At 45.6% G+C, this 126582-nt stretch overlaps 3 protein-coding genes across 3 annotated transcripts; 1 reads left to right on the top strand and 2 right to left on the bottom strand.

Moving 5' to 3' along the window:
• Positions 1-1115: 1115 nt before the first annotated feature.
• Positions 1116-6705, bottom strand: LOC308042387 (zona pellucida sperm-binding protein 4-like; the record flags this gene model as incomplete). Its single annotated transcript, XM_080347733.1, has 12 exons — positions 1116-1231; positions 1367-1483; positions 1799-1877; positions 3208-3355; positions 3439-3628; positions 3838-3968; positions 4304-4401; positions 4584-4771; positions 5131-5283; positions 5850-5952; positions 6031-6152; positions 6507-6705. 12 exons carry the CDS (start codon positions 6703-6705, stop codon positions 1116-1118), a joined length of 1644 nt encoding a protein of 547 aa, XP_080203859.1.
• Positions 6706-11521: 4816 nt separating this feature from the next.
• On the top strand, positions 11522-17339 carry LOC308042388 (cytochrome P450 2C9-like; the record flags this gene model as incomplete). Its single annotated transcript, XM_080347734.1, has 9 exons — positions 11522-11698; positions 12034-12196; positions 12924-13073; positions 13366-13526; positions 13916-14092; positions 14611-14752; positions 15181-15368; positions 16326-16467; positions 17158-17339. 9 exons carry the CDS (start codon positions 11522-11524, stop codon positions 17337-17339), a joined length of 1482 nt encoding a protein of 493 aa, XP_080203860.1.
• Positions 17340-30007: 12668 nt separating this feature from the next.
• On the bottom strand, positions 30008-119393 carry TLL2 (tolloid like 2; the record flags this gene model as incomplete). Its single annotated transcript, XM_080347682.1, has 21 exons — positions 119134-119393; positions 87326-87436; positions 68695-68772; positions 66413-66583; positions 64327-64444; positions 63726-63904; positions 63330-63435; positions 58349-58473; positions 51622-51737; positions 50108-50214; positions 46933-47045; positions 43617-43762; positions 42439-42634; positions 38622-38747; positions 36886-37046; positions 35947-36127; positions 34490-34615; positions 33546-33673; positions 32627-32840; positions 31307-31557; positions 30008-30142 (listed from the first exon to the last, which is right to left on the bottom strand). The coding sequence occupies exons 1-21, from the start codon at positions 119282-119284 to the stop codon at positions 30008-30010; spliced, it is 3039 nt and encodes a 1012-aa protein (XP_080203808.1). The 5' UTR covers positions 119285-119393.
• Between the last annotated feature and the right edge of the window lie 7189 nt (positions 119394-126582).

The following is a 126582-nucleotide window of genomic DNA, read 5'->3' on the forward strand; positions in this document are numbered from 1 at the left end:
GTTTCCTTTCCCTAAAGCATCCTTGCTCAAGGACTAGCCCATCAACTAGAAGGGGATCTCAGTGTGAGTGCAAGCACCAGAGATCCCCCAGCCTGAGCAGGAAGGGTGGTGGCAGCCCCTCCTTTCCCCCCTCCACCATCAGGAGAGGTTTTTGCCCAGGATCTCAGGAAAATGAGAACAATTCTGCTCAACTGCTGTGACTAACCACACCACACTGAACAGCTCTTGCTGCTTAGCGTAGGTTTTATTTCTCATCTCAAAAAAAAGCACATCCATGGCACTGTCATGCCAACAGTGGTGCAAAATCAGCTTTAAAGAGTCTTCAAAGTTCTGGACTTAACTGTTGGCTGTTTGCTCTGACATGAACATTTAAGGTCAATCTTTAAATCAAGTTAAAATTTTTTACTGAAGTTCAAACTGAATTTGAACTATTTTCAGTTGGAATGAAGTTTCCCTTTTCTCATCTTCCAGGAGGAAAAAATTAATCACACCTGGCCTTTGTTTCCAGAGCAAGAGAAGTAGGTAAGTAGGCTCAGGTACAGCATCATTAGGAAAACCCATGTGGTTAGTGCTTTGGCATACCTGTCTCCAAGTCCTGCCACACAAGCACAGCCCTGACTTACCTAGTGAGCTCACCAGCAAGTGGGCAATTCCCAGCTCCTCTGCACAGTCAAATACTAGGAGAAGGGAGAAGAGGCTGCAGGATTTGCTTTTAATGAGTTTTTCTGTACTTCAACTCAGTGCCTGAGAGAAGCCAGGATAAGTACTCTTGAAGGGCATCTTAGCCACTGACCGAAATGCAGACACCACCCAGCATCACCTCTGTCTGCAGCTTCCCAGCAGCCCAGGCCAAGACAAGGACTCCCTCTTGACAGCAGCAGACAGTTAACACTAATCCCAGAGCAGAATAATAGCCAGAACATAAGATTAAAGCAGAAAAATAGCATTTGGAAAGGTCTCTCACAGCCATCAAGATAATTTTTGTCTTGCAAACAAAGGCTCACAGGCGGGGTCCCCAAGACACACTCCTGTACAGCCCCATGTGCTCTGGGCCAGGGAGAAAGAGTTGCATAGACCAAGTGGGTTTGACATCCACTTTATTGCAATACATTGATTTAATGTCTTACAGACACCTTCCTTTGCCATAGCACAGCAGCCACAAGCATCATGCACAGAGCTGCCCCGGTTGCTGCAGCAGCAAACCCCAGCAGAGCAGCAGGGACAGCTGCTCCTGTGTGGAGAGAGAAGCCCCAGTTAACACTCCCCCAGCAAGGCACAGGGATGTGTTGGGGTCTCAGTCTTTCTGGTGGAAAGACTTAGACCAGCCCCCTTTCCCAATCTGGCTATGTTGGGCTGGCATGCTTACCAGAGCCGTCCTTGGCTGTGGCCCATCTTAGCTCATCCTGGAGGAAAATCACAGGGCCTTTGCTGGATACATGGGAGGCACTGTCCTGAAGAGGATGCTCAGCACTCCTTTTACCCCCTACAGAACAGCATGAAGGTGAGATAATGTGTAGCCTTGAATGTTAGAATTTTTCCAGGTCAGCTTCTTAACACACAAAACTCTGAAGGAAAAACCTTCCATGTGAGTCAACACAAAATGAAGAGCCTATGAAGACCTCTGCCTTTTTGACATAGTGGCAAGGGCCCTTCCTCAGCGGAAGGAAGCAGAAAATGCATCATCAAGCTGTCCATGGCTTGAGGGAACTAGTCCATAGCCTACATGTCCTCCTAGCCCCCAGTGTGGATGCTAGACCACTGTTGTCCCTTTGTGGAACAGGAAGGCTACGACACTTACTGGCTCTAGCAGGACAAGTGGTGGTGCAGGACTCCTGTACAGATCGGTGGCACACTGAGGCACTGCAGTGCAGGTACACCTGGAAAGAATGCGACAAAGCCTTGAATCACTCAGGCAGCATCTGTAGACAGGTAATATCCTGGTGTGATGCACTGACCCTGGCCAGCAGCTAAGCACCCACACAGCTTCACTGCCCCCTATCCTGTCATAGCAGCATGGGGAGAGAACAGGCAGAGCAAAAGCAAGAAGACCCGTGGCTGGAGAGATAAAAATAGCTTGATAAGTGAAGGAAAGGGAAGAACAAAACCAAAGCACAAATGATGCAGAGGCAAATCACACACCCCACTACCACAAATAGACTGATGCCCAGCCAGTTTCCAAGCATCAACCACACTGGAAGACAAAATCCTACAGTGTTTATTGTTGAACATGACATCATACTGCATGGACTATCCCTTTGGCCAATTTGGGTCAGCTGTCCCAGCTGTGCTGTCTCCCAGCTTCTAGCCTACCCCATGCCTACTCACTTGGGGTTAAGAAACAGCAGAGCATGGAAAAAAAGCCTTGATGCTGTGCAGGCACTATTCAGCTAATAGTTAGAGCATTTATGTGTTATCAACACTGCTTTAGCCACAAATCCAAAAAACACAGCACCATATGGGCTGCTTTGCAGAACGTTAACTCCATTCCAAGCAGATCCAGTGCACCCAGGGACAGAAGGGACATGGCAGAAAGATTGCTTTGGCTTGCTTCACATGTAGGCTGTAGCCTTGGAGCCCTCTGCTGCCAGGTAGCTTTGATACCTTTATACACCTTCAAACTCAATCAGATCTGGCATTACAGCACTTCTCCCTGACACCCAGGACACAGTTGTCCAAGCACCACTACTAGGTGCAGCTAGGACCAGCTTTGAGCATTAATTGATCTCAGGAGCACTGAGCAAACAGTATAAGGCATGGTGAACTTCACAAGCTTCTGAGCAGTTTAGTTACATGAGATTCAGAGCCCAGATGCTTCCCATATACCAAAAGCTATTTCCAAGTTACTTGGGCCAACAAACTTAGTTTAGAGAATATTGTTTACAATAGTTGGAGCATGCACTCTAAGCTAGTTAACAGAACAGCTTAGGCAGCAAGCTAGCACTTGCTTAGGTTGACCCACTCTCTTCAGTAGTCTCAGTTTCTGTCACACCCCCTCCAGTGATGCAACTTAACCTCTACCACATTTGTCTCAGAATAAAATGTTTCATGCATCAATCTCTCTACTACTGTTTCAGTAGGGAATTTTCCTAGTCTTTGGGCCCCCTCTCCCTTGAGAAGGCCAAGAGTCTCACAGCTATGAAGTGGTTCTTATTGCTTATATGTCACTTGTCCTCAATAGGAAGCTAGACAACCAGGATATGATCTTACTAGTCCAGACAGCATCTCTTGGGAAGTGGAGTCCACAAAGGTGAATGTGTAGAGAATGAAACGCTGGTAATGAGAGGGGAACAGCAGTCCTGAGCCAAGACTCAGAGGTACCAGCTCTGCCTGATAATTGTCCCCAGCATAAGGGCACCTGAAAAGGAGAGACCAGCAGTTTTCACTTTTTTCAAAGTGCTAGTCATTCCCCTGACCCACAGCTATTTACAGGTCACTTACCCATGCACCAAAACAGGCCACTGCAGCTGTTGCTGGGGATTGGTACTTGGTGTGGCCCAGCAGTGGTGCAGGACCAAAACCAGGTCTGGGTCTGTTCTCTGAAGGATCTTGACTTCTGCATACACAGGGTCCCTCAGAGTCTTCACAACAGGATAGTCACTGTCAGTATAGTAGGAAGTATAGCTTGCATCTGGGACAGAAGAAATTCGAGAGTCATTTTAAAGCAGGAACAAACAGAGCGAGGCAACATGAGAGCATCCTTTATAGCCATGTCAGTAAGTTCCCATTACGGCAAGGAAGCAGCAGTGCTGGGTTCACCCTTCAGTACTCCCTTATTACTCAGCAGAGACCAGAGCCTTGCAGCAAGAGCCTTGAGCAGGTCATGCAAACCTGTCGTACCTGAGGCAACATGCAGCTCCAAGGACAGGGGACCTGGCTGGGACACAGCAGGGAGTGGTGGCAATGTGAAGACCTGAACACTCAAGGGAATGAAGCTCCCAGTGACAGAGTAGCTGCAGCGGACATGTAGCCTGGTGGAACAAGAAAAACCCAAATCAAGCGGAGAAAGTCACTCTGATACTTCCTTTCTCCATATGGCAATGTGATATCTGATTTAATTCATCACATTCTCAACCTTCCCTCCAACACTCCCTCTTAATAAATACTTGAAATTCCCTTCAGAGTTCAGATTTGAGTCTGCAGATTGTCACTCATCAGCACCAGCTTTGTTCGTACTAATGAGAGACATACCAGTCCTTAGCCTACTTCAGTGCCCTGTTGTGAATTCAGAGCCTGTCACAAGCAAGAATTTCTCTGGTGACACTAAACGCAGTGGCACCCAGCAATACCAGCCCCAGGGTATTACCTGAAAGTGCTGTCCCTAGTGACAGAGCCAAGGCTCCCAGTCTTCACACCCCTGGATGCTACCAACTCATTTGTATATATGGCCTGGTCTCCAGTCACCTGCAATGACAGACCAGGCACTGTTGCTGCAATAAAGTCAAGCTGGATTAATGCCAGGCTGGAGAACAGCATTTGGTCTCCGCAAGTCTGTATGGTGCCCACTAAGCAGCCAAAGCCATCTCAGGTTGTTCCAGGTCTGCAAGCTTCTGCTATTCCAGCCTAGTGACAGCTGCAGCTCTTACCTGAAAAGTGGTGCCACAAGCAGAGAGCGGGAACTGGTACATAACAAAGGCGCTGTTTTTCACGACAGGGACACAGCCAGCACTGTGTCCACTGGCAAGCTGGACAGAGTTCAGGATAAGCGGTGGCAGGGTCACATCCCGAGAGACAGCAATGGAAAACTGGCCATCTGCTGTGCAATGAGCTGTGACTGGAGGAAAAGATGGAATCAGTCTTGAGCTCAGGGAGAAAAGACATAGAAAGGAGGTTTAAACATCACAGCAAAGACAAGGCCAGCAAGTCCTGCAAGTTCTCCTGCCTGTAACACCCAAAGCAAGTACTAAGCACAGCAAGACAAGTGCAACCAGCTCTGGCAGCAACACTAGTTCTGGCCACACATCCAGGTCTGTTGCAATACACCTCAATGGGACAGAGTATTCTTGAAATCCAAAAACATAGCCCTAAGCCACCTGCAGGACTGGTACACACTAATCCTGCTCCACCAGGGAAATGAGGAGTCCTAGTGCGCAGCTCCTCAAGGAAGAGGGGAGGACAGATGCTCACGCTTACCCGTGTTACCAAAGTAACAAGGCTTCACCCTGTCCCTAGGGTCATAGCAGCAGCCTCGCGCTTCACAGTCTCCCTGGCTGATAGGCAAGGAGGTACAAGGCAGCCGGTCTTGGCTGAGAACAGAACAGACACCACTGCTTGGAGCATCCAGGGCTGGAAGAAAAAGCAGGAGTTTGCAGCTAAAACACAAGAGCAGGGGAACAAAGACACAGACGACACAGGTGGAAGGTGTCCTGCTGTCTCTGTGTACAAATCAAGGTAAATGAGACTCAGGTAAGGGTCAAACACAGGGCCTGGTGCTGGTATGGAAGCATGCTCAGAAGGGACCTGCATTTCCCTGGAACAGACTCCCCCTGAAGCCTTGTATAGGAGACTGGACTGCACAGAATGTGCCAAGATAACGTGTTCTGGATTAACTCAGGTAGTTAAGAGAATCATTGTACCTAGTCTCTGTCTCCGTCCCTGAACTTGCAGGCAAGCATAGTCACAATATGGCTAGGAGACACAAGGAACATTCACCTGCTCACCCTGCAAAGGAGTCACAACTCCTAAACAAGTTGGTGGTTCCTATGTCCAAATGCTTTTCCAAGGAGTCTTCTGTACAGCAGTAAATCCCCTTTCTCATCCCCCAGACTGACTAGGAACAGCCATCAGAAAGGAACGGCACTCATAGCCACAAAATACAAACAGGGTTTCTGAAAGAGCTGTCAGAGTCTTACCAGGAAGGTCCACAGGGCACCTAAGCAGCCTCTCTTCATGAAGAACCTTTTGTCCAGCAGCATCTGTTCCTTCAAGCCCAACCAGCATGAGGTAACTGCCATCCTGGGGGAAAGCCACACCGGTCAGGGCAGCCAGAGCAGCAGTGGCCACCACCCCAGCAGAACCCCTAAGGTCACTCACCCATTCAAAGACATAACAGCCAGTATAGGAGACCGATACCTTCCTGGAGCCATCTGGAGTCTCAGACACCCAGAGCCCACAGTCAGAGTCATTCCACAGAGCATGTGCCTTCCCCTGAGTGTCTAAGGAAAGAGGAGGTGGCAGCAGGGTTTTCAGCATTCCACATGAAAGATAAGGCTCCACTACAATCCCACCTTTCTACAGTAAACAAGGCCCTAGTCAGTATCAGGGTCTGGGTCAGAAGGGGTATTAGGAGGAGCACAGCAGCCAAGACCATCTGGACCCACCCACAGCACTCCACAAAAACCCTTGACTGCTGAGTCATATAAACAGCCCCCTGCTTACACACAACGCATGGAAGCTGTTCAACAACACTTCACACCAGAACCTGCCCACTTTCCCTCATTCCAGGCATACCTCTGCACTGTGCAAAGATACAGCAGTAAAAAAATCCTTTTGACACCATCCTCACTTACCCCAAGTAGTCAGCACAAAGGAAGCATTCCCTTCCCAATTGGGAGGCAGGGTGAGCTGCAGACTTTCTTGGCTACAAGCCAGAAGGGTGGAATCAGAAAAAACACTCTCTCGAGCCCCCACAACCAGAGCAAGGGGACCAAGAAACCCCCAGAAGAGCACAGCTCCATATGCAGCCCTAGACCACCCTGCAACACCCATCCTGCTCTTCTGCTAAGGACCATAAAGCAGCTGCTTAGCCTGGCCCTTTTAAATTGTGGAGCCAGCTGGGATCAGAAATTCCTGAAGTGTCCAGGTGGACCCAGCCCAGCAGTTTAACACCTTCCATTGCCCTCACCTGGCTCTGAATACAACACAGTCTGCTTGCACTCTTTGAAGAAAATCACAGGGCAGGAGCTGAGCTTATGTCAAGAGAGGAATGTGTATTCATATCACTAAGCTGAGGGGAGCTCACCTGTGCAATTTACTGTAGACCCCAGGAGAGTCTTCAAACTCTTTTTTTCTCACCCTGAGTTCTTTCCACCGCTGGCCCATCCAGGATATCTGCCTGCTTTTCCCCTTGTACCCTACTGCTGCTCAAATTGCTCATTACATGGCATGAGTGCAAGAGGCTGAGTGACGATGTATTTTTGTTCTTTTCAAGGTGCCACTGCTTCAAATGCCAGACTCAGGGTGTCAATATATAAGTACAGAAATAGCCCTTCACATAACATCTATGGAAAACTATGGAACTCAAGAGGCTTTGCACACCTAAAAGGGCATGATACTCCTTAAACACTCCTTGCTGTGGACTACAGCCCTGTTGCTGGTACAGAAAACTGCTGGACTGTTTGCTGTATCTTATCTGGTATTTCTCTAATCTGTCCATCCCAAACTAGTCCTAAAAAATAGTACAGTATCACTAGGGCCCTGAGTTTTAGTCAGATTAATTGCCCAGTCTTGGTCCTATAAAAGCACTTCCGGAAATTCAGCAGCTGCTTTAGTTTCTTGTTATGACACTGCCATATTCAACAGATCCTCAGTATAACCTGTGATACTGTGATACTCTGATAATGGCAAACAGCAACGGTACCTGACCATAGTGCTATATTAGCTACTAACATTTGGTGGCAAATGTTTTGTATCCCTGAGGCACCACCCAAACAAAGGTTTCCAAAATTACAGCCCTCAAGGGTTTCCCTCAAGGTATTTGCTGCAGTGCCTATATTACCTGTAGCATTTGTCACTGCTGGTATAGTTACAGGTTTCAGTGAGGCAGGTCTCAAAAGCTGCATTTCAATGCTTCTCATCACTGCTACCCTGTTCAGATTGGATCCTGTAATCAATGCAGAAGCCATTCCCACCTGCAGCACTAAATTAATACCCTCTTCCATTGTACACAAGTTTCTGAGGGACAACACCAATTCAACACATTCAGTGTATGCTGTTAAAACTGCTGCACACAACCACTGATACAATGTAGGTTCAATAATATCCCACCCATCAGGACCTCTGACATTTTGCAGCTGAGCATATTGTTGTTGTATCTGCTCATCATTAGTTATAGGGCTTAATAAATCTTTTTCATCTGCTAATAAACTGATAGATGCAGCCCCACTATCCCAAGCTCACAAAACTCATGCCAGTATTCCTTTCACAAGCTGTGCAGGGTGCCATGATCCCAGCTGGGTGGAGGACATCACTGTGCCTGCCCTGCACACTGCTTATTTCCTGCACCAACCACGATGGCTGTTCCACAAAGTAAAAGATGTTTTCAGCTGCTCTGCACAGCAGAGACTGAAGCAAATGGATCTTGACAGGCTGCCTGTGTGGCTGCTGTTTGAGCAGTGCTCCTGAACCAACCGTGCTCACCTCAGTGCCTGCCTGGGTACCAGGCAGCCAGCATGGAGAGGCACCCGGGGAAAACGTTGGGACTTTGGCGCAGAAGGAGGCTTCATCTTTGTAGAAGAAGTGCTAAGACAGCTTGAGTAAATCCTACAGCTACTGTGTGACTGCTGAATGCTTCATTTGACTGTGTTACCTGCTGATAGCTGTGTAAACAGTAACAATAAACAAAGTGCTTTGGAACTATAGATAGTCTTCATTAGACTTTAACCAATACTTTGTTTATGCTGATAGGAAAAATGTCTACAGGTACTTGAAGAATAACTCTATGTGAAACAGCACTAGGAGTGCTGTAGATCCACCAAGCAATACTCATGCTGAGAACAGTTTCAGGTAAATGCCCTTTCCTAGTTTCTACATACACACTTGACAGACCTGTTGAATGATGTGGAGATGGGAGGCAAGTGAAACGAGCCTGAAATTCATGGAAATGAAATGCTTTGTTTGGTAGAAGTTGTTACAGGCAGTGGAAAGCGGCCTGTCTGTGAGGAAATAGGCAGGTGTCTCTTCCTTGCAAATCTCTTCCTCATCCCTTCAATAGTTGTCATGCATTACAATGACCCAGCTGTAAGAACTGATTCAGCTAGCACCCAAGACCACCACAAACAGAACATGCAGAGGATAAAGGTACATGAGGGAAACTTCTCTGCAGACTACTAGCCTGAACCTGATCATGGCCCCAGAAAGCCAAAATATTCCTGGGACATCCCTTAGGAAGATTCTCTCCCCCTAACAATTCTAAGCCTTGGAGACTGAGGCAGATATAGTGGCAGTGTAGGGGTTGCCCTGGCTGTAGAAGGCTCTCTAGAGACCTATGAGAAGGAAAGGAGGTATTAAACACCACCACCAAGAAGAGCTGGGAACAGGAATACAAAACGCGCAGCACGTTGTGGGAATGCCTCCAATGAGATCACTGTGTGTCTGCAGCGTACCTGGTATAAAATGGCAGTGCATGGAGAGTGGCTCAGCCAAAACATTCCTCTGCAGAAGCTGAACAGCATTTGCAGACAGCAGGGATATCCATACCAAGCATCCCGGGGATGAGGGGTGCTGGCTGCACAGTGGGCAGGAGTGGCATTTCTCAGGGCCACCTTCTGAACTGAGGTTCAAAAAGAGAAGGTGCAGAGACAGATTTGCTTCAAGATTGTGCTTTATTTTAGAAAAAAAAGAGGCAAAGCTACAACACTGGTAGACTTTTCTTTAAATATCCCTACCATTTGCCTCCAATGAACTTAAACCCAAGGTTCCTGGGGAAGTTGGAGAGGAGGGGATTTCAGCCTTGCTCTCCTGGACTTTCACATGGATGGAGAGGCCAGACCAGCTCTTAGCATCTGCAAACAGAATCGAGTACTCAGAAAACCTTTGGTCACTACTGTGAGATGAAAAGGCCTGTGTCTTCCCACAGGTAAAGCTCTGAGTGACTACTATGAGTTTTACTCCCTTGTAAATCCCCAGCGTGTCTGACAGGGTGGTGGAAATATTTGGAATATAATTATTTTATCCTGATAAAAACAAGAGATTTTGAAAGTATTCCTAGTTCCAGGTCTTTTGCCCATATTATGTCCTAAACTGTGAGGCAGAGCTGAGAAGTGATCCCCTGCCCTCAGAAATGAGGGAACTTTAGAGAGTAGGGTCATGAAATCTGGCAGCATAGAGACCTCACGTAGCATTGTAAGCTTCCATGAACTTCACTTTCACCATCTTTACCTTCCATGAACTGCCCTGGCAACATTTGAGCTGAGTCAGGAGTTTATGCTGGCAGAGCAGCAACTTGCCCATTATTGTTGGCAAATATTTTTTTTTATCAAAGTATCAAGTGTAGGTATTTAAGAAATAAAATGAGATTAAAAAATAACAACTAGCAAATTATTGCACCTATGCGAGATGGCAAGGATCACTTCAAAACTCATAGAGACACTGCAGAAACCCTTGCAAGGGCTGGAGGACTTCACTAACACCTCTGAGCAAAGGAGAAATTTGCATTAACGCGCTGCTGCACAGCAAACCAAGAACATACCAACCAAGTACCTAGTTCACCCAGGCCCCTCACTAGTTCCCTACCCTTGCAGCATCTTCTGCTCAGCTGGATGAGATCCGTCTGCCTGTGAAAGTGAGACAGAGAGATATGGCCAGGGTGAGCAAGCTGAACACAGGCAGCGCCACAGCCCCGAGGGTCCTTTCTACCTGCCATTGCCACTGCTGTTGGGACCTTGCATGTACACAGCCCTTGGAGTAATTCTGGGCAGGAAGCCTCCAGCCTTTTTTAAAGACCTCGCAACATCAGACATGGTCTGCAGCATCCAAGAGCACCTCTGGCCCTTCCAGAACAACCATTTATCATGTGGGACTCAGACATCAACAAAACAGGAACATGTACATGCCAGCCTCTAGCAGTCGGTTGGGTGGGCTTCTTTGGTCATTGCAAGTGCAAAGACTAGTTGTCAGGTTGTACTAACCTAGACCCAGCCTCTCACAAGTGCAGCTCTGTCTCAGCTTGAGAAGCCATTCTTCAGAGACCCTCCCAAGTTCTTGATTTCCCTCTTCAATACCTGCTTCTCTCACTCTTTCTCTCCTTTAGGAGACCTTAAAGAGGTCAGAGTCCCAAGGTCTAGTCCTCTTCTCTTATGTCTTTATCTCATCCCTCCCAGCAAGTACTTTCTTGTCCATTGTGATGTCTGGAGACCTTTCTGCTCTTGCTAGATTGATATTTTATGCTTTCCTCTTGTACAATCAATACTAAAGAACAGAAAATCAAATGGCACTTAAATACGTGAAAGATGCTCTCATGACAGTGAATTTCTGGGAGCACCTCAGTGGAAGAGTGTGTCCCTAGTATGATCTCTTTAACAACTCTAGGTGAAACAGAACAAGTTTTATGAGCACACTATACATTTCTTTACCCCTGTCGGCCTCTGCAGGTGTTTGAGATAAGGCATGTCTTCAAATGACCAATTAACACCAAGAGAAGTCCTAGTTTCGTAACACAAGTCAGTCTAACAAATGATTGACTAGTATCAATGACTAACCCAGTCACATGATCCCAAACCTACTGTTGAGCTAACACAGCTCTTTGGTATATAAACTTGGGCTCCAGAAGCCAGAGTCCCTCCCTCCTGAGCTTCAGAAGCAAAGCATGCTCCTGGGAGCAGCCACTGTTGTCCTCCTGGTTTGCATTGCTTGCCTACTCTCCTTTGCATCATGGAGATGGAGGTCTGGAAAGGGGAAAATGCCTCCAGGACCAGCTCCCCTTCCCATCGTAGGTAATGTGCTGCATGTGAAACCAAAGAACTTGGCCAAAACCCTCCAAAAGGTAAGGCCACTTTCTTCTTCACTCTTTCTTCTGTGGGTGCGAAATGGGTGGAACCTGTGTATGGGGACAAGCTGTGGCCATAACTTGATGTGTGGCAATCCCAGAGGAGCAGAAAAGTCACGAGGATCTCAGCTGCTCCCCCTCACTGCTGTTGCCATTGTTATTCAGGACCTGACAGCTGAGAACCTTGTCCACACCCACATTTATCATGGAAGAATCAAATCTCAACATTTCTGGTTTGTGAGGCTGCACTGCCAGCAGTGGGATGCAGCAGCAAGGCCATTTTTCAAATCCTCCTCCCTATCTGCTCCATGTTCTCCCTTGCATTTTGACAGCTCAGTGAAGAGTATGGACCAGTGTTCACAGTGCACCTGGGCTCTGACCCAGTGGTGGTGCTGCACAGATCTGACCTGGTGAAAGAAGCCTTGATTGATCGCGCGGATGAGTTTGCTGCCAGAGGACATATGGCAATAGGAGAAAGGGCTAACAAAGGATTAGGTATGTTTGCTGACCGAGCTGTGTTTGGTAAATTAGAGCTGGAGTGTACCATGCATGAGGGAGGACTGCAGGGAGTGGGTGGGCCCCACCTGGAGAAGGGAAGGCAGAGTGGGCTGTCATTGCTGGCTTCCGCCACCCAAACAGGGTAGCAGATAATTACAGGGTATTTCCAAAAGATGAACCAAATTTCAAAGCAGTATACACAGTGTTTCCAAAAGATGGACCCAATCTGAAATGACTATATCTCTGCAATCTCGAACTGCCCAGGAATGAAACTTTTATCACTGGAAAGGGTGAGGTATAGTTTCAAATGATTACTGCTTGATAACTCAAACCATTTGTAAATGTTTGTGTAATTGCAAAATGTTGCCAGCATGAAATGTACTCCTTTGAAATTGGATCCATCTTTTTGAAACACGCTGTAGAGCTGAATTGATCTCAGTGATGGACAGTGAAAGGGCAAGTGGCAACAGCCACCAGCTACAGCAAGGGAAATTATATGCAGATATGGGTGATTAATTGTTCACAAGGAGGCCGGGTATGTGGTGGAGAAGGACAAAAGCAGGCAATTGGACTACAGGACCTCCAGAGATTGCCTCCGAACCATAGTACTCTATGACACTACTATGTACGTGCTCTCTCAGGCACAGCCTTCACTGTGAGCCTCTGTTCACCTCATACCCAGCACACCCAAGCCAGGTCTTCCCTCCTCCTTCTTCCTCTGCAGGGATTATCTTCAGCAGCAATGAGAGCTGGTTACAAGTCCGGCGGTTTGCTCTCAGCACTCTGCGCAACTTCGGAATGGGAAAGAGGAGCATTGAAGAGACGATCCAGGAGGAAACGGAACACTTGCTGGAAGAGATCAGCAAAACAAAGGGTATGGTCCATTTCTAATATAGCCTATGTTTGCAAAAGGAGGACTGTATCAAGGGAGTCCATGTCTTTAGCATAGAAGTGAAGTTTCCATGTGTTTGGTCCATGTACCAGCTACCCCTCATTACAAAGCAGTAAATAATTTCGTGATCAAATCCTGTTCTTTTTGGAGGACCCTTCTGTGTCACTCAGACACCGTGATCTGATACTTCCACTATCAACCAGAGCTCAGGTTACCCACACTAGTCATAGTTTGGGGGTTTTTTTTATGGTTTGTAACTTTTTCGAAATCACAGGAACACCTTTTGATCCAGTCTTCATGCTGAGCTGTGCTGTCTCCAATGTCATATGCTCCATTGTCTTTGGGAAACGATATGACTGTAAAGACAAGAAGTTCCTGTCTCTGATGAAGAACATGAACAACATCTTGAATATGATGAACTCCTTCTGGGGACAGGTACATCCAGTAGATGTTTCACTGCGACATCATTCTCTCAGATGAGCCTGAGGCCTCCCTCCCAAATAAGTCCCATTTCAGCCTTTTAAGTAGGAGTCTGTTAATGCTCTACTGCACAGGAATTCATTCAAGAGCAAGAAGAACCCTCACCAACAGAGTTGGCTTTGCCAGCTAAGTGCAACTTCCCCCTAGCACTGACCACCCTTCTTCTCCACCTCTAAGGTTCCTGCTATTACTAAGCAAGCCACTAGAGCCCTGTCAGACTGCCCAGCCTCATAGCCCTTCTGCTTGGCTCAGTTGAGAGGGTTGTGGCCTTCCTAGGATTTTTGCTAATATCAAAGGATAGGGCAATGGTCATGCTATGGACCTTCCTGTTTCTTTCCTTCCAGCTCTACCAGATGTTCTCAAAGATCCTGGATTACTTGCCTGGCCCACACAACAAAGTGTTTGCAGAAATTGATGCTCTAAAAGCCTTTGTGTCAGAAGAGATGAAGATGCACAAAGGCTCCCTAGATCCTAGCTCCCCTCAGGATTACATTGACTGCTTCCTCTGCAAAATGCAGAAGGTAAGAAGACAGCTTACAGCCCCAGCTCATTCCCAATCACACCTAGGCTGAGCCACTTCCCTCTCCTAAGTCACACAGACATTGGGATGACCCCTTCCCAGGCAGCTGGGCTGTGCTATGGGGGGACACCAACAATACCCCAGATATTGCCTATGCTAGAGCTTGTAGCTCTGGGTCTGCATGCTCACTAGCCACTACTTGCAGCTGCTTGGACAGCAAGACCTTTACCTGATCTCAACGAAACGCAGGGACATTTGCATTCTGGCCTTGCTGTTCTTTCAATGGAAAGCATCTGGCACAGCAAGGGCAAACAGGCAGTTAGTGCAGTGCACAGCTTGAAAGAGGGTTGCTCTGGGGTTGAGTTTACTGCACGAAGACAACATTGCGATGTCCCAGATCACTGCTGCACCTTAGCAGAGAAATGCAATAGCTCTAGGTGAAAAAGAAGGCCTGGAATGACACAAGTAAGGGCCACTTTTCACAGCTCAGCTAGAGAAACAGCCCAGCCTTTTCCCTAGGAGAAAATGAATCCCAACTCCAGTTTCCACATGGAGAACCTGATAACCAGCACCTTTGACTTGTTCATTGCTGGATCTGAGACAACTAGCACCACCATAAGATATGGGCTTCTGCTTCTTCTCAAATACCCAAAGACACAAGGTACTAGTCTGTGACCTCTTCCTCTCTAGCTATTCTCCTGGGCTGGGCATGTGTCTAACATCACATCCTTCTCCCAACTTTTCTCCTCTTTCCCTCATATTTTACCCAAATGGGCAAAGTCCTTGCACATTCATTCCCCTGGGTGGCCATTAGAGATCCCTCAGCTTCACTGGTGTCACCATCAGCTGCACTCCCCTCACAGCCAGGGACTTGACTGTGTCCACATCTTTGTCTCCCAGTACTCCTATTTAACCAAGTCACTAGGAGGAAATTCTTTGCATGGGCCACAGTGGAGCTGTGTTCTAGTCAACACCAAAAGCAACATCAATGCTCCTGTCTTCTGTGACCTGCAATTTGTGGACAGCTTAGGGAAACCTCTTCAGGTAGGTTTTATTTATCCATTTTATGGTTTGTGCCTCTCATAACAGAGAAAGTTCAAGAAGAGATTGACAAGGTAGTAGGACGATCACGAAGACCTTGTGTGGCTGACCGATCCCAGATGCCCTACACAGATGCAGTGCTCCATGAAATCCAGCGCTTCATCACCCTCCTCCCCTTTAGTCTCCCTCACACTGTGACCAAAGACACCCACTTCAGAGAGTATGTCATTCCCAAGGTTAGTGGGCAAGCTTTCTCAAGTTCAACAACAAGGTGGCAGCACATTTGCTCTTAGGCTGTCAGTTACCAGCCAGAAGCTAGAAATGCTGTGGCCTGACCTCATGCTCCTGTGACTCACAATCCCTTGTTGCCACACCATGGACCAAGATGGGAACAGTAGCTTCAGACGACACCTTTGCTCACTTGCTCTGCAGCTTTACCTATCTGCAGAAACACCGTGGGTTCACAAAAAAAAAAAAAGCATTGACTCGTCTCACAAAAGCCAGCACGCACGTCTTGAGGCAGTCACTGCTGACCACTGATAAGCAACCTATGGCCTGGCCTGGCTCACTGCAGCAATGCTCATTGCTCTTCTGGTTGATGATGGGGAGCAGCAACACAACAGTTGTTGGCATTTTGATTTTCATCCGTCTGAGTAAAATGAAAAGGCGGGGTACAGGGAACTGCTCAGCTTTCAGCAGAGGGCTCTTGTGCCATCACTGCTGGATTACTTATCCCACCTCCCCATCAATGGCTAGTCAGGAAGAGGGAAGGGAGAGGATTGTCACAGGAAAAATTTGGCAGGAGAGGGGAAAATTGCTTCATCTCCACAACCTTTCTTTTCATTTTTGGAGCTCACAGAAAAGAAGGAACATGGTGCATCTGCAAGTTCATTATTGCAAAACATGAAAAAAGAGGAAGCATTAGGTGAGGTGTCCCCCAGATGACCAGAGCAAAGTGAGGATAAATGGTCAGAAAGTGAGAGGGAGCATTGAGGAAGAGCAGCCAACAACTGTCCCTGCTGTGACATCTCGCAGGGTCTCCCTAAAGCTGCCTCCCTGAAGGAAGAGTGCTCAAAGGGAAACCACAGGCACTGGCAGGGCTGTGCTGGGAAGCTCAGTCTAAACTTGGCAAGCATCAGATGAAGTGATCTAACTCACCTTCATGTTCTGCTCTTCTCCTTGTGCTACCTCAGGGCACCACAGTCTTTCCCAGCCTCACTTCTGTCCTCCATGACAGTAAAGAGTTTCCAAACCCAACTGAGTTCAATCCTGGACATTTCTTGAATGAGAATGGCACCTTTAGGAAGAGTGAATTCTTTATACCCTTCTCAGCAGGTAAAGCAGAGGTTTTGTCTCTCTTCTTCTCTTTGTCGTCCTCCTCCTCTGGGTATCACCCTCCCTTTCCCTATAATACACACTCCTTCTTCCAAGTGTGGTCCCACTAGTGCTTCCTTGGGGGTCACTGCTCTGTGGATAACTGCTCCCTGCTGCTCCCTTCCACAGCTGCATCTCACATCTCCTCTGGGCCTGGTGGCTTCTCAAACCCACTAGGAGCTGCCGATGTAATTATGTGAATGGGACCCACTGACACGTTCTAAAATATCTGTCACCTTCCTATACAACTACCAAAGTCATCCTTCACCAATCTGTTTTTCTGCTCCACTTTTCCACAGCACCTGTTAAGTACCTTTCAGGCTACATGTAACCATGTACCTACCAATAGCCCCAACCCTCCTCTTTCTCTACCATGCTTTATGTCACCTTGCTTTCTCTCATATTGCCTCCTGTGATGCCCTCTCCACATTTAACACTTCTACTCTTGTTCTTCATTCACACACCCAACTAAACTGCCAAGTGTCTTTCTTCAACAAACTCTTCTCTTGCAAATGTCCTTAGCAATCCTGATAGTCATCTCACTGCTGCGGCTGCATCTGGGAAATAAAGCTGCGCAACTCATCTGCTTAGTACAAACTCTGGTCTATTCGGCAACACCTGTTGAGCCCTGTTTGCTGTTTTCACTTCCAGGAAAGCGAATATGCCCTGGAGAGAGCCTGGCACGCATGGAGATATTCTTAGTCATGACTACCATCTTGCAGAACTTTACCTTGAATTCTGTTGTTGATCCCCAGGAGCTTGATATAACCCCGACACTGAGTGGGACATTTAACATACCTCCTGCCTTCCAGCTCTGTGCTTTCCCCCGCTGAAAAGCACAAAACCTCTCTCCACAGTGTCCTGAGCCTGGCTGCTCCTTTACATCCCCCTTACTAAAACCATGACCAAAAGCATTGGCACACCTATCCAAGGCCCCCAAGAAGACAGCCCAAAGACAGATATGTGCACAGACTAGGCACATTTCAAAGCCTCCCAGAACTGCTCCACCACATCGCGGAGAGGCCCTGAGTGACTGTTGCACTGACACTCTGTCCATGGGCTCACTGAGCACAGCGGCTACATCAAACAGCTGATTTTCTCACCAACTCAGCTCCCATGGCTGCCCACAACCTGCTTCTCCTGCAGCATATGTCCCACCAAGAGCAGCATGCTTTGTAGACAGGTAGCACTGCTTGTGTGTACATTAATGACCCAATAAAGATAAATCTGCTGATGAGGATTTGAGCTGTTATTTTCTCTGGGTTGGGGCAGCACCCTCATCTGCTGCTCCACTGCAGACTAGGTCTGCAGCACCTGTGGTCAGAGCCCTGTGGGACGGGCTGTCTCTCCAGGGGCCACGGTCCTTCCTGCTTCAGTCACTGGACCCACTGCTGCTGCCTTCAAGGAGCCCGCGGCCAGCTGCAGCACAGCACCCATCAGGAAGGCTCATGGTGTGGGAGGGGAAGGGGGTCCCACAGCCTGGGGGCTGTCAGCAGCTCTGTCTGCTATTCTTGGGGCTGCCAATCCTCTGCCCACAGCCAGACAAAGGATGACTGCAGCATCCCTCCTGGAGGAGACTGCTCCCTGCCACAGTTCAGAGGTTGAAGCTCTGGCTGCCTTCATCCCTTTGATGTGACCTCTGTCTGCTCCTAGGGGCTCCTCTCATTTCCCAGGCACTCTCTGGCCCAGCATTTTCACAAGCTGGGAGCATCTTCCCTATGGCTCCTCTCTTTTCTCCCCCCACCATCTCCTCCAGGCCTTCTGCTGTCCCTGAGGCATTTGCCAGCACTGTACCACCTGTCACTGTGGCTGTTCAGCACCCCCACATGAATCCAGATGGGACTGCTGAGGAGATGGTTTCTGTGGGCAGTGTCTCCTGCCTGAATCACACTCCCACCTCACCTCCCAGCTGAAATGCCAAGGTACAGAGGGAAGAACAGTGTGAGATGACATTGCAGAAAAGGAACAGCTGAGAATGAAGGGAAGTTGCCATCACAGGGGCTAAGTTCTGCAGTTGGAGTTGCATTCTCCTTCCAGTTTTCTTGGGCATATCACTTCATCTCATTTATGGTCTGGAGTCCTTCTGCCAAATGAAAATATGAGTGCACCCCTGTCTTTGCAGGCTGCTGCAAGACTGTTGGGCACCTGAGTGATGGGGACTCCAACCAACTCTCTGGCTGCTCTTTTTTGCTATCAGGATCACTGCAAGGATTTATTAAAAGGAATTAACTTAAATTTAGGAGGACAGCAAAATCATCTCTCTCAGAGAGACTGGGTACTCCAGGGGAATCTCATTTCATTTCTGCATGTCAGACGCATCACTGCAAACAAGTTTTTTCCTCATCCAAAGTCTCTTTGTCCTGTCCTCTGGAGAATTTCATGTATGCACAAAGAGAAAACTTTCTTGTTCATAAGCTGCAACTGTGTGACCACAGGTGTCCAGGAAAAGGATGGTGTCTGTTATTTCTGGTCCCAGCTACTATTTGGTGCTTCTCTTTCAGTGATAAGGCGAATGGTTTTCATAAATTGATTCCACCACAGATGGCTCTTTTCTGGGCTTCTTTGTCCTCATGGGCTTCGCTTGTGTTTGAATGTCTGGTTTGTGGTGTTTGTCTTGAGCTTCATTTACATAGATATCTGTTGTCCCCCGCATCATGGTCATATAAAAGTCCTAGAGGCAAAAGATAATTTCTGTAATGGTTGTCACAAGGTACTCCTAGATCTTGTAAGTACTGCAGAGAATACAGTATGCAAGAATTCCTGCATGTCTTTGGAAATATTCAGCAGTACTTTGAAGAAAATGTCATATTTGCTTACACCTCAGGTTCATCTCTCCTTCTCACCTCATTTTTGCCCATGCAAAACACAGCTCTAGTGCCTGTATACTCTAAAACAACGGCAAATCACTGCTGGTCTCTCATGTGGAATTGCATCAAATGGACAGACATGTAACCAGAAACAGCAGTCATGTAGGAGCCTCAGGCAAGCATGGGGAGAGAGCTTACCATGAGCTCTCTATTAGTCTACAGAGCTACCATTAAAGCCAGTTCTGCACTTCGGAACTCAGCAGCATGTGTGCTGTGTTGAGGATCACTTAAAAGATTACTTACATCTGGAGGTCTGGGAGGGGATGATTCATATTCATGTTCTTCCTGCCCATCGCGATGTTGATTGGTCTGAAGCAACGAACGAAACAGTGACAAACAACATCTAGCTACAATTCACAAGCAATTGCATAAGAAGCACAGGGTAGTGATAAAATATTCTATTACTAAACAGCTCCAGGACTTGGGACATACTCAGGGGATAAATAACTACACAAGGAATAATATTGGTGATAATATCCAACATATTCTAAGCTAGATACCAAACCACTCATTTGGAGCAATTTCAGGCTCCACTTGACACTTGCTCATGAGAATGACCTTGCAGAGGCGAAACCCCAGTGCCTGAATGTTGCCTTTACCAGAACATCCAAAATCTGTCTGGTCTTTATATACAAAAGAAAACCCTGGCTTTCACATTTACACTAAGGAAAAATAATAACAAAAAAAAAAAACCAAACCCAAACAAACAAACAAAACAACAACAACAAGATATATTATGTTAATCAACAATAACTACAGGGAAATCATCTCCCGTAGTACTGTTACACCTTTCTTTCTGCAGTAAGGAAACAAAGATCCATCCAAGTACTAGAAGCTGGTTAAAAACATCAGCAAAGTGGCAGGGGAAGGAAAGGGACGTTCTAGGTAGAATTGTTAATGTTGGGCTGTGAGAGTGCTTCATGGCTTTCTTCCTCCATGGGCAGGTTGACTGCCTCTCTGGTGATGTGGGTGCTTCTTTTGCCCCAGAGGAAGGACATACCTACAGAAACCCTTTACTCCAGCAGTGAGGAGGTAGCAAGGTACAAAGACTCCCCCACTTCATGGGCCGGAACACAGAAAATAAAAGGTGACCAAGCTATACATATTATAAAACACCTTGGAGCATTTCAGGAGCTAAGTAACACCATTTTGGAGTGAGAGGATCCCTAAATGAATGATTTCCTGTGGAAAATGACAGAGAAATCCCCTGAAGAACAGGGGTGATAATATTTTTTTCATTCTCTGCTAGTTAACAGATCACTTGGAGGTGACCCTTCAGTTATTTCATATGAATTTCTCTTTTCTCTTTATGAACCTGCAACTCCTAAGTTGAGGTCCAGCCTTTGAGAGACAGAGTACAGACAGACTGAGTTGCTAGGGATGTGATGCTGAACTTCCCAAGAACTTCAGAGGGTGTTGAATCAAGTTTCTGACGTGGAAGTCTAGGTTTGGAAGTGGCTAGGAACCCAGGAGATGGGAGGTAGTCACCTGATTCCAGCTGTAGTTCTTCCTCTGGAGAATACAGACCACTGCCAAGATGACTGCAAGGACCAAGGCCAGGAAGCTTGGTATCCCTGTGGCTACTCCAACCACCCAGGGCTCATACTACCTCACAAAGAAAGACAATCAAGTCAAACGCATGCAGTGTGATCCTTTAACTGTGCTTAGAAGCTGAGCAAGAGGCTACCATACAAAAGCAAGAAAATCCAATGCAAGGAACAAAAAACTGCAGCCCTGGATCAGAAGCAGTGGTGTCTGGCTCAGCTGTACTGCACACTGAGATGGACAGGGGAAGCAGAGATTTTATTTCAGAGGGAAAACATTCCACGTAAACAAACAGATTAAATAATGAAACAAACTCTTACCCCGGAAAAATGATCTGCCTGGATAGTTTTGCTTCCAGATGTATGTGCAGAAGTCTAGAACCAGAAAAGAACAGAAATGAAATCTGAAATGACATTCACATTCCTTTTGGTGTAAGGAGCAGGAGGAAAATTCATCTGCATTACAGGCTTAGCAAACTCGCCTCTTGTTGGATTTGCTCATTGCTAAATAAATATGAAAACAGGCACAAATGTGGGAATCTGAGTACTTTAGCCATCTTACCTGTCCTTATTGCTACAAGGTAACACCAGCAGCATTAGGACAGTCTGTCAGAGAAGATCCCCATCAGCACCCAGCCATAAAAGCAGCAATTGCTTTTCCAGTCACACCCCCCAGCTCCTATGGGTAACATGACAGTGAGCAGTCAGTTGATCTTCATCCTCCACAGTGTACTTACTGGATTTACAGTTTTGTTGTAAAATGGTGAGAAAGATGTTGTCTCCTGCAGAGAGATTTAAAAAAATGAAGAAAATCAGAACTGAGTATTAGCATTTGGGAGATGCCCCTGGCCAGATGTGGGAATGGGGAGAGCTGCTTCTGAAGGGACTGGAAATGATGGCGTAAGAACATAGTAATTTGAGCTGAACAGGGAGAAACACCAGAGAAAACAAAACACATGCCATGCTACTGAAGAAAGTAATATGATGTAACATGAACTGCTTTGCCTGAATTGTTTACACCTCTCAGTAGTCAGGGCCTTATAATTTAATGCATTTACCCTGACAGCTCCCCAGTGAGAAACGGTAAGGCTGTTTAACCCCACTATGGCTTGGGAGCTGAAGTACAGTGGCAGCTTGTAAAATAGCAAAGATGTGCACCTGCAGCCTTTGAACCCCAAACTAATCACATGTGCCTGCTCCTGTTGATTCAAGGACAGCTGAAATTTATAGAAACACATTGAGTCCTTCCTAACTAACCTGTTTCTGCACATAGAAAGGAAGGTATTCAGGAGAGTCTTTGCTAGATGGGCTGTATGTCTGCTGGGATATAGAGACTATCATCTGGGAGGAAAGCAGAAAGAGACTTGGAGACAGTTGAAAGCTGCTCTTAACCTCTCTTCCTGGGGCAGCTCTGCTGCTGGAAGTAACACTGGATCCCTGCTGCCTGCAGGGATGGGTGCTAGGGACAGTGTTGGGTGCTAGGGACAGTGTTGGAAACAGCACTGCTTAGAGGCTGAGCTTCAGAGGGGGGTTATCAGGACAAGCAGTGCATGAGCCTTTCCTCTCTTGTACTCCAAGAGCACATAGAACACACATCTATACGATACAGCCCTTTTAAGACCCTTAGGTTGAGTGTTATTTCTGAAATCCAGCTGGTCCCAGAAACTTGTAAGATTTAAGTGAACTGGAGTGAAAGCAAAGCCGCTAATGTCTCCCTTGAAACTGAAATTCTGGTTCTCTGAAAGACTGAAAAGGAGCTTGGCTCTGCATCTACAAAAGCCAGCAGAGAGGGAGCTGGCAGAAAGTTGTCCTTTTTCTGACTGCAGGAGGTTCTGCTGCCATGCACTGAGTAAGGCCTGGTCACTTCAGAAAGGGACATGAATGCAGTGAAACCAATAAAAGTCTGGATACTGCAGGTTATGGAGAAGGAAGGCTCAGAATGCAAGCACGCTACAAGAAACCTTGGCTCAGTCTAAGTTCTGCAGTCTAGGAGCAGACACATCACTGGGTGTTGAGGATCATAAATCCACAGCAAAGTCAAAGAGGGGATGAGTTATTGAAATATCCAGAATTCATTCTCCCGTTACAGACTCCAGCCAGAGGCTTATTTAGAAGTGTGGCCTTTATACACAAGCTCTGGACATTGTACTGGAAGTGTAACCTTTGAACAGCTTAGCTTAGGGGATCAGAGATGTTGGGAAATGCCTCTGAGCATGCAGACACAGCTATCAATCAGTCACTGAGTGGAAAAGATCTCTTTCAAACACTTTAGAGGTGCAGGTATTGCGGCACCCAGGTTGCCAGCTGGGAATGAAATATAGCAGAAACATTTATCACCCAAATTTTCTACTGTAGCATCCTTGAACTTTCTCACTGATACACACTTTTGTGAACAGGTGACCTGTTAAAGTCTGAGCTTGGATTTTCATATTTGCCTTTTCTCTGAAGCTATACATTTAATTTTAATTTCTTCCTCATGGTTAAAGACAGTGCACTTAATGGACTTCACAATTATTTCCAGGACTGTGCATGCAGGTTAAATGAAAGTCTGAACAGGAGTCACATAAAGAGTGCATTTACATATGGTCACCTTTCTGTGCTCAAGTTATTTGTGAAACTATATTTGTGTGTGCAACTTTAAAAATTTAAGTTGCCAGCTAGCAATAGGTCATAACCTCAATGGTAGGCCTTGATTTGAGTAGAAATGGTTTTTTCTATCTTATTCAATCACAGTTCCGGACCAAGGTTAAATACTTAGTTTCTTAAGGTGGGACACTAGCAGACAGACTGTATGAAGAAAGCACTTATTTAAAGTAAAAGACCCGTTCTGCACTATAAATCTCTAACGGGTGACTTGCAGGCCACTGGGTATTTGTGCTCTCCTCTGAGCTGTGTTTACTTACAAAATGAAGGATTCATGGTATCTTACTAAGACCATTGTATTTGGAAACTGAAGTGTCTAACCTGCTAGCAAGCAAATAGGGAAAATCCTAGCAAGTCACTGAGAAATAGGCTTTTTTCTCTCAATTGTGCAATGTTTTAAAGCCATGGTTTCAAATCACTTGCAAAAATGGATCAATATACAAGTTTGCATGTTAGCCATGTCAGAAGGGGCAAGGCTGTCCTTTTGTGAAAGTTACTATTGACTTCCAATTTATTTAGTTCAAAAAAGAAATAAGAGGACACTTCTAATTCTCCTGACTAAAACTTCTGACCACTGCTCTCAAATTTTGAAACGTAAAGTGAATGTAATTCAGTATTGTGAAATCTTTCTATGCCTGCACTATCCTTGCTTTTGCTCATAGATTGTCCTGACTACTCCACAGTGATGTTTACAGGGCTCTGACCATCAGTGACCCTGATGTGAGTCAGGCAGATTTCCCAGCAGCATTAACTACAGCAGCTACTGTCTGCCAAGCACACCTTGAGTGAGAAAGCCTTATGCTGCAGCTGAGGTAAAAATAACTGCTGCAACCTCTCCCTTTTTGCCACTCAGTAACTCATAGCAGCCTACAGTCCTCAAAATTGATGGAGAGACCACAAGGGGACAGGCCTCCTCCCTAACCAAAATCAGCCTCACTGGGTACCTGCGGCTCTGTACAGAAAGGTTCCCACTGAAGAGAGCAGAGGGGAGACGGATGAATGCACTTAACACACACATCCAGCAATCAGATGCTCTGGATTCACTTATCGTATTTACCACAGATGCTTCCACCTCTTAGCATCAACTCTCCAGCATATGGACAATAATCACTTTTCCCTAGCTACTCTCACTCAGACTGTGCTTGTTCACGGCCATGGACCATCTCCTCTTGTGGACCCTATATAGCTCCAGGGGTAACGCCTCGCCACCTCCTGGGTGGAGCTGGGACAGGCTACATGCCAGTTTCTGGGCAGGGCTGTGGAAGAGAGAGACAAAGGGAGATCCCAAGGGGAGGGATATGGGGAAGTGAAAGAAGATCAGTCGAAGTTAGAGAGACCAAAAGCACTGATCTCTTTCTGTTTGCATGCCATTAACAAGAACTTTGTGCTGCACTCCTCTAGCTCTGCTGTCAATCAAAGATGCTTTGAGAACATATTTTCAGTGAATGCTCATGGAATTATCCCGTTGTTAAATTTCTGAGGAAAATGTTGCTTTAGTCTCAGAGCCAGCTAGCTGCTGAGAGGAAGGAGGTTTTGCTCCCAACCACCTTCACCTGACTATTTCTCAATGACCAGTTTCAGCAGGTCCCATCTCCCAGGACAGGGAATCTTCTCAAGAAGATCTTCTCATCTCACTGCATGATCCAGAGCACAAGCCTCCTCTTTGCTCCAACCACCCCAAGACCAGGTGATATCTCCAGGACAAAAAACCTCAGGTAGATGCTAAAATCCAAGCAGGGTCTGAAGCTGCTGGCTACACCACACAGAAATGCAGAGCTAATGAAGAGGCCAGCCTGACCAATGTGGACAGTGCAGAGAAGTGGAGGGTTAAACACTCCCAAGGAATTTTTCATCCAACAGCTATTTGGTCCCATGGCCTCACCTCTCCTGTACCCTGATCTACCCCCACTACTTCCATCCAAACAAAACCCAGTGGACTCGACAGGATGACTCCCACTCACCATTTCGCTCTTCTCCCTGAGAAATTCCTGCACACGTTCACAGCAGACCACCCACTGCCAGGGTCAGTGCTTCTTTTAGGACAAGTTTCTCTTCCTGCTAAAAACTGAACTGCGGACCTGCAAAGAGGAAGAGACTATGGCATTTTTCTGGGGCTGACTCAGACAACCTGGCTGGGTCCCAGCACACCTACCAGAGCCAGGTCCCTGCCAGGGGCAGGGTCTGGCATGGGCCTGGAAAGCACTGGCTCTGGCCTCTTCTCTGCCAGCCCCACAGCAAATAAAACCTCTCCTGACTCCAAGAGCATGTTTAACATGCCTGAGGGTAATATTGCTTTTGCTTTCTAAGGCTCACACCTTGTCTGCCAGAGCATGTTTGCTGGAAACACCAGGACAAATTGGAGGAATTTCTGCTGGCTTGATGCTGAGTCCGAGATGACTGTCTGATCTGAGACATCGTTCTGTGTCTGAAGTGTCCTGCACCACTAGGTACTCGTGTTTTCAGAAGATTAAGAATCTCCTGGCAGATAAACCATATTCCCTTCAGCATCTCACATGTGGTGACCAGATGGCCCTGGAGTGCTTTCTAGAAAATTGAGACCTGTTTCTAGAAAGAAGCAAAGAAACTGAGGACCAGCTATATCACACAGCACTGGTGGCAGGCAATCAGCACGGGAACAGACATTAAGGGAACGTGACAGTTGAACAGAACGGAAGATATAAGCCTGTAGAAGATATTTATGTGTACAACAGAGAGATTGTGCAAACAGTAAGTACCTATCTCGCTGTAATTGCAATTGTCTCTGTGTTTCTGTAACAGCTGTGACTCCAGTTCACATTCTACCTTCTATTTTACCTCACATTTCCCACCAGCCTCATTTGGGCTGCATCACTTCTAATATTTCAGCATTGCTTTGGACTGTAACTCTCTATGTGACTGAAGGCTCCTGGCCCTCATTTTGGAAATTATATCTGCTTGGTGACTTGACTGTCAGCCTCCAGGTTCATTACAGGGTTAGACTGTGCCATGACACTCTGGTACAGGAGGCTACATGGGGAATCTTATTCCTTACTTCATCTCCATTGCTGCTTTGCCTTTGGGAGCAGCTAGGAGAAAATTCAGTCACCACAAAGGCTTGCATGGCTGTGACATACACCACAGGAAATGTTCTGGGTGGCAGACACACATGAACCAGGTATGTGTTGGGGAAAGAACACAGATGTAATCCCTAGCAAGCAGGGTAGACATCAAGCAATGGACAGAAAGAAGATGAAAATGCATTTTAGGTGCTGCATAGCTACTGAACAACTTTGCAGTAAGGAACATGTCCCTCATGCTCATCCTGCTGTCCTTTGCACAGGAGTTTCATGTCCTAGAGTCTTTACGACCTGTTGCTGAGGGCTGTACCCTGTAGTACGTGAGCCTCCTGTTTTGAAGTCTACTGGTGGACTAATTCCCAGATCCTTAATGTTTATTCACTGCAGATCTGCATCTCAGCACACTAAAGCATGAGTGCAGCACATGAAACACAGAGATGCAGCCCTTTGGCTGACAAACTTCTTCCTTTGCCCCACTTCCAATAATGCTCTCTTGCTTGCAAAAGCCAAGACAAAGGTGAAGGCTCAAGGGAAAGTTGTTTCCTCCAGACAGTAGATCACACCTAGTATTAGCAGTAGACACAGACAGCAGTTGGCAAAACAGGGAATGTATTAAGAAATCCTCCCCTTGAGGAAGTGGTAAATGTATGCATACAACAGAATGTGCAACTGAATCCACAGCCTTTAATGAAAGGAGAGACTCGTTCATGGGCACAGGTACATTGGTGATCGCCCCCACATCCTCCTCTCCTCCCCCTCTTAAAAATTTATTTTAGTTAGTGAAATGTAAAAACCACACAAAGACCAGACAACATATACACGCCTTGGAGGGTCTGACATTTTTTTCTTTTTTTCTTAAGAAACCTTCACACATTTAGAATTATTGACTGTCAAGCCCAGTCAGTACAGCAGAAATATTCTACATAGATCATTGGTTGAAATGCACAGTACAACAGTTGTGAGCACACTATCACAAGAGACACCTTCATGAATGCTAACAAGTGTAGTAGATTCATCAAACCATATTGCAAGCATCTGCAACGAACCAGTCTGGGGTTCAGAAATGGAACGGAGATGTTAAAGTACATAGGAAGCTGCTACAGTCACTTCTCTCCAGAGTCATTGTTCCCATGAGAGAGTCAGGAAATCTGAACTGCTGCTTGCCACCTGAAACTTTCCTTCTGTTTCACAGGGATCAGTGTCTTGCTTTTATTTCCAGACCTGAGTCACTGTGATGTTGCTTGAACGGGGGCAAGGAAGAGAAGGACAAATGCAGACCCCATCTAGCAGAGATCACTTCCCCAGACCTGCATGGTCAAAACAGCTTGAGATCAGAGGCCTTACCCATAAAAAGGCCACAAGATTTGAAAAAGGAACAAAACAGAGCTTAAAAAAAACCCAAACAACCAGACAACAAACCCACCCAAACAAAACAGAAATAACATGGTTTTATACAGCCTGCAATAAAGCTATAAGTCAATGGTACAGTATTGTTCACATGACACTTATTAAGGCTTTTACTACTGGTCTTCTACATGCACATTTTATATACATATAATCTTGTGTGTGTGTGTATAAATTACTTCATTTTTCTTGTTTTAAGCAAGAAAATATTTTCATGCATTTGCTTCTCCTAGTATTCACAATACTTGGATCATACTCTGTTCAAGGACTTCTGGAGAGGGCTACTTATTATCCATCTGGAAATGCTCTCATCTCCAGGAATGTCGTTTGTGCCTGACAGTGGCGGTGGCCCCACACTTCTCCGCAGTCATACACCAGAGAGCAGGTGTCATCCTGGAGCCTGACAGTACATTGGCTTTGTAAACATAGTAATCCTTGGATTATAAATACTTCATTAAAGCTAACATACCTCAGCTTTTAGATCATAATTGCCCATGAGTGCCTTAATGAAATATAATTCAGAATAAAGTATTTTTTTCTTCTTCTTTTTTCTTTTCTTTTTTTTTTTTTCTTCCCATATCAACAGCACAGTTACAGTGGTTCCCCAAAAAGCACAGTTTTCCCTACTTTTTCCCAAAGAAGTGCCAACCTACCAGTTAATTCTGCAAGCCCATGGCTCAGTAGCGTCCATGTACATAAATAACTGCAACACAGAGCGTATCTGAGCCTTATAAGCTCAAAGTGCTTAAGTCACCATCTCGCTTGCACCCCTGCCATGAAGTTAGAAGACTGGGCCATGGGCCAGCAAGGAACAAGGAGAAAGCAGAAGCCAGCAGAGCTCTCCTGTTCCTAGTCCCATGCCTGGAGCTTACACATGTTTGACAGGTTTCCAGAGACCACCAGAGATGACCTGTAGCATGGCCTGTGTCCCTCTGCCTCGAGGACACCCTGACTTTCTCCAGCCCAGCGTCTCCTCTGGTGAGACGCTCTGGCCAGCTGATGTTGCAGAGCACTCCCAGGCTCCGGTGGGGAGCCCTGGGGAGAGCAGCTCAGCTGCAGAAAAGAAGGGCTCACATGGAAGCGGTACTAAAGAAAGGAGGCAGCGTAATGAAGCTGAGAAAACACACATATGAAGTGAGGGGGAGAGACTGCTTATTTAAGATAAGGTCTGGACTGCTGCTATAGCCCTTTCTGAGCTGCCTTGCCTGGTGGTGTGACAGGAGCACGCTGGCAACACTCCAGTTGTTAAACTTTGCCACGGTTACACAGTCAAGCCTTGCATCCCACCACAGCACTTCTCTGTCAGCCACCACAAAGTACTTCCATTCAACCTACACCATGATAATTACTGCAAATCAGGCACTGGGCCCTTCTTGTTCACCATGATCCAAGTAGCTAGCAGCCCTGAAGAGACTGTCCCTGTGCCCCTGCCTACCAGTTTCAACCTGCAATAACCAAGACAATAAATAGACATGACAGAAGGAGTGACAGAGTCTCAGTCGTCTGGTTGTTCACTTATTGGACAGAGTATTTTGGGCTGGCAGGGGAGAGTGGGTGGCTCCTGAGGTCCTTTGAGAAAATCCTCCTGGGTGGCTGTCTGCATCATCTGCTCCAGAAAATGTGTTCTGGCAGCTCATGTGTACCAGGATGCTTGGGAAAGGTTACCTAGAAACAGGATATGCAAGAGATGAAGGCTTTTCTCAATTCAAGCTGTCTTCGCTCAGCCCCACAGCAAGTTGTGCAAAATACAATGTTTATGCCCTGGCAGGTATGATTAGAAAATAATTTTTGGTCCTGGGTATGTTAACAAGGAAGGGTCATGCTAATAATTTCAGAGGCAAACCTTTGAGATTGAATTTAGTTTTAGTTACAGAAAATACTGTACACTGCTTTTGGCCAGGTGCACAGAAGCTTTAAAAAGAAAAGACAAAAATCACAGTTAAATGTCTCAATCGTCAGAAGCAAATGTCTGTGAGGAGCAGTAAATCTATTTTCTCATGTGCAACGCATCCTGAAATTTGGTACTTATGTATCGGGCATGAAAGCCTTTCTTGTTGATGGTGTCATCTGTATGGAATCGAATCATGATGGAATCCCCTGCAGAGTAGATTTCTTCCAGAGGCTGCAGAAAAGTAAAGAAGACAGCACAGAGTGGTCAAGTCTGCAGGCTAAATAACTGTCTGCACTATGATGCCAGAGTTTAAGCTCAGAGACTGGCCAAGAAACACAAACATTGAGCAATCTGTACCTCCCTGCCCCACTCTGACTTCCTGAGCTCTCTGTGTGCTTGTCCTTTTTGTTCAAAGACTGATGCCAGCCCACTCTACAATCCCAGTTCCTCCAGTTGTTTTTTGTAGGTCATATTCACAGGACTCCCTAGATGTTCTTGTTCCAGTCTTCTGAGTTTTCTCTAATTCATGCTAATCTTTTTGGGAAATGACACTATCCAAACTGGACCCTCTTTGGCAGTTGAGGCCAACCCAGGGTTCCTTAGAAGCAAAATAACTTTGCTGTGTATCTTACACAATAAGTCTGGGTATCTCCTCAACTGTTGTGACCTGCTACAACCTCTTCATGCTTCTCTGCAGGACCAACAGTTTCCCAGCCATTTTCCATTTGTCACTGTGCAGGTAGGTAGATTACTACCATGCCGCCCTGAACTTCTTCATACCAAGCTGCTATGCCTTTGTTTATTTTCTAGTCCATTCCCCCAATTTGCAAGGACTGCTCCAACACACCTACTCCTTGGATCTCTTTCTTTAAATACAATAAGAACCTTCTCATTTCCTTGCTGAAGTCCTGGAGGAATTAAACATAGAATTTCTAATTTTAAATACCACACGCTATTGCTCATGCTAACAGAGTCGCTTCTCTTAATGGGGACATAGATAAAGGTTTAGAAGACAGCATGCCACCCTGGAGTCAGCAAGCAGCTCTGCAAGTCGCTCCACCCTTTGCCCTCACTGTAGCATGGCTGCAATGCCGCTTGGCTTCAGGCAGGAGGTAACTGAGGATGAAACTGGCCTTTGGAAGCTGTTTCCCACATTTATACAATGCTTTTGGTGGCAGGGCTGGGGCACAGCAGTGTGGCAGTCCCATGCTGCTGCATATGGCCCTGGGCTAACAAGGAAAGCCAGTCACCAAGGTTTTCAGACCAGCTTGTGCATCAGATAAAATGGCTGCGATCTCTAGTAACAGGACAAGCAGCGACCCCAGATATACAAGGCATTCTCATAATCAGTCCCTCTCCAGTTCTGTCTATGAAATTCCCAGAGCCATGGCTTACCCCTGAGCCACAGAAGCGTCCCAGGCGGGGTGCAGTGCTGTCATAACCATCATAGATCTCCATATAGTCGTACCCGCAGTCAGCCTCCTCCTCGATCTCAAATGTCTGGAATGTCAGTTCCACCCCATAACCATCTTCAGCTCCAATCACCCATTCACAGTCTGCTTGGCCTGGGTAGTTGTTGTCCCCAAACTGAGCGTGGGAATACAGATCCTTAGTTCGTACTTCAGCCTTTAAGAGCCCACCACACTCTGGAGGAAGAAAAGAGCATAAAACACAGGCTCATCAAAGGCTCTACCTCACAACAAAGACTCACCATCCCAATTTTGGGCAAGCTGTAGGGAGAGAAGACCTTCAGCAAAAAGTGCATGGACAACAGGAAAGATAATTAACCACTGCACCAACTACCACAAACCAGTGAATTCTGCAGTCATCCATGAAAATCCATTGACTCACAGAATGCAAGAAGCTTGGTCCTTTTGGTATAAAACATGAAGAGAAAGAGATCATTTGTTCAAACTGGCAGGATGGGGTTCCTGCCACATTAAGCTTTGAAAAAATGGGTTATTTTATAGAGCAATTGCTTAAAAGGAAGACTTAACATGTTCTTTGCACTTGTCCTGCAGATGAAATTCTGACTCCAACTACTTCACCAACAGTGAGCTGAAGCACATTAAAAAACCTGGGACCAAAACAATCCTTTTCTGCCTATGCATTGCACAAAGGTAGTCCTATGCTTGTGCAAAATGTGTGTGCTTTGGTGCAGGGCTTCCCTGCAGCCAGTCAGGAACATTCTTCCTCTCCAGTCTCTCATGCACTCCCATGAGATGAAACGCACATTTCATCTGTTTACAGTGGCGGGGATTTAAAAAAAGTGACCTTTGGTACAACACAGCCAGCTCCGGGCTGCCACAGATAGAAGATCAAGCTTGCTGTGCTTGTCCACAGCCTACCTCTGCTTCTACCAATACCAGCCTGTTCTGTGTGTGGGCCAATGCATGGGCTAAGTTGTATCACCTCATTTTCTGAGCGTTGATGAGGAACAGAACGGATTGTTGCTCAACCAAACACCTCCAATTTAAACAAAATAACTGAGCAGGAATTTCTGACATCAAGAGTTCTCTTGAGCTGATAAGGAAGCTGGCATTTATGGTAAGGTGCCAATAATGGTCTGAGAACTGGCTAGCACAATTTACAACCACTTAAAATTCAGCCTAAGCTTATCTGGGAGAAAAGTGTGTCTCATTTTGCCTGGTAAACAACACAGTGAGGTTTGATGACATCTTATCGCACTGGGGTATTGGCAGGCAGGCAGCTTACCTGTGCTGTGCTTTGCCAGGAAACCTTTTCTTTGCACAGAAGCATCAGAGTAAAACCTGAGGAACATCTTGTTGGTAGAAGCCACTACAGGGTCTGGTTTCTTGCTGCCACAGAAGCGGCCAAGGACAGGGGACTTGCTGTTGGGTCCATCATACATTTCCAAGTGGTCATAGGCACATTCTTGGTGCTGTTCAATCTCAAACTCATTGAAGGTCTACAGCAAGAATAAGGGGAATTAAGGCAGACATTTGTAGATCTGAGTATGCAATTTAGACGAGGATGAAACGCCAAATGAGAAACAGGTTAAATGGCATGCCTGTCCCACTCGTCTTCCACAAACCAGAAAAGAATAGTGTGCTTTCAGAGAAGAGTGTTCTCAGACTGGCAAAGTGCAGAAGTTCATATGAATGTGCTGTGTAGCCTTAGCTTTGCTGCCTCACATGGGTGCATGACAACAGTTTTCACCTGCAAACCTCACACACTCTCTCCTGCTGGGAACCTTGCCTAGCACACTGAATGGGCAGTTTTTCAGTACTGCTGCCACTGAGCACAGGGATCCAGTGCATGGGCTGCTGTAAAACGGGCCTGATGTTTTTACCTCAGAGGGGTGCCACCAGCTTATGCAGAGGTGGTCCCAACAGGGTGGCTCACAAGGAGGGGTAAGGGCAGGACAGCAACACTCCACAGCTGTTATCTGCTGGAGTCTCCTCCAAGCTGTCTCACCCCAACCTCATGTCCCTCCGAATCCTTCTGCCCTTTTGTAGGCCAGGGGCAGCCTCCTGGGATGCCTTCCTCTGAGTACCCCATGCAGGACCTATGGGAATCCACCTGCCAACTCACACAAGTGGCAGGGAAAAGTCAGTTCAGACCCCCACAATCCAGCCCACTTCTCTCATGCTCCCACTCACTGGTTACTCACTACTTTCACTCGGTGGCCAGGCGTTGCAGAGATGTCCCAGGTGCACTCTTTTCGGCTGGGGTACTTGTCAGGCCAGTTTGGACTGCTCATTGTTCCTTCCGCACCACTCAGCTTGTGCTCGCAACCAGCTAGAGAAAGAGAAATCAAAAAAATGGAGGCATCAAGGCAGGTTTCACATGGGAACCATGTAATGTTCTACATTCTCCTCTCTGCTCACTGAGACCCTCAACTGGGCAGAAATCGGGAAGATTTCAGTCACTGAACAAGAACTTTTAGTATTACTGCATAGTTCTGGTGGGTTTGTCCTAAACTTTTTTGAGCTAACTCAGCAGCTGGTGAAATGGACCATCTCATTCCCCTGGGCTTCAGTCCTCACTCGTAAATGTATTCTCCTGCTCCTCCATCTTATCTGCCCAGTTTCCAGTGACATGGTGTACAATCCCTTCACTATGTTGACTCTGATGCTATCTCAGCCTTGAGTTGTTTTGCCAACTTGGAAAGCTGAATCAACTCATGCAGAGATCAGGCAAGGACCAGAGACCATACACAGCAGTGGTGGAGGAGCAGGAAAAAGGGTATTTTTGGCAGCAGCAAGCAGTTAGATCAGCTTAGCTGCTCTTTTCTGACTCAACCCAATAACTAAAGCAGCAGTGACTAGATCAATAAGAATTTCCCACAAACACTTCTTTTGCTAGTCCAGCTTCTTGCACCCATCCTGTCCATCTCCATGGCCATTCAGAGGGCCAGACTGGGGAATGGATCCAGCTGAAAACAAGCCCTCCTCTTCCTTTTCCTAGGTAGCTTTTCAACTAACTAGGGCTTTTCTGATGCTCCAGCCTAGTACACTATATAAATATGGTTCCAACACTGGGCAGGAGGTGTCTGGGCTCAAACAGGACTTCAGGTAGTTTGTCTTTCCTGAGCGCAGGTAGTAGGGACCTCACCTTCTTTACAGTCATGGCCATTTTCATGCAGCACGAAGCCATTTCTGCACTGGCAGACGTAACTCCCAAAGGTGTTGATACATTCGTGCTGGCAACCACCATTGTCTTTGGAGCATTCATCCTTGTCTGGGCAGAATCAAACCAACAAACACTGAGAACAGTGAGAAACAATGAGAAACAGACTATGACAGTCATCAGCTGGGAGACCCACACCCAAATGGGCAGGTTCCAGTGCAAACCTCTCAACCTCTGCTGCTGGATTAGTCTGGTCAGCTTTTAGCCCAGATACAATTATCTTCAATTACCTTTCATTCCACAAAATGCATTACCAATGTCTTTTATTATATAATGTATGTTTTGACTGATAAAAGACACCTATAACACTATCTCATTATTTTAGAATAGGGTCCAGGAAAAGTATCACACAAATTCACTAGCCTAGGCAAAAATCCACTGGCCAGTCTTTATGTTTCCAAGTTCCTACATGCTCCATAAGCCTCCATCTTTAAATATCTCTGTCCGAAAGCACAAACATCCAGATGGAAAAGAGGATATAAGGTATGTGCTGCTCCCTAAAGCTAAAATATGCCCCAGTGGATGTTTACTCCTGTGTGTTCAGGACTGTGCATTCCTGAATCTCACTGTCTTGAATACAGGAACTGCACATGGTTTCCAGTCCAATTTAATTTATGAGTACTTTATCTCAAATTTTTTGAGGGCCAATATCTCCCCTGGACCTCATGAATCTCATCTGTCTCCTCACTCCCAAACAAATTTCTAGATGAAACATACCCCAACTCATCCTTCCTCTTATAAGATCTAACAAGCCAAACATCTAGCTATGATTTTTTACCCTGCAACTGTCTTAATTCAAAGCCATCTTGCCTGTTCATCCTCCTCATAAACACTAATACTACTTGATCTCTGATGAAAACACAGCATGAAATTGAATTTCCACTTCCATGTGATGTGCAGTTAACCTCCAGAACTGCCTGCCAACAAAGTACGTCACCAACACCAGGAGCTACAAAGGATTCAGAACAGAGGATTAGAAACTTCCACTAGCATGTGCTACTTTGATGGGAAGGAGTGCCATACAGAAGCCTTCCGGAAATTTTATTATTTTTCCAGTTTCAGGGGAAAAATCTTTTCTTTAATGACTCCAGGAACAGAAATAATTTCTAAGACTGGGTTCCCCGTTGCTTCCTGCTGTGGAAGGACCGGAAGCACATTCATGAAATCCCTGCACCTTGCTGACACCACACTATGAATCTGGACCATACTCTGCACTGAGAAACCAAGATAAAAGGTGACACAGCACAGAGCAACCATGCTTTTTAGATGTAAATAACCATGTCAGGCTCTGTCTGATTTGACAGGAGGTTGAAGAAAATTCACCAAACCTAGAGTTCAGTTGGAGGAGACAGCTAAGTAAGTGAAAGAATACAACCACGTACCGGAGAAGTAGTGAACTTTAAAGCCTTTCTTGGAGACTGTGTTGTCTGATTTAAACTCTAGTCTCATGTTGTTGCCATACGATGTGATTACTTCAGGCTTCTCTGAGCCACAGAATTTACCATGCAGCTTGGAGTCAGAAGCCAACCCACTACGAACCTCAACATAGTCATATTTACAGACCTGCCAAGAGAGGAGGAGATTTCTCAGCTCTGTGGACTTTGAACAGCATTTCAGAGTAAGGGGACAGAGGCTTGACTGAGAGGGAACAGAAACAGCCTTATACTCAAACACACTCCTAACTTCCCCAAATTCTCTTTTGTCAGTGTTCTCACTCCCTTCCCTTGCCGCCCTGATCTTAAAGCATGGGAGTGTTTATCAGAATAGCAAAGGTTCCATTTAGTTTAGCTAAAATAATTACTCCCACCTTATCCAAGCACCTGACAGTGCTGAATGAACTTCAGCAGCCTGCTGAATTAAGGAAGAACCACTGCTCCCATTTACAGTGGGGAAAGAGAGACCTGAATGCTTTGTTCAAATTCCACTTGGATGGGCAGACAACAGACTCTTTCATTGGTAATTCGTTTATCTTTGAAGAACTCTACTTCACTGTTCATTTCCAATTATTTTCCTGTAAAGGCAGCTCTGGGGAAGGAGGTGATGGGGCACCTATTAGGGATGGAAAACACCTACAATTATGCAAAACTGGGAGAGAAAAGAAGCCCATTTATAGCAGAACAGCTTTAATCCTTCCAAGCCATAGAGAAAGCAGATCCAGACTTCAAGGAGAACCATCATTGTTATTGGCCCATCAAGAGCAGGAAAACAACCAGAAGCTCCACCAGTGAGGCAGAGTCTCCTCTTCCTTGTACCCCAAGGATTTATCCAGTTCTGAGTTAGCCAATATTCACACCTCTGAGATACAGGGACTGGTTACGTACATCATTGCCTTCCAGTTCAAACACTTCGAACTGCAGAGAGATCCGGTACTGGGCTGGAGCTACCACCTGCCAGACGCAGTTTTTGTTAGTAGGATATTCCTTGGGCCATCCAGGGCTAGTAATGGTCCCATTGAGCTTGGTGATGAAGCCCCCACAGGCAGCTGGAGAGGCAATAAATGAACACAAGTTTTACTTGGTTCTGTTCAGACACACAGATTGGGCCACAGTGTTAGCTATGAAATTAATCAGATCCTGGCTGGTGGTACATTTCAAATCCCAGCCTCCAAAACAGGTTTAAAATGCTGGGAGCTGCAAAGAAGACAGAAAACCTCACCTGCTAAAAATCACCAGGGAAACACACACAGCTGGGCTATGGCCCTGAGAGGCACTTAAACTGGGTAAGACTGATCTCCTTTTTAGTCTATACCCTTGGGCTTACTGTGAATCAGTTGACTTGACATGCATAATAAAGGCCAGCTTAGTAAATTCACCCACACTCAGTCCTACAAACCCTATTATTTCAAGCTTATCAGTAATGGAATAATTAGAAGATAATGGAATCCTGGGGAAGACAGCCCTGTCAACTGCTCAGTGGCTTAATATATGTGGACTGCACTTTGCCTAGGCAAAATTGAAGACAAAATCAAAGACTTAGCTTTATTAACTCATTTTATTTAAAAATAAAAGATATTCCATCTTCATCCTCTTGTGGGAGGGCATGGTTTTACCTCAAAGGAATCATCCTCAGTTTGCTCTTTTGCTTAAAATTCTATTTGCAATTAAGCATCTTTTTTTCTTGCTGTTTCCTGGGAATAATGAGATACAGCCACATCTGCAAAACCCGCAGGGATAAAAGCTTCCTGCACCTGGTTCCCAGCATCCTTTTGCATTAAGAGAAGTAACTCAAGTAAGCAGCTTACCAAGTTATATCAACTGGCTGGCTCAAACTTGCAAGAAAGTATTTTAAAAAATAAAGCTTCCAAAATCCTTTTGCACACACCTAACTCTGTCCTCACCAAGTCAATAGAAGCCTTCTGCAAACAGTTTGACAGAAGCAGAAGTCAGGGCAAACCGTGTGACTTTGGGAGCACCACTCACAGTGTGTAGAGCTCTCTACACTTCTCAGCTGAAAGGCAGAGCTACCAGACAAGAACAATGGGTGGATTATCACCACACCAACAGTTGTATTGTTGGTGGGGGCAAACAATTATATAAATAGAAAGCTGAGAGAAAGTTTCTACCAGATATATGTTTGGTTTCTCTCCCCGCCTCCATAACAGAAGGAAGGAATTGACTCCTCAATATGGAGAATGTCTGTTTTGCATGCAGACAAAACATTAGTATTTTATTCTATAAAAGATGTTTCCTTTTAAAAAATAATAAATTCAGCCTTAGATTGAAATACTCATGGGCCATGCAACTGTTAGATTGTAATGCCTGCTCTCCCTTATGCTGCACAGTGAGAGATCTGGTCTGAACAGGGATCCTCTAGTCATGAAGAAAAATTGTTTTGAGAGATGCTGAGCAGTAGAGAATCAGAGTATTTTCCGTTTTTCAATCAAAACTTGCTTTTCAATGGAAGATGTTGACAAAATGAAACTTTTTAGGTTGTGTAAGATAAACAGAAACAAAGAGGATACAGGGACAAGAGGAATCATGTCCAAGATTGCTCAATTTTTTTATTAGCTGTAGTACCCATCCGATAAGACAGATGTCTCAATTTGTAGGTTACTCACCTTCACAGCTCTTTTTATCAGCTGTCAACTCATAGCCAGGCTCACAGGTGCATTTGTAACTGCCCAGTGTGTTCTCACAGTGCTGCTCACACCCACCATTGTCCAGCAGAGAACATTCATCCACCTCTGTCAGGAGGGAACCAGAACAAGTCACATTTTCCTGACTGCCCAAACCCCACCATATTCCTCACGCAACACTCTGGACAGAAGAACCAGAGCATTAGATTGTGAGCTGAGCCCATGGAGCAGGCACTGCAGCAAACCTCGCAGTAGCCATAAAGGACCACAGTTACCATTAGTAGTCAAGAGTGCTTTTTGTAGACAGGTGGCGTTTTTTGTTTGGTTGTGCATCTCTTAATAGATGGCTTTATTAACATGGATGTGGTGGGCTGGCCTCAGCTAGCAGATAAATTCCCACTCAGTTGCTTGCTCACTCCCTGCCCACCCCCGCTCCAGTGGTATAAGGGAGAAAATAAGCAAGCTCCTTGATTGAGATAGGGAGATTACGCACTGATTACTGTCGTGGGCAAAACAGACTCAACTTTGTGGAATTTAATTTGATTTATTGACAATTAATGTAAATCTTTGAGTACTGATTCAGGTACTGGAGAAAAAAAAATGGTAAAACACTTAGGGAAAACACCTTTCCATCCCACTTTACCAGACTCAGCTTCACTCCAGACTCTTCTCCCCCTGCCTTATATCACCTCAGCTCACACTTGGTCCCTTCAGCAAAGCCATGGGCATGCAAAGGCAGGAGGGGATGGGGAGCTACAGTCACTGTATGATTCTGCTGCTCCTTCCTTCTCATATTTCTCTGCTCCAGAATGGGTCCTCCATGGGCTGCAGGGAATATCTGCTCTGCCACAAAGCACCTCCAACTTCTCCTCTGACCCTGGTGTTACCTCTGCTGTACTACACTTTCTGCTCCCTACTCCTCTCTTTCCCCATCATTTTTGACCTATCTTAAACACGTTTTCACAGAGGCCCCACTAGCTCAGCTGATGAGCTCAGCTATGTCCTGTGGTGGGTCCACCGCACAGCCAGCTTGGACCATCTGTCTGGCAAAGGTCAGCTTCCCACTGCCAACACCTTGACACCCACATCCAGTACAATGCTCCAGTAACAGTTACTGCTGTGTGGATCAAATAGGAACAGTCTTGACTAGATATTCATCGTAGGTCCCTTCAAACTGAAATATTCTGTTCTGTTGATAAAACTGTGGTCCTGTAAAGCCTTCCCACAGTCAGGAATCCCTACTGCAACAGTTCCAGTCCAAACAGATTTTATTTTCTGGTTTCTGTTTCTGGATTCGCTATGAAGAAAGCAGAGTATTTATTTGCTGTTCCATCCTTGGGTACAGGTTCAGTAGCTTTTAATCTGGCTGTTAAATCACCTACTTGAGAGAAAAGGGAGGCTGGAACTCCTAAAATAATCAAAAATGCCTGTGATGAGTCTTCACCATGGGAGGGATATGCCCTGGCTATGGACAGGTATACCTTGCAAAGTGTTGTCTTCTAATTTTTACCATGAAGAAGAAAGGTACAACAATGTGACTGTAGGACAAGCAAATCACTACTAACCCTTCAACCATAAACAAAATAGGCTTCAGCGATACAAACAATTTGTGACAAAAATGAAGTAATAAAGAATAAACCTAAGAGTTTTCCCTTGAGATGGGAACATGATGGGAAAGACACGAGATAATCACTCTTCATATCTTTCTGACATTGTCTCTTGCATGTGACCAATGACTTACCCTGAGCTGTCTGGAGGTTTATTTTCTCTGAAAAATTAGAAGATACCACTGCAAGTTCTCGCAAAGCATAACATTCAAGCTCATCCTTAACTCTGTTTTTGTTTTCTTTTTTGTTTTTTAAGTTGAGTTATTTTCTTTCAGTGTTTTAAGACATAATTGAAGTTCTATTCCTTTCATAATTCATTAAGGAAAAGCTGACCCATTGTTCAATCAGCTATGGATGGCAGTCTGAAGACTACCTGCAAAGCCATCTAATTTGTTCATTTACTTGGTTCATGGAATGGCTGGTCGTCACAGTCCCTCTGGATATGGAGGTAAAGGCTGCAGACTTCAGATCCCAGCTTGAAACTCCACATGTAGCCTGCAGGTGTGTCTACCCAGCAGGTATGTCTACCCAGCTTTTGCAAACTCACCAGCTCCACACACAATGCAAGCTGGCTACAAGCTGTGTAACTACGGCTACTGTGGCACTTGGTCCAAGCAAATACACTTTGCTCATCAGCTGGACTTACTGGCATGGATTTAACAACACACTAACCATCCATGAGCTACATAACTTCTGGTTCAAACATGTGAAGTCTGGGCAGACACTGCAAGAGCTAGTCTGCCAGCAAAAAATCCACAGACAATACCTGTGTCTGGAATTGTACTTGTAGTGCATGTTTATGTATTTTTTTATTATACATAAAAAAATATTTCTGACTATCTGACCACAAGGAAAGCATCCCTGATTCAGGTGTGTAACTTTCTTCCCCTACAAACTTGCAGGAGAACCTCAGACTCTACAGAATTACTTGCTGCAGGCCAAGAAGTCTCCATGTAGCACTAACCCCTGGGAGACATCTCTGCCACAGTCAGCCTGCATTATCAGCTCCTGAAAGATGCCAAAATATCTTTAGGAAGAAGTATTCCCTGTATCTTCATGGAGCCTGAGAAATGTAAACAAGGAAGTCCAGGCACTGTGAGAGTTGTTCAGGGACTGGAATGAAACATCACAGGATTTGCCAGTGATCGTGCAATCCCTCTTTGTCACGGTCTGCTTGGATCTCTCAAATTTACAGAACAATGTGTTCTGTGAATTAAACTTTATTTAACTTTCCCCCCCTCCCCCCACATAAGTGCACAAATTAAAGTTACAGGTTATAACTTATGGAACCTTATGACTTGGATGATGAATAAGTGAAATAATGGGATAGACTAGTCTGAGCAAAGGAGATTGAGACCTGCCACGTGCATTTGTTGTATTTCTTAATGAGCTCACGAAATAAAGTTTAATCAACAGAGTACACTGTCCTGAAATTTGAGAGATCCAAACAAACCTTGACACCTTTAATGCAAGACAAAAGTTAAAGTAGAAATAAATAAAGGTCTTGTGCAATCCAAATATTAGCATTGCAACTCTTATTTCTGTAAAATTGTCACTGAACCAAAGAGAAACATGACTATCTACCTCACAGCTGCTCTGCAGGTATTTTCCCAAGAGGTTAGATATTTTGTTCTGGCCTATACCAAGTCAGCAGAATGCTGATAAAGGACCACGGCTTGGGTTCAGCTTTTAAAAAGAATTTTAGTCTTTATTCAACTCTTCCTGAAGAGGATCTCAGTTTAGGAACACATCTGTTTCCTAAAGCACTCTGAAATTTTACCTGGGATTCTACTTGAAATCAAATTTACTCTCTCTCCATGAGCTTCTTTTGGAATAGAACTTAAGCAGAGATTTGAACACTCTTTGTACAGTACTAGTACCTTCTTTGAAAATGTCGATGTCCCCTGGCACAGATAAAGGGAGGTCACATTCTGTCCAGCTGTGCAAAACAAAGCACTAGTGCCTGGGCTAGTGCTGACCCAGCAGGCTTGTTTTCTGTCTTCATCAGGGAGATGGTCTTCATGCCTCAGCATCAAACCCTTCTACACTCTCAAAGCAATTTGTATATAAACTTAGTATTGTCTAATAGCTCTTAACCACAAGTAGATACAATGGTAACTGATCACCAATGGCAGTAAGTTAAGGGATGAATAGTCCCCATCTCTGACCTTGAGAGGTACTAGATCACATACCTTTAAAGAAATTTGCTGCAAAGCCTGCTTTATTGATGGTTGCATCAGACACAAACTTCATCCATACTTTATTTGAGCTGGATTTGATATCTTCTGGTTTCTCATAGCCACAGTAGCGACCGATCAGTGGGCTGTATTCAGTGAGGCCATCTCGGATCTCCAGGTAGTCATAAGAACAGGCGTCATGCCACTCAATCTGCAATGGGAAAAGGGTGTGCCTGCAGTTCACTAGTGTGAACGCTCTGAGTCAGGCCAGCTAACTAGTCAGACTGCAGCCAGAGATCAGCTCCCAACGGAGAATCCCAAGCAGCGGGTCACAACTAGGTGCTCGCCTCGTGGCTGCCACTGAACTCTCTGCAGTTGAAACTGCATTCAAGCCCAGGCACTTCTCAGTTCTATTGCTATTGCATGGCTGCTCTCCTGTCAAACCTGGTTCCTGACTATCTACAAGCTGCTTTTCCATGAGAAGTTGTAAAGAACAAAGCAGAACAAACAAAAAGGTTCAAGGAACAGCTGTGGGGTCACAGCTAGAAGGCAGTGTGTCAGCCCATTCTAGGACAAGCACAGTAAGCGTGCACAACCCACAGGAGCCTATGGGCTTGCTGGGGTTTATGCACAAATCCAGGTCCTGTCCTTGACTTATACATCAGTAGTCAGAAACAAATCATTGGGCACCTGGCTAAAAGTGTAAGACATCCTATGCCCAGTAGGAGAAAACCTTTTCTGAGCTCTTAAAAGCCTGTCTGCCCTCTGGGAACATGATATTTCTTTGGAGAGTCACAAACATCCTGCAATCTGCCAAACTCCAATGGCACCAACAGGAGGGGTTTTGGTTTTGTTTGTTTGGGTTTTTTGTTTGTTTTTTTTTCCCCAGGATTGTGACCATACAACATCATTTGACCAGAATGAAAATTTAAGGACTCGCAAGTCCCTTATTTAATATCATCAGCAATTCTGTTGCCCTTCTAATTCTTTCTGTCTAGAGAAGCAGTTTTGGAAAACTCATCATATTTAAAGCTTGGCTTCACAATCTCTGAGCAAACTTCTAGTGAGGAGAAATGATGTTCTGAAGTATTCAAAATATTTTTGTTATTATTATCTATATCACTTCTTAATTTTAAAAGATCTACAGAGGCAATATAACATCCATAGTATAATATAGAATTGACATTTCTCACCTCAAAGGCTTGGAATGTGATTCCTATGTGAAAGCCCTCAGAAACTGTGATCTTCCAGATGCACTCTTTGGAAGGTCTGTAGTCATCCGGGTAATTGGGAGATTGGATCTGTCCAGCATCTTTGTGAATTTCTCCACCACAAATAGCTTCATAAAAAACAAACAGCAAAACCACCATGAAATTACAGGTTTTCCCTTAGGTAAAGCCTGCTCCACACATGGCCTTCTTCCTCATTCAAATCTGTATCAATACTGCTTGTTCCACAAAGGCACAAGTAATGGAAGTTTTTACAAATCTAACATTTTGTCTCAGCAAGAGCGTCTCCCGTCTTGCAGTGCCAACCTCCTTAGATGGTAAACTCACTGGCACGTGTTTTTTATGCGTTTGTGTGGTTCACACTCCTAGTCACCTTCATTACTGCTTAAAACCTGCTACTAGCACCAAGAAAAGAGAAAACCAACCACAACCACATATAAAATAAAATAAAATAAAATAAAAAAATAAAATAAAATAAAATAAAAATAAAATAAAATAAAATAAAAATAAAATAAAATAAATTCCCTTCCCCAAACCCCAAACCAAAAACCCCTCCACAGCACGCAACCAGTTTCTAATCTAATCAGCCACACGGTGGCAATATTAACACAAGTGTGAGTCGAGCTGTTGACCGGCAGACCATCAGGCTGACAGCTGTGAAGGAAAAATTAAGTTTTGTGTTCAATCTAAGAATGAATAAGTTTTAAGGCCAAGAACAGAAAGTTTAATGAAAATCTAGTTCAATACAAAACCAGCAGAGACCTCGAAGACAATAGCAGTTCAGCATAATTGTCCGCAAGACTATGTAACAAATGAAAGCAAGATCGCAGGCTAAAACCTGTGCTACCCTGTGATACAAGACACATAGACAGCTAACAGTATTTTCTCTATCCACTGCAAAAGTTCACACTGAAATTCAGTTGAGCAGCTAAGTATATTGGTAGAGCTTTACTGCAAAACAGAACAGCTGCCGAGAGAGCCTGAGAAGGCAATAGCAATGACAAATTCAGGGCTGCCAGCAGTGCTGTAGGACAAAACGACCAGTATCTTCCCATCTTGAATCTCATGAAAGACAAGGAACAATGTGACTGAACTACTAAGACACTTTCACCACATTAACTGTCATTTATTAATAGTATCAAGTAATTCTCCCATCACATGGCTACATGCTTCTGCCTCTTTCCTCCCATCTACTGAAAACTTCAGGGCCAAGACCTGGAAGAATCCAAATCCAAAAATCAGTCCTCACCCACAGAGCTCCCAGCAAAGTTCAGGTGCACAAGCAATTACATGCACTCTCACTAAAGCAGAGGACAGGGAAGCAGTGCTAAAACCCACTTTGGCTTTTTAGTATGTAAGGGAAAAGAGCTCAAAAGAAAAAGAGGAGCTAACAGCAAAGCAGAGAGCTGTTTGGAAAGAAAATGACAGAAAATTAAACATTTAAGGGCAATGCCTCCTGGAAATAAAAATTACTCTCTTTTCTAAACACAAAAGTCACAAAACAGCTGAGCAAGCCACCTGACAATGGTGGAAAGAAACCAGCCACTACCAGAGCTTGCATCAGAGGGAAATACAGATTGAGGAAGATTTTCAGAAACTGTCCTGTTTCAGCAAATGGATTATGGAGACAGATGCAGATAATCTCACTACCTGTTGCTCTGAGAAGACAAGGCTGAGCTAAGAAAAGAACTATGCAAGGGGTCATCGCTGTTTCTGTGGTACAAGCTGGCTTCCACCAGTTATACTCTGTGCTTGCTCTCAGGCTTAGCGATAGATTTCACACTTTTCCAATGGGAAGTTTCTTGCAGGAAAGGGTTATATAAAAAGCCAGAGCCTTGAAGAGGCAGAAAAATATGAAGAGTCTGAGGGATGCAAAGTTTGATCACTAGAAGCACATTCTGTTTCATTTGCTCTCCTCAATAATCGAGTAAAGCAAGTATTGCTCATGCTTACTGAACCTTTGGGGGTTATTTATTAATCAACAGGAAATAAGGGAAATTATCAAGAGGAAAGAAAGTTTTGCAAACTGACTTTGGCATTTAGCCTATGTACAATTTTTTTCTTCTTCAGCATCATTTAGCAATATGAAGCACGAAGCCATATTATTTTTCTTTTAAAGTTGGGAGCAGATATCACTAGGGAATAACCCATTGTAAGAATTAAGCTGATGAATCCACAAAAGCAATAAGCCATAAGAAAATAATCTATTAGAGACACAATAGGTTTGACCACTTCTAATTCCAACAAAGTACCACTAAAGGAGTGTTACAAACCACACGGTCCAGGCAACAGCTGCTTCTCAGGAGAGACATAATTAAAAAACAAAATAAAAAAAATCAGGCAAGCTACCTCTGTCTCTGGGGCAAGAATTCCTGCAGAAACCAGATATTTCTCCTGTGAAACAGATTTGTTAGCGCCACACTGTTGTGAAATCCTCATATGCTTTATTTGCACTTCCCCAACAGTCCCATGTTTTCTTCACTTCCCTCTGTTAGCATCATTATTCATGAATATACTGGACACCTGGGCACTGGGCTTCCAGTGTCACGCTTGTTCCTGTGGCTGCAGAAGGAAGATGATGCAGCGTCAGTACCAATACAGTCAACCTCGATACTGTTGACAACACTGGTACTTTTAAGAAAACGCCTGTTGCCCAGAGAACAATGAAGCCTTTTAATACATTTTAGAACCATTATTGTAAGAAACAAGCATATATGGAGAAGGGTTGTTACTGACTTAGCTAGTATTGCTCCTCCTCTGAAGTGGTTTCAGCATCCCAGTGCCATGCAAGTTTCCAAAGTACCTGACCTGCAGAAAATCTGACATGCTAACTTCTAATTTTCTGTAAGTAAAACATACAGAGGAGAAACCAAAGAACAATCTTTGCACTTAAGACGACAAACAAAATCAACAAAATAAACAAATAAATGCTGCATTATGTGATATTAAATGCATGATCCAAAACAGAACTTTGCTTGTTAAAATACTGGAACTCCTGCTACGCCCAGCACGGCTGCTTGCAGGGCCTGGATAGGGAAAATAGAACCTGGCCTGTAAACGGAAGCTATTGCTCTGTTGTCCCCCCAAAAATGTCATTATCTATTTGGAAGATCTTGTCTGCTGAAACAGCTTGCAAAATCTGCCAATTCCCCTAAAAACGAGAGTGGAGGCTGTGTCTAGCCACATGGTGAAGAAGAACTCCTATTGACCCGATAAACCACTGCATCCTGTTCTGGCTGCTCCATGCAATGCAACAGACTTCTTCTAGCTAAGGCTGTACCTTCATAGACCACAAAGAAGCCTTTGCCCAGGATGTTACTGCTGCTCCGGAACTCGATCCACAGCCTGCTGTCCGTGGAGATTATCGGCTCAGGGATCTTGTTGCCACAAAATCTACCTAGAAGGCAGGAAAGAGACAATAAAGATCTCCTGGCTGATGGCAGCACAGCATAGCAGGCACCTGTGGCTCCAGGAAGCAAAGAGTCTGTGGTTAAATGAGCTTTGCTTGTGTAAAAAATCCTTGCACTATCATTAATTGTGCTTTTGAATGAATTTCTGTTAGTTTGTTTGGTTTTTTTCCCCTATTAATGTTCTATCAAATTATTACATTAATAAAGGTTTTCTTCAGCTGGGAGTAGAATCCAGTAGTCACAGAGGCAGTCTCTGTTGCCCTGCTAAATTCAAAAGGGCTCTGTTTTCATCACCTGATTGGGTAAATGGGGAACCATTCCGTGTCCTTCTAGAGATGTGACATTAGGGAACATCCTTGGCCTTGGAAACTCCTTCATCTCTTTGCATCCAAGAGCAAAGTGTCCAAGTCAAACTGAAGGCAGGACATAGCCATGCTGATGAGAAAAGGCCCCTTATCTCGTCCTCTGCTCTCACTTCGCCTGGTAAATTTACCTCCTCCCAGTTGAGCCTCTGCAGTTATTCAATCTATTTCAAGAGCTTTGTAAGCAAGAGCCTTTTTGCTCCACAGTTCACCTAGCTCTAAGTTCTCTGGCATGCACCAGCACTGCTAAACACCTGAATCCTGCCAGCAATGGAGAATCCTGAAACTGAACAGCTGCAGACAGCATCTGCAGCCCAAACAACCTCCACAACCCTAATTTGGTGCTCTTCTACCTGCTCCAGCCAGAAGCTCCTCATGGAAATAGAGGCACCAAGTATGCGCTGAGAACACACACTGTAAACATGATTTTTACTCCAGCTGACACCAGAAGAGCTATATACTGAATTCAGCGTGGTCTTGGCACCCTGTGCAACCAAAGCCCCTGTGGGAGTGTGACAGCAGCAGAGAGCAGTTCCTCAGGCTGAATTCAGTCAGCACAGTGGTGATAGAGGACCCTGGCCTTGCACCACCAAGCAAAGGCTTCTCTGAACAACCTCCACTGGCCACCAACGTAGCTAACACCTTACCTGCAAGGGAGCGCTTTAGATCCCATCAGCAGGCTGGTGGTTCCCTACACTGGATAAGGAGACAGACAGTTCAAGGCCTGTTGACTGGTAGGCAGAGAAGGCTGCAGCTTTTCCTGTGTATGGGAGGCAGAGCAGTTTGCATGAATCCTGTGCACTAAAAGCCTAAGGGCCCCCTGCTTAGCCAGCTGCCCCACAGTCGGCTACTGTCACTTTTGGCTCTGCCTGACCCACCTTCCCACTAGCAGCCTTGGGAAGAATATGACCTCTGTGGCAGGCCAGTCAGTGCAGATGAGACTGCATGGAAGACGAGTTGCAAACCTTGCTTCTTTTCAATGGCAGTTTCACTGCAAAGGTTTTTCCTTTGTGGAGTTCCCCATCCAAATATTAGCACAGATCCCAGCTACATTTAACTATTCAGTTCTGAGCCCCTGTGCCTCAAAGCTGCCCTGTGCTGCTGGGGCAGCGTGACAGCCTTGCAGCGTACCAATAGCATCGCCTGTCTCTGCTCCCAAAGAGGATGCTAACAGCATCAGCACTGCAAAGCTCCTTCCTCTATGGTCACTGAGCAACTGCCTCCTAGATTTAGATTGAGAGTTTAACAACGGTGTCAAGGAGAGGAAACGCAGATGAGGAACAAGAATGAGCAAACTCCTCAGAGTGTGATAAAGCGCCCATTCATAAAAAGTTATACACTATTTAAAGGCTAGGTTTTCACACACTTCCCTGGGAAAATATGCAGCGCACATGTATTTTTTTCCTCTCCGCAAGAAGCCCGTGCTTTCACAATTCACACTAATCCCTCCTCCCCACCCCCTGCTGAATTGCCCTCTTGTCTGCCTCTTCCGAGCTGATTTCATGGGCTCAGCGCCTTGCAGGAGCTGTGGCCGCTCATGCAGTGTCTCCTTCCATATGGAAACACTCACAAATCCACCTGCGATCTGGGGACAGGAAGGTGCTTGGCTTCTGAAATACCTTTAAATTACTCAGCAGAAAAAATAAATAACGAGGAGCTAAGTTGCAGCTGCTGGAGCAATGTTACCTGACACACGTGCAGCAGAAAGCAGCAATAAATGCTGCCAACCCCAAAACAGGCAGGAAGCAGCAAAACCAGCTGCCAGCTCTGCACTGAAAGGCCCACAGAAACCTCTAGGGTGCAGCACAGCTCCAGCCTCAGCGTGACACCTGGTACCAGGGCTGGGATGTCCAGCACGGCCAAGGAGAGCACCCAGACCTCCTTAAACCCTCTGACCCATCCCGCATAGGCCAGTCTTGTGCTGCAGCACCGGGCACGGCACCTCCGACGCAGCCAGTGAGGCTACACAAGCTGATTGTTTCTTTCCTTTCAGGCAGAAGTGGAATTTCACACAGCAGGACACCGAGGTTAAGAGACAGGTGAGGATCAGAGCCAGTGGCAAAGCAGGTGGGACTCCTGACTGCCCACTCAGGGTGGCAGAAGATTTGCAGGTACGATAGCAGAAGGCAGAGGAATAGGGAGGACACAGAGGAGCTGCACTTCCTCAAGATTTTTGGGAGCAGGAGCAGAGTAGAGGCCTTGCATGGTCCTATAACCTAAGCACAGTTTAGGAAGTTCCCTGCTAGAAACAGAGAGGCCCAAAGTAGAGACTACTGTGTATTTGAGAACTTATGGCAGGAGCCTGGGCCAGTAGCCATATGGCTGCTTCATTCTGACTCCCTGACCATTCTACCAAGGTCTTAGAAAAAAAGAATAATAAAACTCCAGAGGTCACATTTTTAATCCCAATCATGCCCTCAACTCACTTCCCTCTCTGCCTCAGTTCTCAAGCTGGAAAAGGAAGGAATAAAGTCTTTGCTACCAAAGGACCTGGAGCATGGGCTATTTGGTGTGAATACAGCACACCAACATCTCTGAATGGAGACATTAATAGCTGGCCAGTACACTGGCTGAACATGAGCTGAACATGAACATGAGGAAGGGTTGTATCTGTTTGTGGGGTTTTTCCCTCCAATAAGCTCCAAGAACAACACATGAAATGCAATTAAAACAAAACAGCTACTCACCCAGTAACGGAGCCTTCCTCCAGTAGCCATCACGCACTTCCACATAATCATACCAACAAAGGCGACTTTTAAATAGGTCCATTGATGTGAAGTTCAACATAATCTGAAAGGAGAGAGAACATGCTTCTCTTTGGGAAGGGAGCTACTTTAAAGAGAAGACCCTACAGGTTAGGTGCCTCACCTCTGCTCTGTGTTGTGGGAGTATGCAGCAAAACACAGGTTTTTAATCAGCTTTCCTCATAAAGGAAAGGATTCTCAAGGTATTTCAATGAAACCATGAAAGTACATGACAGTAAACAGCACTTTACTATCCATTCTGTAATTCACAGTCACTGTTCCTCAGTTATTATGTAGCTACTAAAAAAGGCCTTATTTGTTTTTGTTTGTTTTAAATTAAAAATTGAATACTTGGGTTTGATTAATAGCAATATCACAGAGAAACATATTGCCTCAAAATACAGCTGTTTGTGGTCTACGCCCTTATATAAAGGACTCTTGTAAATTTACATTTATATTCTGCCACAGAAATATCATTAGATTAAAATAGATATTGATACAAGTCTTCTGAAGAGGCTGAGAGACAAAGGGATAATTTACAGTAAGATTTACACAGCAAAACTCCCAGTGCAATGTTTTCAAAACCTGGACTGTTCTCAGCACCCCTGCCCTGGCAAAGCTCATAGCAGGAGCCTAACACTGTATGGGACTGGGCTTACAGGTGATGGGATCAGGTCCCAGAGCAAGACGGCTGCTGCAAAACAAGCGAGCTCTGCTCTTCTTTGTTCAAATCTGAGTCTTAAGTGTGTCTCGGGGGTGGTCCTCAGCAAAGCTGCTCTGCCAAGGAGCTCCCAAGCCAGACTGCGCATTCTTGCAGCCTGGTACAGCATGAAAGGCCTGAAGGGCTGGTATTAGTGGATTAAGGAAAGATTTCATTTCCACAGGAAGATCAATAAAACAAAAGGAGCTGGGAAGAAAGTGGACAGGGTGGCTGATTGATGCTCAGCGGGGCTCGGCATTTCAAGGCAGGGAGCTGGAGTCCTCTGACAGGGACATTATGCCTGTGTGACAGGGGCAGGCCACTGATGTCACTCATAGCTCCTTTCGGAACCCCAGCTTGCTGGCACATTTTATCTAACTCGTCTGACTGGCACCTGGCTTTGAAAGGCGATTCCCCCAGCTCCAAGCCTGGCTAGAGCTAGCGGCTGGCAGGAGACTGTCCAGGCAGGGTTTAGCCTTGAATCGAGAGGAAGGATCACACATCAACGCACAGCCAGACCTGTGAGGGGGCTCTGCTCCAATGTTACCTCTTCTTTCCTCAGGACCATGTAATCCTGACCCCACCTCTGGAAGAACAGCGATGGTGCTTGAAGTCTTTCCAGGCTCCATCCCTGTACTCCAGAAGTGCAGAGATCTCCTGCATGATCATCTGGCAGCTGCTAACACTGTCATCACAGGCAAAACCAGATGCAAGGGAAGCATAGAGTACACTGCATGCTGCTGTGGCACCTACCTTCTCCCCTGGGGTCACAGAGATCCTCCAGACACAATGGGAATAAGAGGGGTAGCCATTTGGAAAGCCAGGGGCTGAGAAATTCCCTGTTGAATCCTGCAAGGTCTCTCCACAAGCTATGATAGAGCGGAAAAAAAACAACACCATGGAGTGACCCTCTGAAAGATACCAGGGTGTATCAAAACATTTGCACATGGCTGCTGTGTGCAGGTTGGTGGCTGGTACTCTAATGATGTTCATTCATGTGCTGGGAAAGGTCACTGACCACCTGAGACCTCACCAAAGGGATGATGCGAAACTTGTCAGGATTCCCAGGACAGAAGATTATCAGTATAAGAACACAGGGGAAACAGGTTTTAGAAAAACACCAATCTTCCTTCCACATATGAGCACTTTTAGTTTTCAGTCCTACCGCGGAATAGCTTATCCACTAATCAAACGCAAAATATTAACCGCACCTCAACCTCGCAACACCAAGACTGTTACAGCAAATCGGTTTTCCCTTCGTTACAAGCTGCTCAATTAAGTTCTCCTTAGTTACCATTGTTAAGTGTCTTTTTTTTCTCTTTGAGCTAAAACATCCTAAACAAAAGCAGGGCAAGCCCCACTGCCCTCAAGCTTCATCTGTCCAGCACCTACCCTGCTGTCACAGTGTGCACGATAAAACGTGAGAACGGCAGCTCGTTCGGCTCTGCACCTTCCCATTTTCGCAGCCTGCTGTAGATAACGACATGTAGATCCCAGAGTGACCTTTGGGAAGCAAGTAACATGCACATACATGCATATGCTCCTTTAGTGAACTGGAGCTTCCAACATCTGGGAAAGCCACCGCTACTGTAGTTCCTGCTCTCTGAGCCAGGAAGACTGAGCTGGAACAAGGAGTGACCATCTACATCTGCAGAGCAGCTGACTGGCTAGGTCACAGGATCACAAATATCAAAGCTCCCATTTCCTTCAGAGTCCACACTATACACATGCGGATACCCATCCCAAGGAGCAAGGACCTTGGCTTGCCTGCTTTTCAGTTGTTTTTTTTTCTAATTTCATAACCGCTTGATGTCACGAAACTGCCCTTGACCAGCAACTTGGTTTCCTCAGTGACAGCAAGGCAGCTCCCAAAAATCCCTTGTTAAGCAGCAGTGCTTTGAAAGATCTGACAAACCCAAACATCTGTCTCTCTTTCTTATGGAAATGCCAGGGGATGTTCCTCTGCCTCATGTTATCACACACTCACTAATTTTTCAGCTATAATCACATTTAGATGGGCAGGTCAGAAGCTGGAGGTGAAAAGAGACTGGTCTCATGCAAAAAGTGTAATATCTTCAAAGAGGGGAGAGAGAGCCACCTAGGCCAGAAATTCTGACCTTCCCTGAAGCAGTTTGACAGGTCAGACTGGATGAACAATATACAAGGATACAAAAAAGGGGTGTCCTGGATTGACTGAAATAGAGTTTATTTTCTTCATGCAGTTAGAAACTCCTTTTTCATAGCCAACACAGTCGTTGTTTGGATTTAGTTTGAGAACAGTAAGATAACACCCCGAGCCAGAATTCATGTTTCTCTTCAAGCAACTTTCCAGTGTTTTTGAGTTGGAATGAAGAGAATGTAAGAACTTGCTGTTAGCTTAGTTGTTGTCTAGGAGACCAAGGTCCTTCTGGGCTCTCTATGTGCAGGTGCGAGGCAGCTAGGACAAGGGACATGGATGCAACAGACCCTGACTGACATCCAGGCTGATCAATGAGAATATTCCACATCATTGGTGTCATGCTTTGTATTTAATGAGAGCTGGCTTTTCCGGCTCGGGCAACCTGTCCCGGTTCTGCTCTGTTCCAGTTGAGTTATGTTTGAGAGTCTCTTTTAGTCTGGCCTTTTACCATTCTGCTGTTTTGCAGTGGGGCTCTGGGCCTTTCTGCCTTTTTAGCATTTTTGTCCTCTCCCCAGGATCGGCTGTTCAGGACCAGTGTGCTCTCTCTCTTCCTGGGACTGGCTGCTCGGTATGGATGGAGCTCGGGAGGAATTGCACAGAGTATTGCTTGGTTTATATTTTATTTTTATTTTATACTTATTAGTATTAGTATTTTGTTACTTTATTAAACTGTTTTTAGTTCAGTCCACAAGTTTCTTCCTTTGCTTTCGATTCTCTCCCCTACTTGGGAGCAGGGAGAGGCGGGGAGTGAATGAGTGGCTACCATGGTTTTGATTGCTAGCTGTGGTTAAACCATGACAGAGGTTTTGCTCAACCAAAGAGCTCCTAGGTGTACTCTGGAATGTGGAGTCACTACTGGGAATGAGGTGCACATATTTCAAGGCACGGGTCAGCATGGGAACTGGCAAAGCAATTCCTGTCAAGAAAGTCACAGGTATTTTAAACTACTCAGAAAAAGCACCACTAAGCAAACCAGGCAGGTAAATGCATACACCTGTCCCAAAGGAACAAAGAAAATAAATGAGAGTTCAAAACCTCTATGCTGCTCCTTCCTTCTCAAGCAGTTTTGAACCCCAAAGAACTCTCTCTACCATCCTGCAACTTCAAAGGAGCACTGCACAGCAAGCTTTAGTTTCAAAGCATTCTGCAAAAATAGCTAATATCCTCCTGCCTCTCCCAACAGGTCTGGCAGGTGACGCTGTCTGTATTCTTCAGGTGAGCACAGAAGATTGTAAAAGGTGATGGTCTGCATGAACTGGAGAAGAAATCCAGACTTCTATTTGCAGAACAAATACATTTCCTTCCCCCTCCACCTCTTGCAAAGACGCCTTGCCTTGTTAACTGTATCAGAGTCTGTCAGGATAATTCCAGCTCCCATAACAGTCCTAGGACCCTCAACCAAGGAATGCATGCTGCTCCAGCAGATAAACTTCTCAAAGCAGCTGAATCCCAGACATATTCATTCTGAGGACAGCAAGCCATTCTTCAGATGATCCTCTGGCATCACCACTGGTCACCACCTTAGGATGGCTCTAGGAATGCCAACATCTGACAAGGTGTCCCAATAAAGAGGGCATTCTAACCCATAACTCAACAAGATATATAAATGTCCTTTTTCCCTGCTCAAAAATCTATTTAAACAAATATTAAATGACAAAGAGAACTCTAAAACACTGGGAACACATACTTAATTACCATAATGGCACTGGACAAAGAGGATTACTGCCCTCAGCCCAACTTCAGCAAAGCTTTCCAACCACCCAGACTTAATTCTCCCAAGCGTAACTACACAGTACCTTGCAAGACTGTAATTATGGAACAGGCACTAACATATCTACTACCAAGCACTACTCTGCTAAAATATCGTGAAAGCAGATGTAGCTAACTATCCAAACCTTGCAGAGGAAGCTCTCCAAACCTGCTGGGAGAGGCTGGCCTTTCAGTGCAGAGGCGAGCAATTGCCTGCATGTCTAGGGAGAAGCAGGATAATAATGAGCAATGCATATTTGTGTAGAGCAGAATCTCTTGCAGAACACACTGATACGCAATACAAATGTACTCCATTTAGTCACTAAGCCAACAGGTCCAGTAAGACTACTGTTTGGTACTTCTGAGGCCCAAGAAACTGAACTGGGGTGGTTTTCACATGTGGTGAAGGTGCTGATGCACAAATAAGCTGCTAGAAAGGAACAGAGGTGAAAAGCAAAGTAGGAAAGGTCAATGCTTCAGAAGTCATTTGTAGACGTAGTTGAGTGACAGGCACTTAGTTCACCAGCTGGTTACTAGTACACTACACCTTTTTCAAGCTGAACATAGTATTGGATAGGATGACGTAACGCAGGACCATTCTCAATTTATAGTTTAGCCATCACTGCACAGTTAGCAGAGCTACACACAGAGGCCTGTTTCCTTTAGCATAGCAAAGATTGCTGGATGTGCCATTTTAAAGTCTTTTGTAGCTACTATACTCATCAAATCCTCAACATGCATCTTTATAAAAATCTAGCATTTAGTATTATGCAGTAGAATGCATTTTGTTTTCCAGAAATTCCTTCAGCAAATCTAATCTGGTTTCACCTGGCTTGGTACTAACTTTAACCCAGCAGGTATAAGCTTTGGGGAATTAAGAACAATTTAAAACAGCAGGGTTTGAGAATGGAAAAGCTAAGACAGCTCTTACTGTAGCAGCCACAAGAGCTTCAGCCTAATGAGTTGCAGAGCCTTGTTTCTTACAATAGACACAGCAGTCATTCTGGCTTGTACCACTGCACACTTGTAACTCATCCTTCACTATGCCAGCTCTTTTTTGGGGGGCCTTTCTCAGGCATTCTCAGATGGACACTCTCTTCCTAAAAGTGAAACCATCTGCTGTTCAACTTCTGGAGTATGTTGTTGCATTTTACTTAAAAACCCTCAGCTTGACTACTGAACAAAGTTGTCCTCAAAGTCTCATTCAGATCCTGCTCAAACATACAACAGAAGTTCTTTGGGTTTCAACTCCTATGCTTTGCACTTTGCACAAGAAGAGAACTTTTCAAGCTACAGATTCAAATGGCAGCTGAGGATGTTAATGTCATTAAATATACTGCATCCCTTCTCTTCAAATGCAACCTGTGAATAAATTTTGAGGCAAAGGAAAAAAGAAAACCAGCCAAAACAATAGGTATTTGAAGAAAATTTGTTTAGTAGGCTTAAAGCTCTAAACAATTTGCTGTCAAATGTTTTCTGAACTGACATAACCTCTGCTAAAACTCTCTGGAAAAAATTCTAGAAAGTAGAGGAGTTCTACTTTGCAAGTAGAAAACTGAGACTCATAAGGGTCCTCATTTTAAGAAAGCTGCTTTGTAGATTTTAGTTTTACTTTAACCTCAGGCCAAAGTGGCTTTTCAGCTTGCCTCAAGAAATCTGAATCTGCAGTTGATGCTTCCAGCTATGGGATTGAAAAACCTGCTTGGATTAAGTCTGACTCAATCAAAAAACATGGTGTGAGACATCTCTATTTTTTTTTTTAAATTTTGAGTGTTCAAATGATCCAATTCCTAAACTCATCTGTGAGATAATTTTCCAAGAACTACATCTTGTTCAACCAAAAGTGAATTAGAGAAAATTATGAGTGGTAAAAACAAACAGACAAACAAACAAAAAACCCAAACAAAAAACAAACAAACCCCAACAAAACAGCAACAACAACCACCACGTTAGTTAGAACTAGCGTACCTAAGAAAGTTATATCACTCACTATAAGCTAAGTAGTGATCCCCAAATATCACAGAGCCTGAAGTACCGTTGATCCCTAGAATTTATTTTAGACCCTTGTGAACTCACACTCTCTGACATGGATACAGAAAAGAAGCAGATCTGCACACCGGCTATCCCTCATTTCCCATGGCCTCATTAATAGTTCACAGAGCAGTGCCAGCCAGCCACTCACTTGAGATGCGACTCTATACTGGTAAAACTTCTCTCTCCTACTAACATTTTCCCCTTTGTGATAGGTTTGTTCCAAGAAAATTAGTCATTTATGATCTTATTAGGTTTATGATCAGTCAAAGCCACTCTCAATGGGATCAACATGTTGGCCAGACCAACCATTTAGATAGACTCCTGGGCCGTGCTTGCAAAAGTCCTTTTTTTTTTTTCATTTTACAGAGTCATTCTGCAGAATTAGGGCAACTCTCATTCTCCAGTATCTTATCATGAATGTTTCATTACCAGTAGAAATTCAACAGAGCTTGTTAAATTTTCACTCTCCGAGCATCACACTTTCCATGCTATCTTTCTCCTCAGTTGCTGCAGTCCGTACCACAGGCACCACACTGGGTGCTACCTTTGCTTCAAGCCTCTTTTTACATCCCCACATTCAAACTGTCCACCAGTCTGGCAGATTTCTTCTCTGGAATCTGGTTTTCTCTGTTAATCTATTCAGCTAAAATTGTCACATAAACTTCTGCTAATATCTCCACTTCAAAAGGATCCTTTTGTTCTGATGAGTAAATTTAGTCTCCCAATTCCATCTGTGACCCAAATGCTCTTTTTGCCAATCTTTTCAGATCCCAGACAAAGCAGGACTCAGTACATCACACATATGTAGATGGATTCTCTCTTTCCAGTCTATCAACCCTTTTGCAGCGGAAAGAAGGGTACAGCTGTCTCCTGAACAGCTCGAAGCTCCAGCGTCCAGCACCTGGTTGCTTCACAAATCAGCATCTTTGGGCTTTCTTTGACGTTATTTCCCAAACCCCAGTGCAACACACTATAATCACAGAGACACACTTTGGGCTTCCTTAAGGCTCACCCCTGTAACACCACCTATATAAATAACTCAACAGAAGTCTGTTGGTGTGCAGAGACTCTGGTCTACCAGATCTCTCTCTGCCACTTTTCTAACTGCTAGTCCCCACTCTGTCCATGGTCTTGTACATTGATTTAATTTGCTATGAACAAAGCCTACACCTTTAAGTCTACGCAGTATATTTATATGGAGCCAACAGCAAAATACAAGTCTTGGCTTAGCCCCCCTCCCCAGCCTACTCTGCAGCTCCTCTTACTAAGTTTCAGTAGAGAACACTGGACAAACCTGAATCCCCAAACCAAACAGGAATTCCAGCAAAGTGCTAATAGGAGACACATTTTGGGCAAGTTCAATTCTTCCACATCTCCAGCTTGAAGCATTTGATTGTCTATGTTTCCCAAGTCTCTTTTGTCAAAGGGACCATTAAGGTGATCTTGAACTCCAATGCTTTCCAGGTAAAACCATGTGTCTACAATAAAGCTGGAGCCATCTCCATAAGCCATATTTACCTGGGCATTTGTACAACTTCCTCGCCTGAGCGATGTCTCCCTGACTCAGGCGAATACGCTGACCAATGGTTGGCCGGACCCCATTATCGTCACGACGGGGAAGGATAGTGTCGAGGAAAACGCCTCTGAATGGAAGAACACAGAGACAAAGAGGAGTGACATAGGGAAAGTGACACGATGCACAAGAAGTCATCCTGGCAGGCCCCCTACAGCATCCCCTTTGCCATATATCCCATGCTAACAAGCAAGAGTAATGTATATTGTGATAACTACATAATGAGGTGGCCTTCTCACTACAGCCAACACCTTCTAAATATACAAGCAAGTCTGCCAAGTCAGTAAATTTGTCTTTGGATATATCAAGACTGCCACTGCCTCTGTTTGAGTATAGATGCATTCGTTGCCGTAAATCAGAACAGGTAAAGAAATATTCTTGCAGAAGGTTCATGGCACATCTGGCTCAGCAGGAGCACAGATTGGACACTTAAGCCAAAGGAGCAGAGGAAAGGGGAGCTTGTTCAGTAGCAGATGGAGTTGGGTTGGCAGAGACAAGTGAAAAAGATCAGTGCTCTATCTTTGTTCTCCATGAGTTTCCAAGCTAATGACTCCATTTCTCTCTGCGTCTTTTTCCTCACTCCTATTTCTTCCATGTGGTACTTCATACTCAGGAACTCTCTACTGCACTTCTGATGTCAGTCCAGAAAAAGATTTAATCCCACTTATATCAAAATGCAAAGCCCACGCATCCAGGCAAGAGCCCGCATGCTGAAGAGACCCCAACTCAGTATTAGGGCTACAGGGTTAAAGGCAGAACGAGGATCAGAAACCTGAGCTCCAAGTTGGGAAAGTCCAAGGCCTCATGGCCAGGCTGTCCAGTCCACAGAAACCATCTCACTGCACTCCTGAATGTCTAACAGGTGCCAGTGAGTTTGAAACTTTGGCATCACATCTGGGAGGCAGACTTCTTTTTCTGAAGGACAGAATACAACTGTCTGTGGAGTCCGATGGGAAATCAGGGCAGAAGCAATAATTTTTTTGCTGCCTAGTCCTGATATAAGAGTCTTTAAGTATGGATTAAGCTCTAAGTAAACAAGTAATTCCGTTCATTGGACTGCTCAGCTGTGTAAGAGCTTTGGGAAGGAGCCCGAGAGGGCTTTTTTTATACTGGTTTAATTTTAAGTAAATACTGCAAGTAGAGTATTTGGATCACAGCTGTCCAGAGCTGCAGCCAATATTCTTGAACAGAAAATATCATTCTATTAAACATACATTGTGGGGCAAAATTCTGTTGTAAATATTAAAACTAAAGAAAAAAATAGGGGGGAAGGACATTTTTTTAAAAAAATGGAATCTACTGTTGCATGGGGGATGTGGGTTTTTTTTCAGTGGCAGGAAAATTCCTGATCAGCCCTAAAATCAGTGCTTACAATCTCTGAGGTGAGCCCATCACATTTTGATTGACAAATTCAGGCTGGCATTCCACATGGCATGCCTCAGGCTCAATTTTTTGAAGTTTACATATCAAAAATAAATTCTTCAATTCCAGAAACAACACAAACAGAGAAACAGGTCTGTTTGCCCACAGTTAAATTTTCAAGCCTCCTCAGGAGTTCACAGAAGAACTTGGTATTTGGCAGGGACATAGTTCTGCGGCCAGTGAAATGCTTTCTGCAGATCTCCAGGCTGAACCAGGGAAGAATGACAAAGAGAAATCACCACTTGCCCATGCAAACTTTTGATTTTTTCCCATTACAGCCCTCATGAGTGCATACTCATAGCCCCCAGACCATAACATACACCTAGGGGACTGCTCGCACAACACAGACATCCCACAGCTTCAAATTACCTTGTGATCACTTATATTACTTGCTAAACACATTTTATTTCAGAAGGCTTTACCTTACGGTTGGACCAGTAAGATTTCTAGTTTTGCTTTTTCTACCAACTGAATTTTGTGCTTCTTTGACATGTACTGCTGAACACGACTCCAGATTAGGAGGCAGCAAGTATAGTTCCTCTCATTTTACCATCAAAAACACTGAGAACAGAGGAGAGTGTCTTTCTTGTTTAAACTGCACAGGTCCCAGCAGCCCCATGCTGTCTACCCAAACCCCATTTGCTGAACAACATTTATGATTTTAAGTTGCACATTTCACAAGCGTCTTCAAGAGCACTAATACTTTGGCTCACAAATTAATCAACACCAAGTGGACATCATTAAGAGTGCCCGAGCTGCTCTGTTTAACACCAGAATTGTTCTTCAATAAGATAACGAACCTCCCTTCCCAGAGGTAAGAAAATAATCAGGAATCCTGGATGCTCCATTCTCCTGCTGTCCAGGACCCACCATTGCTACTAGAACAACAGAGTTTAAGCAGAAAAGCACTCAAGAGTAATTAGCACCCACATAGTACTCTGAATGTGTAAGGTGTTACATAAACATTATGAAATTATCAAGTGATCTTGAGAAATGCTGAATATTCACCATCCCATCTGAGGGCAATAGATACAGGTGCTTTCTAAACATCACTCAAGGAAGCAGATGTTCAAGGCAGGTTAAGCACTCAGCTGCAGGTATTATGGCTACATTTTGTCCTAACTCTGCATTTATAGCCCCATCTGCAGAGGAGAGACAACATAACCCTACTTCACACAGTAACACCTGTGGAGGATGTAAGCACTGTGTGTCTGTATGGTGCAGGATTAGGATGGTGTGTTGCCAATATGTCAAGAAGATGCCCCTTGACATATAGGCAGTGCTACCAGCATCCTGATTCAAACAGCAGCTTTGCAGAGGTCATGTTCTGTAACAACAGGCTGTGCTGCCATGTCTAATAGCAAGAGGCTCAGTGAATTAAGGTAACGCACTATTTGCTTAGGGCTCTGTGGAGGTTCAAACTTTCTTATTGCTAAGCCACCATTTATGGGTCTTGACAGCAGTAAAAGAAATTGTTTAATGAGACAGCAATATTCAATTTCATTCGCTGTCATGTCTGTAAGGAATGCACCAGGAAATAAAAGCCTGCAGCCATACTCTGCAAAACAGGCAACTTTCTGACATAGACAAGAATAGAGGTTCCCATGGTAAAAACCTGTTACTGCTGTCATTACAGTCTCTTGTGCCATACGCCTGTTCCTATTAGCTACAGACACAAATCAGAAACATGTTTTGCTGTGAACTGAAAATGAGCAGTGACTCCTGCAGAAATTTTCAAGAGCACCACTGGAAACAATTTCCACTACTAGGACTCATTGTTTCAGAAAAACTGTCCCTTTCTGTTCCAGGCACAAAGTTTAGAATAAAAAGGGCCTCAGATCTGCAGCAGCATTTGACCACGGCAAACACCATATGATTTGCTATCACCAGTATTCACAGGAGTCATAAATGACACAGTTGTGCTAAGCGCCATGTATGAGTTGCTTCAAGACAATGAGCGACAGACACGACTGTGTCCTTCACCTCCTCCTCACACGTCCTGTCTCCAGTGGTGGGGTGCTCAGACCATCTTTTTGCTATGTGGATGTTCTGGTGTATGCAAACATACTAACACAGCCACTACAGCTCTTCCCTTAGCAGTGTCACACAGAGGATCTCCCCCATTCTCAGCTACTCATCTTAATGAAACTTGCTGGAAGTCAATATCTCCACGGGCTCTATGCCTTTATGAGTTTTGGTTGCAATTAGCCAGCACCTGCAAACCACTGTAAGGTGGGAAGGAGATATGCATACACTCACAAATCTCTACTGTTTGGCCAAAGTAAGCATTGCTCTCTTAGGGAAGCAGATGTCAAGAGAGGTCTTGGTAAAGCAAAAGCCTGTTCCCAGCACTGCCTATTTATGATGAGAGCACAATCGGCCCACAGAGGCACTTAGTGCTCAGTTCAATTACTGCATAAAGACTGCTGCTGGGGTGAAGGTGGGTCACAGAGACAAAGGGCTTAAAGAAAACAGACTTAAAAATCCTATTAAGCACCAATTTAAATTTAGAAGGACTCTTGCCATTTTTATCCCCTTTTGGCCCAGCAGTGTTCTGAAGGACCCTGGTTTTCAAGAGACACAGACTCAAAGGCATCCACAATATAAATGGCAGTAATAACTTAATCTTGCTTTTGTGTAAGACAATTCTAACCATTTAGAGACTACAAAATGCTGGAAGGGTCCAGTAGATGCCTCAGGGGTAGAAAAATTGTTTGCTTTGGGTATTTGGTCCAAAGAAATCTCTGAAGGCTGCAAAGCACCCTTGCTCAGCCACCATCTCCCCCTTGCATGAACAAACACCATTTCAGCAAGTTTGATAATTTTTTCCAAGTTGCTCATTTCACCTCTCTACCCAGTAGAGCTGTCTAATCACAAAATGGGATGAGATGAGAGTCAAGGGCAAACAGGCTACACAAAAATTGGCCAGTTAGTTGGGGCAGGAACAGGACTGAAAACTTCTCCATGAAGAATCCAGTCACACAGAATCACAGAGCTGCAGAGGTCGTGATCTAAAGCACAAGCATAAATGGTTAAAAAAAAATAGCCAAGCAATTGAAGATCATGGTTCAGAGTTTAAATTCCCCCCTTGGCAAACGTGCTCGAGGTTTGGAAGGCAATATTGTCACTTCAAAGCACAAGCTGGATGACCAAAAGATTCACGGTGTTTTTATTATCCCCTTGAAGGTGGGCAGTTACATACACACATACATGCATGCTGGCTGGGAAGATTGCAAAACATGCTAACATGCTTTTGGAAGGTCTCCAAGACTATCAGCATTGGGTGAATATAGTGGGGAGGGGAAAACAGCAGTTCACTATATTTCTCTTCACCCACCTTGCTTTTTCAAATATTTTCCAAGCTTTGCAATGCAGCAGAGCTCACTGCAACTATCACATATCTCTGCAATAAACCACAGGTCTCCTTCTAGGCTCCATGTATCCCATAGAGCTAATCACAACTACTGAAAATAGTCCTAAGCACATTTAACCTTGGATTATCACCTGGAAAATGTGTTCCTAGCATAGTGCATGATGCTATCGAAGTCATAGGTCTCTCCCAGCGAGTTCACTTCCCCAGCCTCCATCTTTAAAAAGTTGTACTCCTGACCTGTGATGCCAAACACAAAGGGAAAAAACAAATCACTTAAAAAAAAAAGGTGCCTTTTACCTCTGGGCACCTAAAATGAAAGGGATATACTCCTACATCCCAACAATTCCAGCTGGCCATCCAAAATCTCTACTCACCCAACTATTCTGACCCCTATTCTAGGTAAGGACTAGCAACATGTCTTCTTCTCCATCCCAGCTCACAGACCACTAGGGTTTTCCACAAGTCCTGTAAGAAAGGTTTCCACCTACCCAAAAGCCAAGTGGAATGAACTGAAGTGCTATTTTTACCTTGCTGTATGTTCTCTCTGATGATTGTGACATGCTGGTCCCTGTCAGGCCGTGTGTGCTCATGCCAGAAACCCACCACATGACCCAGCTCATGAGCCACAATACCAAACTTGTCACAGTTTTTCCCAATGGATATCGCCTGAGGGCCACCTCCTCGGCGACCCACATATGAGCAGCATCTGGAAGACAAAACCCACAAACCCATGCAGCACATCAATGAATAGTGGAAGCTTGAGATATAGCAACAGGAGATGGCATCTGGCAGGATCTAGGACAGGTCAGCAGCCGCATACGCTATGTGTACTTACGTTATGTGTGTGCATATTTATAAATAAAACACATAAGTGCATATCTATAAAAATGCATATATAAACTTAAGTGTTATCCCAGGGAAAATAATCTAGAAAGGCTTAGCATCTTCTTCTGAGCAAATACTAAATTATCCTTGCAAATCTTACTGGAAGCGACCAGATGCATCTCTGTGACAGATTCCCCCATGTAGCCATTGGTCTATTCTGACCAGAGCTAGACTTAAAACTGTTCATCAACGAAAGGGACGTTTGTAACACAGACGGCTGCAGGGAATGTGTGTATCACTTACCCGCATGTTCTGTACGTGAACACAATGAAACTCTCTTCATCAGTTCTCTCCACAAATGTCACACAAGTGTGCTTCTCCCAGTGCCTCATCGCTTGCTTAAAGATAGCTCTTTGGGTTCCTGAAAATGAAATCCAAGAGCAGCAAACAGTGAAGGTCTGGCTTTCATGAAAACCTCATATAGACTTCGTCTGGATAGAGGAACAGTCAATCTTATACCTGTAGACACCTCTAGGAATCTGGGACCCACTTCCAACTACAGTGCTAATTTACTGTATCATCCTTATGCTTGATTAATTGCTCTAATTAAACAGGTAGCGGTTTTGGTTAAGCACATCAATATTTCTGCTTATGAGAAACACCACCTTACTAGGGATCTGCATACCACCAGCTACTCAGTGGCATGCCACATTTGCTTTCAGGACATAATGTAACATGACCACACACATCTTTCAAGACCCAGGAATCCCACAAGTGCTACAGATGCTTCCCAAAACTGAGGCAAAGCTGTCATCAGGTAGTTTATCTTTAGAATTATAAGCAAAAACCATATAGGAACCAGAGGCAGTCTTGGGACAGTGTAAGAAGCTGTAGAGATTCACTGGAGAATCTGAGAAGTGGGATTTTATGCCTGTCTCACAGTAGCAAGACAAGCCACAGGACCTTCCCTCCCCAGGGAGTCAGACACCTGCAGCAGTCACAGCATCCAGAACAGTCACACAGACAGCAGGGACGCGATGCCCTAGAGTGGTACATGGCCCCATGAGGCTTCCTTACAGCACTGCCTTTCCAGCACAGCCTGCAGAGCAAGCTCACACTCTCAAGAGGGACTAGAGAGGGACAAAAAAACCAGAAGTACATCAGAAAGGCACAAGAAACACAGAGAGGAGCTCCAGCATGGGATTAAGCTGAGGTAAAATGCCAAGCTGAACACAGAAGAGAACTGTGCTATGGTGAGAGCTGCTTCATACATACTCATCCAAACGGAAGGATGGTTTTATCTATTCTGGACTGGTTTGGGAAACCTGTAACACGGAGAAGACTTTCTTGTCAGCCCCTGAGGGTAGTGGTGGTTGTTCTCTGACAAGTGTGGAGCAACAGCTGTGGCTATCAGGCTACTCAACATCCTGTCAGGTTGCACAAGCCCCTTCTTCTGTAGGAGGTGCACAGACCCTTCCACTGGGGCTTCAGACTCCTGGCAACAGTGTGTGTTCCAGAATGAGGTAAGGTCTGGATGAATATGTTTAAGAGGTCTTGAAGATCACCCCAAACTAGCAGAAGGAGCAGGACTGGGGAGACAAACCCACACTGTACAAACTGCCCTTTGTTACTGGGACAAAGTGCACCACAGGAGCCCAAGGTAACATGGTCTGCTGGAACTAAGTGGGACATGGTGGAGGCAGCCTGGGGGGAACAACAGACAGGAAAGAGCTGGCTCCAGTGAGGCACAGAGCACTTCTCATCCATGAGTCAAGGAAACTAATCCCACAGGGAACCACTGAGCTATGGAGAGGTGGCATCAGAGCAAGTTGGCTGTTTGCTTTGCATGAGAGACTTGCAAGAGATCTGCTGCACTCCAAGAGACATTTTAGCTTGGACAGTGCCCAGGAGATGCTATAGAGATTCTAAAACAGATACTCTGGAGACCTTCTGATCCAGCTCACTGTTACTGTTACATAGCTAGAGGAGACCCTGAAGTCTGGTGCGCAAACCCAGCAGGTCAGGAAGCAGAGTGCACGGGTAAAGTTCTCCAAGCGAGGATTCACAAAGCACCCCAGTGTCTTTCTGCTCCTGCTATTGCAACAGCAGAGAGGATCCCTTTCAGGAAACACAGGGCGAGTGCAGCTCACATGTGCTGGCAATCAAGAAAAGTAACTGAGTCACCCAGTTATTTCTTGGACTCCAAGAAACTGCACACTTCATTCTCAGGCTTCCACAGTTCCTTGTGCAACCACACGCCCACCCTGACTCAGGAGAGAGGTTCCTAAGGACCCAAGTCATTTGTGGGAAAAGTCTGCTCCCGAGATCTCCCTCACATTTTGAGACACTCACCCCTGAGCAAACAGGGAGCAACGTTTTCACTACTGACCAGTGAAATTTCCTCCGATCACATAGGGGATGACTCCCCCTGGCCAGATCCTCTCAGCCCTGGATGTGGTTGCCCTGCGCACTCTGGGAGAGGAGTGTGTATCCATCCCAGACTCATCTGTATATTCCTTCCTCTTCGGGTTCCTCGCAAGCGTTGTATTCTGCCTGCCGTCTGCAAGACAGAGTGGCAATACTGTTTAAATCCTCTTTAGTTCCACCTGCAGCCCTCAGGTAATACCCTGGAGCTTCAGAAAAAGAAAAACAGAAAAAGCGAGATGTTAATGCAAACCTGAAGCTGTAGCCAGATTTGCCAGTGATTTGTTTGGGACTCAGAGACAGTTAATCTGTAGCAACGTGGCCCTTCTTGTTTTGGATCCTCCCCGTGCACTGTGCAAAACCTATTGTGCCAGAAAGGTGTAAAGGGACATTCCCCCGTCTGTAGCCACTCCAACAGCAACTTCGTAGATGGGGACACAGCACTTAAACGAGGGGAATGGGAGGAGTGAGATCAAACAAGCCCAGATGCCACTGTATGTTCTCAACCTGCCCTACTCATCCAGATCTGCAGGGAAAAGTTTATTCAGGCAGGGCTGGCTTCACAACAGCAAGAATTACTCATTTGAGTTGGCCTTGGAAGAAGAGGACAGGCCACTCAGACTGGAACTTACACTAGTCAAGGCTGAAAAGTATTACGTAAAAGTGTTTGTTTTCACATGTTAGGTCTCCAGTGCTCTGGAAACAACACTAGCATGTGTCAGGGCTGCACAGACACCACTTCTTGGCTAAGGTGCCTGTATCACACAGCCAATCCATCAGCTGGACTTCAGCAAAGCAGTAATTAAACACAAGGATTGCTACACCTGCAGAGAGTGCTGGCCTAAAGGGAACTCCCTCCCCACCTAGAAAGAGGCAGCTTTGCTGGCAGTGGCTCCTCAGTGCTGGTGTCCTCTCTGAAGCTTCGAGAAGCTTCCAGTTGTGGTCTTGTAATTTGTGTGGAAATCAACAAGACCGGCTGCAACTTTGCTTCTCAAGCTGCCAGGTTATGAAAATGCACAAGCCCTGCTGAGACCTTCCTCCATTGACTAGAGGGGCTCCTGAGAGCCTCTCTTCCCATTCATCCTTCCAGTGGAAGCACCAGTAAGCAAACCACTACTGTAAAGGCTGAAGGGATCAAAACAATGGGAAAAAAATTAAGGCAGTGCAGGGGGATGAAAGGAATGAACTTCAAACCCTCCCTCCTGCTTCACCAGGTCCAGCCCTTCCCCACTCAACACTCTGCTTCGAGCTGCGGGACAAAGCCTGGAATTTGCCTTTTGTTCTTCTTCCTCCTGTGAGAATGCCTGTAAGATCACAGGTCCAGACTGATCCTGTAAACAACACCTTACCTACATGAGTGGGAGAAGCCAACTGCAAAACTTGGCCTGGGTGATAGCCCCGCTTCAGGGCAACAGAAACTTAAACTGGTTTAGCTGAAACACCCCTACAGCAAGGATCAGCCAGCTAGCATTACATCTCTGCCTTGGAGTAAAATGTTTTTGCTGTCCCATGACAGTCATGGCTTCCTGTACATCCTGGGTCTGGCTGGGATGGAGTTAACTTTTCTCATAGCAGCCCATAAGGTACTAGGTTTTGGATTTGTGGCTAAAACAATGTTGATAACACACCAATGTTCAAGCAACTGCTGAAAAGTGCTTGTACAGCATTAAGGCTTTCTTTTTCTCACTCTGCTGAGAACTGTACACCCGCCAAGCAAGTAGCCATGGGATAGTGCAAGAAGCTGGGAGAGGATACAGAAGGGATAGCTGATGCAAATTGGCCAAATGGATATCCCATACCATATGTCATCATGCTCAGCAATAAAATCTGTGAGGTTTTGTCTCCCAAGGTAACTATTGCTCAAACTTGCTGGGCATCAGTCTGCTTGTGGATAGACGTGAGCAACTGACTATCACTTGGCTTTGGTTTTTTTCTCTTTCCTTCACTTATTACACTTTTTCTCAACCAATGCATTTTCTTGCTTTTGGTCTTCTTGTTCTCTCATCTGTCCTGCTGGAGGAGGGGGGATAGTGACCAAGCAGCTGTGTGGGTGCTCGTCTGCTGGATGGGGCCAACCCACCATGCTATACAAGACAAACCCACGAACAGCAACAAATGTAGATGCCTGGGCAAGGTTGGTCTCCTAGCCACGGAGGCACACACATGTACACGGACAAAACATGTTTTACAGGAGGTAAAAAAAGCAAATAAAAGATACCCAAAGGTCTGGGTGGGGTACCACATTACCCTTTTTAACTGCTTTGTTACTGCGATCAGTTGAAGTGGCGTTCTCACTTGACACAAAAGACTGTTCTCCCAGGCCTCCTGAAAAGGAAAAAGAGCAGAGACACAACTCCTGGTGAGTAGGCTGGCAGAGTTCTGACACGGGAAGGACAGCAGCTGTCAGTGATTGCCATCTGTGGATCTGCAGCCACACAAACTGGCTGATCGCTCTCTACAAAGAACGAAGTCTAAGAGCCTGATAAAGCTGGGCTCTTTTCCTAGATTTGTTCCTAGCTTATAGTGACATCTTACAACTTGTTACCATCCTATGCCCTACTTTCTCCATATGCTAAATAGGCAGAAAGTCTCTTCTGGGGAAGGCTAGTTCCACGGAGAGTTACTGAGAATAGGAGCTATACTTTTGTTACCATGCTCCTTGTAAGTACCACTATAAAATCTCAAATTAAAAAAGGTACACTGTCAAGGCAAAGAATGATCTACATTCAGTCCTATAAGCTCTATCAGCTCTTAAACATTTGGCCTGAATTCAGCTTCACCTGAAAAGAGAAGTCCTTCTCTGTGATGCCTATACCCACTGGAAAGACCCTGAATTACACATCTTCTTTCTTGATTTGGTAAATATATTATTCTGTTCACAAAATATTTTCTAGTCTTTCTTCCCACAACCACTATCTTCAGCTTCCCCTAAAATGCCTGTTTCTAAACTAACTCTCCCAATACTAGTTAGCAAAGCGAAGACTAAACAAACAAAGTAACAAAAAACAACCAAGCACAAACCAACCACACGAACACACAAAACACCAACAAACCACAACCAAAACCTCAGAGAGGCTAAAGATTTCAAAAAGGGTAAAGAAGCAGCAGTATATTTGCAATGCATTTTCCAGTTTCTTAAAAAAATGTCTAAATTAATATAAAGTTTAGAGTGCTTAATGATTTCACACCCTGCCATAAAATCTGCCCAGGGAGATGGGGGAAAAGTATGGAGGCTCCAACAAGGTACACCAAATTCTGTGCTTCAAAGCCTCTTAAGGCTTGTTTAGATGTCTCTTGCTTGAGTGCAAAACAATACATATGAATTTCTAAAAATCAGCATCTGGACATCTCAATAGGTGCAGATCTTCACAGGTCAAACCAGAATTCTACAAGGAAGGGGCTTGGGACATTTCACAGTGTTTCAGCATACCTGCTTCAGCCTCTTGTTAAACTGGTTACTTGAGCTATGCCAAAAACAGTCTTCCAGAAAGCATTTGAAGTTCCTGTGACAGCTTTCAAATTTTCACCATCTCTCAAAAGCAGGTTGACCAACAATCAAAGTCTTGAGATCTACGTAGCACCAGCAGCTGCCAAGTGTGGTGAGGGATGGAGCACTAGGAGATCATCCAGCAGTACAAGGCCACTTGGGACATGGGTAGTAGAAGAAAAATGCAATGAAAGGGACAGAAAAATGGTTGGAAGATGGGGTAGAGGGAAGAGAAGAACCAGTCTCTTCTTTCTCTAGCTGTCTGCCTTCCACATTTCCTGGTCTTTCCATTTTGCAAGGTCCAATTTAGGAATACCACAGAAGCTAGAGGCAACTACAGAGTTTGGAAACCTGGGCAGCAAGCCACAAGAGTGACAGATCCAACATGGAAAACCAACCAGAATCTCTTTGGCAGGAAAGCTCTCCATGGTGACTATAGTATGAGGGAAAACTCAAAAACAGTGCCTAGGGTAAGAGAGCACAACACTTGATGCAGCAAGATGTATAACATAAAACTGGCACAGACTACATTCACAGCTTTAGAAAGGTGGTGCTGGTGCCACCACTGTTCTCCACTTCTCTCCTTCCACATCTTGCTATCATGGGTCCCCTGAAGGGAGGCTGAATGAGCTGATTTCTGCAGATGTATTAGCAAGGGCAAGTTTCTACAGTCTTGGTGGCCAGGTAAAGCATGAAGAGAACAATGAAACACCATATGCAGAAAGAGAGATACTGTTAGTCATATAGCTCTGCTGGATGCTGTGCGGACATTTCCAAGAGAAACGTCCCACTTTCAAGACAGCTGGACATCTTCCAGCCCCTGAACCAGTCTTGCTTTGCCAGCTGAAAAACTCTCTTTTTGCTCTGGAACTGGCTTCTCACAAACCCTTCTCCAGCCCGTCCAAAGGGGCAAGGACAGGGAAAAGGTACACGTCTGGCACCCTGGAAGAGGGCTGAGAGGATGGTATCAAATTCTACCTCTCCAACATTATACTACTGTAGCTAATTAGAATATTAAGAAAGGGATGATGAAATACAGCAATAAAATGAACCAGAGAAATGTAAAATACCCAGACTCTCAGCTGACTATAGGCTAAGGCTTCCTGGTCCAAGAGACACATTAAATCAGGGGACTGTCACCCAAAGGAAGTACCATAATTTAACAGAGCTTGACTGGACAAAAGCCACTAGATGTGTGAACAGGAACAAGCCTGATTCAACAAGATGGATTGCTCTGAACTCTATCACTCTTTTCCAGCCTCAATGTCCCATCCTAAGATTTCCCTTTGTTTTCTTTCATGCCCAGTCCTGGTCACTTCCTTAAGCTCAAGCTCAACAAAAGTTCCTCTTCTCAGCTAAATTTTACAGCCCCAGGACTTCTCACTCACTCCAAAGTATACTATTCTTTACATAATATCCCATTCTGCTTAAAGGAAGCCCCAACCAGCCATTCACCACCAGAATTATTAAGGCATGCAGTCTTTGCTGTAGCAAAGGATAATTTTGTATTTCTAAATAAATGCAGCTTGCTTCCAGTCACAAACAGATTGCTTCTTAATTGAACTTGGGAGGTGAATTATATGGTGAATTAGGAAAAAAGAACAACTCTGTATTTAGTGAATTGTTCCCCCAAGAGGGAACTCTATGGGATTGAATTGCAAATGATGGCACCAAACCCTACAGCCGGGCCCCCTCTCCTGCACCCGCGCTGCTGACCTCTGCCGTGCCGCAGTGTCACTTGGGCAGACGGCTTTTCCAAGCTCGAGCACATTCTTTCCCAGAGATCAGTGCAAGCCTTGGTTTCTTATGCAAAGGAGAAGATTGAATAAACTAGTGTGACTAATGAAATCTACAACATCTTTGCATATTTTGTCTCATCGTAGCTGATGAAAAGGGAGACCACTGCACAAAGGGCACATATGGGTGTGCAAAGATACCGGGTATTTTCAAGCACTACTAATCTCACTAGTACAGACAGGGAACAGGGAGCACCTATACTCTTCCATAAGGATGTTTTTGAATCATGTATGAGAATTTTGGAAGTTCCTGTTCCGATTCAGTTGAGCTTTTAGACATTTCCTACCCTTATGACACCTAAGCATATCCCAAAGATGAAAGTGACTTAACAGACATTTAGTCCTCTGATTCTTCCTAAGACAAGGTTAATGCATGACCCTAGCAAAACAAAGATAAAGTAACTGACATATCATCATCAATAAATAAGGAAGCCAAGAAATGCACCTTGCATCTGGCAGCAGCTGCACATAGGCTGCAGGCAATGTGCAGGTCTTGCTGTCCCCTCAACATGTCCCTGAAGTTGCATCTCTCTGTCGGACTATTCTGTCTCCTCCAAGAGGAGAGCAGATTGCCATGCTACTGCTCCAGAGCATGAAATGCTCGTGTATGTGTTGAAGCCCATTATCATTAGAAACAACAAAGAGGAGAATGGAGATTTTCAGTTTGACAGAATGCTCTGTTGAAACTAAACACAGCAATGTGGCAGCAGGCTTGGTCTACCGCTTACAGTAACCCAAAATGAGATGAGCAAAATAGGGGTGACTTTTCTGTTTTTTACATGTATATCTGGCAGTTAACAAACCCTCCAAGGTCACTGTCATCCTCAGTACTTTTCACCTGCTGCTGTGCCAGACCAGCCATCACCTTTACCCAGCCTGTTGAAGCTTTTTCTGCTTCTCCCACAGACATGGATGATACAGACCTTGTTAGACCATGCCTCCATGCAGGGAGCTGTACTAGATTTCCTAATCTCTTTTTACTCTTACATTTTTATGACTTAATCCTTCCTAACAATTTGTCCTGCTTAATATCTACAACCCCAGCAGGACACCGCTGGACTCCTCACTAGGTAACTTAGTTTCTGTGTACAATCTGGCAGAGAATGCACAAGAAAGTCTTTGCCCAGACTGGGAATATTTCATCTTCTACCTACAGCACACTTGCACAACTCATTTTTCTGTTTTCCACAGACCAGCAGTGCCAAGAGAGCTTGGCTGACTGAAAGAAATGTCCAGTAGCTTAAATGCACCACAAATCTGAGATAAATCAACCACACTTGCAACCTGGCTGAAGAACAGGTGCCTAAATTGTTTGCAGAAACTAGAGGCAGCCTGAGGTGGTAGGTGAGGGGCCAGCAAGCAGAAAGCAGCGGGCTGCAGCACTGCTGGGAAGAAAGCAGTTTCTCCTGCCCTTCTAGAAGAAGAAAATTAAAATCCAGTTTTGCTAAAAGAAATCCGATTTGTTCAGCTGGAACCAAAATAAAAGACAATATATTAAGAGAAAGAGAGGGTGCACAAAGCATGCCAAGAGCCAGATCAAACCTGTACTGTTTGCAGCTCCTTTGCAGCACTAGCAGAGGATAGAGATGTGTAACCTGAGAAAACAGCAGGAAGCAGACTCCATTCAGTACCCATACTTCCCACAAGGCAGGGTGGGACTAGGAGAAGCAGTAATATATCAGACCTCAAAATTTGTCTCCTACTAGATGGAACTTAGGGTTGAAGGCATTTATTGCTGTGCATGTCCTGTCCTGCCCCCCTCCCTTTTTTTTAAAAAAAAAAAAGCCCAGATACTCTGAACCACCAAAGAGTGACAATCGGATACCTCACTAAATAAAGCTTCAGTGCTTGCTTCCAAATCACAAACCACGAGGGGCCTCTTGTCTGAAAAAGGAAAGCTAGGCAAAGCAGCTAAGCAGCCCACTGGTGAACCAGGACACATGCAGCGGGTCTAGAAATACACACCACCCTCTTACTGAGTCCCTCTAAGACCTCAAAGCTGCTTGAGAGGCAGCTGACTTCTAAAACATTTTAATACCACCTGTCTTCTAGCTTTTTATCTGCAAACATTACTCTGGGACCAGGTGAGTTACCCACCTGAAAGCAAAGGAGGAAAAAATAAAATAAAAATTCTGTCTATCCCAAGGTACATCAAGCTTCATTTTCAGACCATGCTTACCTAGAATTTAAGCCTAAAACCCAACTAATGCCAATAGCAATTGCACATGTCTGAAAAATTGCAGTTTGAGAACACAAAATGTTCCTACATGGGAAGCTGGATGGGATGGAGCTTGCAACATTTCCCTTTTTTCCAAAGTGGAAAAGTTCCTATTAAAATCAAAACCTCCCACCTTCAGAGGAGTTCCAAGCCAGGCTAATTTTTCCTCTCCAGACCCATGTTCACTGGATCTTCTCTTCCTTCCATGGCTGCTGTTCACGCAGGGGAACACCTCTATGAATGAAGCTACAACCCCTGCTTCCATCAGCACCACTAGGGGTAAAGGAGCCCCCTGTGAGCGCTGAGGACTTTCCCAGGTTCTCCTATTTTTCTGATTCAGCAGAGAATAACTTGATTGTACACATAATGATCTGGTCTCACGTGGACTGAACCTCAGCAAGACTTCTTCTGACATGTCTTACTATAAAAGAAAGGCCATTTCAGAGCTGCGACACAACCAGGGGAAAAAAGTATCATAAATTACATTTTCAGAAAATTATTACAATTTCTCCTCCCCTGCCCATGCCTTGAAACGTCTCGCTTTCATACTCTCATTCAGTGTATGTGCTACTCACATGCCACAGCTTACAGACTGGATTTCAACAGAGGCTCCAATGAGGCATCAAAAACACCCTAGAAGTGCAGATAACATGAAACACTCGTCACTGTTCAGAGCTTTGGATCTGGTAAAGTCTGTCATATTGTGACCATCAGAGAAGCTTCTGGAAGAACAGGACAAGTCAAACTCGATGTTACACACAGCTTTTTAACTTCCTCATTAACCAGTGGTCAACAAGTTTTTAGCATAGGAAAAAAAAAAATGCTTTATTGCACTGGATTTTCTAACCACAGAGAAAGTGATGATTTTATTAAAACAGGTTCTGCTGGGAAAACACATTCAGAATGCAGAACAGATGTTTCCCAGAGCTGGTGGAGAGTCTATAGCAAAAACCTTTCATAAACCCCAGGGCCCTGGAGATCTGAGCAAATGATCTGAGATAGATCCTTCAGCATTTCCTGTCAGTGCAATAGCTGAAGTTCCCTCCGTTTACTTAAAGAAAAATAAATTTAAAAGGAGAAGAATTCTGAACTCAAAATTCCCTGCAGGAATCTGTTTTTCATAGCCGAGTAAACTGACTAGCTGCAATAACTCAAGAGAGTCCCAGGGTCCAGAGGCTCGACAAGCAGATGTGTCCTCTCCACATCAGCTCTGCAAATGCTTGTGCAGGGTGAGGACATCAGCCTCCCAGGAAAGTTCATAAGAAGAGGAAGGTGAACTCAACTAAGCAAATGCAGAGCTGTCACAAATATGAGCTGCATTCTGAGCCCTTCTGCTGGCTACCCATGTTTGGAGAAGCACAGCAGGCATTGCAGAAGCGTAGGCAGCAGCATTCCCCAACACCCTGCTTTCTCCATGGGCATTCCCTGCTGTTCTGGAAGTGGTAGCATCGCTTTTATACTGTGACACATCTTTTTGAAGAAAGAATTGCAAGAGATGGGACAACCTGACCCAACCTTTCAAGTGAGAGTCAAGGCTTAAGGGAACAATGTTCTCTGGAGACAAGGAAGGACTGAGAAGACTGGAAGAGGCCTTTTCCTGCAGGCTGTAACAACCACCTCTGTTCCCTGGGGTAAAAAGACAGACAGATAAGAGAGAAAAGAAAGAAAATAATTACCTACAACTTGTTCCATGTCACCAATTTCTCGCAGTTAGAGAGTCCTGCAGGTCCTTGGCTTACAGTGCTTTTACTGAGGCAAGTGAAAATTAAAAGCTAAAGTGAGTACACGAGTACTTTGTTCATGTGCATCTCTGCTCTGTGGCCCAGTCCCCACACACAGTGTGCAACTTTTCCCCTCCCAGCACATCAAAGCAGTAATGTGCAGCACCAATTATCCCCCCACCCCATTGCACTTCATTTCTTGTCAGTCTGATGGATCAAGATCTACTCCTAACAGGTGTCTGCCTCTCCATCACATTCCTCTCCACTCACAATAAGCCTCCTCCTTCTCTGTCTTTCCTTTGAAAGGAAAGAAAAACAGAAGTGAACTTGCAGGTGATAAGTAAACAGTAAGAGCTGGCTTAGCTGGCTTGGGTTTGCCCATTACTGTTCTAACAGGCAGTACAAGCCCCCCGGTCCCCCTCTGCTACATCCCTTTCCCTCTGACCTGCACAGTCTAATCGCTTCAGCCTCGGGCTGCTATGGGCACAGCCAGGCACAGCTTGCTGCCCGCAGCATCCCTGTCCTGTTCAGCTGTGGGCTGCCTGTCAGAGCCCAGGGCTCTCTGCAGCCTGCCCCAACCACTCCTCCCAACGAGCCCTCCTAATCCTTTTGTTTTCACCCTACCTTGTTTATACTGGATAAAAATTAACTCAAAATGAAAACGCTACACTGGAAGCTAAATTATGTTTGAATGCAATTAAAACTCCTGCCACAAAGAGTGTGTGGTGCTAGCACAGAGACCTTTCTGCCAGATTGCTTTCTGCCTGGACATTCAGATGCTCCCCATTCTGGAGCTTCTTGGAGATTTTTGGTGACTTCTTGCCCCTGGGAGCCTGTGCCATGTTTAATAGGTAGCTGAGAATACTAAGTAGATGTAGCATAGACACTGCGTCCACTTGATCATCAACCAGCTCCACCACAGCTTGTTTAAAGGACACCCCAAACGGATTGCCAACAGAAGAGAAACTGAGGTATGAAGTAGGGCAAGTGGGGCTTAAAAAGCTTTGAGAGTGAAAGCCAAACATGACCACTGCCAAGTAGCCTTATGCCACCTCCAGCCCCATGGTCAAACAGATGTTGGAATCATTTGCAGCCATTACAGACACAGCGGGGGAGCTGGACAAGCAGCCGAGGAGCTTTCCCCAGTGCAGCGAGCTGCTGGCAGAGAGGCTGCCCCATCCAACCCAGAGGCAGCTGCAGTTCAATGGGCAAGTCAGGTCTCAAACCCACTCTCTGCCACAAACCGACTCCAGGATTCAGCAACACCATCAACTGCAAAAAGGGGGCTAATCCCCTCCTCAGCACAGCTTCATGCATCTCACACTATCTGCTCTGCTCTAGGAAGTGGAACAGCAAGATAATCCGAATATTTCCTTTTGCCTCTGATCTTTGCCCCGGAGAAACTTGTTACCATTTCCCCAGGGGTGTCCAAGTCACCATCTGGCCTCAGAATTACAGCAGTAAACACAGTCCAGCATTTTAGCCTAAAACTAATTTGCTTTCTTTCCCCACTTCACAGCTGAATAAATACTTTGTCCTTGCCATTTGAAAAGGGGAGCCACAGCGAAGGTTTTTTTGTCCACTGTAGCTACAAACACCAGCTCTTCTTTCCAAATTAGGCCTGAACAAGCAGCTCAGAGTGAACACATTTATTCCACAAATGTAACCCCTTTCTGTTCACAATCAACCATGAGCAGTTTACAACTTCTTCTAATTTATTTGTTGTTTGCTATTATCCATCAAGCCATTTTGCCTACCAGTTGTTTCTTGGACCTGTCAGCTATTTCACTGAACGGGGTAAGCAACTTCTATTTTGTGGGCACAGCAACATCCCCATTCGAAAGGAAAGAGCCCAAGGGTCAAGGCATCCAAGCCAGTCTCATGGAGTGACTTTCCTGCAATGACTGCTTCCAGAGCTTATTAGAGTATGCTTCCATACTCTTTCTTTGACCATTTCTGTCATTTGCTAAAACACTCTCAGAAACGTCAAGGCAGCCTGTGCAGTTGAGGGAAATTCAATTTTTCATTTGAGCAAGTGTTCAAGGAAATTAGGCATTTGTCCAGCTCTGAAACAAATGCATGATTTAGGCCATTCTGTGGTTATTGTCTAAGCACTGTCGAATTTTACAATTAGGGTAATGGATTTAACTTCCAATGTCATTTCCATATGGATAAACTGATCTCCTCAAGTACATTTGCCCATGTGTTCCCCACATCACAGTTAATTAATATAAAGCTATTTAATAACCTCCACTTAAACACAATAGACTATTCAGACTCTTCTGGCATCAATAAAAGGAACAGCCTCCCAGTGTGTTATACCAGCTGTAGACAAGAGCAAAAGAAAATTTAATTAAGAGCGATCAAGAGCAAGACAGATGCCAACAGAAATCAGATGTTATAAATGCTCTACAAGGTGACTACCCCAGCTCTGTAAAGGGTTAATAATGCTACCTAGCACCAACTTCCAGGTGCCTGAGATGTGCCCAAAAGAGAACTTATGGGATGGGGAAAGCAGTGGAGCTGGGAGCCAACGACAAGCAAAGTCAAGCAGGGATCAGCAGGGATGCAGCATCATCTGTGCAGTGATACTGCTGCAGTGATGCCCAAAGCTGATGGTGGTACCACATCGAATAGGAAGGAGCTATAGAAACAGGCTGCTTAGAAGCAGCTTCAACTGTGGCATCAATGTATATAGTTTCTGCAGATGTCTTTGGGTGCTTAAAGAAAGTTAATTGCTCATTAACAAAATCTAAGTTGATTGATTTCTGATGTGCAGTGTTTGACAAGACTGATACCAAGTTACTGCCTTCCTGGCTGATTTCTGAAAGCAGCATATAAATTGGACTCACAGGATAAACACCACCAAAGTTTCCAATCAGAATGAATAATCAGCAGAGTTGGAAATAGCTGGGGATTTTCGTTACAGTGCAGAAAGCTTTATTGCTTGTGTGGTTTAATTTGAGCAACACAGCAAAGCTCATAAAATCACTAAAAGAAAAACTACGTAAGGCTGAATATTGGCAGCACAGCAGAAATAAAACCACTTATTTTGACAGGCGAGAGGCCACCATCCAGAAAACTTGATTTCAGGGAACAGTGCATTTGCAAAATAAACTTTGTGGTGCATGTGACCAGCTGCCATCAGGAACCACAATGAGGAAAAAATACATCTTACACCCTGGCAAACACAGAGCAAGTAACAGGGCTCTATCATTTAGGCTGTGCCCTGACCAGGACCACATGGTATCTTCACCTATTCCTTGGGACTCTCTGTGCACAGCCCAACCTTTATCACAAGCAAAGGGGAAAGGGGAGGGACTTTATTTCTCTTGCAGGGAGTGAGGCATTTCTCTGCTTTGTCACAAGCCAAGTTTGGAACACCACAGCCCACCGTGTGAAGGAACACTGTAAGCCCCACTGGTCCCAACTGGTTTTGAAGTAACATGTCATACTGGAAAGAACCTAGTCCAAAGAAAATCAGAGCCTGCATACCTTGTGATGGGACAGGTGGAGTAAAGACTCCAGCACCTCTTGTTGCTAGTCAGGCACATCACGGAGCAGCAGCTCACTGCCCGGGGAGGCTGTGGACTGCTCTCCCATAACATCTGATGTCGACTCAAATGTTATCTAGCACCCAAGCACCACATTCTCACCCCCATCATACTTCAAGGTCACATAGGGAATGTACAAAACACAGCAAAAGTAGGAACAAAACACGCATTGGGAAACAGGGATAATGGTAAGAGCATTTGTCAGCATGTGAGACAGCTCGCTATAGGTATCACCTAAGGCAGAGGTCTGAGGAGGCAAGTAAGGAAAACAACTAACTAACTCCCTTTGGTGATTATAGGAAGAGAGATACAGCCAAACACAACAAAGCCTCTTTGGGTAGGGGGCAAGGTGAAACTGGCTCCTGAGGGAGGAGAATACAGCCCTCTGGGCAATGGGAAATCAGCTACGGGTGACCCAAGGATGAGTGGGAATATCCAAAGCAGGAGAGCTGAATGTGTAACACATATATGGAGTGATAAAAATCAGAACATACATACATACACACCTCACGCATACAAGGGCAGGAGCAAAGAAACCACCACACTGAACAGCCAAGGGAATTCCTCCTTACTGGAAGCAAGCAGCGCAGAAAGGGCAAAACAGCCCAGCCAAAACCACAAAGCTGGCCTGTGCTGTGCTTTTGGAAGTCTGAGATGCAAAGCACTCCAGAGCAGAATCCACGCCTTGTGCTGAGCTGCAGCTCACTGGACCGGCCAGCACATGTGCCATGCAGCACAGCCCCGGGGCTCCAGACCCGAAGTCTGTGCAATCACCACACACACGCTGTCTGACAGATCAGCCCAGTAGCAGGGGCAAGATGAGAACAGGCAGACATGCCGGACAAGGCACATTCCCTGCTCCTGACTGCCGCGCTGTCCTGACTCGAAGCTGCTTCAACCTTGCAAAGGAGATCTGTCCTCTTTGCACATACACGCGTCCTATGCTTTGGTACCTTGACTTGATCCCCTTCTATCCTCTCCTCCTGTCAGGCACCAGACTGGCAGACTGTTCCTGTGACTAGCAAAAGTGCATCCCCAAGATCAGCAACTGGAGAGAAAAATCCCTCTCAACATTTTCCAAAAAGGACTTCAAATTGGCACTCAGGAATTGAAAAAGAAAAGCATTTGCAATGACAATATCAACCCTAAAGATCAGCATTTGCTAGCAGGACAGCCTTAGCTACAGGGCAAATTGGAAGGTTCATCAGCAATAGCCAAGGGTCATGCAGTTTCTAGGCAATTATTTTTATGCTGGAGAAAATCAGGCAGTTCTGAGAAGGTTGCAATAGGATTGCAAGACTCTGGGCTGGAAGGAAAAAAAAACCCAACACATTATCTGCTTTTCTGCAAAAATAAAACCACTGGCTTACTGTACAGCAATGTGGAACTACGGAAAGAGGGTAATTCCAAACACCAGTGTGAACAAGAGCACCCTCAGATCTAGAGAACTCACCCAGTTCTTCCAAAAGGGAGCTCCTGCCTTGCCTTAGCAAACTACAGAACTACAGGAAATTCATTCTGTTGTCTGCTCTGGTAAAATGCTCAACTGAATGGACTCAAAGATAAACACTGGGGCTAGTTGTAGGAAAAATCATTTGGCACAGCTAAACAAACCTCAGCAACACGCCAAGCACCAGGCGTTTGGCACCTACCTTTCCACAGAGCAGACTGAGTCTCCTCTTCCTATTAAGAGACTGCATAGACTGCAAAGAGACATCCCTAAAGTGCACGCCACGTGTTGTGGAAAACTGAAAGGAGGTGTGCAAAAGGATGGACAGAGCCCTCAGACAGATCTCTTGGAACAAAGATGTTCCTCTACCCACACAAGAGGAAGCAACCTTCACTAAAGATTTCCCACTGGAAGAGCAAACGTCTGTAGAGAGTTCACAGATGTGGGTTATGTTACAGCACATACATAGTTATTTGCATTACTCCTGGCTGGTTACAACCAACACAGCTCAGACTGAGTTAGCACAACCCATAGATATGCTCTGAGCCTAAATGAATTAGATGTTGGGCCCCAGGCAGCACTGAATCCAGTAATGCTGAAGTCCTCCTTTTCTGCTCTGAACCAAACATGAATTATAAGGGGAAAACAACTCTGAGCTTGGCATGCATGTGTCAAGTCAGCTGAATTCAACAGTCTCTCCCTCAAATCCATAAATTACATCTTCCCTGAAACCTCAGTTAGTTATGCTCTAAAATCCTTGGATTTTGCATTCTTCTGGAAGTTGATTTTGTACTAACTTAAATTGCACTAGAAACGTAACAATAGCATCAGAGACGACTTGGAAGTAATGTGCAGCACTGCTACTGGGCACAGCCCCTAGACTGAGCAGCCTCTCCCAGAGCCCTGCCTGTGAGTGCTTCCAGCACCTCCAGTGCTCCAGGGGAGAAGAAATCTTATTCTCCACCCTGGCTGAACAGCACAACTCTTGGCAGGAGAGCTGCACTCCAGCAACCTGTCCTGCGAGCGATCCCCATGTCACGCGTGAATCAATGCCATTTCTCAGGACTGTAACCAGAGAACAGGGAAACCTGTTCCAGGTGTTGACAGCCCACCATAGGCAGTGAATGAAAAGCTGCTAAGTAGCTTGAAAAGCACTGTAGCCATACCCCCCTCCCCCGCCCCCCCCCCGCCCCACACCATACAGACTTTCAGGTGTGCAGTCACACAGGACTGCACATTCTTCTGCTCCCTTCCAGATCTCTTCAAGGTTTGCCTCCACAGCCCAAAGCCCTTTACACACATTGCATTTAAATCTGTGATTCCTGGGTTGTCATGCTACAGGGGGAAAAAAAAAAAAAAAGCTTTGAGCCAGTCCTGAAACACAGAGATTCCCATGAAACCAGGTGATCATGGCACCCCAAAGCAAGAAAAAGCAAAGCAGCCTTCTGCAGATGTGGACCTTGTGCAGATCTGGTGGAGCAGCTGCCTGCATTTTCACAGCATGCTCAAGAATAGTGGAGCTAGTGTGTGCCAACAAACCAACTCCCTGCTCTTATTAAGAGAAAGTTTAATGCAGAACTCCTGTCTGCCTTGTCTGCCAGAGAATAACTTGCATAAATTTGCTGTCAGAGCCTCCAGCCATTCATGGCAGCCTCTGTCTTCCCTCAGATTTCAGGAGAAATGCTGGGATCAAACATATCCCTGTTCCAGCTGCACTGTTATCTGAAGTATTGCTCACTGTAGCTAGCAAAGATGCTCTGTAAATCCTTCCTGCCACTCACTTGTGGCAGAGTGAAAGCCTCATCAAGGCCTTTAAGCCATGAGCCTAAAAACTTCTCAGGATCAGAGGCAAAAATCCCAACCCTGTTTTGACTGTTGTGGAAAAGCATTCTTGGCGGCAGCGGGATGCAGTCGCTGGCCCGGCACGAGCGAGGGCGGCCGGACTCCTGCTTCTGCTGGTGCCAGACCCAGGAGAGACAAACTTGCCTTCCTCACCCACAGAGGTGCCTTTCAGGACTAGAAACTGCCTCTGTGATACAAAAGTCAGGAAAAGAGAAAAATCAGAAAAGTCTTCTTAATCCCTAAACTGCCAGAAAAGATTTAAACCTGTTAGGATTAATTAAATAGGCACAGCCTTCTCATAGGCATGGCAAGAAAAGGAAAGGTCTTCTTCCTCCATGGTGAATGCTTCAGCAGATAAAGCAATAAAACAGTCACCTTGCAGCAGCAGGCTCTCTTGGGTCCAAAAGAGAGGGGACAACCTGCCTGTGGGTTTGCTTGTTTCCCCACATGTCAAAGATATCTGGGGGTTCTCAGCAGCACAGGAATCTTCTTTGACTCAAGTTTCTTCTAAACAAAAATTATATTGTAAAAGCAAATATTTTCACTAAAGTTTAAAAAAAAAAATAATCACACCCCACCAACTATGAGAAACTTTTCAAAACTAATTTATTTGAAAAAAATCTTTCATCAAAGTGATTAGGAGCTGGTGAAGCATGGGCTTGCTGAGGACAGCACTCACTGGCAGATCTCCAGGTACCTAATGCTTTTAATTATGTTTTGAACCATTACTGTATCTCTATGGGGCCAAATCCTGAGGCTATCCGCTTCAACACCATTGCATGAGAACAACCAATTTTCATAGCAAACATAGCATCTAAACTTAATCCCACAGAAATGGAGACGGGGAAGCAGCAAACTTAAGCACTTAAATGGAAAGTAACACTTTAATTTTAACAACATCCCTTACTGGTTTTCTCCTGTTCTAGCTCCAAAACACTTTTGGGGGAGAAGGAAATTTCTTGTTTGGCAGATTCTTATTACAGATAGTAATAGCAAGATGAATAGATGATGTGGAGGGCATAGTTTGGCCTGCAGATTCTCTAATAATCAACAAACAAAAAGAACACAAGCAATTCTTTGAGCTTAGGACCTAAGTTTCAAAGAAGGGCAGCTAATAGGAGAAAAAAAAAACAACTTTTTTTCTGGTTTGGAAAACTAGAACAACATTTACCTCAACTCAAAGAGGGGTCAAACTGTGCAACTGTAAACAGTTCTTTTACCAGATCACTGACAAGAGTAAAACTGAGCTTCAGGTAGAACAAAGCTGAGGTTGAAAGACCTGTGTAAAGGAGCACACAAGTCATATAACTGGAATTATTTAAAACTGGGTTTGAGGAAAGCACCATGGAATTAATCTTCAGGCAAATCCTGAAAGGGTCCAGATGAGAAATGAACTATAGTTTGCAGTCCTGAGCCCTCTTAGAAGAGCACATCTGCTGGCATTCACTCAGAGTTCATCTGCACTGTTTGCAAATACTCTCTGCTATCTTAGAGCTCAGAGTTTTAACGAAGTCACCTGAGATCAACAGGCAGACACCTAAAAACTACTTGGATTAAATGGGCTAGACTTAGCTGTAGACTGCCATCATGCCTGCTTTTCCCTCAACACAGCCTGAAGAAAACCCTACTGCTGTAAACATATCAGAGAATGATGTCTGCACACAAGATGGTATTGCAAAGCCTTCTGCAGTTTTCAGCTGCTCAGTCTGTGCTCTTTCTGACAAATCCTTGGAATGGAAGCTTCTTTGGAGCAAAGAAGACAGCTCATATAAATAAGGACTATGAGGTCATATTCTGCACTCCAAAAAGCTTTAAGTAGATAACACAAGTGATGCAATTCCCTACGTAATGCAAATCCTTTATGTGACCAATCACACAAAATAATCCTGACACACTGGACAGAGACATCCAGACAAAGCTGAAGAGGGACATAATTGCTGGTGCTCTGAAGCAAGGTACCAAGCTGGGTACCAAGGAGACAGCTACCCCTAACTGTAAACCCCCCATAAACAATCTTCCACAGCATCACCAGAAAGCTCTGAGGGAAAGAACCATGACCCTGCTCTGTGACTTCACCAGGAGGACAATACTATTCAGTCTGTTGCTTTACATCACACATAGTGGGAATGAAACAGTAGCTCAAAATATTGCTGAGAAAATGCTTGGAAACAATGAACTTCAAGGCATCCATTCTCCCAGAAGCTAAAACAAGGGCACTGCTGATTCAGCAAAATAAAAGACATCCCACTCTCAAATACACTCCCAAACTCTGAGGGTCTAAAGAGTGATTATAGTGTTTCTGCAAGGAGGAAATTAATGCAGAAATCAAGCCTGAAGTAGGTCCACAATGTGAAATTAAGCTCAGCACAGAGACCTGTGGCAGAATCCAGGCGGTCCACAGATCAGATTCCCTGCCCCTCTCTTAGAGAAGGGCATCACTACCTTTCTAGAGCAAGACTGGAAGAAGATGAGAAGAATTAAGAATGGGAAACCTTGAAACATCTGGCAGTCTCAGCCCTCACGAACCAAGGCAGAGCTTTTACTAAAACAGGTCACCTTCAGCTGAATACAGTGAAGAACGATGTCCACTGCCATAGGAACATGGGAACGTTATTCTTTCTCCAGGGCCTGACAGCTGCAGATGCTCCACACAAGCTAATAGGGTGTAAGCCTATAAACAGCCCAACAGTGTCAAATGGCACAATTTTCACCCCTCCTCCCAGCCAAACAGCATTTTCTGGGGACAAGAAAACAACACATGTGAAGAAGAATGCCTGGCCTAATAGCATGTTCAGAACTGCAGCTCCCAGATACGAAGAGCCTGCGTGTCTGTATATACGTATTAAGTACTTCCTCCACTATACAACTAATCCGATTAACAGCTTTAGGGAACTCTGAAATGTTATAATTCAAGGGGTCCCATTCATAAAAGGTCTTAGGCTGTTTCTGTACAGAGGTTGCATTCTTCCCACTGGAAATAAAAAAAGCAGAGAGCAGGAGTTTCTCCCAGGGAAGAATGGGTCCCAATCCCCACCATGCTGAAGTAGACCACCCTCTTACAATTCACATGAGTGTCAAGCAAGCCCCACAAGAGCAGAACCAGCCCCTCGTGCCCCTGCAGAGAGCCCCTGGCAGGGCAGCGCAGAGGTCCCTCTGTGCAGGCTCTGCAGAACAGGGGCTACCCACTGGTCAGATGGCACTGCCAGGGGCTGAAAGCCAGGGGGCAAATGAAGCCTGACAGAGATGAGAACAGGGCCAAGCAAGTGATGTGATATCACCCACCATTCACCTAAAGCAAAGCAATGTATGGTGCACTGCCTTTGCCTCGGTCAGTAAAAGCTGCAAGGAAGAGACTAGTCCAGCCATACAACACGAGCCATGGTTGTAAGAGACCAGTGCTTGCACTACATGATAGAAATGCATGTTATAAAACACAATTCATTTGCCAGATGACACAGGTCTGGTACCAGTGCCAAGTGAAAAGAAATGTGCTAGATATGGCAACTAAAAAAAGCCACCAGAGCAGACTAAATACAGTCAAATACCACCTGGCTTTGTTTCCTCCAGTAGTCTCCTCATTTGACTTCAGGAACTAACAAAGGGATGCAGAACAGATGAACGCTGCCTGTCTCACTTAGTCCTCATTTTCTAATTTACCTTCTCCTCTGAAGGCAACCTACTCCTAATCATCTGTCACAGCTCAAAACGTGATATCAACGGGCTAAGCCAAACAACGGCACAGGATAGTTGCACTTCTAGGGAGCAATCTAATCTGAAGAACTGGACAGCCCTCCTCTGCCCAGAATGTCAGCATTTCCATGAGCTTAATCAGTTACATTGACAACAAAATCATGCCTTTGTGTTGGATGTGTAATCTTTCACACTCATGCCAACAGGAAGCTGGAGCACTCATCCCCAGAACATGATCTATACAATGCTAAGATGCTCTGAAAGCAAAGGTAGGCAGTCACAAGGATACAGAACCAGCCACCAGTCCTTACAAACGATACAATATGAGCTGAGATGCACAGGGGTCAGGTGAACATGCAGTTTCAGTGATTCCTGGCTCTACCCAACTTTTCAACCTCTCAGAGCTCAGACTTCCAGCAATTTCTCTCTTGCAGCATAAAGTGGAGAAGAGGCAACAACTCTGCAGAGAAGCCGCTAAACCTACTGCAGGGGGTTTTGGAGACTGTTAGAGCTGGAGTCCAGAGAGAGCTCCTGGGTTAAGAAACAACTCTGGTCTGGCACAAGACCGAGCATGCACAAGAGCAGTGCAAGGGGGCAACATAAGTATGTGTTACACCATCTATTATTTGCTTTATAGAAAAATCAACACAATTGTTAACTTATTTCAATTATAACATCACTTCAAGAGTAGTCTGTATGCAAGACTGCAGTGGGTTTTACCTAGGTAAAGAGCTGAAAAAATGCATTATTCCATTAAGACTGTACATTGCAATAAAAGTGTGGGACAACAATAAAAGTCAAAACTAATGCCAAACCAAGTGTCCCTATTTCTAACACATTTACTTCCAAATTTGCAGAAAGGCAGTTCCTTGCAGAAAGAGACCAGTGTTGTAAATTTGAAAATCTTCTCCCTCAGACAAGATAGAATTGGCTACATCAAATTGCAATTCAGTTCTTGTTTAACAAAGTTCAGAGTTGGATCCCACCCTCGGTGACATAACTGAGCTCTGCATGCACCTCCCTGCCTGCAGGAACAGGCACCACAGGTGAGAGGGAACTCCTTCCTCTCCAAGGATAAAAGGAGGGGAAAGAGGCATCACCATGTTGGGGCTGCCCTTACCTGAAGTGTGTCTTGCGTTTCCATCTGAGTGTTTTGTTAAGTCAACAGTTCTGTCTATTTGAAACAGCTTCAGATCATCTTCATCTAAAGCGATATCTCCCCAAAAGGCAGCTGGAGAGAAACAAACTGCAATTAGTTTAGTTTTTATTTTGGAAGGGAAGTACAGTTCCTATGCGCCCCATATCACACCTAAAAGGTGATTACTCCATGGACCAGAAAAAGGTAATACACAGTAGTAGTTTTCAAAGTACAGAGTGGACATCAGTGAAGGCCCAGCAACAGCATTTAAATTAAGCCACTGTGCAGATGTACCAAAAGGAGCTGATTAGCTGGGATTCCTCGTGTTACAGGTATGTGTTTCAGGTTACATTGTTAAAGGTCTGGCTCTCAAACAGGCGCTAAGATGGTGGCATTCACCCTTCATTAAAGCCTACAAGGAGGACAATCACTGGCATTTCCCTAGTCTGAAGGAACTAGTGAAGTTGCAGCTCAGATCCTGGGATGTTGCAATCACATAATTCCCAGGCCAACAATTTGCACAGGACAGGAGGACAGTGGTGAAGGACTCGTGCTCAGCTGCAGACATCTCAAGGCTGCAGTTGTCACCCTGCAGGACCTCTCATACACGGGGTTAGCACTCAGACACACTGCACTGCCTTAAAGCCAAGCTGAGAGCCAGCCTACCAGTTCCACTTTGGTAGAGAAACGATAATTATTTATCCTCTTGTGGATCAGTTACCCATATATAAGTTTGCAGATTTTTAAAATTTTGTAAACATCCTTGAGATTCAGCCAGAAGCCATGAAAATAAGGTAAACAAACTGATACCTCCACATTCACAGCTCAGAGAAACAGACTGGAAATCATCTGAGTGGAACAAATTATACCCTGGGAGTATCCTGACTGAGTTGACGCTGAAGTGCGCAGTTACCATTCTGGGAATGCGAACAAAATAAACACAGGCAATGAAGCACTTGACCAAGCAGAACAGATCTTTCAGAGATAACAATCAGGTTATGAACAGAAGTGCTAAAACTCATAAAAGAAGCCTGCATAAGTTGACAAAAATAATAAAAAAAAAAATAAAACCAAGCAAATTAATCAGTGGTACAGTTTAACAAGAGCAATATTGATTCACAGTCTGCAACAGTGACCAGATTTGATGGAATAATTTTTCTTCTCTTGTTAAGTCAACAACATCTATATTACTAAGGGTGGAAAAACATCCCATTGCTACACTAGCAACATCACTGATCAAAGCATGTTAGGCCTGAGAAACCAATGCATGTTACCAATCATTTCACTTCTACTGCCAAGACCAAATAAAATATGGACCCTTGCCTGAATACCAGAAACTCGCAATCCAGTCTGTGGCAACTGAATTACAAAAGGTTAACTCAGAGAGTACTTCCTGATGTAACATGGCCCTGGTTCTGATGCAGCACTTGCCTCCTCTTATTCTGCATCTCAGATAGTACAACAGCATTTGCCAGTGTCACTGTTCTGGAAGACGGGAATGGCAAGAAGCCTTTGCCTGCTACTGGGCAAATCCTGGCTACCACAAACCAACCCAGCCAAGAGCTGCTATGAGCTGCAGAGCCCTGGCCTGAGTAGAGGGAACTCACATGCATCTCCCTTTCCCTGGAACAAAGCTGTCCCCGCCTGGTTACTTGGCCACAGCATAGTAATGGGAGAAAGTCCCAAAGGAGGCTGGGTCTGTCTTTTTGATTGGGTCTCCTTAGCAGTGGTACTAAACCCTAGAGTACAGAAGCATGGCAACAGCTCCAGAAGAGACCACTGTTAGTGCAGACAAACCTATACACAGGCTGACATCAACTGTAACTAGGACAGAGCCTCTGTTTGCTACACAAACACAGAACTCTCCCCAACTTCTTGGCAATCCAAGCACTCATGATCAACAGAGAAGAACCTAAAATACTGCCAGATCCCCCACCAGTTAACAAGTCTACCAGCATGGCCAAACATCCAAAGCTGATTGGGAATGGCCAGTGAAAGAAAGCGGAGACATATGCTCTTATAACTGCAATTTGAAGAAAAGACTTTTTTTTTGTCCAGATAAATTATTTGCTCAAGACAACGGTGCAGTCAAGGGGCAGATATGCAAACAGCATCCCACACCATTCTATTCCCTCCCCAGCCACATTTGATAGGTCGCTATTACACTGGCTAATTTGATATCCATTCCCTATCCTCCTGCCAAACCTATCATTCTACTTCAGCCCTAAACTATTTACTACCACCCTGGGCTCTCGGTGGCTCCCCTGTGTTAGTACGACACAGTTTGTTTCGTGGGCTAAGGCAGCCCGTGCCAAAGCACAGCTTTCAGAGCAGGCCTGCAGCACGGATTTACATCAATGGAATTGTTACATTTTCCTTCCCAATGGAAGGCAGCAGTTTTCTCCCAGCCCTAGCAAAGGAATCTCTTTCTGTTACAAAGCCATACATCATCCTGAAAGATGGCCCACTACAAAAGCTGCATTTCCCTAGCATTTATTACCAGCTCTCTGCAGTCCCAGTGTGCTCCAGGGGAACCATGATTTATCACAGCCCCAAACCAGCTGAACAACTTCCTCGCTGGAAGTCCCGGCTGAGAATGCTGTGCTGCAACTTCTCCTGTGCTGTCAAAAGCTCCTTCCTAAAGGCATGCAAGCCTGAAAGACGCTTGCTTCCACCCCAAGGGAGTCATCCCACAGGAAAGCCCAAGTACTTTATTTTAAAGGGTCACAAGTTCAGAGACTGCTGGCAAACGAAGCATCTCAAAGCATCCCTTCTGATTTCCTTTACCAATGTCTCCTTTTTAATTTAATGTGGGAGAATTTCCAAAAAAGAAAACAAAAACAAACAAAAAAAATTTCAAGTCTCCCAACAGCAGGCTAACAAACTGGAAAAGCAGTATTTCTCTTGGCAGAGAGCTCTGCAGCATACAGCCAGGTGCACACTCTTAACACTCAGTACAACAACGTGCCAGCTTTTCTTTAAGATGCATTAATCCTTTTGGATAGTAAGAACAGAGCAGCACTTATTAATGTTGATGGAACAAATATGAGAGTTTGCTTCCATGCTGGAAGATCATAAGGCACCAGCTTCTCTAGTTGTAGAGTTGATTTTGCCCTATCCAAAAAGTAAAGGGAAAATCAATGTCCCACCTTAGGAACATGAGCTGCTGGCAAGGAGTGCTGGGCATACGCAGACAATAATGAGTGCCACCTCCTGGCAAACAACATTATGACTATTTATGCATTGGTAAAAACACGCCAGTTATTTTTGATCATTTGCTGATGCTTCCGAACCTGACAGGTCTGAGCACTAGGAGATTTAATTGTCAACACCGGCCACAGTTTCATTAGGGGTAACACTGCAGTCTAACCACAGATAAATAAAATCAACAGATCAAGGTGTGTTCCCAGCACCTCCATATTCCTTTCTTCGCTGGAAGACAGGTCTGCTGCTGTTGTTGAGCCACCCGCTGGCACAAGAACCAGCAGAACAGAATTCTGAAGTATGCTAAGAAAGATTCATACCTCAAAATAAAAACTCAACACATTCCTTTGGACAAACTAACAACTGTGCCACAGTGAAGAGCAAGGCCTCAAAACAAGGTAGAAACCTGTGAAAGGAGAGAAAATAACGCAAACCAACATTTTGGAAATAGGGCCACAACCTGAGCACCGCACACTCAAGCCAAAGGAGAACGGGAAACAAGTGGCAGTAACGAGTAAAAGAAAAGCATCAAGACCACCATATTCAGCCATTATGTTTTCACCTGGATCAGTTTGTTTCTCCTCATAAGGAACAATCAAAGTTTCCTACCGGCCAGCTTCGTGGATAAGCTGCTCAAAGGCTCTGGCAGTAAACCCTTCCATGCAGCAAGGGTGTCTGGAGCCAGAGCTGGCATCAGCGGCGTTTCCCAGCAATTCAGTTTTCAGTGAGCGGGAGCTCCCCTGCCCAGGGAGCATATTTCATTTCAGAAATGAGTCTCAGTTTGTGGGGGAACGTCTAAGACAGTCCACTTCTAAATGGCAACGAATATTTCAAAACTGTCTAGATCTCCTGGGAATCAGAGTCTGGATCCCAGTTCAGACTTCTGCAGAAACCTGAACTGCCTAAATTATCACATGCAGTGCTCCCACAGCACCCTCTCTTGGGAAGTTATCTGCAGGAGACTGGATTAGGACAGAAATTCTGACTGATGTTCAATTAATTTATTTTCCTGGAAGGTGACAATGAAGGAACAAAGAAATACTTTGGGCTTGAGTTTGTCCAAAGCTGCAAACATGCATGTGAGCCTACACAATGACCAGATATAAGGAATGATACATGCTCTCCCTTGGCTGAATGCCACGTTATTTTAACCAAGAACTGATCAATTCAGTGCCATCAATTATAGCACTTGCCATAATTAAGTTAGGAGAAACATATTTTTCTTGACTATATTTTCATTTTAACATTCATAACTCTCCTGCTGCTGGTTGCTTCCTCACTCAAGGTCTTCGTCTCTTCCACATCGACATGGCAGTCACTCTAGTCCAACAACCTATGAATCCATTCCCATTACAATGAGCAGTGCAGAAGGGCACATGTGAACACAGAGCTGGGAATCCGTGCCACAGGCAGCAAAGCAGCTCCCTCTACGGGCTCTTAAATGGTTAAACACCTGCCTCTTCACAAGAAAGCTCTGCACGGGGATGGCTGCTGCCCAGTACTTCAGACCACCTTACAGGGTTGAGAATGCTGCTCAATGTGGGTGCAAAACCCAAGGGACTGGATTAACCCCTCCTGTTTTCACACAAAGTTCACTGAGCTATGTGAGCTTCATAACTTTTTTGCTCTCTCTGCTTTCTGCTCTAACTGATGGCACATGTCCCATGGCAATGCTGATCAAGATTGGGCTTTGGCTGTGCAGCTCTGAATTGTTCTCCCTGCAAGCTGTACACAGTCTGCAGAGTGCCTCTTGGCCACATTTTACATGCAGGCAGACAACAGACTTTAGGAAGAAGCTATCACAGACACACAAACATATGTAGTTTGATCTCTACCCCCCAGACAGACATGCACAAAGCCACACCACAGGCAGTTAAATTCACTTGGAGACCTCACTTCTGTGCAAGTGACACCAAGCTCTGCAACTCACTTGGCTGTCCATCTGCCCAGGCGACCCTGGCCCCCTCCTGCTGCTTGAGGGACACAAGTACCTTTCCCAGCTCCTGTCCAACTCCACCATGGCCACAGATGCTCCACTCTGCTGAGGGGGCGCTTTGACTTCAGCACCTTCTTTTCTCACAAAGCAGGAAGAGGTTTCAGATCCAGCTTGGTCCCAAGTGCAAGCAGCACATCCCTACTCTGTATCACCACTTCAAAGGGAGATTCTTCCCCTCAACTTCTGCCAGCTCAGCATTTCTTCCCTCCACCCCAATGTTTAGCTCTCAACTACATACTACCCCATCCCATCCTTGCTTGGGCATCTCTCCATTTTCGATTGCTTAGTGCTTGAGCAAGCAATCTGTACATAAGGTAGACAAGACAGAAGAAAAAAAAATCTTTTACTGCACTGAGCTAGTGGACTATGAAGCAACAGTCTCTGTTTAGAGCACCCAGGGATGATGAGAAAGCATGTATTTTGTGTCATTGGCTACCTACATCCATAAGCTGAGCAGTTAACACTTTCCTAGCCTGTAGAAGAGAGTGCAGAGAAATTGCTTTTTTAAACAGGGCTAGTGTTGATAAGTCTGTTGGTTCTCCAAGTTAAACAAAGTTAAGAGCCACATAGAGAAAGAGCCAATGGTGACTCAGAACAGACAGACCTCTTATCTTCTCTTTAAGCCAATAGCCTGGCAAGATGTCCTTGCCAAAAACAAATCAAAACCCTTGGTTTGATGACTTCATGTAATTTAACCAACTCAGCCACTGTTTCTTCTGTCCTAGGTGGTTTAAGAAGTGCCAAACCCAGCATTTGCACTAAACTGCGATCACTTTATCCTCTTCTTGGTCCAATCAATTACCATTGATTTCAGAAACATGTAGTCCTGGCCTTGCATCAAGAGAGTGTTATATACACTTTTTAAACAATAAAGTTATTTTCTGCAGTATCCCACAGCCAGGTGCAATTAGTCATCACAGCAATAATGCTCAACAAAAAGAAGTCGGGCATGGCCACGGTGTTCATATTGCCAATAAAGACTGGAGCTACTGTATCCAATTAATCCAAAGCTTCACCCTGCTCCACGTCTCCCAGCCCTGCACTATTAAGCATATTCAGGAATTTATTACGGAAATCAGCAGAAGAAACAAACTTCCAAGATTGCCAGACCTCGGACTGCTGGGCAGCCAGGAGAGTTTTCCCCTTATAAGAGCATGGCATGTAGAAACTGCCTCTTGCATTGCCCTCTTAGAGAGAACTGCAGCTCCTTTTCAGAAGGACGAGCAGAAAGCTTCATATTCAGCCAGATTTAAGGGAAGCTCTACCATAAACCAAGGTATGATCTTCAAGGGAAAATTTGGGAAGAAATGCTATAGTCACTGACAGGTAGAACCTGGCAAGTTGAGCTGCATCTCAGCTTAGAGGAGTTAGCTTCTGAAACTCCATCATAAAGGCAAAGCCCTGGTGTCTCCAAAGCTTACCCCAGAGAGGGAAAGTAACACACAACAGCCTCGAAAAGCAGCTGGTGCAAGCAGGAAAAGCCTCTCACAAATACAGTGCTGATCAGGTGCAACTTTTCATGAAAAGTACAGAAGGGACACAGATGGCAGCTGGATCGTGATGCAGGGAAAGAGGAGCCACACACAATTCTCTCTGTTTGACAGTTAGCAAATGGTCCAGACAAGCCCTGGCCTCCTATAGCTTTTGTCACACCCTGCTCAAAAGTTATTCTGACTAAATAAAGACAGCAGAGACAAGAGACCTGGGCACCAGCTATCTCCATCCCCTGCCAACACCACCTTGCAGTGCACACAGTTCTCAACCTTACTACAAGCGGCAACCAGGAAACAAAACTGCCAACAGATAAAATCATTTTGTGGTCTGATCCTAAGTGATAGGACCCATAAATAGCACGGTGGCACTCCTTAACAGAGGCGGTACCTTCTCCAAGAGCCTATGAAGTGTCCCTCTTCAGCTCAGCCTGCAAGGCAGCAACAAATGGCTTGGAAATCCAGCATCGCTTCAGCTGCCATTTAAGAGCAGGAGATGGCAAAGTTCTGGGTAATGAAATCCAAGAATGCCTTTGTCAATTAATTATGGAGAAAGCTGTACGACAAAAGCCCTGTCTCACACCCTCCATCATTTTTGCTGCTCAATATAACTTTAATTAATCTTTCCTTTGGCAATTTGAAGGAAGGGTGAGCACGCTGCAAACACCCACTGAGTATTAAGTTGATTTCCTGCTTTGTAGTCCTCTTTCCCTCCCTGTTGGCCCAGCTATGATTTGTGGCCCTTCGCTCGGAGGCATTTTTCCATGCTAATGCAATTCAAAGCCCCAAGCAACAATCACATTCAGAGAAGTAACACTTTACACAGCTGCTGGCTTCAGCCCAGCCTCTGCCAGCACAGAGCAGATCCTCTCCTACCCCCTTTTCTCCCCATCACCACAAGAATTCAAATCAACCACCTTATCTCCATACCTGCAGCACTTTTGTCTAAAGAACTAGCAACATTTTTGTCCTAAGTAACTAAGCAATCAGATCTCCATAGTTTCCTGCTTGTCCATCTTCATCACCAAATCGTGCAAACATGATGAACTGGCTAAGGTATGAGGCTGGTGTTGTACTCCAGATATCTGGACCTAAAACCTGAAGGTAGGAACTCCAAGTGCAGTTGAACTCCCCAATAACTCCAGCTGCCCTCAGAGAGAGACACCACTCCACCTTGGGCTCCTGGGGCTGAAGGCAAGGTCTTCAGTGGCAAGCACATCTCAGTGCACACGCCAAGTCTGGGGTAGGCAGCAAAATAAGGACAACTAAGTGTAGCCCAGCTGTGCAGCAGTGGAACAAGCTCTTTTCAAAGGATCTTCGCCTCCACTTGTGGAAAACACAGGCCCTGATTTTCAGCAGTCAACCTTTTAAGGCTGGGGAAGATAAGGATCACCCTCTCACCCTGTGCCACCTCAAGGACAGGCACAGGGACTGGCTGCCAACAGTTTCTGTCTCAGGCATTCAGGTCCTTCTTCAACACTACTTTCTTGGTACCACGGGTTAGGAGACCTTGACCTAACACATAGCGTCCCCCTCAGCAGCTGTCACACCGGAGAGATTTTCTGAGCCTTCTGGCCACCAGCTTCAGTCTTCTGGGAGGAGACAATCAAGGTCAGACCTTCTCCTCAGGTAATTCCCATACCATGTGACTTGCTCTGGATTTATTCCTCAAAATTAAGTTGAGAAGGAACAACCTTAGAGATGGCAGAAGAAAATTTAAGACAAACTGCTCTAACCCTAAACGTGATTTGGAACAGCTCAGTAGCTAAGCACTGTCCCCCCACTGAGGACATTCCACCAGCCATGCTCACAACACAGAGTGAACCATTAGATCTCATTTGACTTACCACTTGGGGAGGGATGTTTTTCCTTCAGGTGACAGCTTCCTTTGCAAAATCCACCCCTTTTCCCTGACACACTAGCCGTCAAAACATCACTGTTCTCACCCCAAGCAATGCAGCAGGGGAATTCATTGCCACCTGCCCACCCACAGAAAAAAAATTCACTCATCACAAAAATGAACAGGAGCAGAGCCATTATCTGAGCTGCATCTCCAAAGAGGAAGGTAGCAACTCTGGCCTGCTTGGAGCAAACTTTAAGGCAGGCTCACAATTTAAAACCACATGGTCCTGGATGAAAGGGGGTTGCTAACGATATATCATGTCTACTCAAGGGCCAGACAAGGAAAGCAAACACAGGCTCATTTTGCTCATTGTTCTTTACCCACCAGCACCAGGAAAGAAATGTTGCAGCACTGTTGGAAAAGAGAAAAGAAATGGACAGTGGGCAGGAAAGAAATGGGAGCTATTTACAGACGATAGCTAATTTGTGCTGTTTACAGACTTCCCCTCTGAGAACTCAGGGATGGGAGGGTGGCAGGGGGGTGGTTTCAGCCATTAAAAATACAACGTGAGAATCCATTAGTTTTCCATAGAAACAATGTCGTCATAGAAGCGAGACAAATCTGATCAGTCATGCAAATGTGCTGATGTTAAATTCTCAGGCCTGGGTGGGGAATCTGGGTTGCCAAAAACACAACAATGAAGAGATCAGAATGAGATTGTCAGCCAGAGTGGCTACAGCACCGAATGGCGTGTGATGTGACCAAGGGCACCCCCAGACTACAGTGGGGTTTGTGCCCAAAGCCAGGCCTAGGCGCTCAGCAGAAAAAGCAAAATAAAATGCCCTCCATGTGTGAGATCTCAAGAACTGGGCAAATGCCACAGTCCTGCCCTGCAAACCAGCAAGAACCTCCACAGACCACTGAGCTCCCTCCAAGGAATAAAAGGGTCAGCACCCCACAGGACTGGGGCCCTTACAAGCTGCAAAATCACAGCACCAAGGAAAAGCAGGAGGTGATAGCAGAGGGAACAGGTGAGTGTGCCTCGTAGCACTACACAGCAAAACAGTAAGCAACACAAGTTTAGGAGAGGTTGGCTGCACAAAGCACCAGCTCTGTCCCAGGCACATGCTGAGCCGTGATGCCACCTGAAACATGGCACCGATGTTAATAAGGGGCAAAAAATACAAAAATGCATTTTTTTCCCTGCCCAACCAAAAAAAAAAACCCCAAACAAAACACAACAAAAAAGGATCAGCAGATTTTATCTCCTTTCCTCCCTCTTCCCTCTAAAAATCAAACTTCACAAACACTCCCCAGAGGGAGATGCTACTCACAAAAAATTACAGCGGCACTCTGAGCAAGAGGAGGGGAAATCACTCACCGTGGCAGCAGAGCGCAGCCCTTCCGTGTGAGGAATCCAGCCACCGTCCTGGACTGGCCTCACCACCAGAACTTAGGAGTTAAAAATAACCTTGGAAAATGGAGCGCTCCACCCCCAGCAGCATGCAAAACATTACCAGAGTGACGCCTGTGACAAGGATGCTTCCGGGTAAACCTCACCGTGGGCAAAAACAGTTCAAGGAAACATATGAACAAAATTAATAAAAAGGAGAGGTCAAAACACATCCCAAGAGAAATTTCACTCAGGCTTGTCCATAAGCCAAAACGTCAGTATTTGTCATCACAAACAGCTGTTTGGTTCACCTGTTAAGTTTGAAAACAGGTTGGTTTTACATGTGAAGCATTTGATGCTTCCAGCAAAGGGAATCCCCTCTGCACAGGGGCTGCCTGTGCTGGTGGGGTGGCTGCTGGTGCCCACAAGCCCGTGGAAGGGCTGAGCCCATCAGTGTCCAAGAAAGGAGACTCGTACCTGCACTGTGCACCTCAGGGAAACTCCCCTTACCACCAGCTTGCCGAGAAACAGGCATTTGCCAAGTAACTCACCGTGGTCACAGAAACCTTGGTTCAGGGAGACAACTAGACCCACCTAAACCACCCCATACCGCTTCTAGTCATTCCCAGTTTTAAACTCCTACAGGAAAGCCTGAAAAATAAACAGTGATTGCCTTTCTTCATTATTTGTACAGAGCAAACAGGATCTACTGCTTTCCCTTCTGTATCTCATAAACCTTGTCAGCAGCCTGCTCAAATACCTCTCTAGATGTGCACCTTTAGAGACACAAGGCAGAGGATCCACACAGCCAGCCAGCCTGCCCCAGCAGACACTTCCTCAGGTCTGCTTTGCAAGGGGAACCATTACAAGACCGTCAGCAGCACACTCATATCTGAATGCTGCACTTTGCAGATGGCCCTGTGTGACACACACACACACACACATGTCACAGTGCTGCCCTAACAGGAGAGATTCCTGCCATGGTCTTCCTTCCTGTAGCTCCTTCTGATGTCCCAGAACTTCTGCCTTCCCAGTCTGTCCCATCAGCAATGCTCCCAGAGCTCTGTTTTCACCACTTTTCTGAACCCCACTGCCATAAGCTCTGTTGTTGTCTTTCAGTGTTACTTTCCCACACCAGCTAAACTCAGTCACCCAAGCATCCACACCAACCATCACTGCAGTCTCAGAAACTCCCACCTTGGTCTATCCCATCACAGCTGGCACATATAAAGTCAACACTCTAAATATTCAAGGCCATTTTTATTGTCCCAGCCATACACATCACAGTGAGCACCTAGGGCTGTACAGCAGCACAACTCTCCCAGCATACAGAGCTCTACAAGAATTTAAATTTCAGAGGCTGCCAAAGCTCCAGCTATAGAGGCATCAGTTTCAGATGCAATTTCTCCCCATATAAAATTGCTCTCAAGAATCAAACCCTAGAGCCACAGCAGTCACAAAGTTCTGCTTTCTTCAACAAGATCTCTTTACTCTCTATTTACTAAGATTGCTCAGAAAGGTGTAGAATTGTGGTCTGATCAGACCTCAGAGCTTTAAACTAGTGTGTCGATATACCAACATACAAGTGGAAGACACAAGCAAAAAAGTCACAGACCTACAGTCTTCTGTTGACACAACTGATCTTGCACCAGCAGTGAAGGGTTAAGTGTCATTACATCCATTCATCTTGTTATCCAGTAGGTGCCCATGAGAAGTTGGTCTTTATCGATGCACACCCCGTAACATTCTGGTTCTGTTTCACTTCAAGCACTTAACCACATCTGTGTGAGGACATGCTCCCCGCTTCCCAAGCAAGCCAGCTGCAGTCTCCACTCGCTCAAACATCAGTGACAACAGCCTGCCCAAGAACATGCATCTGTTTCACTTACAGCTCACACGGCTAATTTAAACAGTTTCCATATGTTGCCAAAAAACTGTGACCAAATGCCACTTGCAAATAAATGGGAGATTGTCTGGCTTCCACAGAACAAGGTTTCAACACACAGCTCACAGCAACGGTTCCTTTGTTCCCAGGTCTGCTTGGGCTTCCCAGCCCCTTCCACACTCAGATGCTGCTGAATGGTCTAAAGGCTGCCTCCTCCCGGGATCATGGCACCTCAGGAACACACTTAATGGACCACAGTGAGAAAAGACCTACAATGAACACCTCAATATGTGAAGATGATCTATCAGGTCAGGCAATGCCACCAGCCCCTGCTCCTGGTTCCAGAGAAGTGACTTATTCATAGGGTAGGAGTGCTTTTTAGTCAGCCCTCATCTAGAAATCACCATCAGGTGCCAGGCTGTAGTTGTCAGAACTCCTCAAAGCATAAATGAAGCTCTGGGGCTCCATGTAAGTTATAATTCCACATTTCCACATTTTGCTGAAATTAGCATCTCACTTTTAATGCACAGTTCCACTCAGTTCCTGCTCAGTTCCACTGTGGCAACAGGTCATTTGCCAAATTACAGCTAGACCCCATCCAAACTAATGGTCTGTAGCTGGGTAGATAGAAAGACTGAGCAGACAGACAGGTAAGGCCTTCACTCAGGGGCACTGCTCTCCGAAAGGTAGATCTAGTCATGGAAGCAGACAATAAATATCTGTTTGGAAATGCAGTGGAGGCTATTAGAAGGATTTAAAAGCTCAAAAGGAAAGTACATGGATGCCACTATTTTCCTTGTCAATAATGGCACATTACACTTGCATCTCAAGAAAGCACAGTGCAGAATCTGTGCCTACTGGAATGGGCCTTGCACAGTAAAACCCACCTCATCTCTTCAGACAAAGCTTGCTGAAGCAGGCACCAAACAGATGTCCCAAAGATCCACGCAAAGACATGTTTCTCAGCCCTTTCTGAACAAGTGAAGCAATTTTTTTTTCAGTCACAGAATCCAAGGTAGAGCTGCGTGTCCCAGCTTCCCATCCCAGTGCTCCACCATTAGACAGACCATCTGCTGCTGGCCAGCACCAAGGTGCTGGAGTTACTTCCCCTCTCTTGAGGTGGAAGGGTTTCAAGTCCTTGCCACTTTCACAAGGCAGTCATGCTACAGTCAGACCAAGAAAAAGATGAGAGCATTCAGCTCCAAGTTCACTTGCACACTGGGCTGTTTCCCATTACCCAAGTCGAGGGGATTCACATTGACCGAAACTATCCTATTCCTACACCTTGTGGCCATCTCAAAGTTTCTCCTCCCTCTTTGGGGAAGCTGTCAGGGGCCACAAGACACAGTTAACTGAAAGTCCCCCTCAAATCTGACGTAGGGTGAAGCACATGAAAAATTACTCATGCAATTGATTCACATGGTTTCTGTCATTCATAAATTCCTATGCATAAAGGAGGGGCATCAGATTTGCACATAACTGATCCAGACAGCTGCAGATTTCCATAGGCACTAAGTGCCTGCAGGCAGAAGCCACTCCCCATGTAATCCTGTTAAACAGCTGGAATGAATGAAAATGCTCCGCAATTCAGCACGCTAACTGCGGCCACCTCTGCTTCCCCTGTTAGTGCAGGGTCCTCTCCAGTTCAGCCTCTTCCCGTGGGTCCAAATTACAGGAGTTATTTCATGCCCTGAACTCTGCAGGAAGCCTGGAGCACATGCAAGTATGAGGCTACAGTAAAGGAAGGCTGCCCTCAGAGACTGCTAGGAACGTATCCAGGATCTCTGCCACAGTCTGTCTCCTCGTGGTAAGATGTAGCTTTTGGGGAAATCACTGCAGAACACACAAGTCTTCTCATGAACAGAAATCGGTACGGTGGAGACTGGGTATAGAAGGAAAATCAACACACTGCTATCTCAAACAGCAAAGTGGTAGAATTCATGCAAAATAAAATTGCTAGCAGACCCAGCTCCAGACTGGAACCAAAGGCTCTGAAGTCAGAAGGATTTCAAGCGGAAGCTGTTTGACATTTAAAGGACTTTCATGGCATTCAGCATTGTATCACACCGCAACAGATGTGAAGAGCCAGCATAAAACTACAGTGTTAAGTAATTTGAAGGGAGCATCATTAATCCTTCACCTCCTAGGGAAGGCCAGCCAAGCTGAGTTCTGTCCCCTCATGTAGCAAGACTGGCTTAAAGCATCCAGCTGAAGATGAAACTCAACAAGGCTTATGCTTCATGCATATGTAAATATGGTCTACCTTCCACACCTTCATAAACTCCTAACTGATGCTTAGTGCTTTCTGGTCACATTTGATCACTAATACATAAAATCTCCTATGAGTTCATGGAAACCGGAAGGTCTCTCAGTGTACAGTAACTACAGCTATGACTGTCCAGACAAGTAAGCACAACGAGACAAGCACACACACAACAAAAATACCGTCTCACTGTGCACGCAGCTTACAGAATTGTTGCTTTACACTCCCAGAGGTAGCCAGTTTTATCTCTTTTCTCCCCTTCCTCCTTCCCAGCCACTTGTTCCTATGACCTCTCCTGTGCTGCCACAATCATTCACAAGACTAGGCAACACACAGTAAAAAACAACTCAGTTTTACTAACTCAGTAAAAAACAGCTTGCTCTCAAACAGATTGGTCCCTCTATGTGCAGTTACCACAGCTCAGTGATACTGGGAGCGGGAAGATGGTGGGAAGACAGTCTTCCTCAGCAGCACACCAGACTTAAGCCAGAATAAAGCGACCACAACTGCAGCATCAGTGGATGTGGCTGGCTCAGGGAGCAGCTGCTCAGCCCTCCTGAGGCACTGGACGGTCTTCTACATCAATACGCCCATCCCTCCTTTTCCAGCTTCATCCTGAGAACACAGCATCACCCAGAGTTACTCATGCCAGGCCTTCACGAACATTCACAAGATTACATTAAATATACAATCATATAAATACACATCATAACCACTTCTGCTGACCATCCCTCCCTGAAACAGCCCAGCTGCAGCCTGTACGTTAGCGTAGCCCTGTCTATGTCAGAGCTCTGCTCCCTCCTTTGTGGTAGCAAGTACTCAGCACTTCTGCAAGTGATCTATATGCTCCCATGTCAAACACACAGAAAAGCACAAAGGACGCAAGGAGCCTTGAACAGACTGGTGGTACAGCTCACTGAAGACCATGTAGGAACACTGATGCAGAGCATCGGCACACATTCTGCCATGGTGCCACTCAGCTGTCTAAAAGACAAAGGCTTTTTTATCCCTGCCCAGTGTGCAGCCCCTGCCTCTGCAAGAAAATAGAAAGGATCCCCGTCATCATCAGTCCCCTTCACCCCACAGCTGGATCTATTCCAGGAGCAATGGCATGCAATCATATAATTAGCAGCTATCACAACACATAAGCAGGGCTGGATTGAAGGTGCAAAAGCAAACTTCAGTTTTGACATTTGCCAGCCTTAATAAAATGTCTTTATATGGGGAATAAAGACAGCTTCCCCTGACAAACTGTTTGTGCCCTCTGGATAGTAAACAATCTTATGTCAGGAGCGTGCCTGTCTTTGAAGTGGGAGGTTGCAGTTTGACAAAAGCAGGGAGCAAAGGGGAAAGGGGACAGAGCTGCTTTGAGGCAGTTGCCAGGATTTAACAGTGCCAGTAAGGTCTCCCTTCACTGGTTTTGCTCTGAGGCAGCAAAGCCCTTTTTTGACTCAGGCTCTGAAAACTCTTCCCAGCCCCAGGCAGACCAACATCAGGAGAAACTCCAGCCCAAAGTACTGCAAACAATAAATTAGTTCCAGTTTCCCACAGCCTTAAGCCAGGCCTTGCCATGAGCACTTCTGGGCATCAGCAGGGTCACCAGCTCCAATGGGAAAAGGAAGGTACCAGAAAAAGTGGCTCATTTATTACACAAGGAGACTTGTGCTGGGTCAGAAAAAGGACTCTGCTCAGGCATTTGCTCCAGTGGCAACTGGTTTTCAATACCTCCTGCTCCTCCAGAAGATACCAGGGACAGGGGACAGGATTAGCTCAGCAGGAGAGCCCGAGGGAGCTGTAGCAACCTGCTTTCCCTTCCACCATTAGCAGAGAGGATGAGCAGGGAGATCTGGCGCCATCTCTCCCTCTCAGGCACTCCCGTGCCAGCTCTGCATCAGCAGAAAGCAAACTGCAAGCACTTTCCAGAAGGGTTGTCCCCATCAAAAAGGGTTTCCAGCTATTGTAACAACCCAGCAACAGCAGATCTGCTCCCCCTCCTGTCAGTTATCCCTCTGCAGCCTCATCAACACCACAGCTTTTAACCCCTCAAATACCAGTGCTTCCCCACAAGGCACACACCCATAGACTTTAATCTTGCACAAGATTAAAACCACCATAAAGCAGCATGGCCTAGTATGGAGGCCTTTAAACTCTACTCTTCTGATTCCCCTCTAGATTTTGCACAGACCTGCAGTATAGTGGAGAGCAAACCTTCATCCACCCTTCATGCACCTGCAAGAGGACAGAGCTCCGCCAGCATCAGGCACTGAAGAGCTGAGAGCAGGCAAATCCACTGGTAAAAAGGGGTATTACCAGGGTCTAGAAGTCTGAGGAAGTTTAGAAATGTAGTATTTAAGGCAGTCCAGAAAACATAACGCAGTTCCCAACATACCATTCCGCAAACAACATGACAATTGTTTCTCCACACTCTACTATACAAAGGTGTCCCTACTGCGGGACACTGCACAGCTCTCACACAGGAACTGGGTATCATCAGAGAGGAAACCAGTATTTCCATGGCTGGTGATGGCTTCACTGCTAAGGCTGGGTTTGTCTCCTCACCAGGTCTGACTGTGCAGAGAAGGTTACAAGATCAGTGACAGAAGGTGGCACAGTGGGTCAGAGAGTAAAGGAAAGGGGGAAACACATCGATGTATTTCTTTGGGCTTATTGCTAATGGGCCCTTTTACATCCACATGCTACATGTCGAAAATCAATCATGACTCGTGAAAGCTCATCTGCTCCACTGTTCCTCAATACAGGGCAAACAGCCACTGGGAAGTTTGGGGAAGACAACCCAAGAAACTTCACAGATCTACAAGTGAAAAATACAACCCAAAATATCCCCACAAGAGAAAACCCAATGCCCTGCACTAAATAGACATGCTTCTGCCATCAGCTGAGAATACTGTGTATGAACTACCCGAAGGAGGTGCACTGTCACTGCATGCCTTCCAGGTACCATAAGAACAAGGACAGTTCATGAACTTACACAAACTAGGAAGTGCTCCTATCAATTGCTCATTAAAGCTGCTCTTACCTAGTCATCCCTAGCTCCTAAGCAGAATCCCAGACTAGCCAAAAGCCAGTTATAAGCTCATATAATCAAAGCCGGACTGGCATGTTGAGGGTTCAGGACAAGTCACAGAACCAACTCACAGCACTGCCTTCGTATTTCCTCTGTTGACACTGATGGAGGATGCATATCTATTCTCACACATCTTGACTTCTCCACCACATCCAACACAGCTGACTGAGCACTACTAGAGATCTGCTACTGAATCTGTTAGGATTCTCTTTATTTTTTTTAACCTCACTTGTTTACCCACTGACTGTCCACATGATGAATACAACCCATAGCCATCTGTACATACCACACCACAGAGCTACCTGTCTGTGTCCACCACAGAACTGTATCACAGCAGCCAAATGCTTAGGGAAGGACATTGTGCCTTTACACCTTGTTTATTGTCTTTCTCAGGTGTAAAGGCACAATGTCCTTCCCTAAAATCAGGACCACCACAAACACAAGATGCTTTCTGAAACCATGCCTTTAGCCATGAAACCTCACCAAATACTCTAATAAAGTAACTGGGGTTTCAAATTTCCAGTACTAGAAGATGCCCATATACTACAGTGGTGAGTACATCCCCTTCCTACACTGTTCTTCCTCCCATCACCTCTCACCACAACTTCTTAGACACTTCTCTGTAGAGGACAGGCAATACCACACACTTCCTCTGGTCATCCCCTCTCCACTGCAAGTAAATTAACGAGCACATTGAAAATTATCCCTCAAACCTGAGTGGTCCAAAACTCACATGTAAAACATGCTGCAGAGAAGCACTAAGCAATTTCCATGAGGGGTGGAGCATGGCTGCTACTGCCCTCAACATTTGCCCTCCTCTTCCACAGCCAGAGCAATCTCAGAGTTCTCAAATTAAGCATTTTCTTGCAACAGCAAAGGACAAGTATTTTCTGCTATTTAAAAACAGTTATGTGCCTCTGAATTTCCCAAAGACAGAAAGCACACATGGGAAGCTTTGGTCTAACAGGAGACAAGAATGGAAATGAGTAGGCAACACTAACAAAACCTCTGCAATCCCTGATGCACCAACTCACACATGGATTATAAAAAAAGAAAAAAAAGGGGGGAGGGGGGGGATGATGCTGTAGGTAAATTCTAACACTTTTCATCCCAGGAGGCTCTAGATGCTAAACCTTATGCAGGTTCAAAAAGAAACCAGATGGAAGACAAAGCTATCCAAGATCATTAAAGACAATGAACCATCTCTGCCTCAGGGACTGTGGAGTGTGCTACAGTAAGGGAGACTTTTTGGACAAATCACTCTGGTTTACCCTGCTTTTCTGAACCCCCGCCTTGGCATTTGCTGCTGGCCTGATGAAAACAGGCTACTGAGTTTGAGACAGATCAGCCATTCTTAACAGTACATTTCTAAGGAATCATTTTAGCTTTAGCAAAGCTCTAAATACAAAGGAACAGATTTATAAAAGGCCTTTAGAAAGTATTTTCCAAGTGCTTATCCATACCTTTAGGCTCCCAAGTAACTTTAAAATTCTGGTCTTTGATGGAAAAGGAGAATTTTTATAGAGGGCCTTTAATAAAATGGCAGGACGTCATCATCTCTCTGGGATGTTCCTGGAGAGAAGTCACAGTAAAACATGTAGTATACTGGGCACTGAATAACAGGGCAAGGTATGTAAGCAGAGACAGAATAATGTGGTTACCGGCTGGGAAATTACTGAACAGAGCCACAGATCAGTCTTCACGTCTGGAAAGCTTCTCTGGTTCCCCCACTTGTAGTTTTATTCTAATCCAACTCTGAGAGTGACAATAACAGGCCGGATCATTCCTGCCAAACCCCAAAGCACCACAAACGGTTTCAGAAATGAAGGGGGTGTTCAGAAGAGTTTGCTTTGCAGGGCCCAACTTCCAGGCAGCGAGAGGGTGAGAGAGAAAATGCAAGGCTGAAATCACCCCCAGACACATTCAGCTCGTTCAAAGCTTCCAGCAGTGGGATTTAGCCAGAGCTTAAAGCAGTTCTCTGTGACTCTTTGTCACAGGAGTGTAGGTACAAACAAACAGGAGCTGGGACAAAGGGAGTCAACACACATTTTATTAGTAAAAAGTTAATCGGCTTAAAGTGTGCAACTAAATAAGCAAAGCTTACATTAAAGTGACCCGCTAAGAAAAGATGCCATGGAAATAAAGTTATAGGAAATACAATATAGTCTCTATGTTCTTTTGTAATCCAGCATGATAAATATTCATGATTCTGGGTTAATGGGGTACCCAGCTCTCAGCCACCACAATAGTTTTTTGTTTATTCTCAAGACCATGAACTTTGGAACCATGAACCTGAATTTCAGGACTCTGCATTCATGCATGTTAGCAAAATTCATGGCAAGGCAGGGGGATGGAGACAACGCCAGGACCTTGGCTTGTGACAGGGTAACTGAGGTTGCTGGCAGGTTTTTGATAATGAGTAACAAGAGCCCCAGCATACACAGGACTTCTGGTGTATCCATCACCCTCCCTGCCTCACCACCAGCAGAAGAAGGAGAGAAGAAGCACCACCTGCAATGCAACCCCATCACTCACCTCCAGTTCCTCCAGGACATGGCTCATTCCCGAGCGTCTGTGTCCAGAGGCGAACAGCATCCTCAGGCCAGCCCTGGAGGAAGCAGCAGCTGCCGGCATCACACAGCAGCACCATGGAGCAGAGGAGAGGCCCGCTCCTTACACGGCAAGAAAGACCCGCACGCCCCAACCACAACCCTTTGAGCCTTCATGTTGACTGAAAAGGCACTTTGGCATTCTGAAAACAGTCCTGCAGGGAGAGGTCACCAAGTTCCAGCACTGCATTCACGCCAGAGAGCAAACATCCTTACATGACATGTTTTAGAGTCCCATGCCCCCCTAGCCAGCCCTACATCCAGTTGCTTCTTTGATGGTGTCGTTTTCTGCTTATAGTAACTTTGCCAGCTTTCCCAGTTTTGCTAGAAGACCTTCCAGCTTCTCCACTCCAACTTGCATTAAAGTTTACAGATTACTGTTCCCTCTTTCAAGGTATGCTGGGAGTCTTTGGAGTTAATGAAGGATACCAGGAAACTTTAAAAAAGCACACACAGAAATTGAAAGTTCAAAGCCTTGAAAGGAATATGAGAAAAACAACTTTAAATGCTGAATCGAATGCATTTTAAGACTCGAGCTTGTTGGTTTGTTACCCCACATCCACTCACAACTAAAAGCAAAAACTACAATCCACTAAGATCTCCAAGAGTTTCCTGGTGTGTTCCCCTCACCAAAGTATCCACTCGCTTTCCCTACAAAACCTTCCTATTAGCTTTCTCCCCTTTTCCCACCTGAGTTAGTTAACCATGAAAGCAAACCTGCAAACAGCCTGGCACCAAACAGCCAGGACCTGTTTCATCAAGAGCTGTGAGCACAGCTCTCCACTCCACATCACTGTGGATCAGCCTGCTCGGTCTGCAAAAAGAGCTCATATGCCTTCACTGGCCCTCAAGGTTTAATGGCCTATTTTAGGGAAAGTGCAGCCTAAGAACTGTAAATTAATAGGATCTGTTCTTCTTGCACCTTCCTTTAGGACAACCTAGATGACAAACCTTGCCCCAGGAAGCTTCACTTCTCCTTTTGGGCAGAGCTCCTCATTCTGATCAGCTGAACCTCAGTAGCAACAGGACAGGCAATGAGAAGGCAAACTGTTTCTTCAGAATACAGTTTCCTGTAACAATACAAAAGTCTAAAAGGAACAACAATGTTCTCTTAGATTTTAAGTCTTTGACGCTTCACTTGCAATACTTCTAACACAAGACTACCATAAAATATCCATACGTTAAGAAGAGAAATTTAGCAAGAACCATGAAAATGGAGAAATTAATACAAAAGGTGAAAGTGTACTTTTGGAAGAAAAAATATTTCTCCAACTAGTGAAATAAATACCTGCCCTGCATCACAGAAAGGGTCTGTCTAAAAAATCAAATATATTATAAATAGCAACAGCCTTCTCAAAACTGAGGTATCCTGCTCAGAGAACATGTATTTAGCACTTACTTTTGTAATATTTTATCTTTGCAATAGCTGCATTAGCATAAAGATGACTGGCCACAGGGATGAATACACAAATGTGCACAGGAGGAGAACTAGTTGGAAAGAAAACACTTTCCCCCTTCCCTGCGTGGAATTTTGCACAGAATGTCCTGTTCCTCCTGAAACATGGGACAGCCGCACATCCTCGCACCCAGTTCCGAGGACATGCCTCTTCCCCTCACACTTGCCACAACCTACCTCAGTAACAAGGAGCCAGGAGGGCAGCCCAAACCTGGCAGCTCCTGCAGTTTCACACCAAGCAGAGGTGTAGCTACAAAATACAGAGCAACCATAAAAGCATCAGGACCCAGCTGCCAGCACCCCCCAGGAGGACAGAAAGCAGAGGCACACATGATGGTGTGAAGGGTCTCCATTTCACGCATGCCTGCAAACCCCATGGCAAACACATCACACTCCTGCCAGGAGATGAGGGATTGTACAATGGGCAAAAGGATAGAAAATGGTCTTCTCAACATCAAGAAAAAAAGGGCAGCCAGGAGGTTTTACTCCTCATGTCAACATCCCATTACTAACCAGTTTACCTTGACAACAAAGCTTTCCAAGAAAAGGCAGAGACTTGGGCATTCAAGCAGTGGCCTTAGGAGATCCCAGCTCTCTGCCCAGGAAACAGCAAAAAAAACCCCCAGCATATCACATATCACCTTCCTACTGAAGCATGACAAAGAAGAGAATATATGGCAGAAGAGGCCAAAGAGGGGAAAACCAGAAATCAATAGGATCTAACAGAGCGTGACAGAAAATCACTTCCCCCATAAAAAGAGGTTACTTGCCAGGTTAATGAATCTTTTCTGTTCTGTACTTAGACACCCAGGAAATGGAAGGGGTCACAGGAGCAGTGTGGGTGGGAGTGCAATCCCTAGAACATGCTTTCAAGAACAATCAAAGGTTAGAGATTAAATCCAGGCAGCAGTCAACTGCACAACACATCAGCAGTTTGATACACGGGCCAGCTGCAGCTCAGAGCGTCACTGAGCAAAATACACTGCCAGCATCAACAGCACGGCAATAACAGGCTCCTCTGCCAGGGCAAAACCAGGCCCTCCTCACCTCCGTCCCGCAAAAGGGTCAGCCCCAAGAATCGGAGCATCTCTGCCTTTCCAGGTCAGCAGTGCCAGTACAGACAAAACAAAATGGTCTATGGGTCTCTAATCTGAGTAACTGCAATAGAACCACAAAAACCAGACTGCACCAGAAGTCACACTGTGCAAATAACTCAGAAAGCTCTTGGACCAGCAGCCAAAACTTCTCAAAACTCACTTTCAGGTAAAGAGCTGTGCCTTACTCTTGTTGGGAACGCACAGGCAGCAGACAAACCAACAGACATGTGTCTGAACAACAGCAGGGTACAAGATCTCGTGGTCACAGAAGCCTGAACTAGACCTCTGGAGTATCAAACACATCCAAAGTCAGGTTCATATAACTTTGAACTGCAGTTTCTTCTGACTAGAGCCCTACTGACAAGCCCCATAAAAGAAGTGCAGATCCTTGCTCTTTTATCACTCCCCTGCCACGTCTAGCTTGAGCTACTGACAATAGGCCACCCAAGGAATAGCTCTACTTAGGCCCAAGATATTCAGTAAGGGCAATGCAGGTGCATGATTTCCACCCTTTTCAAGGCCACATAACTTATAGGTTACTATATTAGGTTCCTCCACTGCCCACCAGAGTCATTTACCAACTGCTGTTCCTCAGTCTGGAGCCTCTTGACTCCGGCACAGCTCAAACACCTCTGCCATGCAGCTGTCCAAGCTTCTCCTGCAGCAGCTGCCTTATTTGCTACCCACTACCAAACTCTGCAACAGACATGGATAATGCAGCCCAAAATTCCCTTTATTACCTGTATTTGATGCAGTTTCAGAGTAGACTCCCTGCACCAGACAGCTGTTCAAGATACGTCACATCATTTGAATCTACCTTCATCCCCAAGGCACTACATCCCAGGCTCCAAAGCAGACCTAATGCTGGCATTTCTGCAAGAGGGAGTTTTTGATTTTCCAAGTCCAGTATTTTTATATGTGGGGGATTTTGCAGCAAAACCTTACTGAACCAATACCTTCACCACACAGCATCCTGCCAGCACAAACACCAGTGCAGACTGTTCTTTGCTTCCACAGCAGCCACCTCCACCTGCAGCAGGGACAGGCCCTTCTGTCCGGTACTGCACTGCTAGTGGGAGGCAGGGCACAGTTTGGAAATAAATCTCTTTCCTCCAACCTCTGCTCTCTGAAATGAATGAACAACCCCCAGCAGGTCTACACCTGATATTCAACATGCAAAATACCAACCAAACCAGCTAATTTTGCCAAAATTCTGAGCAAATGAAAAAGCTGCTGATTAGGCAATGCTATTTGCAGGCAATGCCATCTAAGTTCAAAGTCACACTGATGAGGAGTAGGAGACTGGCAACACCCACAGCTACAATGTGAGAAGTGAAGAAAGGTAATTCTCAGTAACCTTCAGGACTGTATCAACCAGCTTCTAATAAGGACACAGAGACTCAACCATTCTCCAGTGCTAACTATCAACAGGAGGAGATAAAATGTTCAGCAGGCTTGAACTTCTGTCTTATAACACTGTGGTGCAGTTTGCTCTGCAAACAGCTTTGGGGTTTGTGGATGGTGAGGTTAAACAGATGCTTTTTGCTTGGGTGCTGACATTCGCACAAATACAAAATGACTTGAGAGGATGCAAATTTCCGTTTGGGTCTAAAGCTGAGCTGACTAATGGACCAGCAACAGCTGCAGGTCTCTGACAACATGTATCAGTCAAACCAGAGGGTGATTTACCCGTGGCTCGGGTTCCGCGTGGGCTTCCTTCTCAACACACAGTTAAACATCTCTCTCTGTTCCAAGCTGGGCTGACACAAACTGGCCAAGAAAGAGCAATCAATCATTGAGAGTTCTTTAATCAAGGGCTTCCTTACACATTTAAGCAGTTTCTATTGACACACAACCTTCCTGTTCAGAAAGTGCTGGAGTGGATCTGAACATCAAAGTACAGGCGCCCTTGGAGATCAGCATTTCTGGGAGCTCAAGGAAAACACCACCACAAACTAGCAGCTAAATTAAAACAACAGCCAGCTTCTGCTCAATCATCCAGCTCTTCTGTGCAGTAAAAACACATTCCAGCACTAGTTGAAAGCAATTTTGTTGCGGATTCATACCTGCGACATTCAAGATCAAGGCAGGACAACCAGGTCATTCAGTGTCAGAGGTGCCTCCTTCCTTCCAAGGTTGCCTGTCTCCACAAAGAGCACACAGACCTCCCTGCCAGCGTTCTCCCCACTCCCAGCACCATCTCCTTGGCACAGAGAGTCCTGCACTCTAATTCACAGAATCTGGCCCCACCATTTCCCTCCGGTTTCTTGAAGGAAGGGGGAGATAGGCACAGCAGTCCACCTACTACAGCAAACACCCTGTTGCACAGAACTAGTTCATCAAATACGACACAGAAGGTAAATGCACACCATAGCACAGGGCTGCTGTTAGGTGAGCGAGGATGGAAGAACCTACTGACCACTGGGAGAACAGCATGAGTTACTGCTGGGGTGGGAGAGGAGATGCATCACCTCACAGCCTGGGGAAGAAACCATTGCAGAACACCCAGGGCAGAAAGCAGAGAATTGCAGGAACTGAAGAGAACTTCAAGCAAAAGGAGACAAGGGAACATCTGAAATGGATCCATAGGAACTACCAAAGGAAGCAGGCAGGGAGCACAAGGGGCTCTACAGCAAAGGCAATGTGGAGAGAGAGAGGAGGAAAAAAAAAAGAGATGGATTATTAGAGAAAGGAGGCTAGAAATTCCAGTGTATCGGGCACATGACGCTTGCAATTTCCCAAATACAAATGTGTGAGCCTGAATACACTGCAGCAGGTATTCATCAGCTCTTCCCCAGACTGGAGCAGCAGCCGCTCACCTGGGAGACACTCGCAGGCACAGTGAGAAAGGGGCAGCTTACCAGTGAAACGCAGCCAGTTCTTGTGTTAGCCATCCAGCCAGGCACAGGCACACTATGCATGAGGCTAGGACAGGAGGAGAATAAAAGCTCCAAACACAACTACAAAGGCAGAATATAATTACACAAGTCAAAAGTGCCTTGAACCAAAATCTGCAGCTTTATGGACTTCTGAAGCCTGGAAGACTTACAGCACAGTTTCTGAATGCCTCCATCTGGGGCTCTGTGACTAACTAATCTTATGTCACAGAACACCTGAGGAACAAGCAGTCCTCATTGATCAAACCTGTGCATGCTGTGGTCAAAGGCAGACACCTGTGAACTGCCCCCAGTCTACAAAGTTCAACAAAAGCTCTACAACAGGGGTGTCAAACTCATTTTCATTGGGGGCTACATCAGCCTCGTGGTTGCCTTCAAAAGGTCAAATGTAATTTTGGGCGTGTATAAATCTAACTACTCCTACAGTCCTAAAATTACATTCAGCCCTTTGAAGGCAACTGCAAGGCTGATATGCCCCCCCGTGAAAATGGGTTTGACACCCCTGCTCTACAAGGTCTTTGCACAGAACTACCCATGACAACTCCAAGTACCTCTTCCCCACCCTACCAGCCTTTTTTTAAGCCCCCAAAAAAGCCTGTTGCCCTAAATTTGCCCAGCCCTTCTCCTGTCCATTGCTAAATCCCAAGGTGTAGGTATAGCACTGAGTGTTACATCTCATGTAGGACAAGTAGATGCAATGCACCCCAAAAAATGCCAAAGGTCCAGCCCATTTTTGTCAGATCCCAAGCAGACAGCTCAACACTGGAAGGACTTCAGACCTGGATCTCAAGTGCTGCTTTTCCCAGGGACCATAAGGTTTTGCTCTCAAATTCCACAGGCCAATGGCTTCTCTACCTGGGAATCTCAGCTGCAAGAAAATGGTTGGTGGTTACTTTTTCTTTAAGCCAGAGCCATTAGTTTGTGCTTGCTAGGATTATAACAAAAGCCACCTTAAACCTTCCCTTTGAGGAGGAAGCTTCTCCTGCAGCTCTACCTCACTGCAAAATAGAGCATCCCCAACAGCAAACAGCCACAGCGCTGAATGTGCATAGAGTGTTTCCAGTAGTCCTCACCCACCTGTTTTCTGCTCTGTAACTGCTGTGACCTGCCCAAAGCAGGTAAATTAAAGACTGAATGCCCTGTTCTCTCATTCTTTCCCAGACCACCCAAAAAGACTCAGTCACTAACTTCCTCCTTGAGCATTTAACCCTTCCTGCAACCTAACAGGGAAAAATGTAAGAGGAATGATTGCTGGCAGGAGCTTTCTCCTTCCTCTACAAACATTTGAACCAGCATCAAGGAATCCACAGACTAGCTTATGTCTCAGACTCTTCCCTCAAGCATGTATGTTAGTATTGGTGGCAAAGAAAGGAGGAAGGAAGCTTTCTTTTCTGGAAGTCCACATGGCTTTGAATGTCATGAGACCAGGATTCAGCTCCCAGCACTGCCACCGCCACGCTGACTGCCCTTGGGTAAGCTATTGGCTCCCACCACCATCTTCTACAACACAGAGCCCCATGCCAGAGGCACTGGTACCTTCACCACAGCTGTACTGCAGCTCTCTGAGGCTTTCCACACCAGCTAAGAGGCTTCAAAGCTTTATGGAAAATCTGTAAGACACAGCTGAGATTCCTCCACAGGAACCTGGGATTCCCAAGCAAAGGGCAGGTGGGCACCTACTTTGCCAGTGCTCCTGCCATTGCCAACCCAAACAGGACAACTCGTGAGATTGCAGGAAGGCCCTCAACAAGAGCTGAGCAGCCTGGATCCACAGCGTGGCCTGCAAAGAGCTTTCAGGTTGCCCTGTTAACATAACAGACCTGTGCTTCCAACAGAGAAAACTGCACGTGCATCCTACTCAAAACCCAAGCAATATTCAAGCGGACCAGACGTTACAGATCCTCACTCCCTTCTCTCATTTGATTAACCCCTCAAGTTTTCCAGTTCCAAACAGCTTGGTCAGCTTGTAGACAGGACATGCCACATGAGAATAAACTGCCTGGCCAGAGCAGATAGAAATGGGGGACTCCAACACAGGACACCCTCAAAGGACCCCAGCCTGGAAGATGAGCCACTGAAGGAACTGCCAGGCCTCGAGAAGGAACACTGCATCTCCAGCTCACAAAGGGCAGGAGGCACCATACAAGGAGCCAAAGTACCCAGGAACCAAGATGCTGAGACCAAACCACAGCTTCTTCTCCTTGCCTGCTGACTTGTAAGTGGAAAAGAGCCTCATCACAGGCTTGCTGCTGGAGGGAACCAGTCATTGACACTGTAAATACCTAGGGGACAAGTTATTTAGTGCCTAGCTGTTGTTCTTCCTCTTGCTGACACAAGTTGGACTATATTATCTCCAGAGGTCACCTTGAACCTCAGAGATTCTGCTCTTCAAAGTTCATGTAAGTTTGCACCAAAATAATTACCAGAAGTAGCTACAGCCTATTTAATTCCTTTGGTTCCAGTTGGCATGAAAAGCCCCAGAAGGATGTGCTTGTTTTGTTTCACAGGCATCCATAGTTCCTCCTGTTGCCTGTCTGTCAGGCAGCCTTGCTCAGACCTGCACCCTGGCCCAGGCATCTTTAGCCGGACCCTCTGAGCAGCAGATCTATCCAAAGCACATATCAGGCTTACAACATTTTTCCATCTATAACGGAGCAGATCTGGCAGGAACCTTTGCACTGTTCACTTTGACAAGCTCCAGTGACCTGTGGCAACACTCAGCAAAACCCCCCCAGCAGAGTCAGCACTGTCACCTTCCCTGGCAACTCAAACCCACAATGCAGCCCTGCTTCAACTGCCCCTTCATCACCCATTCAGGAATTTTGTTCTCTCTTCCTACCTTATCAAAAAGACAAGAAAGCAGCTGCAGATTAGGAAAGGAAATCCTGGATGGCTGGAGTTAAGAGGTTGAGCAGCATTGGAGATATGGCCCATCAGCTGAGCCCTGGTAACTGGACACATGTTTATACCAGTAACTCAGTAGTTGCAGTGATTTAGGAAGCTACTGCTCTGTGCTGCCCATCCCTCCTTGCTGCTGGAGATTATTATAACCTTAGCTAATGCAACAAGAGTGGAGCATGTGCCAGGCTTTTCACTTCCAGTCCAGCAGATCAACCATCGACAGCCTGCACTCAACCTCAGGGCATGAGCTGCAAGGATGAGGAACTGGCAAGCTTTCATTTTGTAACCTGCCAGATCTAAATCCATCACGGCCTCTGGGTCACAGCCATTAGCCTGCAGCAAAAAAGAAGTAAAGCACTATAGTTTTAACAGCTTTGGAAAACACATAAATAGAGCAGCAGTTTGTCTTTGCAATGGGCTAAGAGCCTGCATACAATCTGCAGGCACAAGACTCTGCACAGGAGCCTGTGCCTACAGCAGCAATGGAAACAGTCTAACAGTGTCTCTGTTTCCACACACCATCAAAAACTTTCCCTTATAAAGCACACCAGGCACCTGAGCTTTTCACAGCAGGTCTGCAATCACTGTCTTCTCACCAGTAATGCTGCTAGACAAATATTGACACTGTCCCACCAGTGGAGAAACTCAGGCCTAAGGAAGTTAAGATGACTTGTCATCGCTATAGCACATCAGAAAGAGAGTGTGATAGATTTCCTATACAGGCATTAAAAACCAGCCCTGACATAGCCCATCTTGGAAGGACAACTCCATTAGAGGTGTCTTCACCTTGTCTCACAGAAATGGATCTCTTCACTCATTAACCTTGGCTAGACTGACCCTTTGGGATGGCTTATTCAGCACTGAACACCTGCTTAGCTCTATGAACGGTCTAACATTGGAAGAGAAGGGAGGACACGAAAGCAAGGCTAGGGGTGGAGAGGAGGAGGAAAGACAGTGTCTAATACAGGTCCATGTGGTAAGAGTCTTGCTTGCTCTGTTTTGAGGCTGACTTCAAAATCTGGAGCCATTCAGTGCACAGAGGTAGGTATATGGCATGTGAGGAGCACCTTGTAGCCCAGGTGCTCTGCACTTCAGGTTGATACAGCCCACATAGAGAGAAACTGGATCAGAGAATCAGAAAGAACAGGCAGTCAGGACAGGCTGAAAGAGACAGACTCATACCGTTCATAGAAAAGACGACTGAAACATGAGAAAGCTGGTTAACAGTGCTCACCGGTGGAAAATGCCGCAGCAAAGCAGAAGGCACCACATTGTCCTCTATACGCACACAGAGCAGGGGAGAAAAGCAGAGTTAAGCTGCAGTTCTGGGGCCTCAGGTCAGACAAGAGGAAAGCCAAAGCAATGCAAGGCCAGGCTGCCTGGCAGCCCCCACCAAAACCAGATATGTGCCCGCACTGTCAGAAACACCAGCCCAGCCCTGGGGTCCAGAACAGGGCTGTGGGACCTCCAGAGCTCTTGTTTGCTCCTTTCTCTTTATTGGAAAGAAGACATTGGAAAAGTATTAGATGCAAACCCTGAGAAGTCAGTATATAAAGATCATTTGTGATTTGTGATCCTGACTGAATGAAATTGACAGGAGTAACACAGGTAAGGTTTTTCTGCCCACTAGGAGAGGAGGTGAGGATGTACAATAAAGGGAGACTGCCATTTGTAATCCAGGCTCTTCTCTGCATACATGCAGAAGTGAGAGATAAGAGAGCCTGGAAGATGGGGGGACTGCAGGAGAAAGAAAGGGTCTTACAGCAAAGGCAGGGAAATGACAGGCTGGGATTTTATTTTTCCTCTTCTGTCACAGGTTCACTGTCTGACGTAGGTAGGTCAATTAAAGTAAATGTTGTCCATGTGGTCCTTAAAGGAACATTCCTCATCCTCCGCATACTTGACCTGACAGTAATACCTAACAGTCCCAAATATAAGTGAGACACACTGGAGACGATGCCATAATTCTGAAGGAAATACAAGGATAATACATTTTCAGATAGGAAAGCACTGTACCTGCAGCTCTCCAGGTCCGAACCATAGCTGTATCACTAACACCTAGTCTCACTGGAAAGAGAGAGAGAGATGAATTCATTGCCATTTAGAAGTAGGCACAAATACAATAATGCATGTTTCGGTGCGCTGGGTCCCATATTGATTCTGCACTTAAAAAACCCCACCAAACCACATGCGAAATCACAGATGACTTAGTGATCGATGGAATGCTTTGTGCAAAAGATGCTCTGTGGAGAGAAGAGGACCAAGTTGAATTTTGGAATAAAATGTACCACTCACAACACAGCTGGCATACACAGCCAATTAAACAACTTGCTATACAAGACAGAAAAGCTCCAATAGACATTGCTGTGACAGAGCTCGTCTATGTGAGCAGATGCGGCTACAAGTCCCCTAAAAGCAGTCAGGAGAGAGCTGATAACAAGGGAAACTATCATCAAGGGACATTGAGGAACAGCTAGGAGAGCATTTGGGGGGCAAAGCCCCAACTCAAAAAATCAACTACACCGCACACAAAGAAAGTCCTTTCTTTTTTCGATTCCTACAGTATTAGGAAAATAGGTCTTTGCACAAAGTTATCGGTAAATGGAACGAGACTTACAAGGTATTGATCGCCAGTTTCCCAGCAGAGAAGCAATTCACAAGACCACAACATTCACTGATGGCTGGAACCAAAAGCAGCAACAGTCATATCAAGAGTACCACCTAGCTTTCCAAAGAGAAAACCTGGGTTCATGTTCCCTTCGAATTAACGTATTAGAGGTGACAGAAGCTCTTGGAGAAATCAAACGGTTAAAAGGCTCACAACAAGCTCAGAAACAACTGAGTGTAATTTAACACGGGAACGAAAAACTCTGAAAAAGGGATGGAAGGAGCAGCTGGAGGCTTCCTGAAGGGGATGCAGTAACTCCCACACAGGCAACTAGAAAGTATGTGGAGACACCGGCGGCTCGGCTGGAGCCCGGGGCCGGTCGCACCGGCCCCTGCCCGCCGGGGAGCGCCGGGAGAGCCCCCGCGCCGGCCCCCACCGTGTGCCGGGTGCTCCTGCCTCTCCGGGGCACGCACCGCCACTGCGGACCGGACAGACCTCGGGACAAGTTGAAACAGCTGCCAACAGGCTGCAAAAAATGCGCAGAAAAAGCTTATATGGGGGAGAAAAAAAAAAACAACCCCAACAAACCAAAACACCACCACCACCAAACCGCAAAGCACCGCTGGGCATCTCCCTGGCTTTGCAGAGATCTCGCGTAGGGGAGGGGGTGGATAACAGGTGAGTGAGCGAATTGATGGGGGAAGCGGGGAATAATTTTTTCAAAAAACCCAAGGCACAGCCTCCGACTCGGGGCTGCAACCCGCAAGTAACGGGGGCAGCGGGGGCACCGGCTGGGGGACACCTTGAGCCCTCCCGCGCCGGCGGGACGGGCAGCAGCCGAGGAGCTCGTCGGGTGCCCGCTGGGGTTTGGGAGGGCAGGGGGATGCCGAGGCGGCTCCCGGCCGGGGGGCTCCCGCCGCGGCCAGGTGAGCCCAGCGCCGGTCACGCCGCGCGGAACCGGGCGACACCAGGGTACCGAGAAGCGCTTCGCAGGGCCACCTGCCCACCGCCACCTCCGTGCTTGCAAACTTCTCCCGGAGTTGCATCCCGCCCGCTCCCCTACCGGCTTTGCAAGGGTCGCGGTACTCCATCAGCTCCTCCGCCGCCTCCGGTTGCCCCACCGTTAAGGCGGCTCCCCCTCCGCCCGTCCCCGCGGTCGGTAGAAGTAGCAGCGACAGCAGCAGGCGGCGGAGCGGGGCGGCCCCGCGGCCCATAGCGGCGGAGAGGGCGGCACGGCTGCCCGGGCTGCGGGCACTGCGCGGCGCCAGCGGCCCCGCCGCGGGAGGCGGCCGGGGGGTGCTGCCGCTGTCACTCAAGGCAAGGCCAGCCAATCGCGTCCACGCCCGCGCCTCTGCCCCGCCCCCGACGGACCCCGTAGCCCCGCCCGGCCCGGGGCGCGGGGGACCCGCGCCCCGGGCCGGGCGGGGCTACGGGGTCCGTCGGGGGCGGGGAACCCCCTCCCTCTCCCGGTTGCAGCACTTGGGTGGCAAGTGCTCAGATATAATAACTATTATTATTATTATTATTATTATTATTATTATTATTGATTTAATTTTTTAACACTTACTGTTATTATTATTTTTTTTTTCCCTCAAAATAATCGTCACTTCAGGAGCAGCTGAAGAGAAATAGCTCGTCCGCTGCCAGGAAAAATACAATATTTCACATTGCGGCCTTTAAATCCATGCATAAGGGGAGCTGCGAGATGGTGAATGGGGAAAGATGGGGCACGAAAAAACAATAAGACCAACTAAAGAATAGGAGAAATGGAGAAAGATAGGGCAAAACATGAGGATGTGCATCTATCCCTCTACCGCTCTTTTTGAGCACATTACAGCAGCTTTCAGGGGCAACTGGGCTGATGTACTGGAAGTCTGGGCTTTGGGATGATCCATATGAAGTGAGACTTGGGAAACTGGGATGATGGATTGTGTGTGAGTTGCTCAGCTGCATCAAAATCTGCCCTGTGGTATCTGAACTGGGGGACTGCAGCTGCCTGAGGTTGTGTGGTATCTCAGACATCTTCAACAGCAGAGCACACTGGAAAGCATCGTAGCCCAGGGCTGCTGGGTTGTGGTGTAGTCAGTCCACAGAGGCGGGATGTCTCTGCTATTTGAACAGTGACGCTGTAGGGAAACGGCAGATGCCCAAAGCCCAGCCACCTCACTGGATGCTGAAGAGTCTTCAGAGTCATCTCACAAGGTGCTTCAGTCTGAATTTAACACTGCACAGGCAGCTGCTGCTTGGACAAGATGTTACAGTCTGAGGCTGCAGCAATAGTTATGGGTCACCCACCTGCTCAGCAGACACAGCATTAGGCAAAGACAGTACAAGTGCTATACTGGTGAGGAGAGGAGGGCTGACAAGAGTACGAGCTCAGTCGGGGGTTCCTGGGGTGAATGTGCATACCACAGTCTGCCTGTGCCATTACTCTTTGCTCCTTCAGCTGCGTACTTCCAAGCTCCCACCGCAGGATCCTCAAGCAGTCTTTCCCATTACAGCATCAGCTCCATACCCTCCCTTCACCCAGGCACACGATGGCTTGCCATTCAGCTATCCATACATGTCACTTCTAGTCCACAGCAGTGATTCTTGGGCATGAAAAGCACAACATGATTCAGGCATCTCCTCAGCAGCAACACAGGCTACTGCAAACTGCTCTTGCCTCTCCCCTCCACCCCCCATTTAATATTGGCTTCCCAGAAAAGATAAAGTCAGGAAATTAATATCCTCTCCAAACCTTCACGGAGGCCAAAAAGGCTGCATCAAACCCTGGCATGAAGACCATGGTCAAAAACTCTGCTGATCGAAGGCACTAGAGTTTTCTACAACTGGTGACAAGCCCATCAGGTAAAGACAAACAGCTGGCTGGGGAGCATGGAGGAGACTCCCTCCCACGGGAAGGGGAGACTGGCATGAGTTGCCCACTTTCCACCCCAAGCGTCAGGTTCTCCACCTGATTTCCGTAACACACAGCACACAGGAGACATAGTCTGCTACCAGAACAAAACACTACGTGCATAGCTACTCAGGGGGCATGTCAAGAAAAATGTTAATGAAATCTAGACGTTACGTTAACAACTACCAAGAAGGCACATTACAGTAAGGGCACTCTAAAAATCTTTATGTCATGGGAGGTTTTTGTGTACTTGATGGATGTGACCCTGCCCTCTGCACAAGAATCACCCCGAGGAAAGCCTCTAACATAAATGTTTTTCTGTCTAACCTGCATTTTATAGGGGCCATAATCAAGTTGACGGCAGTCAAGTGTTCACCAACACCTCAAAATCCTTCTTGTTGTTTTTTGAACAGTGATATGAGATGGAGCAAACTGCCCATTTATGGCTGTGGGCCAAATAAACACAGCAGCTGGTCCATACTGACTCCCAAGACCTGCACTCAGCCTTTAACAGCAGTTCTGGCAACAGCTGGGCAGAAGACACACCGTATTTACTCCACCTTGTGCTTCAAAGCAGGTCCCAGAAGGTCAGAGAAGGACCTGAAGGACAGAATCAGTAGGTGGGGGTGTCTGAGCCACCCATGAGGGAAGTCCCAGGCTGCTCCAGAGGCCCAGTCACTCACAGGGTGGGCAGAGAAACCACGTGTGGGGAAGGTCTTGGATTTTCACTGAAAGAGTGAAACATCCCTTTGCGGTATCAGTCTTGGCAAAATGAGGTGAAAACAGGAATAACAGGAGCACAGTTCAATGGATGAGCCAAGGCTGTGACTGGGACTTGCTGCTGGTGCTGGATACCAAAACAGCTGCCTAGCCATTTGCTCTCCCTGAGGACGCTCATTCCATTCTCTGCCTTTCACTCCCCACTGATGCCCACCAAACTGGGGCTGTAACACCAAATCCACCTGTTGAGATCAGGCTTGTAGAATACAGGCACTACGAACAAAAGCTCTAAATGAATATATATTCTCACCCAACTTGTGAAGATTTGACATGCAGCTGACCAATCTGTTGACGAGTGTCTTGAACAGAAACAAGGAAAGGAATGGTAATTTTGGAAGCCAGTCTAGCATTCGAGGCCTCATCTGCATAGAAGCATCTTCACAGTATCACAGTATCACAGTATGTTTGGGATTGGAAGGGACCTCAGAAGATCATCCAGTCCAATCCCCCTGCTGGAGCAGGAACGCCTAAGTGAGGTCACACAGGAACATGTCCAGGCGGGTTTTGAATGTCTCCAGAGAAGGAGACTCCACAACCCCCCCGGGCAGCCTGTTCCAGTGTCTGTCACCCTTACTGAGAAGAAGTTTTTTCTCAAATTTAAGTGTGCAATTAGGTGAGCCTGTGAGGGAGTTCAGAGGAGTCTGTTACTGTCATCCACATGCAAACAGAAAAGTTATCACATTACAGCAGACTCTGGATGTCCATTCACTAACATGGAGAGCTGCTCGATCCTTCTACAAATGGCTCTCAGTAACAATCACAGCATTTTGCAACCAGCAGCCAAAGCAGCTCACGCAGAGTAATGACTGCTTCTCAGTGCTTAAAAGATCAGCTCATGTCATCTTGATTGGCAGGTGCCACCTCAGTGAAAATAAGGAACATAAAAATCCCTGAAAATCTTTTTCATCTGAGCTGGTAAAACAGTCAGTGAAGTTTCATACCAGCAGTGCAACCAGTGACACCAACAGTTAACTATCTGGAAACAAAATCATCTATATCCACCACTGCCAAAGGCAGCCTTTTGCTCCGCAGAATCCCCTCCTGCCCGACACATGCAAACAAAATGCACTGTCCTCTCAAGCCTCCCTGAGCATAAATGCACGCAGCTCCTTCTGAACAGCATCCATGAGCAAAGCTGTGTGGGAGCTACTTAGCACTGATGGAATGTCCCTGCACACAACATGTCCCGAGGACACACAAGTTTGTTAGTTTTCCCACAAGACCTGCTTCTTCCCTCTTGCTAACACTTGGGTCCATCAAATCTTCTAACAAAGTGACTGAGGCACGGCTCCTTTGGAGCCTGTCCCACTGCAGATTCCTCAGCTGTCTCCAGGTTTACAAGCAGAGATTTCCTTTTCCAGTCTCAGCTCCCCGAGCACATAAAGATATTTCTTCCTCCATGTACATCCCCGCTCCAAGGGCAGATGGAGCCCTGGAGAGCTGAAGCCCATCTCTTGATCCAAAGTATTCTCTTTCCTCTTCCCTCTGTATTTCCACTACCACCTGCTTCTGCTTATTTCGTTGCTTCATTTTTTGGTAGGACACAAATCCTGCCATAACCTGGCATAACCTGATGTGCCGTATCCCTTCCCACGGGCAGCGCGGGGGCTCTGCAGAGCCTGCCCCTGCTCCCTGACACTGACAAAAGCTCTTTACTCTGTCAGTGCCACTACGGGCTTCCACACAGATAAAGCCTGCTCACTCTCCTCATCCCCTTTTGCCCATTTTCTGCCTCTGTTTTTATCTGGCAGCCGATTGCTCTTGATTCCTCTCATCACTCCTGGAGTCGACTCCTCTTAGGACACCTTCACCAGCTTGGCTGCTGCTTTTGACAAATCCAGGTAATAAAATGAATATCGATCCCTGCTCTCCCATCACCCATTTTAGTCTCTCCTGCAGTAGACTGGGGGTGGGTTGGTCTTTTTTATCAAGTTTATTGCACTGCCACTCAGGACTACCTCACTTCAGGGTAAGTGACCCAGTACACAAAGCGCATTTTTAAAGTTGTTGACATGTATGTGCTTAAACGTGTTCCAGAAGTTCTGAAATCTGCTGTGCAGAGCTCACTGCAGTCACAGGCACATTCACCTGTGCATTAACAACTCAACACACATTTCACACTGTAGCCCTGTTACACATGAGCAGTGACGCTTCAGGAAGCGAGCAGTAACTGATGGTTGGAAAACTCCTTTTTGTTCACCAAAGCAGCAGCAGACAGGATTTTAAGTCATCCCATCTCAAAAAGCACCATGTTTTCCCATCATTACTCTAATCCTTAAACTGTGTGAGGGAAAACAAGGTACTTCCATGGTATTTTTGAGCTGTAGTCAGTGAAAAGCCATGGGAGGGAGGGGGAGAAATCTGTCTTATCTGGAAGTACGAATTTTGGCTTGACCACTGGTTCCCAAACCGAGGCATGTGAAACTGATGTTAATTCACTCCAGCTCCATTTTCAAGGTTCATGCAGGAGTCGGTTGGAAAGCATCGAGCAAAGCTTGTGGTGATCTCTGCTGCATCATGAAGCAGGGAGGCAGGAGAACACCTTTGGAAAAGCATCTTGAGTTCAAAATTCTGAAAGATGAATCGTTTGGTCTTTCCAGAGAATTTTCCATCGTATGAAAAGTCTGTATTTTTTTTTTCTCTTTACCCAAAAGGGATGGATCCGGGAAAGTAAGAACATTTCTGTGAGCCTCTGCCATGAGGCAAAGCTGGGATAGCTGCAGTACCTGCTCACCTGCCCATCCGCTACCGGGGCTGGCAGCACACACTGCCTGAATTCAGGCTGCTTCACAAGTGAGTAGAATTTAATTAATCTGTCCAAACAGTGGAGATGCTGCTTCTTGGAGAATTACCTTAGAGAAGTTTCCCAATTACGGTTTCTGCACAGGATTTCTGTACATAGGTTTATCTGTAGTAACCCAGACCGCACCCAAATCACACACCTGGCTCGTGCAGAGAACATGCAGATATTTCATTCGTTAGGCAAGCAATACTTTAAATTAGGTTAATCTTACCTGTCACTCTTTAGTTTGCTAAAACAAGGAATAGTGACTTCCTTTTTCATTTTTTATTTCACTATACATATCATACAAAAAAGCTGCACGTTTCAGATCCAGACAGACGTGGTTTTTTATCACTTCCTGGTAGTGAGACAAAACAGGAAAAAAATTCTCAACAAAAGTCAGCTTTCATCTAAGCAATTCAGATTACTAACATTGATTCTGCAGAGTCCAAATGCAGAACTTAAGTAGCCTAATAGCACCTTTTAAATATCGTATTATAAAAGCCTCCAATTCTTGCAGGTAAATGGGTGTCTGTCTCTGTAAAACTGTCAGATCTCTTCTTAAAGGAAACAGTAGGTAACGCTCACTAATTCACCTGCCAACTTCTGGCCAGGCGTTAGAAGGGAAATGAGAAAATTTCCATCCCATTCTTGTAGCTACTCCTCTGTAGCAAAGCAAGAAAAGCCTCGCGCTAAGCTAATAACATAATCCCACAGGTAGGACTTACCACTTTTCCCAGCCCAATAAAGTGATACAGCTAAACCAAGACTGTGGCATTTCGGAATGAAAAAACAGCATAAAATGAACTCAGAAGCAGCATTACATCTCCAGTAGCCCAGAAATCCACCGTGCCTTGTCTAATGCTTTAGCACATCACACAGCTCTGAAATTTCCGAGACAAACCTTTAGGGAAATGAGAATGAGCATCCCCAGAAGTTTCCTTGAGTTCAGTATTGCATGAAGTTCTCAGCCACGTTTGGAAGTGACTCAGAAAGTTACTACAGCTCTCAAAACTTTTCAGAAACCAAGTAAAATCTTGCGACACAGCCTTCAAGGAAAAAAAATCACAGTGTGGTGCCAAACTGCAGCATGTTTTTCCAGGTTGGTCGGGTTGTTAGACAGAACTACTAGAGACAGGACTTTCTGGCCCACACTCAGCACAGCATTTAAGGTTTATAGGGCCTAAGTCTATGCTTTTGGTGAACTGGAGTCTATCAAGGTACCTACTGCATCATATGGGTAAGCATGACTCGTAATATTAGAAGGGTTTATCTTTAAATCAGGAATATGTTTAAAACACCCCCTCTAAAATAAAAGTTCCATAAAATTAAGTATTTTGTTTATTGCACATAAACACTCAATTCTAATAATGCATTTATTTTCTATTATAGAGTGCTGTAGTCATGCAACACCAGCTGAAGGGTAAGTATGAATTTGCATAGTCGTGTTTTAGAATGCTCCAAGCCCCAGGTCTTGAAGAGATCTTCTATCAAGAATGTAAGGAAAGTTCCTATGGGTTTGTTTTTCACAAGAAATGAAGCCTCAGAATGGTAGAACCTTCAGAGGTATTTGACATCTTGCTCTGCATTGTATTACTAGAAGCTGGCGAGAAAGTGTACCTATCGACGAGACAAAACCACTTGTAACAACAAACAACATCCACTTTGTTCATGACAGACGAACCCTTTGGTTTATTGCAAAAACCTTGCACCATGGCAAACACACTGGTGAAAAGATCGTAACTGGTACAGGGTTGGGGCAAACAATACTCTGACTGCAGACGTGTCTCCAGAGCCTTTGAAACAGGCCAGTCCACCAGATAAAACAACTTCTCCTTCGTGTTTGCTCAATTTGAGTTTCTACCCTTTAAAGTGATCCTCTCCCAGGACTGCTTGAATTTACTAGAACTGCACAGTGTCTTATAGATTCAGGGGTTCTCCTTTTTTGCTGTTGTTTTTTGGGGTTGTTTGTTTGTTTGTTTTAATCTTTATTTTGTTCCACATGCCAAGATAACAGGACCCATCGACTCCAGCTCCAACTGTTCAGTTGT

Source organism: Nesoenas mayeri, assembly GCF_963082525.1.
Source record: "Nesoenas mayeri genome assembly, chromosome: 7".
Classification (NCBI taxonomy): domain Eukaryota; kingdom Metazoa; phylum Chordata; class Aves; order Columbiformes; family Columbidae; genus Nesoenas; species Nesoenas mayeri.